Below are 104,981 nucleotides of genomic sequence, written 5' to 3'. Positions count from 1 at the left end.
GGAGAGGAGGTTCGTTTAATGGTGCTCTCTCAGGTTGTCTCTATTTAAGCATTTAGAAGAAAATTGAGCTTTTAGCCCAAGAAAATATTCTTTTTGTGCACACACCAAGGGTGCACTGCTGGTAGAGCAAGGTGAGGGCATGGGCTGCAGGTGAGGGTGTACAGAGAAGCTTTCTGGGGCTAAAAAGGGGGATTTTATTTTATTTTTTTTACACCCTGTCCCCCAGGGTTTCCCCGTCACAGGCCGGAGAAGCTCAGACGCCCGTGTTGGGTTCATACCTGGAGATGTCAGGGCTGGGGCCGTGTGTTCCCATCCCTCTCTTGCACGAGGAGAGGTTCGGCGACGTGGCCCCTGCGGGTGTTTAGAGCTGGTGCATGCAGGAACCAGGGACTGTCACCGGGGTCTGCGGTGACAGTGGCACGAGCGGGGCAGCTGGCACCATGCCTGCGTGCTGGCTGCCCTCACAGGGTGTAGAGACCCTCCCTGCAGGGTCGCAGGCTCATTTCGTTAAACACCGCGCTGAGAACCTGCCACGTTCCCTCCTTGACAAGCCTCCTGAGCCCGAGCTCAGGGATGATGAACCGTCTCCCACGTCGGTTTTCATTAAATTAAAGGCGGGAGGTGGCTGCGAGCAAGCAGGGGCTGCGGGTCGGGTACAGCGTGTGCCTGCTAGCGCAGCCCGCGGAGTTCGGGTTTGTACCAGGCGCGAGCCAGGGGAAGGTGGTGGGGAGGAAACACTTCTCGCCTTGCACGGCGCGAGGGATTCAGCCTGCGAAGTATTTGCGTGCTGGATACCTGTTGAGACTGCTGGCACAGGAGCTGGGCGAGTGGGAGCAGCCCGAAAAGGGTCCCTGGGGACAGCCTGGGCAGCATCGCGGCAGGCGTTAGCAGGAGGCTTTTGTCATCAGCCGCTCGGCCACCGGTGCCGTCAGCACTTTGTCCCTTGGCTGGCTCCATCGGCGTGTCCGAAAGTGCTCACGCAGGTGGGACGCGCCACAAATGCAGCTACCAGGGGCTTCGGTGGGGAACGGCCGTGCACCCGCGCACATCCCCGGGCAGGCAGGAGCCCAGCCCCGGCGCATCGCTGCAGCGCGTCCCTCCGGGCACCTCCGGGTCCCCCTCGCAGGCGCGAGCTGTCCTCTTCTTGCGCGTTCTGTCCTCTTCTCGCGCGTTCTGCTCCCCGCCTGCCGCTCATTAAAAGTTAATGGCTGGTTCTTGCTGAGGTAATGCCACTCATCTGCTGACGAGCCTTTATAACTTACTGATGCCCACCCAGATGTGCCTCCCTGACCTGTCGTCTTCCTCCCACTCCCACCCCCCTTGCACCCGTCCCAGGAGCCCTGCGCTGCCCAGCTTGAGTTCATCTCAAGTCATCTCACGTGGATTTCTCAGGCCTCTTGTGACCGAAGCCAGCACTTGAAGTGAACTCATTCCCCTTCTGACTGCCCAATGTCTTACTGCCTCTGCCATTTTTCAAAACTGCCAAGTTCTGCCCTCGTCCATCCCTCCCTGTGCTCTGGCTTTGCCTCTGCTGTGTCTTGGAGAAGGCAGGATTCCAGCTTTGCTTGGTTTGTGCTCTTCTGCTGCCGTTACTAACAGCCATTGCTCTGTGGAGCGGTAAAAGCATCTAAAGGGACTTTGGCTCTTTCCCATAAAGACCATCTTCAGGCTTCCACGCCTGCTACAAGCATGCAAGGTGCTCAGTTCCTTCATGCCCCTCTTTACTGCCATCAGTCTCTTAGCATGTCTCTTCAGTGAAAGTGGTCTGCTCAGGAATGCTGACGCCGCTGTGACCGCGCCGCTCGCTGCGCAGCAGGGTCACCTCCCTCAGACGGGCACTGACCCAAGGCAGGAAGGGTGAGGGGACGGCACCAGCCCGCGGGCTGTTCCCTAGAGCTGTGCAGCAGGGTCTCTGCGGCACAACAGAGCCAACCTAAATGAAACTGAAAGGAAACGCCTTCAGAAACAAGCTCCACAAAGCACAACTATTAAAATGCGCTCCTAAATAACCGGGTGTAAATTACGGGTTTAAACAGATGAGCTGAAACGGGCAGCCCTCGAACAGGCAGAATTAGACCAACGCAACGCTCGCTAAATTATTTCTCTTTGAAGCATTTGCTCCCCGCTACTGAGGGATTTTTTTAATTTAACTTAGAGATGTATCCAAGTCATTGTGTGCAACTGTTGATCTCAGGTTTGACTAGTGAAAATCTGTTTTCTGAAACCTGCGGAGGGGAGCTGTTCGATAGCCTGAGACGGGAACCCGCAGCTGAGATGTTCATCCAGATGGTCAGGCAGGATCACAAAGCACAGACCAGTCTCTGACACAGGATTCTGCAGCGATTATGGATTTCTTGGAAATGTGCTCTTCCACACCTTAAAATAGCGCAGGCTGTCCTATGCCTTCCCATGTGCTGAAGGGTATCAGTGCAGAGCTGCAAAACATTTTACATTTGGTTGGAGCTAATTTAGCCTCCATTTTACAAAAAACACACTTAATCCTCCCATCTTAAAACGAATATGCTTCCTGCTCACTTAACTCTGAGTGGCAGGAAGAAATTCCTGTTTTTAGCAGCAAATACCCGTTACCAGGCACCAAAGTTTCATGCTACGTTCTACATCGCTTTCCCAAAATGGATAGGTTTCTTCATCAGTATCGGGAGAGGTAAAAGAACTGTGGTTCTAAATTCGACAAAGCAAGCTTGAGGATTAAATAATTTGGGAACTAAGCACCGGGCAGTACGTGCAAGGCACACGGAGAGCAGAAGCTGTGCAAAGGAATCAGACTGGTTCTAGGCAGCAGGAGGACGCACTGGATGACTCTAACCAGACACCAGAGGTAAGCCCCTCAAATGAAAACTTCTTCAGGCACAACTTTGTTTAAAAAAAAAAAAAATTTACTTTCAGTAGCAATATAATTTATTTTTGAAAGTAAACCAATCCACCTTTCTTTAAATATGTGATGGTTCTGGCAAAGAGAAGCAGCAGGTACAGTTGGTGAAGAATCTTCTTTTGAGCTGAATTTCACACAGCTCCATGCAGATACAGTGCCAGAAACTTCTTGAATGTTTCTGGCTGAAAGCCATATATTCCAGCGGGCTTCTGCAGAGAGAAGACATGGATGCTCAGTTTGCAGCGAAGTAATTAATGTAGACAAACAATGGCTTTAAATGCACTTGAATAAAGGTGGTAGCTTCCAAATCGTGCTCTCCCTCCCCAAACGGTTTGTGTGTAGGTACTTCCACTGGTGTAAGTCTCAGACAGCACCAACGCTGCCCACCAAAGTGAGACGCCCCCCCCGTGTAACTGTGCTCTGTTTACTCGACAGCGAAGCTGACAGTTGCATGTAAGCACTTCCTTCGTCAGAGCACAAGTTGATTTTAAACAAGCCTGCTAGGAGATGGTAGGTTACAGATGGGGTGATCTTTGTGGAGGAGTTCGTATTAAGCTTGGCTTGCGGCTCGTACGCCGTGCGGTGCCTCGGCGGTACAAATACTCGCTGGCAGTTACACCTGCTTAAGGCTCTCCAGTCAGAACGGGGCCGGTGCCTGCGTCAGCTCCCTTCAGCTGGTTTAAAACCCGTGCCACAGCCTTCTGCCAGCTCCCAAACCTCTGGCAGAGATGAGAGGGCTGTACTTCCAGGGCCACTTCCCCATCCAGGGCTGTTTCACCCCGGTTTGCTTACCGTAACAACGCTCTTCTTGACTTCTGGAACACACTGGGCTTTTTCATACAGATTCTGATCAGAGTCAATCCAGACGAGATTCTTTATGCCATCACTAGACACGAGGTCTGTTGTATTTAACTGGAACACCATGAACTGGAAGAGCTGGCCATCTGTGCCAACACTCTGCACCACTATCGGCTGCTCCAAAACCTTGGGATCGTTCTAGGAAAGAAGGGAAGAAGGAGAAGTCAGTTACCACAAAAACTGTATGACTAGTTGCTGATTCTGCATCTTCTACTTGGTTTAAAGCCAAGTTTTTAATAAATGTATTGTTACCTTGCCCAGAAAATTACTCTAGTCAAACATGTTTTGAATGTAGATTTTGGATTTTAATTAAAATTCTTCCTTCAGCCAGCAACGAAGTATCAATTTGCATACTGAGCTGTCGGATGGGTTAAGTTCTACACCCTGCTTCCTACCTATTACTGCTCCGGTGCATGTTACATCATGAACGCGCTCATTGCCGAGGTGTTTTTTTAGATCAGCAGTAACCATTCCTGAAGGTTAGTCAGACCCCCCGAGTGGGAAGCTATGATATAGTAACATCAGTGCAGATTTGAAAACTACTGTACCCGCCATGGCAAGGGAATTTCACAGTTCCTTCCCCTAGCCGCAGTGCTAGAGAAAGAAGAAAGCAGGAGAGCAGCAGTCTCCGATACGTACCCCATACAGCACCCTAGCCTTTGCCAGTGCGTTGCCGAAAGCAAACATCAGCATTTTAGCACGAAGCTGTTCTGGTCTGAACCTGTCAGGGCGAACGTTGGCCGATTCCAGGAAATACAGAGTGTGAGGATGAGGGTATGGATAACCATCTTTGAAACCTAAACGGCAGATAACCACGTCAGAAATCGCTCGGTAAGAGACAACACGGCCAACGTTTTCTCCCATATCTTCAGGAACTGTTTGAGTAATTTGCCCGGGTTTTTCTCCACAGAACTGCCTAGGCCGGGGTAAACTTGCCACTGGTCTGGAGTGCTTGCACTGCACACCCTGCGCCCAGCTCCGCTGCTCCCCTTCCCGTCCACTCCCACAGACACCTGCCCCAAAGGCAAGGACTGCTAGAAAATTATTTTCAACTGCCAGATGTACCTGTGTCATTGAGCTCCCTGTACACATTCACTTCCTGAAGATCAATTGTAGGCGAGATGGGATAGAAGGTCTCCAGAACATGCTCTTCGGTGGCCAGTATCTCCTCCTTGGAGGCTACTGGTGGTATCGGGGCCACAGAGTTCATAAGTATTCCGTTCAGGCCACGGACCTGAAGGAGAAAGGATTCTGGGGAGGGAAATTAGACGGTATTCAGACATCACTAAAACAACATCAGGGCAAGGCGTACGTTTCCTTTTGGGTAACAGCATTCTAGTAAGTCTTTGTTCTGCAAGGCCCACTCTCTCCCCCTCGCCTCCAGACTAATCTTGAATAGCAGCTCCGCCGTGGGTTCTTTTTCCAAAATAGCAGCGTTAATTACTAGCATTAGTTTCTTAACTAAGCATATTTTACAAAGACAACAGAACAGATTTGGATGCCAAAAATAAATAACCAGTTCTAAGACACCGGCTCTCTTCTCCCCCTGTCATGTTGATGTTGTCTGACACCTCAATAATCTTGGGGCAAGTACCCTGTCACCATGCCTATCCTTACAGCACTGTTTAAAACTGGAAGAATTGCTCGGTTCCAGAAATTGTTTCATTTTTTCCAGGTCTTCGGCTTTCAAGCTAGTGACTTTGTTACCCCTCTCACCTTAACCAAAAGAACCAAAGGCTTCCACCCCAGCAGCAACCAACCTCTTTCCCACACAGCGGCAATCCTGTAGTTCCTAGCCAACATTCTTTTAGCCAGGGAAGGATACTTCATTGTCATTAACCGGCACAAATGTATCAAGTCTTCAAACAGCACAGGGCTTTAGAATAAGAAGAGAAAAAAAAAAAGGTTACATAAAGTAAAAATATTATCATGGTAGGCAGATGCTTCTGGGATGTGAATGCTATAGAACACTACTGCCTGTAAAATATATAACAGCATAACATTTCCAAACGGTTAACACAGATTTCAGACTAATACCCAACAAACCAGACTGGTTCCAAGTTGGCAGAGGTAATGCTTACCATTAGTTATTTAAAAACTGACATTCTGAATCAGCTAGAACTGTATCTCAAGTAGAAACAGAGACCTTGGCCTAAAAGGAGCTTTAATAGAGCGTACGTGTTTACATTGGTACTACTGTCAACATTCAGACCTGTGTTGTTTTGTTTTTTTTATAAGGTGAGAACCTTATACAAAGGCTCTGACAGTTTTGCACGGTAAGTGAATCTCTCAGGAGTAGATCCATGCATGAGTTTCTTTGTAGTGTTAAAAACTCTGGTTCTTAAACCATCTTCTTAATGGCTGGCTTACACTAAAGCCATGCGCAGGACTGAGAACTTACCAATACTTTTCTCTGCTGGGAGAAACTTCTGTCGTCTCCCAGAGCCGTGCGTGTGCGATCGCACGGTGAACTGCCTCATCCTGGTCCTGGAGCTGGTGAGCTGGGTCACTGACGATGCTGAGCACCGACGGAGGCAAACCTTGCACCAGCTTCGTCTTGGTGAGCCACTGCGCTTGCCGAACCCCTAGAATCGGAGAATTAAGGTCGGAAAAGACTTTCAAGATCATCTGGTCCAACCGTCCCCTGCCACCAATGTCACCCACCAAAACGTGTCCCCAAGCACCACGTCCAAATTTCCTTGAACACCCCCAGGGACGGCGACTCCACCACCTCCCTGGGCACCCCTTCCCAACGCCTGACCGCTCTTTATGAAAAGAAACACGTCCGAATTTCCAACCTGAACCTCCCCTGGCACAACTTGAGGCCGTTCCCATTAAAATAGCGGGCCTGTTACTGAGACCAGCGGGCGGGTTGGCAGGGGTGCGCAGCATGGATTTCTAAGAGGAAAAATAACCTGTATTTCATTTATTTTTGCACCGAGGGAGGCGGCCCGGGCGCCGCGGGTACCTTCCAGCATGCGGACCCGCTGGTGGCACACGAAGCAGCCGCGCTCCTTGCGCAGCGCCATGTCCTCGTAGCGCGGCCCGGGGGAGTGCCAGGGGTCGTGCCAGCCGCGCTGCCAGGTCGGGAAGCGGGGCCGGGCCAGGCCGGGCACCCGGTGCTGCCGGCCCGCGTACGTGACCGCGTCCAGCTCCACCTGCTCGCGGACCGGCCGCCGCTCCGCCCTGCGGGACAGCACCTCCGGGGGCGGCCCGCGGGTGGTCCAAGGCGTGCGGGGCAGCGGCCCGCGGGGACGGGGCGGCCCCGTGTGGGTGACGATGCCGCGGGTCTGGGTCCCGGCCCCCACCGCCCGCCTCAGCGCCGCCGCCGCCGCCATCGCCTCAAGGGCCGCCGCCGCCGCCATCTTGTCGCCCTCAGGAGGGCGGACGGGGGGCGGGGCCGCGCCGCTGGCCGTGGTGAGTGACACAGGAGGGAGCCAATGGGAGGCGAGAGATGGGGGAGGTCGGCCAATGGCGCGGAGGAGGGGCGGGAGGAAGGGCAGGTGCGGGGGTAAGTGAGGAGAGGGGGAAGGAGGGAGGGGAGAAGCCCGGGACGGGGGGGGAGTGTGGGGAGCTGCGGCCCCTCCGGGCGCTGTGGGCAGCCCGAGGCCGTGGGGACCGTGGGCGCATGTAAACCCCCAGTGAACGCACAAAGCACAACAAACGTGGCCGAGCCCCTGACTAACAGCGTCTTCCATCTTTGTCTCTGGCCGAATTTCCCCTCAAAAACGCCCCTCGGGCAGTTTGTCTGAGCAAAAAGCCCCCGCCGGGTCCCCAGCCTGAGCAATGGCTGCTCGCACCAAGCCCTCGCCTCCCAGCCCGGGCACACGAAACCGGCCGGGAGCGCGGCAGGCAATCCCCTGGCTTCCTCTTCTCCCCCTGCCAAATCCAAATTATCGTCCTTCTCGCACAGGGGTGAAGATTAATTAATGCTTGCACGGGAGCTTGGAAATGAAGGTGCTCCGAGTGCTAAGTGTGCTTTTCTTCAGCCTCGTCACCCGTGGTTTTATAATTTCCTCCAGACCTTTTGTTTAAATGGTACCAATATAAATGTATTGGGGATACTGTTAAACCGTTGTATAAAAATAACAGAATCCCTGAGAGGTCGGCATCTCGATTTTTGTTGGAGGAGCACTCGCCGGGTGTAGCTCTGTGTGGGCCAAGGGTAGGAGATGAAAATCATGCTGCGCGTGCTTCTTGCCTTTTCCTACATGTCTACATTTAAAGCCAGAGCCAAATCTGCTTATAACCAAATTGTTTGTTCATTTGCCTGTGGATTTACTGTTTTCTTGTAGCTTCTTGGCTCTACAACCCACCTTCAGCTCTGTGCCCTCCCTCCGTTTTAAAGCAGTGCTCTGGCAGAGTTTGGGGCTCGTTAGCCCTTCTCGTGGACTGAGCTGCAGATTTTTAGGATATTCCTGCTCCAGGTGACTGGGCCACTCTTTTGCTAGAAATCACCACCTCGGTGGCAGGGCAGGCAGGAGCCTGCTGCTGAAGGTAGCTCTTGCTGGGAAGGCCAGCTGGGTTCTGCTTTGCAGCTCAGGGCTGGCGGTGTCTGGTGATCTGCGCCGCGCAGAGCAGAGGCAGCGGGCGCTTGAGCAGAAATGGAGCATTGCAGGCAGCAGTTCAGCTCGCAGGTTTGCAGTTTTCTGATTCCCCTGAGATACGCACGCAAGATGCTTGAGAGAGATTTCTCTGTCCTTCTCCAAGTAACGCTCAGCTGATGAGCACGTGCTTCTCTTGATCCTGCTGTTTGTGATGCAAGGCTTGTGTTTTGCAGACAATGAGTGGAAATGAGGATGAGTGGCTGGCTCTCAAACCCCAGGAACCTTCTCCATCCCAGTGCTGTGGCAGCGGCTGCAAACCCTGCATTTATGATGTATATGAGATGGATCTTGCACGATGGGAAAGGGCCAAAGCAAAGCAAGACAAAAGCCTCCTCACGGAAAAGAAGGAGCAGGTCAATTTGTCTTCATCGTGTCCTAGAGCCAGCGCTTTGATCATGTACTTGCTAGCATGTGGGGTTGTGCTGGTGGGTGAGGGATGCCGCTATAGATTAAAGAGGTGTCTTAAGACTAAATGTAATTCCCCAAACTCAGCCTTCCCAGACCCGCTCCCCCTGCCTGCTCTCTCCCTGCTGTAATGTGATTTTCCAAGTGTCGAGTTCGCCCTGGTGTCGCATTACAGCCCTGGGTCTGCAGCTTCTGCCAGACCATGTGCTGCGGAAGCGTCCCCCAGGCAGACAGAGCAAACCTCTGTGAAAAGTGGGAACAGAGGGAAAGATGCAAAGAATTACAATTTTCTCTGCTGATGGTTTCCTCCAAGAAGTTCCACTTTCCTGACCTTTTTTGTCTTTTCCTGGTATTTAGATTCTTATTTTGAGAATGAGAAAGCTTGCATTGTGCATGGCCTGGTATTCAAATAGTCTTCAGAGTGTAATTTTAAGCTTGTCAGTGCCCTGTTACGTAAGATTTACTGTGCTGGGTCAAGCAAAAATGTTCGGTGTTGAAACAGCTAACAGTATTTCCTATTCCGAATGGTCATCAGTAGGTTTCAAAGTTGCCCCCAAAGCAGTGCTCAGCTCTTTTAGCAGTATTATTTCTGTTTGTTTCCAGACACGAGAAAATGAGTGCAATGAGTCATAATAAGATGACCTTGCTGTAAGGTGTAAAAATGTAATTTTAAAGGGGGGGGGATCCAAGATCCCAGAATGCATACTGCAGAACACCATAATGAATCAGCAGAGAGCTGAAATTTGCACTGGGCCCTAGCATTTAATATGCGTTCTTCTGGAGTCAGTATCTCAGGCACTAAATTAGCATACACGTTTGCTTCCAAAGAAAATTGAAATAATAAAAGACACCATCTAACCAAGTAATTATTTATTGTTGTTCTTGCAGAGCAATAATTCAGAACTAAATCCAGATACATTTACTGCATTCAACATAAGCTCAGTGGAGCAGCTAACAGAGGACACCTACCAGTACAAATTTGAATTACCGGGAAATAGCAGTCTGCGATTGAGTTTAGGACAACATATCGTGTTAAGGTATTGTTCTCTGTGCTAGTTAAACAGTCTGCATTATGTAACCTAATATATAGGTTTTTGTCAATAGACAAAGCCTTCATACCGGGCAAATCATAATTTCTATAGCTCCATGATGATACAGATGAAAGGCCTCGTGAGCTCATTAGTTCTACTAATTTTATGTTAAAAGCCATTCCAAAGCTGTATTTTTCTTCAGCATTATCCTTGCATCGGTGGGTCAGAAAGAACTAGGTGTGATTAAGAAAATCCATTTGCAGAAAGAGTCAAAGAATAGATGTTACAACAGATGATTTACTCCAGCATGTTGGAAAGAAGACAATGAGCTGCGCTAACCCCAGGGCTCAGTATTTTAGGGTCTGTATCTTGGGGTAACTCAGCACCCATGGTGTTATTTCTGATGTCCAGGCATCTCCCGATTTCTAGAAAAACAACCCTCCTGCGTAGTTTATTGCTTGCCAGAAAGGGGTCACTTGGGAAAAGTTTATGTCTCTCTCAGCCATCTGTGGTGATCATTGCCAGTTAGAAAAAGTCATGGTATGATGCCATTGATCTGTATCTGTTGACGTTATTTGTACGTTAACAGCTGATGTATACAGCTGGCTGGCTGCTGAAAGTACATGCTTCTCATTCCACCCTCTCTCCTAATGCAGCAGAGGAAAGGGTTTGGTCACGTCCGTCAATTAACATAGTCAGTAGTGAAGAGCAATGTGGATACATTCTATGGAAAGAGAAGACTTAAATGATAATACAGTGTATATTGACAAGAGCTCAATTTAAGGCTGTGCCCTAAATTTCATTAGTTAATTGCCAGATGCTGTCCAAACACAGAAAGAAAGGTATACCCCAGTCCAAAAGGAATAGCACACTTACCAAGAAAGCATTTTCTTTTTCCTTTCCCACTCTTGCGCACTGAACAGTTTCTCATAAAACATCTCAAGCCTCCTTCCATGGACGTGTCCAAGAGCTGAGTGTGGGGTACAGATGGGGCCAGCACCAGGAAAACAATAGATGCATTTAGAAGTTATGTCCCCCATCGATTTGTACATCTCACAGGGAAATGTTGTGCATCTGTGCACAGGCTGGGCCATTGGGAAGAGGATCTGCTGCCTCCCTCAGCCTTGCCTCATCTCCCCAGGGAAAAGCACAAGTGTTGGTAATACCTGGCAATGACACGAGTTACAGTGGCTTCCTGTATTTCTCTTCTCAGAGGAGAGGTGAACGGTTTGGAGGTCCAGCGAGCCTACACTCCGATTAGCCCAAGGAATGCAGAAGGTTACTTTGAAGTTTTAGTGAAAGTAAGTAAGTCTATACAATATAGATTAGAGTGGAAGGTGCTGGGGACGCTGTTTTCTTTTAGGAACCAAGCACGCTGTCAGTACTTCAAGTGAGACTCTGTCAAATCCCTCATGGGCTGTTTCTGTGTTGTTTTGAAGCAGTTGTGCTTTGCTGATAAAAATTGCTTTTTCTTTTTTTTTTTCTTTTTTTTTTTTTCTCCCACAAAACTGAAAGCAGAAGAAGGTGACACACAAACAACTGCTTTGCAGCATAAGCCCTGCTAAGCGTTTGAGAGAGCCTCTCGGGAGCCTTGCAGTTGCCGGTGTGGAAAGAGGTGCCCATTCCACCTCCCTGATTTCATTTTGCCTTTTCAATCTGTCTTTGAAATCACACCCAGCAGTCTGCCCAGTTGAACCACTGATTTTGGAAAGTCATTGCCCAGCCCTTACTCTCCCAGCCTTATTTTGCATTAAGGACATTTTTCATAAAAAGCTTTCATTTTGGTGAGAAATATGGAAAGAAAACAGGCAGCTGTTCCTGATGTGCGTGTAGGGCTCTGGAGCTGCCTGCAGTCTGAGAAGTGTCCCCGTGGCCCACGGGGCAGAGAGGTAACCCACAGGCACAGGCTGCACCTACCAGGGTGGACACGGTGGCAAAGCCCCATTTTGGATGAGCGTCCTAGCCCTTCTGGAGGCAACCAGAAAATGCTGGTTGAGTTCAAAAGGATTTTATAGGAGAACTTGGTTGGAAAATTGTCTGAATAAAGTCTGCAGGGCCCTTATAAATAATCATTTTGTGTGGCGAATATCGAATTGAAGATTTTTCTGATATTGTATTTGTATGTCACTAGTGATTCCTCAGGGCAGACACAGACTTCAGTATAGGTGTGAAAGTCTGATAGCTGAGTGTCCCGGGTGGCTTGCACAAAATGACCATTTGTCCTCTGCCTGTCCTCCAGGATTTCACATTTTGGAGGTCTATTATGCGTTGTATGTTCAAACGAAAGCCCTGTTCTTTAGAAATGTGTACAGCTTGTATAAGACACCTGTGGGAGGGTCCTTTCACCATTCTTGTGGCAATTGGTGTGTGGTAGGGGAGAGAAACATTGCATTTGAGTTGTATTAATAGGATACATTCACAAGATGACTGTGAAATTTCATGTATACTTGCTTATTACTCACAGGTTTTGCATTTCAATAATAATAGTAATGATTGTAATGATACCTTTCCTTTATATAGAACCTTTCATCCCAAAGGGAGCTATAGTTACTCTCTGGCAGTGACAAAAGAGGTTGGTAACACCTAGTGTAAAGCAGCCATTTTTATAACTCACTCTGTAGGTTGTGGTATATTTCACACTATTCAGGCAATTTTGGAAAGTACTATATTATTATTATTACTATGCAATCCAAGCACTGTTCAAACCCTTCTGTCTCCTGTTATTATAGCATTGCATTTGTGATACTACAGTTAAGAGTGAGGGAGTTGCCATTTACAGAGCATAACCCTCTTTTTGAGTGATTTTATAATGTTAGGGTTTCTCTCCATGTAAAACTGGGTGTAGAAGTTTTCCCCCAGGAAATAATTATTTTTTTTCTTTTTGTTTAGAAAAATTCATTTTAATCCCACTCAATCACTTCTCACTTCAATTTTTGGAAATAATTTTGGTGAAAGAAGGATTGTTTTAGTTGCCATTAGCATGTTCCATTGGGAACGGGCCATAAGGTGGGGCTGACTTTTTTCCACTTGTCTTGGGTTTCCATGTATGGTTGAAGAAGGTAAGTATCAAACACTGTTTCTTTGATGCAACCACACACTGTTTGCACGAAACTAAGTGCCAGCCCAGGGTCCTCTGAACATAAAATGTTTCTGACAGTAACTCAGAACCTGGATGTATGTATATGATGCATTTACATTTTGAATCTAACAACCAGTGCAAATAGATCTTAATGGCTAAGATATCTTATTTAAGTGAGGTTGTTACAAGGGGAAGAGTATCCGTGCTCTTTATTAGCCAACATTGCTTGCAAGTGCAGACACACGCTTGCTCGCTCGCTCACTTTTTTTTAGCTGCTTTGTGGTTCACCAGTTTTGTTTGCCTGCAGTGCTGCTTGGTGGCCAGCCAAGGCGCTGGGGTGTGGAGCTGGGCTTCTGTCCAACGTGTGTGCAGAAAACACCCCAAAGTACCTTTCTCTCAGGTTATGTGGGCTGGAGACTTTGAAGGCTTGTGTCACATCCCATCTTCTGACCTCCGGTTGTGTGGCTCTTCCTCAGGCTTATCAGTGGCATCACCTGTGTGCGAGACCAGTTGTCTGCCACCACTGTTAGCCTTATCTGCTCTTGTGGGGTGGGCCAGACGTTGTTCTCTGGCCAGACCCCATAAAGTGTGGCCATTCTTTTGCGCGTATTCATTCTGGTCAACCATAAAGTCATCGCACAAATAGGGCACACATAGAGAGCGAGCAAGAGAGCACATTACATCCAGCAACAAGACTGCTTGGATAAGCCCTTCATTTTTCAGCATCTCCTTGCTTCTCTTTTTCTTGCAAGCACTGACCCTTTCTCATCAGTCACAAGTGAAGCTAGCATTCCTGTGTGGAAAAAGCCTAGATAATGTTTCTTTTGTGCCTGGTAGAAAGTGAAGCGTTTTTTTTGCCAATGTTTTTCTTCTGTGAGGCCCAAATTAACATATATATTTTTGAAATGTGGAGGCATCCCTTAGCATCCAGATGATCTGTTCTGAAAACAGAGTTTTATAAATGAGAAACCTGACTTTGGGTCACTAATTGTATCAACACAGCATTTGAGAGACTGAAATAAAGAAAGAGCTATGCAGTGTTTATATAACTATCAGTACCCAGAGGGCATTTCCAGATTCCATACCCGGAGATCTGGAGAACACTTGAAGACTTGGACTGTGCTTTGCATTCAAGACGCTCTTCTCTGTGTGCTTTGTAAGCAAGAACTCTGATAAGCTTTTTCCAGTTTTGGAAATTCAGACTGCATGAGAGTGGGTTGTGTTTACATTATAGTCAAGCTGGAATGGATCCAATATGATTTAATTTAAATGTCTTTGTTTTGGGTATAACTTTGAATTATTTTTTCAAATAGAACTATCTTTCTTTCTTTTTAAATGCATGAAATGTTTTTTGCCCCCTTCTCGTTTAAATGTAGATAACTTTATAATCGACTTTAAGCTGGGAAACTTTCCAGCAGAGTATAATTATTCTTTTCTTTTGTGCAATGTTTTTTATTAGTGCTATGAAGCTGGGCTAATGTCACAATACATAAAAACTTGGAAAAAAGGAGACACAATCTTTTGGCGTGGGCCGTTCGGAGGGTTCCCATATCGACCTAATAAGGTTAGTTTCCTAAGAGACATAGGATGTTTCAGCTTGTGGCAGCTAGCTTTGTTTAATACTCCAAAGGGAAGACATCAATTTGATTACTGTTTTCATGATTATTTTAGGGACTTCCTGGGTTATTGTACGGCGCTACAGCATTAGCAGTCAGCTGGAGAAAGTAGACCTTATTGAACTGCAGCATATTTAAGGAAGAAGAGGAGAGGGAGGTGGGTGGGAGACTGGAAAATTAGCAAGGCTGTCTGTTCATCACTTGCATTAAACGTTCTTGATTTGTTTAACAAAGGGAACTTATTCTGCACCAGCAATGAGTGCAGATTGGTTTTGCCGTGTTTGAACCACGTTGCTGTTTTGTGACTGAGCACGAGTGAAGAAGAGATGTTGATCTTCTTCTCTCCTGGGTGTTCCCTGAACTATAGCAGCTCCAGTGAGGTGTCACGTCACCCAACCACTCTGCAAATGCTGATCCTATCTACTGATACCGGGCTCTCTGCAAAGAAAGGCAGATCCAGTTTCAGGGGAAGGCTTCTCACACAGACTAATTTCGTTACTTAATTCTGACCTTTCAAATGAGAAGCAGAATCGAAACATTGGTCACTAAGATCCCAAAGCCTCATTTCTTCTTGCTCTTTCTTTTCTTCTTTTTCTTCTTTTGTTTTTTTTTAACCAGCAAAAATAGGGCTGTAAAATCTCAGTGGCCAAGCTCCATGCAGAGCAATTGTGTTCTGCTTCCTGAAATAGTGTCCCTGCTGTGTTAGGCTACTGTTCACTTCTGTTCCTAAAAGCTTCCAGATCGTTTGGGACAGAACATAGCAGCCATGCCTAGAAGTGGGTGCATTCAGGGGCTGGCTGGGTGATCCTTGTACGTGCAGTTGACAAAGCACCTGAGCGATCCTTGAAACAGCTTGCTGTAGAAGAACTGTTAATATTTATGAATTATAACAAAGGTCCTGAATATAAATTTCAGAGTAAAAATTCTTTTTATTTTCTCTATTTGCTGCCCATAGGATAGGATTTAGATTCAGGCAGATCAAAGCCATTCGAAATAAACTGCCCTCAGAGCAGCCCCTGAGCAGCAGCCCCTTCCCACCACCAGCCTCCTCCAAGAGGCTGCTGACTGTCAGGATAGGTGAACATCTAAGCTTCAGAGCCTGTTTCATGGCAAGGTGGTCATACTTAAGGCCTGACCTTCCGAGATCTGACAGACCGTGTGTTCCCACTGGCTCTGACTAATTAATGTCTTGTGTAGCACAAAGGAAATCATTTCAAATTCAGATGGATGTGTGCATAAAAGATGTGTTCAAGCTCTCAGTGAAGTTGGTAGGAGTTGGACCAGTTCCTGTACGTAGCAAATCCATCTGGACGTTGTTCGTGCTGATAGCTTCTCTGCTATATGTAGTCGCACTCCACATCTTGAAGCCCTCTGGCTTCCAGCACCCCATCAGACTTTGGTTGTAGAGGGTTGGGGTTACCAAATCCCCGGCTATGAGGAACAGGGTAGGCATAAGATGGTTTAGGAGGGAAGACCCCAAAACACTGGCTTAAGACCCACTTCTGGGATTGGTGCACTGGTAGGTAAGGTGCTGGGAACCTGCTGTCCTCCTGTGCACAGCACCCTGCTGCCTGCATGTCAACCCACAGTGGGTCAGCAAAGTGTACAGCTGAACTGAAACCGAAATATAAATGAACTGTAATGAAGGCTGAAGCTATAAATGTTTATATTTGGATATAATCCAGTTTCATTAAGTTTGGTATATAAAAATCCTGCAGGTGCTTTATGTAATACTTGATGGATTTTGTAGAAAAATACATTTTGAGATTTGCATATACCAGTTCATGTCCTGATACCTGATGTGTTCTCTGTGTCGGAACCCTTTACCAGTGTGGCAGAAGGAGGAACTGGCAATGAGCACGTTCGTTTCCAGTCACAATGGTTAATTCAAAATTCTGTTTTGTTGTTAGCACGGAGAACTCCTCATGCTGGCTTCTGGCACTGGCCTTGCACCAATGCTTCCCATTCTCCAGTCCATAACAGATGATGAAGAGGATGAAACTTTTGTAACTCTTGTTGGCTGCTTCCGTACATTTGAAACAATTTATTTGAAACCTCTTCTCCAGGATCTGGCTCGATACTGGAACATCAGAATATTTTACGTTCTAAGCCAGGTAAATAAATGGATATGAAGTCGATTTATGTGAGGGTTCTGTGTGCTGGATGAACCTTTTCTGTCAGTGATCTTAATTCTTTCCCAAGTCATCAAGGCTACTTTGTGATCTAGCAGCTGCTGTTCTTAAATCTACTAAATACTCTCATGCTGCTAGCAGTCTGAAGAATTTCAGGGAAGCGACCATTGCTGCTTGTCCCTCTTTGACCCCCTCGGTAGCCCTTCTGTTGGCAAGGACCCCCTGATTCATATTCACCATTGACCATTTCCCCCCACTTCTGACAGCTGTTGCTGCACCTAAGCATTTATGTAAAGAAAACTTGGCTCTGGGAGACTCGCAGCAAATAAACTATTTCTTTTTTCCTAATATCAGCACCTTAGTCTGTCCTTATCTTCCATTCATTGCTCATGGCTACGTCTCTCTTCTTCTAGTATGTTAGCACCAACTTCCCAGCAATTATTTTTCCCAGCTGACCCATTTTCAAACTTTTAAAGTTGTGTCCCACTCTCTAAAATTATTTTCTATGCCAAATCCATGGGATGAGGGCATACCTCTCTCAGTGGTGTTATGATTTGAGCAGTCTTTTTCATTTTCATTTGGTCCCAAAGTTGCCTGTGTTCTGCACAGATTTGGTAGTTGAAAATTATTTCCCTCAGAAATGAGGATTCATTGCAGGGAGGATATAGAAAGAATTATTTATGCTAAGGGAATGAATCCCATTGCATTTTTAGCTCCTCAGATGAATCATTTTTTGTATCTCATGGTGGATCTGCCTCATACATTATGTTCCACATATGGCCTTGGCAAGCTGAAATTAGGTATAGAGAAAAGTACTTGTGATTTAGGCATCCCCTCAGCCGTTCTGTAGGAGTGTAATCAGCAATTGTCTCTGGTGACACAGGTTAGATACCCTTTTCAGGACGGTGCTTTCTCAAGAGCCTGAGGAGGTCTTGAAATTCAACTCAGTGAAGGGCAAGAAACCCTTCTGACCCCTGTCAACACAGCCTGCCCCACATGTACATCTCTCCCTTTTGTCTCTTCTCTTAACAGGTTTGTTGTACTCCAGCTCTGAGTGGTGCATCTTCCCTTTTAGGATTATATGTGCCTGTCCCAGTGTTTCACTCTGCTGCTAGAGTGAATACTGCTCCCATCACATTGGAACACTTAAGTTTCTAATTAATAGTAGGGGGGGTCCCACTGGATCTGACATTTCTCATGGGATCAGAGCCGTGTCTGGAGCAGGGCTGGCTTCCTTTCCGTTGCTTTGGTCAAGGGAGATGGGACTTAAAGAGACTTGGGAATGGAAGAGGCAACAGGGAGGAGTAGTCTTGGGACTTAGGACTGGGGAATAGAGAAGGCATGGTGGGAAGTGGTTCCCAAAGGAGAAGGTTCTGCAGTGCTTCTTGGCAGTAGTTACACTCTGGTTTTGTTCAGAGTGGGTCATTTCTACCCAAATGCAGTCACGAGGGTGAAGAATGTCCTGTGCAGTACCCTGAGGGGAGGAGGGAGACCTGGCAGTAAGCAATTGACTGTCGTTTTTACTGTGTCACACTGCAAACCTTTTTGCCTTTTCAGGAAACGTCACTGGAAAAACTTCCTTGGAGCTATCAGGAAAACACATACACTAGTCGCCTAAATGAAGACTTGATGAAGACGATAATAAATTCCTGTCGAAGAAAGCCATTCGTACTAATTTGTGGCTCTTCTTCATTCAGTGAGGATATGAGGCGATATCTGAAAGCCGCAGGGATTGAAGAAAATTCCTGTTTTGTCTTTTAATAGGATATTCCTGACCTAAGGAACCTCAGGCCAAGCCTTGGACATCCTTGTTTCAAGACATAGTTTATCGAGATGACTGATTCTGAGCAGAGTTCCTTGTGCATATACTTTCATAGGCCTTTGGATCAAGTATTTGCCTCCATTATGATTCTCAATCTTGAGAGTGTTTTAAGGATCAGGTGGCCTTCTAGAATGACTGCTACAACCACCCATATGTCAGGGAACAGCACACTAATTTCAATGGAAGTCTTCACATGCAATTTTGAGAGAGATCTCTTAACGGTACTAAGAAACATCCCAGTATACAGCTCTGCTGTAACGTGAAGACTAATGACTCGTTTTGAAATCCATGTTAGTCTGCAGTGGTATTGTGCCCTGTTAAAGGTACCCTGGGGAGATTTAATCCTCAGGGCGAAGATTGCATGGCCAAAGGAACAGCAGAGCACTGGCACAGCACTCTGCAGTCTGTGGGGTTCACATAGTTGTGTTGTTATCTTGCTGGGTGATACTAGGCAAGTCACTTCAGCCCCTCTGTGACTCAGTTGCCTTGTAGTACACTAATAGGGGGATGCTTTCTGTAAAGAGCCCTTTCTTAAAGATATATATGAGGATGGAATTACATGTGCTGTCCAGTGAGGACTTACACTGCCTGCTCTGAACCTTAACCTTCAAAGTGCTGCCTGGGGGGAGAAAGGGAGTGTCCTAAATGTCGTTGTGAGAAGCCATCAGGGCTATAGCTGCTATCTGTCCGGGAAGATGGCTCTCTGCTTTTCACATCCCCTAAGTGTTGTGTAACAGCCCTGGTTCATTAAATCAAAGTTCTTTCCAAGTAAATAGCTGTTTCTTTTTGTCACAGGACTTTAACAGAGTGAAAATGCTCTAGGCATATGACAGCAACACCCGAGGAACAAAAGCTTCATAGGAACTAAGCTTTGCTGGGGTGCTCCCTCATGGGGTACGGGCAGAGCCATGCTCTGTGCAGTCCTGGGGCTGCCCTGGAATCGCATTCTGTGCACTCCGGCCCCTTTCTTTTCTGTCCAAGATGCTGTTGCCCTTGGTTTGAGATATCCTCTCTCCACTCTTTCACCTTCTTAGACCACCATGTTCACTAACTTCACCTGCAAGTACAGCCTTTCTGCACACCTTTGTGTTTTTCCCTTCATTCCTTGTTCATCCTGTGTTGGGATTTCCCAGGGGGACAGATGATGATGCATCATCATTCCTGTCCCATTTTTACACGTCTCAAACAATACACCTTGCACAAAGAAGAAGAAATGTGAGAGTTACTCACAAGAAGCAGAGCACACTAAAATGATGGGTGGGTCTGCCTTGCCATGCTGAGCAGTGGCACAGTTCAGGGTCAGAGCTGTGAACAATTTGGGCCCTGAGGACACAGTCTGCAGTGCTTGCCATTAAACCACAAGAAGTCTGGTGCACTTGCACAAGTGTGCTCATTTACATGGCAAAATATGGTCTTGAATGACACAGGTTCCCCTCACATCAGTGGGATTTGTCTCCAGTTACCAAATACTCGGACTTAGTCCAGCATGGATGCAGCTTCTATGCTGACTTCATCAGAGCAAGGGCTTGCAGGAAAGCTGTTCCCTTAACCCAGAATGGGTTCTGGCTTTAACACAAGCAGATGCCATAAAGTTGCCCACATTAAATCCAAGACAAACTCTCAGCTCCCATCCAAACCACGTTTCAGCCACTATAAGCCACTCTGAAGCAGAGGTGCTTCTGTGCAGCAGCAGGCTGATAAAATAAGGAGTTGCTCTCCCTGCTTTGTCCCTAGCTAGGAACACAAAGTATTTTCCTCAGATATCACATACTCTGAAAACCTCGCTCTTGCTTTAAACACTCTGCCTTTCTGAGATTTTGCGACAAATCCACAAAGCCTTTTTTTGCAAAGGCCCGAGGTAAAACTTGGTGCTTGCTTTGGGAAAGCGACGAATTTCCGAGCAAAAGCTGGGACTGTTCCTTTAAGCGCAACCCCAATATGTCTGGGTATTTCAGCACATATGGGCCACGATGGCTAAACCCTACCCAGCTGGTCTGGCCATTCTGCCGCGAAGCCTCCTGTCTTTGTTCGTGGCTAAAAGGGAGGGTGGTGAGAGACGGAGCAAGCTGTGAATGCTGCGGGTTGCAATCCTGCAAAGGCAGACTGCAGGGGAGCGGGAGGAGGCGATGCATGCTGAGCCGGCAGCCCCGCTCGCCACACCAGAGGGGCAGGGGTCCCTGCGAGAAATTCTCTGTAGGGGAGGCGATGTCCTTGGCAGGGTGAACTTGAAGGGGCCTTTAAACAGCCCCCGGCACTTTGTTCTGCATTTTCTGCCCTTCTCTCTCCCTTCCCCCTCTCTCCTTTTGTCATTTTTCAGGCTGGATGTCAGCGTGCTGCGGGTCCCCTCTGCCACCACAAGGTACATGGGATGGGAAAGCTGTGCCCCATGGCAGGAAGAGGAGAGGTTTCCTTCCCTTCGGAGGTCAGGGTGGCCGCTGCGTGTCCTGCTGGGTGCTGGCAGGAGGCTCAGGTGCCCCGGCCACCCCAGCAAGGGGCACGGGGACCGGCCACCCCCGGAGGCCCCCACGGCTCCGCTGGGGAGAGCGGCCTCACTTTGCTTTCTTTCTTCTTCCTCGTGGGCAGCCTAAATACCTTCTTAATTTCATCTCATTATTTCCTGCCTAAATAATTCCTGTTCCTCCTGGGGACCGTGTTTAAACCTTTGATCTTCTCTGAAGTCTCGCAGCCCTGATCACACCCTTTCTATTTAAATGAATCAAATGCCTTTTTGACTCATGATTTATAGATTTGCCCGCCGAGGAATTCAGGGAGCCCCGGTACAGCACGCCTCAAAAAAAACCCCGCAGTGTCTCTGGCCCGAGCCAAGGCACCCTGGGCTGAGCCAGAGCACCTCTGGCAAGAGCTGCGTGCTGCAGGCCCTGCCTGGCTCCTCGTCAGGGTTATTGCTGCTCCTCGGCCTCCCCTCGGCCCCTCTGCCCTCCAGCCCGCTCTGCTGGCTGACGGATGGCGCTGCCTGGGCTCGGGCCCAGGCGGGGAATTGCCATCCCCAGGTCAGGAGAGGGTGAATGTGCCTGAGGCTGACGGATGCCGTCCCCCGGGATGGGGTCACAGCTGCTGTGCTGCACAGCCCCATCCTCCTGTTTTCTGGGGGGTACCACGGCATGGAGCAGGACGGCTGAGAGCAGCTGGAGGCTTGGAGGAGAGCGGCCGTGTAGGTGTGGGTGTGCTGGATGCTGTGCTGAGGACAGCAATGGGTGGGCTGGAGGAAGGTGGGTGATGCTGGCAATGGGGCCACGGCGAGGACGTCCACGTCGCAACGAAGGAGAAGCCAGGAGCACACTGTCCCTGCTTCCGGGGGACCATGGCTGGGAGGGCTGCTCTCAGACCCTCATGGCTGTGGCTCAGGCAGCACACCGGGCACACCGGGCAGCTGGAGCGCAATCAGCCGGCACCACTGGGCATCTCCATCCACATGCAGTCTGTGGGACGTGCTCCTGGTGCTCACCAGCATGGCTCCAGCGAGGCCAGGCATGGGGCAGAGAGCCCAGACAAATGTTATTGTTGTTGTTATTACCCATAAATATATGCAGGCACTTAATGACCCTGGCACAGAGCACTTCCTGGCGATTAATGGCCAGTTGGTGTTAATGGTCCTCAGCGGCACCTCAGGCCATCGGCTCCTCCCAGCCCATCATTAATCCACAGGAAATGTCTCAGGCATCGATCCTCATTGCTTAATTAATAAACACAACTTGCCTCCCCGGCTGAGATTTAGAGCTACTTGCTGCTTCTTTCCCCACTGCTCTGAAGGTGACTTCTAGAAGCACAGGTCTCTCCCGCACCTTCCTTTACTTGTTGAGGCCTTTGTGGCTTTTTCCTCCCCAGCACTCATCCGAGAGTGGGCTGTGAAGTCTTTTTGCTCCCGGGCAGGCTGTGAAAAGCCCGATGCCGGGAGGTTTGCGTCTTCTGCCCTCCGTCCACTGCAGGATGGCGAGGTCTGGTGCTGCAGCATCGCGCCTCCAAGATGTGGCCGGGCACCCGAAGCGGGGCCAGAGCACTCGTGGTGTTTCTCCAGCTTTTATCAACAGTTGGCTTTGTGCAGCGAGTGCCGCAGTATAAATCACGTTAATTCCTGAGGTACTTTTCCGTGGTGAGTCTGAAATTCCCATTTTGGTTCGCTGTCTTGCCTGGCGAACTAAATTATTTTCATGGCCCCTTAAGGGCATATTGTCAGCCCAGACTTACTGCCGTTATACACCATATCTGAAACATTAATATCTCTTCTAAATGTAGTGTATTGACAAGGTATCTGGTATGGTGTAAATCCTTGGGACATTTGATCCAGATCATTAAAACTGAGTGAAGGAAGGGAGGAATAGATCAAGTTACCTTGCCGCTCTTAATTCAAACAAGCGTTGAATTATTCATTCCGCTATTAATTCTGCAGTCCTCCTGCTTTTTATTTATTTCTCCCCGTATTTATTTTTTTCCCTCCCGGACAGACAGCTCTGGAGGGATGCTCGGGCACCGGTGACGGGAGCGCTGCCCGTGCAGGGAGGATGGGGTGCGGGGGCACGGGCTGCCTGGCAGCACTGGCCCTGCTCTGTGGGGCGCTCGGGGTGGCCCCCAGCACAGGTAAGAGCCTGAACACCATGGGGACACCGGGGCTGGCCGGGGGAAGGATCCAGCCCGGGAACCACCCAGGCGTGTGCAAATGCGTGAGACGGGTGTGCACTTGTGCACTTGGTTTGCTGCATCACGTTGGTTTTATTGAAGATTGCAGGTAGGGATCATCCTGCTGCAGTTACAGGCACGTTGCTGAAGGGTTTGTTAGCTCGTGGAGTTGCACACACCTATATATATATATGTATATATACCCACACACGCATATAGATGTGTATATATACACATATAAGTTGCGGTGTATGTGGTAAACCTGCCTGTTATCTGTACAACGTGCCCCTTGAATGCAGAACGGGTTCAGCACACAGCACAGTAATTGAGGGGCCAGCGGGACAGCTCAGCCCAGCAACTCGCTAACTGGCAGCATCCCTCCCCAAAACACAAAGCTCCCCAGGCACCGAGTCCCTAACTACCCAGCTGCCTGCGCCACATCTGCTCCCCCCACTCCTGCGGGCTTCCCTTCTGGAAGTTTAGTTCAATAACGTCAGTCCTTTAGTACAGCCCCATACTGCTCAGTCGCCTCTCCCCGGTAATTAGCAAGGCAGTGGCGGATCCACCAACATTGCCACTCCTGCTCACACACGTGTGCACACCAGAACTGCTCACAACACAGCACTGCGCACCTCCGAGGTACCCACCCTCGCCAGGAGGTCGCAGTGAATGGCAGCGCGCGATGGCTGAGCTTTGGGTTGAGCCCTTCACCCGTACATCTCTGAGCCCGAATTCACCAATATCACCTTTATAATCAGGGAAAACATCAGTGGACAGCTAAAAGCGGAAGGGCTGAGCAGCCGGCGGGCTGACCCCACATTTAGCCATCTCTCCCTAAATCCCCTAACTGGGAGCCTGGGGTGCGCCTCTTGTCCAGAGGATGCTGAGGTTTCCCCACAGGCACAGGACCAGGGATGGGGCTGCTGGAAACCAGCTGGGAGGTAATCACGACTCTGTTAAAACTAACTCTACCTTCTTTTCCCCATCAAGAAACAGAAACGGGCACCGAGCTGTAGGGCTGCGACCAGCAGGACAAGCTCATGGACACGGCTGGGTGTGGGAGGGCACCACTCAGCAGGGCTGGGGTGGAGGGAAGAAGGGGTTTACATGGAGGGACAAAAGGCAGCGGGGAGGACACGTGTCCTCCAGGTCTCCTTTGAGACGTCTTCTCAGGGCTGGGTGAGCCCTGTGTTTTGGCAGCACTGGTGGTGGGATGGAGCTGGTGGTGGGATGGAGCTGATGCTGCGCACCCTGTCCCACTGCCCAGACACCATCCTTTAAGGGTTTTCCTGAAAGTGGGGTGTCACATCTGCCTCCCACCCCTCTCTCCTGCCATCCAGGCATCAAATGTGGAGGGGTGCTCTCAGCACCCTCCGGCAACTTCTCCAGCCCCAACTTCCCAGGGCCATACCCCTATGAGACAGAGTGCACGTGGCTGATTGTGGTGGCCGAGGGCTCCTCAGTCCTGCTCTCCTTCAGCCACTTCGAGCTGGAGTACCACGCCGCCTGCGCCTACGACTACCTCCAGGTCTACAACGGGGCCACCCGCGACCGGGGCAACCTCCTGGGCACCTTCTGTGGCCACAGCGCCCCGCCGCCCTTCGCCTCCGCCTGGCACGTCATGGCCGTCGTCTTCCGCTCCGACCGGCACGTGGCCAAGCAAGGCTTTGCCGCCGCCTACCGCAAAGGTAGTGGGGGATAGCAGGTGTGTCCATCCATCCGTCCATCCGTCCTCCCTCTGACCTCAGTTTCTGTGTCTCAGATGCCTGTGGTGGGCAGCTGATAGGGCTGTCCGGGGAGATCACCAGCCCGCGGTACCCAGAGAGCTACCCCAACGACGCCGAGTGCCGCTGGAGCATTGGGGCGGCCGGCGGCCCCATCACCCTGGTCTTCGCCGACTTCCAGGTGGAGGGCGGCCAGGGCTGCGGCTTCGACTATGTGGCCCTCTTCGACGGCCCCACCGCCACCGCCCCCCGCCTGGGTCGCTACTGCGGCAGCGCCCGGCCGCCCCGCACCGTCTCCTCCACCCGGCACCTCCTCGTCCTCTTCAAGTCGGACTTCAACATCGTGGGAAGGGGCTTCAAGGCCCATTTCTACTCGGGTGCGGGGCTTGGGGGGGGCTGGGGGAAAGGGGGTGGGGAGGGGGAGGTTGGGATGTGGGAAAGGGGTGGTGGTTTGTGGTGCCTTCCCTCCCGCAGCAGCTCAAGGAGATGATACTGGGATGGAGATCTTTGGGGAAACCTCATGAGGTGATGGTGGCAGTTATAGACCATGATGCAAAACAAATAGCTTCGTTATATCTCTTCCAGGCCTTAGCTTCTCTTTCTCTCAAACAAGAGCTGCACTTTTATTGCTTGTGATGTGCCATGGGTTGTGTCCCCCTGTCTGCCCCGGTAGGACACTGCCCATGGCCTCAGCTACCTCAGATGCTGCCCTCCCCCAAAACTCATGGGTGGTCATTGGCCAGCCACAAGGCTGAAGAGCAGTAATGTGGAGAGTAGAACAGGCTTTAGCAATAAAATGAGTGCTCAGCAGCCAGGAGACTTCAGCTTTCCTTTCTTTTTCCCCAAGCAGGAGAGTGCCAGGAAGTCTACACTGCCATCAAGGGGAATTTCTCCAGCCCTCAGTACCCCAGCTTCTACCCCAACAACCTCCAGTGCCAGTGGAGCATCCAGCTGCCCCCAGGCTACCGCATCAAAATCTTCTTCTTGGACCTGGAGCTGGAGGCCCAGAGCAGCCTGACCGGCGGCTGCGACTACGACCGCCTGTCTGCCTTTGACGGTGGGGCCGAGAACGCCTCGCTGCTGGGGACGTGGTGCGGACGCGACAGCCCAGCGCCCATCACCTCCCGCAGCCATCGGCTGCTGCTGGTGCTCCACACGGACCGCAGCACGGCCAAGAGGGGCTTCTCCCTTGCCTACGTCGGAGGTAAGGCGTCTGCTCCTCCCGGCGGGGTGCAGGAGCCAGGGGGACTTTTAGGGGATGGAAGCACTAGGGGAGGTGGCCAAGCACTCAGGTGCCAGCATTAACACCAGTCACTTTGTGACTGTGCCATCGCATGTCCGCTTGCTGGAAGGCCACCAAGTGCCCTGCATGGCACAGCCACAGGTGGAAATTTTTGTTGTGTTCTCCTCCAACATGAGCAGCACAGGAGGGGCAGGACCCCACGGGCCCCACGGGCTCATTCCCACTGCATTCGAGCCCCGTCTCCCAGCCGGCGCACCCGAAGCGGTGGCGGGCAGGAGGAATGCTGTGCAGAGATTTGTCGGCCTCCGCAAAAGCCAGCGAATTTATAGCGTTCGCTGTATTTCAGGATAATTACATCTGAGCTGACCCACGTGTCGGGGATGATTCATGCCTGCCCTCAGTGCAGGATGAGCCTCGGGTCCATGGAGCAGAGGAGCAGCCTCGGCATCCATGGGCAGACCTGGGTGCAGCATCCTGCCCATGGCCCTGCGGAGCTGCTTGCACGGCGGCACAGGAGCCGTGGTGGCTGAGCCAGGTGCTCAAGCTGTTATCCTTCAGCAGCAGAACCGTACATCATCTGATCAGGAGGGATTCTGGAGTACACGGCTGTGGGAGTCAGAGAGGGGATGGAGTTTTCCCCTAGGCCTCTACAGCCTGAGAGGGAGAGAGCTTGTACCAGGCACCCAGCAGGGCTACATATCATCCCCAGGACCATGGAAATGTAAAAAAGGGGCATCTCAGCTTCCACTGCTCTTAGTCCATGCAAATATTTCCCTTTTGTCTGGGCCCACGAAGTGAGTTGGGCAGGGCGTGTGTGATTTACGGCCGTTGGAATGAAAGCCTTCACGCCGGGAGAGAGGATCCATTTTCTCCTCCTTCTCCTCTTGATCTAATGCACTTTAGTTATTTGGTAAATCTTCTAATGGTTTTATAATGCACTGAGTGTAGCAAAGTGACACTGTTTTTTCATATTGATTTTATTGCATCTTACCAGTTTCGTAAGGCCAAGATTCAGAGGGAGTTGGAATAATTCAATAATTCATACTGCCCAAGTGCTTGGTTCAAACTCAGCGAGGATTAACCTTAAAGGAGTGGGGCATTTTCCTCCCTACTGCCTTCCCTGCACTGCTTGCTTTCTGCACCCCAAGGGGCTACACAGGGTGCCGGGGGAGAGTGATGGAGAGGGGCTGTGTTTCGTATCAAATAACACTTTCTGCATTACAGGTGTAGCTCTTTTTTTCCCTGAAAATTCATTTAATTGCCTCGATCAAATTGGCAGGAGTGCTGGGTACCACACGAGGCACAACAAAGCCGTGAGGCTGATGTCCCCACTGGCCCCAGTGCCACCACCAGCTCCGTGTGTCGCGGGGACAGCAATGCTGGCTCTGGGCCAAGTTGCAGTGGTCGCTGTAGGTGGCACAGCTGGGGAAATGCCAGCAATGCCTCACCCATGTCTTGTTTTTCTGCCCCAATAGTTGTGCCCATGAACGTCAGCTGCACGCGGACCGACTTCCACATCCAGATCCCCATGCGGGCTCTGGCCCAGCTGGAGAGGAACAAGATTTATTTGGGGATGCCCTCCTGTGCAGCCCACGTGGTCGGCTCGAGCTTCAAGATACATACCCGCTTCGACACCTGCGGCACCGAGTCCCAGGTAAAGGTTTGGCAAACCTTCCCTTAAAGCCAGCTGGGCAGGGGTTAGCCCTGGTCCCTCTCAGCGGCTGCTTGGAGCTGCCCCCGTGGAGCTGAGCCCTGAGGAGCCGCAACCCTTGTCTTGCAGAGACGAAACAACACCAACATCATCGTCAGCACACTCTACATCGACTTCTCGGCGGGCGACCGGGAGGACGTCCACCAGTACGAGGTGCAGTGCGAGCCGAAGAGGAAGGAAGCCACGGTCACCCTCATCGCTGGCCCCGGCCCGCACAGGCTGAGCCAGGCTGAAAACCTGGTGGAGGCCCAGCAGCAGGAGGCAGGAGGGGCGGACGCCCGCAAGGCCAAGAGCCAGGACACCAGCGACATCGTCTTCATCAGCATCTGCATCCTGGCCGGGCTCCTCATGGTCATCGCTGTGGTTGGGCTCGTGCTGCTGTAGTGAACTCGTCCCTGCTCAGCTTGGAAATGCTCCCCAAAATCCTCCCTCGGCCTAGGCTTAGCGCTAACGCAGCTGCTGAGATGGAGGCCCCGAAACGGAGCCTGAGCCCAGCCTCCACCTCCTCCCCGTGCCTGAGGGATCTGGGCAATAGGCAGCCACTTCCCTTCCCCATCGGTTTTCCTCTGTCTCTCAATCTGTCCATTTGGCTCAGGAATGCACTTCTCGTGCTCCGTAACTCTTCCCGCACCTGCTTCCATTTATTTTCCCTCTGGTGCCGCTACTTTCGGGAAAGTAACGTTGTTTGCCGATGGCTGCAAATAATCCTGTCAATTATTTCTCGCTGAATTCTTGAACGTACAGACTACCCCCAAATATAGTAATATTTCCAACAAATATTTTCCGTGCTCCCATCCGTGCTTGTGTGGGTGCCATGGATCCGTGCTGGAGGCGGCTGCAGACGCCAACGTCTCCCCTTGGCACGTAGCGATGGGTGCAGCGCACGTAGGTGCTTCGGGGAGGTGTCTCCAGTGCCCATATGCAGTGTCTGAGCGGTGGGCATGTGATGAGACGTGCTCATCTCGTGTCCTTGAGCTCCCCACTGCTTCTCCACGTGTCGTCTTCTCACAGGGCTTACCTGAACACTTCAGCCACCCAAAGGCTGGAGAAAATGAGAGCAATCTGTCCTTTCCTCTGTGCTTTCCTCCTTCCCAGCGTGCCCAGAAGAGCAGCGTGCCCCTCACACCTAAACCCAGGGGCAGGTATTGCTGAGCACCTGGGGAAGCGGCATTTAAAGAAAGCACAGAAAGGTTGGCTCCCTCTGCTTTATACCAACCCCTCGGTGAGGGATGGATGCTGCTGGTGCCTGCTCAGCATCGCTCTCTCCTTGGGATTTTTGGTGTAAGAAAGGTTGGGAAAGGTCTTCTTCCTGTCCTGCAGCAAAACAGGGACAGGATGGAGACGACCCGAGGTGTCCTGGGTGGCAAAAGTGGTGGCAGAGGCCGGGAAGGGACTTTTGGCCACCAGTTTTTAGCCACAGCCAGCCACCGGTGATAAACCACCCATGTCCCCCTCCCAGAGGCACGGTGCAGGACCGGCCCCAGCACCGCCTGCCCCTGCACACAGGACCCGGCTGTGGGCAGCACCGCTGGCACGTCCCCTCCCTGTCCCGGGGACGGGGCAGGTCACCGTGCTGGCACTTCCCAGGCTGGACAAAAGCCCCTTGTAGCCAGTCAGGGCGCGGGGCCAGAGCACAGGCTGGGCTCCCTGCCACCCTCCTGGCCTCAGACAACCTCTCGCCGTCAATGGGGCTCTGTGCACATGGTGCTCACTGAGCTGCCGAGCGTGACGGGAGACGGCGAGTCCCAGGATGAGAGATGTTGGATAATCACAGGGATTTGTTCCACCTTTTATTGTGGCTCTGAATGCTGGGCATGCTGCACACAAGGTCAGCAGCCGGGGCGCAGTTGATAGCTGGTGCCCCGTCCATCTCCTTCCAGGGGTGGTTTATAAGGTCCAGGTTTGCACGCTAACCCGGCCACAAAAGCTAACGCCGTCCCAATGCTTTCTCAAGCAGATGTGTCGCACATTCTGCTTGCCGGGGATTTATGTGGCCTGAGGGGCGCAGTGAGATTCTGCTGATTCTCGCCTTTCTTTCAAGGTAAAAACACAATGTTTGTAGGCTTGGTGGCTGCAGAAAGAAAGAAAACTCTCTGAGCACTGGCTGGGTGCTCCCCCCTTAGCAGGCAACCCCTCTTTGGTGGTTTACTCTGTGAAATACCCAGCAAGAGCATTTTCCTTGGTGAGCCCAGCAGTGCCTGGGATGCTGGTGCTGGGCACAGACCCCGCTGCTGCAGAGGGTCCCTCGGCAGAGCTGTTTCTCCTTCCCACCAAGCATGCCCTGTGGCTGGGAGCGTGCCACGATATGCAGCAGCACTGTCTGCCTCGGGGAAGAGATGCTCCTTAGAGGCAACAGCTCCAAAATACTGAGCAGATGCTGGTGTTCCCTGTGCAGGACACGTTTGGGGTTATCCAGGACACCGGGGTTTGTAACACCGGCAGCCCCGGTGAGCTGATGTCCCGTGCAGGGGCCATGAAGTCTGGCTCTGAACCCGCTTTCACTCTTTATCTTATTTTTTCCTTTCTCCAAGAATGCCAGGAATGAGGCAGCTCTGCTCCTCTAATCCGCTCTCCCCGCCCAAACCTGCATCCCCTCCTCGAGCAAGCCTCTACATTTCATTTAATAGCGACTGCCCCGGGGCGGCGGCACGGGGAGCTGGTAGACTCACACCTCCTTGCTTGCTGCTCCCGGGGAGGTTTTTGGGGGGGTGTTTAATGCCAGCTTCCCCGAGCACACCGGGGTAGAGGTGGGCACAGCGCAGGGACACAGCCAGCCCCAGCACCGTGCTCCTGGTTACCTGACCTATTACCTTGTGGATGCAGGTACGCACCGGAGATCCTCGGCAGCACAGATGAGGAGGCAGCCGTCATCAGCCCCGCCAGCTGGGGAGACATAATGGATCAAGCATATGGACAATTAAAAATGCAACGACAGTGTTTACTGGGAGTTGTTGTTTCCCGGTTTATTTTAAGCAGCGATTGCTCCCATTTCCCGGCCGTCGCGCCCCTGGGGACAGCAAGGTCGTCCTCCCCCCATGCTCCCTGGGGGTTTTGGTGTGTAGAGCTGAAACGGGGCATTTGGGGAACGTGGGGAGCAGTTATGTTCAAAGGATGGCATCACCTTACAAGTTACCCCAAACCCTGAGCTGCCAACAGCCTTGCCCGAGTGTCCCTGGGGGCTGGCAGGGCTCCCTGCTGCAGCACAGCCCTTGGGGTGTTCACTCCCAGCCCTGGCAGCATGGCAGGTCTGCGGGGTCTGGCTTTGAGGCTGCCCCTGCCTCCCCTCTCAGGCTGGCCCTGCCCCTTACGGCCACCCTCTTCTTCCTCCTGCCATCCAGGACAAGAGCGTGGTGTTTGCAGTATGAGCATTTCAGCTGAGGCAAAATATTGGCTGCAGGAAAAAGGGTTTTGCCATCTGGGCTGGCTGTGTTAAAAGAAGAGCGTTTGTCCATCATAGGGGCATCCTTTATAGGGAGATAACTGCTCAGTATGTAATAATATGTAATTAGCAGGGATTATCCCATAATCTAGCCTAATTGACAGCGATTGTAGATGTCGTTCAGTGGACTGCGAGCAGAATTAGAGCATCATTAATTGCAGCGTAACCCTGGCATGGGCTTCACCTGTTTGCACCCCCTCAGCCTGCCGGAGCGCCTCCATGCCTCAGTTTCCCCTGCTGCCCTCGTAACCCAGCGCTGGGGTGTCGGGAGCCACCTGGCCAGGCTCTTGCAGCTCTTTGTCGGCTCCGTGAGCCAAATTGTGTCTGCCCCCACCACGAGAGCTGCAATACTGCAGAGGGAGGTGGGTGCAGCGGGGGGCTGCGGTTCCCCTTCATCAGGGAAGGGGCACAGGGGGGCTGTGCGAAGACATCTGGGGCTGCTCCTTGGCTGAACACCTCTCAGCCCAGGGCCAGCCACCAGCCAAGCAAACCCTTCGCATTGCCGGGCTGCCAGCGAAGGAGATCTGAAAGTTTGGGTTCTTTGTGGAGAAACCTTTGAAGAGCCTCTTGAAAGATGAAAAACGCTGAGGCGCTGTGTGCTCTCTTTCAGGAAGGACGGGGAGGTCTCCTCTACTCCGTTCTTCTCTCGCCCAAGCAATTTGCAGCGGGATGAAGCCCTCCTTCGACCCGCCTGCTGATGGGGATTGCTGCTCACCTCCGGGAAGGGCTTCCCTTCTTTCTGCTCGGTGCAGCAGGACTCTACAGATCCCTCAGCTTCGTGTACTCTTGTGCTGAAAGGAGTGTGTGGGCTGTGCTTAATCAGGTAGGAAAAGGGGAAAAAAAGAAGCGCCTTTTCTCCAGATTGCGTGTCTCCTTGGTTTAATGCTCCCCCTGTAAAAAGGCACCAGCTACTTCAAAGGCACCGCGCCGGGGAAACACAGCCCAAGAGAGCCACGGCTCAGATCTTCCATCCTTCCTTTTAACCTGAAAGGGTTTCCCCAGCGTGAAGACAGGAGCTTGTGGAGTCCCTGCCTTTGTCAAGTGTCTTCCTGGCACCCTGCGGCTGCCACCACACAACGGCCACAGAGTAAAACCAGAGGCGAAAGCAGACGTGCACACCCAGATCAGTGAGACCCAACCCCAGGATGCCAGAGGGGCCTTTTTGCCCCCCAGCTGGATGTGTGACCCTTGCGGTGGGAGAAACCAAGCTGGGGACAGTCCTGCAGGCCCCACGTGTCCCTGCACCGTGGCTCGTCAGTGCTGCTGGCACAGGGACGTGGCACAGGGCACTCAAACCCATCAGCTCACTTCCAACAGCCAACTTCCAACAAAGAGGGCAAATCTGGTCTTTATAGAGTAATTTAAAACTTAGCTGCTGAGTACCGAGGTACTGAGCATCCCCTCATCACACTCAGCATCACTCTTTGAGAAAATAAAGCCCTGTTTTGGCCTATTGCTTTTTCTTCTCAGGTTTTGTCTTTTTCCCCCACCTTCCTTCCTGGTTTTGTCCTTACACCATTTCCTTGTTCTCTGCGTTTCCCCCTGTGCTGCAAGTCTCAAGCCCAGCCCTTGGAGATCTCTTCCAGTTCCTCCAGTCAGTTGTATGCAATGCTCAGCCTGCGAATCTTCATCCCAAATGTTTCTGCTAGCTTCAACATCAGGTGGCGAGAGCTGGACCCAGAGCTATATGCCTAGGTCCCTTAGAAAACAAGTTGTAAAAGTATTAGCCCTTAAATAGAGGAAATTTAGATGTGTTTTCTGGTATGCAGCAACTGCATCCCTGCAGTTAATTCCCAAAAGAAAAATATTTGGTACATACTGAGAATGAGGCCAAAAACTCTTCTCTGCAATGTGTGCTTCAAAGAGCTGAAAGACATCCATCCAAAATAGATCGAGCAACAACAAAATCTCTCTTCCCTGAAGTCTGTTCGGAAAAGAGAGGTATCAGGGACCAGGAGAGGACGTGATAAAGTCACCTGAAAGAGATGGGCCTGGTAGGACTTTGCTTGTACCCAAAACAAAGTCTGATGGCGTAGAAGAGACGGAGCCTGTAGAGCTCTGTCTGTGGAGCAGAAGAGCTCAGGTGCATCTCCAAGTTGTTCCGCGCCGCCTGTGGGCTGGGGAAAGCGCTGTGACTGCACTGTTTGGGCAGCTTGTGAGGTTACAGCAAACGGATGCCAGGCAGGCCTGCTGACAGCTGGTATCTCTGGTGGCTTGCACCACTTCAAAAGCTAACGTGCACAGGCTGAGATGCAATCAGGTTTTGCAAAGAAAGTACTCTAGGCCATGGTGGGCCCTTGCTGATGTCCACATTGACCTTGTTTTTAAATTTTACAGTGCTGTTGCAAATGGTATCCCTTCCACAGGACTGTTTACTAGTAAGGGAGAAAAGCATCCCCATCCCTTCCCACTGTCACAGTGGGCTCCCAGAGCAAACTTGTAAAAACAAAAGTGGATTTTGTTGAGTTGTTCTCAGAAGAACTGTCACTGCTGTAGAGCAGTTCGCTTTCGGACAGCAAGTGCTGGCTGCTGCTACCTGCACGCAGGTTGAGCGGTATGCGTTTGGGTGATTCCTTACTCTCCACTAGATGTGTTTTGCAATCCAGTGCACAGCACAGCATAGATAGGCCAAAGTTCTACTGGTGTACCTGAGCTGTGTGGGAAACTTCTCTGCTCTGGCTTTCACGAGGACCAGCAGTTCCTCATTTCCCACATTTTTGCTTCTCACACGTTACCTAAATATAGAAAACACAGCCCAGCACCAGGAACAGAAAGCTGAAAATAAACACTGCAGGTCATGGCATTGCAGCTCTGGAAGCAAAACCTAAGACACTCATTGATCCTGAAGCCCTTTCATGACAGTCCAAGATACGTGAATTCAATTACAGCTGTGCAGTCTGAGGTTGCTTAAGTGGGAAATGGATCTGATCGCTTGTAAGAAATTGAGGGGTTTCACATCTCTTCCTACAGACTGGTCATCAAGTGTTAGCATCTTTATTGACACGTTATCCCTATAGTCGCCACTCAGGCTGCCAATTTGTGGTGTACTTTCTCCAACATACCTATCGTTGACTTCCTACCAGCGAAATTTCTGCACACCTAGGTTCAGCCAGGGCGCTGGTTTTGAGAAAAGCCAGCTATGAGGATACCTTAACGACACACACAGTAGCAATGGTCTTGCACTGGCCCAAGCAAACAAAACAGGGTTCAGATCTTCTTAAGAGAACCTGCAATTATGTAATAAATTTCAGAGTTCAACATTTAAGGTACGTTTCGGGTGTTTGTTTTTTTTTAACGTTCAGGGAAGAAAAAAGCATTTAGCAGATCCACTTACTGACACCCAGTCCTGTTTAGGATGAAGATGTGAATGCAGACTAATGCACAGCTTTCCCGCTGCATTATTTGTCCTTAAGTGACTCTCTCTTGAGATCAGAGTGCTGACCATGACTGATCAAAGCACACTCCCTTATGGTATACTAGACTTCTCGCCCCTGTTAACTCAGAAAATGGTTTGTGACCAGTCCCTTGTACCAGCACAGAGAACAGAGAGCGCTTTATTGCCTACCAGCAGAGAAAGACTGTGCCTGTCACAGCCTTAATAATAGCACACAGAGAACAAGATGACTTGTGGCACTAAAGAAATCAGAGTAAATACGAAAGGCAAGATTTTCAGTTTTTAATAACTAGAAGAAATTCATACAATAGTTTGCTGCTTAAATTTGTTTACACAATCATTCTGAAACACGTTCTTTTTGGAGGAAAAAAAGCCTTTACACGGAATATTTTCCTTACAACCTAACTGTAATTAGAAAATTCATTTCAAGTTGTTTTTTTTATGATACACTAAAAACAAGCACCAGATTTTAATCATGAGGGAGGTATGGAAGTCTGAGTGAGCTGCTCATTAAGCAGAGGTATTAGATAGCACCTATACCCCAGGGCATTTTGGTTTTCACCCCAGGGTTTCAGAAAATGCCCACCATCGCAGGGTGACTGAGCCTATGGAATGACGGATAGAGAATTACTGAAATTCAGTTTGTATCCAACTGTGGAATGCAGGGGAGATCCCCTGGCTTGGGTAAACAACTAGCTCTTGCCACATCCAGGGTCCAGCTACAGCAGACTTGGCTGATTTATGGTTAACTAGGATTTGCAGTTATCCTCTAGGAATCCCCTCCCATGGAACAATTACCCTGAATTCCCACTATTTCCTATTAGCCCAGCACAAAGCTGTTAAATGTTATTCAAATAATTACACCTGAAGACCCATCTCAGGGATGAAGCCAAACCGAGGCATGACAAACTGACAGAAGTAAGAAACAGGTGAGTCAGCACGGATGGCTTTTTAGCAGGAAAATACACAGCAGAGGAGAAGATACTTTTTGAGCAACAACCCTACGCAGACTTCCACCAACTCCAATTTACAGCACCACTTTCATCATTAGTAGTTCTTGCCTTCAGCAGCCCTGTTAATAGAGCAGTGCCAAGTGAGTCACACCGTCAGCACTTCTGCACGCCCCTTACGACAGAAAGGGTTCCCGGTTCCACGGAGATGCAGGCACATGAAGTTCTCGTTCAGCAGCAAGCACGACACCTCACTTTTTATGGCTCTGTACAAACGCAGGGACAGTGAGCGTGCCAGTCTTGACTTCTGCTCGGATTTCAGGTTTGTGCTTTAATGAGAAGACAAGAGCTCGCACCATTCTGCGATACGGCGTGCTAATGAGACGGGAAGAGAGATGAAAAGCTTCTCGCTCAATATTTTCAGCCAGTGGGTGATCAATCTGAAAACAGCAAAGTATAAAATTAGATCTCTACATTTAATAAGGAGACCGACTGACTGAAATTGGAGTTTGGTGTTTTTCAGTGCTTCTTCGTTAATCAGCACAGATTCGAGGAAATCTACTTCTCATCACAAGTGCAACAGGAAGAACAATTTAATTCCACCCTAGCAATTAAGGAACACAGCAACATGGTCAGTAGCAGGGAACATATTCACATCTCCAGCTGGGTGGCAGCGCTTTGCCATCACGACAGGAAACTAATCCGCAGCTAGCTTTGGGTATCCAGTTGAACTACAATTGTAAGCTACGTTGTACTGTCTCCATTAAGATCACTTTTTGATCTCGCTGATATAAGGCACCTTGGATACTATTTTAAACTCGATTCCAACAGCAACTCTAAGACACGCCAAACACTTGGCAACTCTGCCTGGTGCTATAAAGGGAAATGTGGGCTCTGTGAGTGTGGAAAGAGGTATAATTAAGAACGCAGAAAGGGATTTACTAAATGTTAATTATGTAGTTATTGCTTCAACATGTGCCAAAACCTGTAATTTAGCACAGCTTAGAAAAAAATCCCCTGCCCATCAAGAAATTGTTTTAATTTCACTTCTGCCTTTCGTTACAGGGAATCTCCCATGCTTCACATACAGGAGATTCCAGCATGCCAACCAGTATTCCTCCAAGTCCTTTCCCAACACTTTTATTCTCTTTTTGCTACCCATCATTAAATTGTCCCTCTGCCAGTCTGCACTAGAAGTCCAACCGAATCCATTCAGCCCCCATTCTCCCTCTTTATCCACCTCTCGTGTCCCTGCTTTCCACTTTCCGTACTTCTGTGGCTCCCCCTCCTATCTACGCTGTTCATCGTGCTGATATAAGCTCCCTCTGCAGATATGGTGGTAGCTGCAAGCCAGAAGGGCAGCTTTCCTCATCATAATTTCAGGTGAGTCCTGTTCTGAGGTGATTCTGCCTTGTCCTGCCTTACCCAACACCACTTGTTTGAGGGTGATATCACAGCCTTCATGTCCCATAGGCTCAAACTTTACCAGCAGCCTTATTGCTGTGCGCAGAGCTGCTTTCCAAGAAATAAGCTTGACCCAGCAGCCCAGCAAAAGTGAGCTCCCCACAAAATCATTCTGAGGCATTCCCACAGCAAGTCACCCTTTTGTTCTGCCTCAGTCCAGGTGGATGGGAAGTTGGAGAGGTTGTTCTCATAGACAGCAAACACACAGCTTTGAAACTTGAGTGCTTATCACTTTTCTTGCCATTTAAAGTATAAATGATGAATAAATTAAAAGGATAATTATTACAGAGTTTCATAGACAAGCAAACTAGTCATTAAGCCTCACAGTAAAATCCTGTTTGTTTACTTAAAGATACCAGAGGGATCTGGTATTTATCGCCACTTTATATATTGTCAACCTTGCCTCTATGTTTTCGCAACAGATGTCAATTTACAAATGTTTAATTACTTAAATATGAAACACCCAGAAGGTCCCAGTGTTGTTTTAACTGCTGATAAGTAACAGTAAAAACTTTGTTCTACTAACTTCTTATACAGCCCGGCTGCAGTAGATACACAGATATTCTGTTGGCTGGTTATGTAAATGTGCAATATACACCTCGCTTACAATTAGCACATTTACTTGGTTAATAATAATAATTAAAATAAAATCTACCTTTAAAACAAAGACACTGATAACTGGGGACATGGGGAGAATCACTGAATATAGGCACTCTTGTCCCCACTCTGCCAGCAGGACCAGTTTTATAGAAACTATGACTGAAAAAGGCTTGTCCAGCTTGTTCCTACAACGAATTACCCTTTGAGCCAAAGATTAACACTACCTCTAGATCCAGGGCTTCACAAAGCAGCTTCCGAGCGTTCTTTCTGAAAGCCTCAGTCTTGGGATCACTCCTGACTTCTATTGAGGGCCTGTTTGAATGATTTTTGATGAAAGTTCGCCATTGCGTGTAAACATCTTTGGCAAGGCTGGCCACGTCGTGATCTGAATGTTTGCGCATCTTATTCACGGTGTGACCTGGAAAACAGCAACAGCTCCTTCAGCTTCGGTACGGAGACCAAATACACCAGCCACCAGCCAAGCTGGTGCTCAAGCAGCCAAACACACTTTTAATTCAGGCAGTGTCAGCCAAACAAGCAAAGCATTGATGCAAAGGTAAATATAAAATAACTAGGAATGAAGACTGAAGTTCTCACTCATTGACTCCTGCAAGTGATTTTGCCTGAGCAATTAGCAAGGAACTGAGTTATACAGCTGAAAATTACTTTCCCACAACACCAAGGTGTGGAGACAATTACATATTACAGAAATTTTCTACGCAGATAGTGGATCTGGTGAAAGTATGTAAAATTGGCCAACAAAGAGTACTTTTTTTTTCTTTTAACTGAAATCACATTTAAGGAAGCAGATGTTGCTGCTATAGTGTTTTAACACACAAACATCACGGTGACACAAACAGAATCTTCCCAATCGACACAGGCTTGCCAGTGCAAAGACACTTTCCTTTGAGAGGAGACAAAAGGGATCTTTTTCCAGCGTGGTATTTCTCTCTGACCAGTAGCGCCGTTGGCCAGAAGATGTCACTGTTAGGCTTCTGTGGATCTTGCAGCAGATCCTCTATTCAGAAAGCCCCCCTTGCCTTGGAAAAGGAGATGCAATCCGTGCCTTTCCCCTTACTTCTGAGTTGTCATTTGTCTCATTTGGTTCATTCAGGCTTTTCCTGAGACTTTTTCAGTGCCCCCCTGAACGGGCTGGGCTGCAAGAGCCACAGAAGCCTAACAAGTGGCATCTTCTCACTGGCAAAAAAAAGGCCAGCATGACCGTCTGTCACTCCTGGATATTCTGTGCCATGTATGATCTGCAGACAGGAAAGGCAGGGACCATGCAGTCTCACATCACCCCTCCCCCAAGTCCCACAGAAAGCAGTCAGGTACAAACCTGTGCTATCCGCATGGCGCTGCCCTTCTGCTGGGGATTTCTCTGAGCGAGGGTGCAGTAAAGCATCCTCTTATCTTTAAAAAGCTTGGGGGATGGTCTCTTTTGCACCGACAAGCCAAGCAGACACAACAAAGCCTGACGTTCAGGTGAGATCAGAGAAGATGTACCTATTTTTGTTGAAAGCAACACTTCCTTGGAAGGTATTTTCTTCTTCAGCTCCTCCAAAGCTTCGATCAGATTCTCCTTCGGTTGCCCAGGAAGCTCGAGCATAGACTTCCACCGCTTTATGTCTTCCACGACCACAACCCTCTGCAAATGAGAAAAGCATTTAGGAAAGCCGAATGATCTTACAATAATTAAGGACGTTGGCTTCACCCCAGCTAATGGGGTTGCAATCAGTACGTGAATTATTGATTACGGCATGCAGCAGAGCACGGAATACACCGCGGCACAGTTACGGGTACTCAGGACAGACAGAAGGGACAAGACGCTTGATCTTGTTACGTCAAACTTAGGGGAAGCGGTAGGAAACAGCCGCTAGAAAGGAATATTTTAGAATTTAAGGATACTGCGCTACAAATATCTCAATTGCAAAAGGGGATCCCGGCGTTTCGAGGCGTGTGAGCCGCCGTGGGGGCTGCAGGCCCCCCCCGCCCCCCGTCCCCTCAGGGGCCGCGACCCGCCCGGGACCTGCCCTGAGGGCCTCGAGCGGGGCCTGCCGCAGGGCCGGGGGCTGCGGCCGGGCGCTGCGGGCGCCCTGCGGGGAGCGGGCCCGCCGCACCACGAAGCGCTCCATGCCGCCGCGCTGCCCTCCCGGAAGCCGCCGTGTAGTTCCGCCGCGCGTCAAGCCCCCTTAGGGTGGCCGGGGCCAAGCCGCCGAGAGGACTACATCTCCCAGCAGGCTGCGCGAGGAGGAGGAGGAGGAGGCGGGGATAATCTCGCGAGAGGCCGGCGGGCTGGTCCCGTCGGCGGGGCGGTGAGGGAGGAGGAAGATGGCGGCGCTGCCCCTCAGCCTGCCCCTCGGCCTGCTCCTGCTGCTGGCCGCCGGCCGCCAGGCCCGGGCCGTGCCTGCCGCCGCCGCCGCCGCCTCGTCCGAGGCTTTCGACTCCGTGCTGGGCAACACGGCGTCCTGCCACCGCGCCTGCCAGCTTACCTACTCCCTGCACACCTACCCCAAGGTACGGGCGGGCCCCGCCGTGTGGTGGCAGCGATAAATGTGGGGAAGCCTCGGGGCTCCTCCTGCTCGGCCTCCTGGGGGCTCCGGGGGCTGTGCTGCCGGTGAAATTGGTATGGCGGTGTGAGCAGTGGGGCTCAGCCTTATTTCAGTGTGTTCCCGCTGAAGGCGCGTCCGGCGGGCTCTTGTAAAACAAGAAATATGTGGCACAGTAAGCGCAGAAGGAAATGTGATGAGGAGTTTATGAGCATCAATATATTCGGTTGTTTTATGTCTAAAATAAACAGAATTTTTATGTAGACAGCATGTGCTTAAATGTCCATAATGTGACTTTTTTTTCCTCACAAGCCAGGACAAGAAAAAATGCTTTTTTCAGGTTCTGCGTTCTGTGGGTGTGGGGAGAGGTCCCTCTCTTCTCCTCCTGTTCCTAAAGAGGCAGCTGTCATTCGGCTTAGGCTGCTGCATCTTTTAACTAGAACAGTGCCAAGGACCCCGAGCCAGGATGCCTGGGTGACACTTACATTCTGAAGGATGAAGCAGAACCGATGGCCAGGGAGTAGCCTGGCGGAACCTTCAGCCTGTTCGGATTTCCTTGCACAGAATTTCTTCCGTCTCATGATGAGACAGTGGAATGATATCTAGCGAGAATACAGCTGCCTACTGCAGAGTTCACTGTTGGTTCAAAGGTTCGTGCAGCTCAGAACCGCTGGTGTGAACATGGAAAAGCTGTTACCGTGACCTCATCTCCCCCGTTTTGTTTTTCACTGGCAATATATTGCGTTATCAGCTGCAGCTGTATAGCAATTTTGAGCTCTGAATGAGGGGCGTTCTTACATTGGCTTTGAGACTTCACTTGAGGGCAGCAGGCAAATGAAAGTAGTGATAATATTAGGTAACAGGGCTCTGTTCACTTTCATGTGAAACTAAAATTGGCTTTTTTCACACAGCAGCTGATGCTGGTATCTCCACAGAGGGAAGTAGCAGGGAGTTGTGTGGCGTACAGGTAACACTAGATCTGTGCGTGTCATATGCTTTGGTGCCTCCGTGCAATGATAGGGAGGAGAAGGAGCTAAATCTGGGAAATTAGGACTAAGCATTATCCTAAAATATTTCCAATTAGTCTTTGTTCTGCTTGTCACAAAGCTATCAGTTGAGTAGAAGGAAATTGGTTGCGTTAACGTTGGAGAATAAGTCAATTTTCACTAAGACTTTTTGTGGAAGACTGCCACAGAAATGTTTTTAAAGCTAGCTTTGGTTGGATATCGAATTATAGAATGTGGTTTTGGCACCAGTGTAACTGTTTGAGCCACCCTCCTGTGCTGTTAGAACTGAGTTTTGTTCTGTGTTCCGTTTTCGACTTTTCTGCCGTTGAAGCACATGAACTTGTGCTCTCAAACAATGGCCGGTTTGTTCACAATGGGTTATGCAGTAAGGTGTGGTCTGTTTATTTTCGTTAGGTTAATTCAGAGCCTGTGTACCACCTGCAAAGCAACTGGGAGCAATCATGTGAGTGGCTGTGTAGCTGAGAGCTGGGATGGGTCTGATTCGTGATCTGAAGTAGGAGCGCTCAGGTGGAGGAGGCTGGCTGTAACCCTGCAACGGGAGAGCATCGGTTGTGGGAAGTGCGCATACGTAGTTAACCGTGGTATTGCTACAGAAGACAGTCAGAAGTTAATGTTTTATTTCAACAAATCTGTTGTCCTTCTAACTAGTCTGGTGGATATATTGTAATACGCTGACAAAAAAATCATTTTTTTTGTCCTCACCTGTTGGGTTCCGTACTGAAGTTGCACGATGGAGGACTGTACTCGTTCCATGGTTGAATGTCAGTAAATCTTTTACAGCGGTATGTCTTATTTTTAAAGCCAACACTTTTTCAAAAATGCGTCGTAACTTTGTTGTGAGTTGTAGGACTGGCATTGCAAAATCGGATTTGCTGTTCCAGGTCTGGCTTACCGCAGGATAGAGAGCTCTGTCTGAAATAAATCAATAGCTATGTTACAGCCATAAAGAGCTGTAGCTTGGTTTTATTTCAGGTTATCCAGACTGCCAGCTTAGCTGACTTCTAGGTCCAGTGAAGGGAGGAAGGACGGTGTTCTAGTGTGGGGCTTTTCATAGCGCTTCTAAAAAAAAAAGAAAAAAATTGTTTTTTTGCATTTTTTTCTTGAATGGAGGAATGCAATCTTCTCTTGTGCCTTCCCAGGAAGAGGAACTGTATGCGTGCCAGCGAGGCTGCAGACTGTTTTCCATTTGCCAGTTTGTGGATGATGGCATCGATCTGAATCGAACCAAACTGGAATGCGATTCCGGTAAGAATTTGGTACTCCTTTAACATCTCCTTTAACATCCCGTAGCGTGGAGATGCACGGAGGGAAGAGCAGGAACATCATTAAATTGGTGGGATTTTTTCAGTTGCTTCTTGGTTTTGTTTAACAACTTCTTGAAGGTTATGTATAGAAGATGAGAAGATCTTCTTGGAGGGTTGTATGTTCTCATCAACTTTCTTCTTCCATGATCCATAGTGTTACCGTTTTCCTGAATTTCTTAAATTTAATCAGTTGTAAATAAGTTACAAATATTTAAATTCAGTTTAAAATTTTTGTCATGGAAAGCAAAAAGTGGCTGGAAAAAGAATCCACTCAACACTTTTCCTTTCCTAACTCTGCGCAACATCAGGCCCATGTACAATTCCTAACAAATTTGTTTGTGAAAGTGAATTGTTCAGTTGGAGTAAGAACACAGATCGTAACGTACTGTCTGCTTTGTAACGGGTGGTCTGGGCTAAACCCTCAGGAACAGGTATGTTTTGTTTGAAATAGACCGTTAAATACTTCTGACTAATTGTCTCAGATCCGCGTCAGAGCAAAAATCTCATGGTGAAGGTGAAATATGTATACTACAGGCCAAAAAGTACTATTTTTGTGTAGAACTTATCCAGTAAGGCAGCTGATGAACAGTTTTACTCAGATTAAGTGGGACATAACCACCCAGAGCAGGAAAGCTGGTAGGTCCCCTCTATATTTCAAATATAATTAGGCACCGAGTCAGTGCTCAAAGGAGGCTTTTGTCTTCCCAGTAGCTCATAAAAACCAGAGGGCTGGTGGCTGTCTCAGGGAGCTGATGTAAGGTCTGCAAGTAGAAAGCCTGACGTGCAAAGATGTTAATGTGATACAAAACTGTATTAAATACTCCAGAAATGGGCTAATGCTCGAGTCTGTCATAGACTGTGTATAGCTGTGATACAGCATGTCAGCCTAGTTGTCAAACCATGCAAGAAAGAGTGCCATAAAAAGGGTGATGTAGCAATAAAGCACATGTAGAGGTAATTGAACAGTTGCTTACTTTCTGATTTAACTCTCCTTCCTGAGGCTGTTGTCTTTTGCTGGCTTATGTTCTGTAATCTGTTACTCTGGTTGGTACCCTGACTAATTATTCTGTGCTTGGCAAGATGCATCTTGGCTGAGCTGCTCAGTTCTGTCTTTTGATGTCTCTTTCTGTCTACTAGTTTGGTGGCACTTTCGCCATGGAATTGCTGTTCAGGTGCTGTGAGCTGCGTACTCCAAGGTTTAGCTGCTGAGGCCGTGCTTGTTGCCAGTGTTTTGGCCTTTGGTGGTGCGTGTGTTCCTGTGGGGAAATTCAGAAAGCTACTGTCTGTGTCGCTGCTCGGTTTGAGTCCTTAGTTCAAGCAGTGCTGCGACATTGTCCATCTGAGCTCTAGTATTTTGTGAAAGAGCTGTGCCCGTAGGTTGTCTGCCTGGTTTCTCCGTGTATAAATGGGAATAATTTCAATTTCTTGGTCTTTATGATCTCTGGTGAACAATAACTAGAAGATGCCTATAAAATGAAGAATTGGCTTCATTTTTTGTTTAAAAATAAATAGTAATATTTTCAACACGGTTTTCGAAGGAGAATGCTCCTTTCGTTTTCCTGTGATTCTGCTGTTGGACTTTCCTGGACTTCTGCTGTTACCTCTAAGGGATTTAGTCAACCTAGGCTTCCTCTATTCTTTTAGTTGTCTTTTAGCTCTGTTCGCTGAGGTTACAATATATATATGTATTTCATGTGATCTGTACATGAAAAAATACAGTAGTAGGAAGAGGATCAATGAAAAGTTGCAACCCTGAGTTTGTCCAGAATAACATTTCTGATCAGCTGCTCTGACTGCGTTCGGTTTTCAGATATGTCGTGTGTGTCAGCTCTGGTTCCATAACCTTCGTTAGACCTCACAGCAAACGCTAACCGTGGAATGATTGCCACGTCTTTCCCTACAGAAAGGATTGTCAGTCTTTTAACTGCTGCTTTGTTTCTGATCCAACTTATGCTGAAAATGTTTTCTTAACTAAAATGCAGAATTTATCTTCTCATTTGGGGAACTTCTTCCTTGCAGCTTGTACCGAGGCATACTCCCAATCTGATGAACAATATGCTTGCCATCTTGGATGCCAGAACCAATTGCCATTTGCTGAGTTAAGGCAAGAGCAAGTAAGTAGATGACATGTTTTTCAAATACCACCTACTTGTTTTCTGTTCGGCATGTCTTCTCTTTTTTAAACTTCTTCAAACGGAAGACAGATCTTCCTAAGGACTGAAATACTGACATGGGGCTGGGGGTGAGCATGAACATGACTTCTGGCCTTTTCATACAAAAACAAACGGAAAACCGGCTGATGTATTTGCAGTTAATGTCCCTGATGCCAAGAATTCATCTCCTCTTTCCTCTGACACTGGTGAGATCATTCTGGAGTGACATGATGGACTCAGCTCAGAGCTTCATAACATCCTCGTGGACTTTCTACCTTCAAGCAGATGATGGAAAAATTGTCATATTCCAGGTGCTTGTCTTTTTTTCATTAGGATTAAGGTGTCCTAGCTACTAAAAATATAATTCCGCTCCTTCCAGTCTTAGGAAAAAAAAACGGAGTACTGTCAGAAGTGTTTAGTTCGCAATAGTATTTTGCCACCTTTAGTGCTGGTAAAAGGAAAAAAAAAAAAGTGAATGGTGTATGTCTTAAGGTTAACTTCCCTAATAATTTTGAAAATGTGTATGATTAAGATTAATGGGAGCTTGCTAGCAGGATCTCCTAACCCCTGATTTTGTTTTAGTCAAAGCCAGAAGTACAGTATGTTCCACAACTCGAACAGGAAACTGGAGACGCAAGAGGATCCTTATCGCTGAGTAAAACAGCCGGTAAGTTGTTCCTTGTGATTTGGAAGAGCAAATGCAAATGTTCCATGTCATGCAAAGAGAGGAGAAAAAAAAAAAAAAAAAGAAATTGCAGGTGGCACATGAAAGCAAATTTTTAGAAAGCTAAAATATAATTGGGACGTATACTGCACTATGCACCCTTAGCAAAGTCTGTGGTAGAAACCAGACTGCTGGAAATAGAAACATGCAAGCTAGGGCCATTTTAAAAGCTTCCTTTTATGTTCTCTGCATCAACAAACTGTATAAAGTTTGGGGCTTCTCCTACTTCTATTGCTTTTCTGACAGCTGTTTCTGCTGATCTGTTTCAGCAGACCTACGCCCAGGAAGTTCGCAGATGTACCGAGGGCTCTTTGAAGAGCACGGAAGCGACAGCCTTTTCAAGTGTCTTTCCATGTATGTATGTCATGTACCATACCTCGTACGGAGCGTAGTGGTGGCTCCTACCTGTGCGTGGTGGCACTGCTGCAGTGTCTCAGCGCTGCGAGTCCGTTAGCTTCAGGATGCCCAGCAGTTAAATTTGTGTATCTGACCTTCTGTTATCGCTACCTTCTGTGCTAGCCCAATGTTATTTGTGAGCTAGTCTGCCAACTTTGATCCTCTTTCACATTTCGGTTGATCAGAACGTTGATGATTTCCTATGCTTTGAGTGTGGAACATAATGCTGACTGTTTCCTAAACTTTTTTTTTTGAGTATGTTCTGCAAACTGCTTAATCAGTTCTGTGTTTTGCCTGTTCTTTACCTCTGATAATGTTTTAGGGCAAAGCATTTTTATTTTGTTTTGGGATTTTCTGATATGAAAGACACTGTTGTGTCTCACGTCTAGGCTGAAAATGCCCACTGTATCTTTAAGCTTTGCTGAAGATCAGTGTGTTGGTTCTTTCTTCCCTTACTCACTGATGACTTTTTCCTTTAAAGTGTAGATACGAAGGATCAGTGAACTGCACCTGTTGAAATTGTGAGCGGGAGGATGCTTAGGGCCCAGTAAACAGAATCCAACAAGTCTCAGTGTCTTTCAAGTCAGATACTAAATAGGTGTTGGAGGCTAAACTGTATACCCAGAAGTCTGAAGGAGACTAGTGAATCCACAGGACATACGGTCAAAATTGAGCAGAACTTTTTAGGTCCATACTTTGATATTCAATATATCAAATCTAGTAACTTTGTTTTCATTACAGAAATTCCAGTTGGATTTTAACCACTACGCTTGTCCTGTCAGTGTTGGTGCTGCTCTGGATTTGTTGTGCAACAGTAGCTACAGCTGTGGAGCAGTACGTTCCATCTGAGGTAACCCTACCTTATAATGTAAAATACTTTGAATTTATTCATGATATTGCTTTTATGTTACAGCTTTCTACAGGCCGATAAACACATATGGGGGAGGGGTCAGTTGGAAGAAGTTCATTTTGCAAATGTGGTTAGCAAACAGATTTTATTGTTTATATGATGATTTTATATCTGAACAATTTTTGCTCACTCCTGTGGCCAATAGATGCTTTGAGCCTTACTCAGTAGGACCGGGTGCGATGTCTTTTGGCTTGTAGCCCTGCCCTCTTAACTTTTAGGTTGCTTTTAACTGGAAAGCAGCCTCTGTTTGTTTCTCTGCTGAGGGTTGGATGGTGTGGGTGGAACCCAGTATGGCTGTTGTTCAGGAGGATCACCAGCGAGAACAGAAGTCACCACAGAGTCTGATCAGAGGGGAACCAACTGAGCTAGTGTGCCTAGTGCCCAGAGAGATAACTGTGCTTCTGAAATAAGCAAGACTTGCAGTATTTGCAAACTGAAGAGGCTGGTACGCAAGCACTACATCCGCTATTATTCTGGCAGATTTAATACATTTATTTGCCCTCAAATATAGTTTGTCATGAATTTCAGCTGATGCAGAGAGTCTGGGCTAACTTGTGTTGAAGGGCTGCAGATATCAAAACCAAGAATGTAGTTGCATAACGAAATGCATTTTATTCACAGTATCAAGAGCCTTTGTCTAAAAGTAATCTGTTTAAATATTTCAGAAGCTGAGCATCTACGGAGATCTGGAATACATGAATGAACAAAAACTGAGCAGATATCCATCCTCTGCACTTGTTGTGGTTAGATGCAAGACCGAGGAACATGAAGAAGCAGGACCTCTTCCTACAAAAGTTAATCTGGCTCAATCAGCAATTTAAATAAGCCTCCATTGGAATGAACAGACTAATTCTGACAGTGCTAGAAACTCCTGATTGTTTGTGGTGGTTCTTCAGATAAGAAGTTTAGCAGCCAGTCTTTAAATGCAAATAAAGTTACAGAATCAACAAATGTCATGGGATTTTGTTTTCAGGTAGTAGTGAAGAAGATTCAGACACCTTGAATTTGTTTCCAGACATGATCACTTTCCACTGGTGTTTGCTATGTGTCTTGCTTACAAAAGCTGTAAGCATGCTTTCCATACTTCTGCCATGACACTTTCAAACTTATTTGTGTGTTCTAGGATGTAACGTGTACATTCAGAGTTAGCTTTGTAAAGGTATAAGAAATTTTAAGTAGGCAGAAGATGCCTTTTTAGTGTTGCACTTTCTGTTGTAGTTAAGAGAAAATATTATAAAATTATCTGCTGATTTTTTTTGTACTTGTTAATGTCCATGCACAAACAACCCTTTCTGCAAAAATAAATATATTTTTTCTACAGTGTGGCAATATCCACGATGGAAAGCATTTGTGAGGTACTATAGGCTAGAACTCAGTTTGTGAAAGATGGAAACTGCTAAAACTTGTGGACATACCCTTTCACACACAACACGTGGTCAATTATTTTGTCAAACTTTATCCTTTATGTCTTAAATTGCTTGTAAAGTTAGAGCCTGTGTTTTCTGAAGAAAATCTGCTTTCCACTCTTGATTAACTACTCTAGTCTTGTAACTTCATTTACAGAAACAAGTTGATTCCTGAGAAATGAGAACAGACAAATAAAAATGACTGTATAGAAAATGTTGCCTACATAGCTTTTTGCTACGGTTGATTATTGACTACAGTATGTTCAGCACGAAAGCCTGTCTGTAGCATTCCTCTCATGGGCAGGGTGACCTGATCTTGCGATGTGATTCACTAACACGACAACTAACAGTGTCCCTCATGTTTCTAATACATTTTAGCTGTTTTTTTCTTTGAGATTACTATCGCTAGCTCCCTTAGTATTCACAATTCGTGGATGTGTGATTTGTTTAAAGGTCTGTTTGTAAGTATCTGAGAACTGGCTAGAACGCATGGTCTCCCACTCAGTGTTTTGTTGATTATACAGAACTCCTGTAAAGGTTTAAAAGCAGAAACAAAATTTCTCCAGGTTCTGAATTTGGTGGAAATGGTTGATATTCTGGAGAATACAATATATTGTTCCCTTTCTGTTACAACCGGTTCAATAGCCATGCCTGATCTGGCTGTGATGCTGATGGTTGTGTAACTGCAGATGATGCAGCCTTGCAGGGGCCATTAAGCAGGAATGTGCATTGTTGCCTATACAGCGCTGCTGGAAACCACTGCCTAGATGCATTTAAGCAGATTTTCCCTCAATGAGGCTTAAGAGCACTGAGAGGTTTGTTTTAAGCAGGCTTGTATCAACGTACAGAAATTGTAAGCTGAAGTTTTAAATTACTGGTACCTCTCGATGTTAAATTTTCTTCCGTGAGCAGTGTTGTGGCCCAGAAATCTGAGTGTCAGCAGCCATCGGCGTGTACCTGTGTGTGGGTGGCATTAATGCAAAGGCCTCAGACTTGACTGTCGTGAAAATCAGTTGCGATGTTTTCAGAACACTGTTACTTGCCTAACAGCGGTGGGAAATCCCTTTCTGCTGTAGTACTTCAGTTGAGACCTGCATTTCTGCTCACGTAGTGCAAACCTCAGTACGCAGCCCTGCTCCAGTACAGAATGGCATTGTTCTGCGTCTGGCGCTATCAGATGTGATGTATGCGAACGGGTGTTCAGAAATCTGTACGTATGGGCTCAGTGATTGCCCGTATTCTTAGCACTACATTGTTCTGGATTGCCTTTCCAGAAGAGACTTTAGCAATCCCATTTTTTGTAACTGAATAAGTAATGTGTAGATGTTTGAGTCTGTTACAGTATTTTACTTTCCTGTTACATGTAGTTGCAGAGCGAGTGTTACAGCTTCACGAAAACACGGCTATTGGCCTGTTTTAAATGTGTACAGTACGGCCTCTGTTATGTTGACTTGATTTCATGAATGTGAAACTTTCCTTTCTGTTTCAAAATGTCTGACTTTATTGCTTACATTCCTAGGTTTGAGTTAAACAACTTCTGCTTTTATTTGGCATTGTATCTGCCTATGCATCTACAACAAAGGGAGAAAACTACAAATGGATCAAATAAAGTTTTATGTGTTTTGTCTCTTGTTCACTGTTTAATAACGACACCTCAGCTAAGTAATGTGTGCAGCGAAGCCGGTGATTCAGTTAGGTCACAGGAAACTGTGTGCCTGTAGCAATCTGTCACTTGGCACTACTGTTTCCAAAGTAAGCCAGAGCCTAAAGAACTTGTTAAGCGCTGTGCTTGTAAGCTCATGTCAAAGCAGCTTTCTTTAGTAAAATTGGATACTGCCTAGGCTGCGAGAATTGAACTTGTTTCTCAAGATTTCTAGTTTAAGTGGAGTATTTAACCTATCTTGGCATTTGACTTTGCAAAATGGCTTCTCCTACTTATTTTTTTTGAAACATTTAACTTCCTGACATCTTCATTTTCAGAGGCTGCAATTTGCATTTGATCTCTGCCCAAGACCACCATTTAAATGAAGGGCCTTAAATTATTGAAATTGCAGAAGGAAAGCATTTTATATTCTCTTTAGGCATGCGTTCGATTGAACTTGCACCAGATTTTAAATAGAGTCATCCTGACATCAGTAAGGCATCTCTCAAGCGTGTGCGATTCACCACTGGCAGAAGCAGCCATGGCACTTCTGTGTGAGTTTTAGGGTTTTTGTTTTGGGTGATAGAATTAGCGAAGGTCTCATATGTCTCACATCATTTTCAATATACCCATCTTTATTTCCTTTTCAATACTCTGATCTTTGGCAAGTATTTTGCGCTTCAGAAGGCTTGCTTGTGTGTGTTACCTCTTTCTCATCAAGTCTTTCTTTTCGGGGGGGGGGGGAGGGGGCTAGTGGTCTGATGTGGTGTAACTGATCTGAAACCAACTACCTGCTTGGTTACAGCTGAGCTTGATAATCTTGCTGTAGCAAACAGCGGTAGACGACAGTTCTTATGGACATTTGTCTCTAAGAATTGTTTTACTCCACATATTAAATGTTTTTGTTAAGGATTGGTTTGTGGGATGTGCATATAGTCTGCTTGACCTGGTACGTGGGACTCTTACCAAGCTCACTATCACCTAAAACTTTTTGAAGGTTCAAAATGCTCATTCTTTAGCAAGTCTGATTAGAAACTTAAACATCCCCTTTAAAAAGCAGAAGATCTGGAATTTGATACACAGGTTTTAACCCTTAGTCTCATTCTTCCATGGTGTGGTGAGTGCCTAGAGTCACGGACTGTGCTAGTCGGGGTTTGGTGTTCTCACCCCAAATTCCTCTCCAACCAGGAGAGCTTTCTGGCACAAAGTTTAACCATGATACGTTTCTGGGAGAAGCTTCTGCTTTGGACAAACAGGTGTTGCTGTGCTGAAGGAGGAAGGCTGTATTTAACTCGGGCTGGTCTGCGAGCAGGTGAGTGCAGGGCTGGCACGTGCTGTTGCCAAGAAGCCAATAACTCAAGGCAATCACGAGTGAGTTGTGTGCTTGGGGAGGGAGAGGGAAGTAGCAATAGTCATTACTCTGTTATCGGGCATTATTTGTTGTTTTGCATCAATTCACTTGGTGAAACTCTCTTGGGGACAGCTTTTAGGCAATGCAGCTGCCAACTTCTCCAAGCCCTGGTTAACTAGTTCTTAGGAGGGAGAATCCTGCGGGGTGGAAACAATTTGGAGGTGCTTGAGTTCTGCGGACCCTCCTGCAAGCAAGAGGAATGTGGACTCACAGCATTTTGTCCTCGAAATCGCAAATCCACTCTGCGTGCGGTGTTGAAGCCTGCAGCCAGTTCAGAAGCTGCAATCTATTTCATGCAAAGGTTTGCTGTAGGCCTGAAAATTTCTGTACATGAATAAAAGAGGACCCAGGAGGATTTGCTCTGCCTGTGCTCATGGCCCAAGCGAGGAAGCTGTTCCAGGTGGCTGTATCCTGCACAGCTCTGCCGAGACCTGATAGTCTTTCAGGAGTCTGGGCTAATGCCAGGGGCCAGTGTGTCAGCTTTGTTTTAGGAAAGAGGTGGGGAAAAGAATTTTGGGTGAAGGTGATCCGACTCCCTTTCCTCAGGCCTTTTCAACTCCTGTCCTCTGGTTCCTGGCTGGCACCAAGGTAAATGGAAGCTGCGTCAGCTGGGGGGTGAGCGTTCGTCTTGTACGCGTGTCAGAAGCAGCAGTGGGGTTGTTGGCATCAGAAGTCTCTGTGTCCTTTATCAGCTGGGAGGAATGAGAAGCAAGCTGCAAACCCTGCTTCTGACCAGAGCAAGTGCTCAGCCTGTCTTCCCTGGCCTCTGCTGCACGCGTGCCCAGGCAGCACTGCGCTCCTTGCTTTCCTTCCTCTGTTGCATTTTGTATCCTGGTAACATCGCTCACGTTAGAGCCAGTGTACGCTGGTAACATGGCTGAGTTTTGGGGTGCAGAGAGGTCCCTGTGGTCCGCTGAGCTGTTGTGAAGACACTAGCTCCAGGAGGAATGAACAAAACTCACCCCCAGGTATGGCCCTGCACTCTGGAAAAATCTGATGTGCGACTGCTTCCTAAAATACACTTGTTCTCGATAACGTTGTTTGTCTAACTTCTCTATCAGTGGCTTCCGAGTTTCCTAGTCATGTCTACTTTACCTGCTTTGATACAAAAGGGTATCAAGTCCAGCACTTGATATCAATACTTCTCTATTGTGTTAGCGCTTGATGTACAAATGGGAAACGGAGATTTGAAAGGTAATCTGACCGCTTTGTGAGCCAAATCTGGGTCAGGTTTCCACTGAGGCAATTTTTGTTTGTATGTAAAATATTTATTGCCATGTCTATCCATATTTACATATTAATTCCTGGGTAAGATGGTAGAAGAACTAGAAAAGCATATGTTGCATGGTTATCATGTGCCACTTCTGTAAGCAGTGTTTTGTTCCTTTACTTCTAGAGGAATGGTGATGTAGCTCCTTTTGATCCAGCAAAGTCCTTCTCTGAAGAAAGAGGTAATGAATGTAATGCCAAGCTTAACATTTTTGTTATTGAACTGTAAATCAACTGAAACTATCTAGGCAATGTAAAATACAGGCAGTATTTATGATCTGTTGAGACTGATATTTTTCCCCCCTCTGTAGTGAAACATCCAGACTATAAAATTAATAGACTTCAGCTGCTTTTTGTTGGCCTGGTGTTGGCAATCTTATGGTACAGTAACATGATATGTAATATTCCTCTGTTGCAGATGAGGCTTATAACTATTTCTGTAGGCTTTCTTTTCTTAAGCTTCAGCAAATTTTGTCCACATTAAGAAAGAGAAGGTGAGATCACATACAATCAACCGTAAACCTGCAGATTGGCTTGAAACAGCATTTCCTCACTGCCTTTATTTTATACTCGTGTCTGTTCGGTCAAAGGCATTGTCTTGTAGACACAGGCACCCTGTAATTCACCACTTATCCTTTAAACTGAGATGTCCTGCCTTTGATTCCTGCTCATGCCTGATGGAGGCGTTGGTTACTGCAGCCTGGATCCCTTTGTGGCTGAGCAAGGGGTGTGTCTTTGCCTTCGTACAACACACAGCAATTGAGTGAGTGTGAGGCACAGCTAAGAAATCCTAACTTTTTCATCAAGGCTCTTTATGTTCAGAAACACCAAAATCCAGTTAGTCACGCAGGGTTGTCTTAAGTGAACACTTACGCAAGCATGTGTGTTTCTCAGATGACCACGTTCATTTTTTCCTGTCTGTCTGGGAATACAGAGGAATCTGAGAAAAGTTACCGCTGGGTTTAGACGCACAGCACCGGCGTTGCCAAGGTTGAGGCAGCTGGTCAGCTTGTACGTGTGCTGCTCTGTGTTGCAATGGCTGTGGTTTTGGCCTTTAACTTCCTGATTTTGCTTGATTTATGTCGGTAACCTTCTGAAGGCTGGGCTCCCTGGAAGGCTGCAGCCTGTTGTATCCTGCAATGTCTTTGGGGAGGGAAAGGGGCTGCTTGTCGGCCAGTTCTCACCATTTCGAGCTGATAATTCACCCTTGGGTGATGGAAATGCCTGAGCCCAGGTATTAAAACTCAACTGCTGATGTGGCAGAGGAGAGTCTCACCCATACCTCAGCAGCTCCCCACCAGCCCAGGAGCCCCCCTGGCTCCCCCAGCCCCTCACCTCTCTCCTTTGCCTCCCGACAGGCTGCTGCCGGCCGCATGGGGCCTGCCTGTGCTGCCCGCCGAGGTGTGTCTGTGTCACCGTGCTGGTGCTGCTCCTCTTGGCTGCCACGGCGGCCATCGTGGGCCTGGCAGTGGCGCTGGGGCTCCCACCACACTCCCCAGGTCAGTCCCATGAGTGTCGTCATTGGCCCCATGGCGGAGGTGGAAAGCGGTGCTGAGGGGAACGGTGGTGGGGAGAAGGAAAGGGGCTGAGAGGGGTGGCCGTGAGCTGTTCCTTGGCTGTGGAAACTCCGGGTGGCACAATTTCAAGCTGCTGGCACCCACCATGAGGACACTGGAGATTGGTTCTGGGCCCTGGTTATTTCCAGATGACAAATAAATTTCTGAATTCCCCCATTTGATTCTGAAATCTTCTCCTTGATTTGCTCCCCATACCATCTGTGAGCATGAGACTGTCAGAAAATATCGTCTCTTGCTTGCCCTTCAGCGAACCGCCTCTGTGCAGCCTCCAATAACCGGACAGGCTTCTTGTGTGACGACAGAGTGACTTGCATCCCAGCCAGCCAGGTCTGTGATGGAACCACCAACTGCAGAGACGGAGAGGATGAGCAGGAGGAACTCTGTGGTGAGCAGTTTTGTTGAGATCTTCCTACCCTGCTCTTCCTGCTGTGCTCTGAAGACCTGTCTCACCAACTGGGCAATAAATTAACCACTTCGTTAGCTGCCTGTCCCTGTTTCAGCAGGCACAGCTGTGCCCCAAGAGCTCAGCACGGGCTCTGTCTCTGCCCTTGCAGGCGACCTGCCCCGCAGCCTCCCGGCCTACCTGGTTTTCCGCTGCGGTAACCCTGCACACTGGGTCTATGCTGACAAGAGATGCAATGGGATGAACGACTGCGGGGACTGTTCCGACGAGATGGGGAGCTGTAAGTCTGCCTTCTGGCTACTGTTAGCAAAGGGCCTGGTCTGATGATAGATCGAAGAGGTTTTACAGGAGTGGTGCTTACTGCTGCTGCTGGGAACGCTTGGAGGCTTTTGTCCTCCTCTGAGACACAAAATGGCTGGGCTAGGTCATGAGAACCACGTGGGTTCCCTCACGTCAGCTGCCAAAGACCAGAGGCAGCCAAGAGGGGAGAGACTCCATGCTTTGAAGGCCTTTTCCAGCCTGAATGGTTCTATGGCTCTATGGACATGGCACTAAAGGACACAGTGTAGTGATGGGACTTGGTAGGTCAGGTTGATGGTTGGAGTTGACAGTCTTTAAGGTCTTTCCCAACCTAAATGATTTGATGATTCTTTGCTCCAGCCCCAAAAGTTGTTCCTTCACTGTGACTTGCTGAGCATGGAGCAGTTCCATCTTGATGCATAGCTGTAGGCAGTAGCAATCATTCAAAACTGGCCTTTGGTCATTGGTCAGGAGTCAGGTATGTCCCGAAGACCAAGGGGGACTGAGTGTGCCTCTGTGACCTAAATCCACCTCTGCTCAAAAATGAGCAGCAGCTTTCTTCCTAAATCACCCCTGAGGTTTTGAACCTCCAGTGAGACCTGTCTGCAACACCAGCTTTGTCTAGGGTAGCCTGCTAAACAAGTGAATTACAGCTGGCCGTTCCTCTCAGGATGGCATCTCTGCCATGAAGGTCATAAAAATGTCTCTTTGGTGGGTTCACAGACTCGGGGTCATCACTGGTGGCTTTTCAGTAGCTGCCAGCATTAGGAAGGAGGCTCCTGGTGAGAGCAGCAGCAGCATTTCTGTTCCTGGTTTCTCACCCCCACAGTGGCCACCTGCCCTCCGTGCGGGTCAGCGTGGTGGAGCTGCAGCCCCGTGTTCTACGAGTACTGCGCCTGCGTGCCCAGGTCGCTGTGCCGCGACGGCATCCAGCATTGCACTAGCTGGTCCGACGAGTACCTCTGCACACCGTGAAGCCTCAGCACCAGGAAATGCTGGACGTGGCGGGGTGCTTCCTGCACTGTCACCTCCCATGCTGCTGTCCTCCTGCTCTGGAAGCTCTGGCCTGAGCAGCCCCGGTCAGCAGCGTGAGGGGACAGGAGCGCCGTGCTTCTAGCTTGTGGCCACCGTCTGTGGGACACTTTCATGGGTCCTCCTGAGCACTTCCCTCTGACACATCTTCACGTTCCTGATGTCCGTGGGCAGGAGAAGGTGGTGTCGGTGTGTAAAGCACGTCTGCGGGTTGTTTCGGCAGCTGCTTTGAAGGCTCTGTGCTGACGCAGCTGGGATGCTTCCTGTGGGGCCTGGTGTTGGGGTGACACGTCTGGGGAGCCACCATCCGGGCCACCTCCTGCGCTGCGTTCAAACCATGAAGGTCAGGGTGGAGAGAGTAATGGTGAGGGAACTGCAGTGGATATGTTGGGGTTTGTGGGGAAAAATCAGTGTTCCTGTGGCGGTGTAGCTGTCCTTCCAACCAGCCTGGGCACTCGTGGGGGACCAGGGCACATGCAAAGTGTGTTTGCCTTGGGGCTGTGTGGTTTTGGAGTGGCAGCTCCACAAGCAGCCACGGGGCTGGGATGCATTGCACTGCGTTCGGTTAGCAAGGAATAAAGGTGTGTGGAGGGATCCATGGCAGCCTTGGAGTTGGGCAGAAGAAAACCAAGAGCTGCAGCCACTGCTGGGAGGCTGCGGGATGACTCGGGATCTGCTCGCTGCTCGGTTCGCTCCTTTGCCAGCCAGGCCTTCAAAGCAGGCCGCAGGATAGCGATGTGGATGTGCCATTGAAATTTAAGAAAGCTGTGTTCTTTCTCTGCTCCTTTGGAAAAAAAAATCTCATCTGTGTCTAAAACATTGAATCTGAGGAAAACACGTATTTACTGTGAGTGTTCCTACTGTTCTAGGCCCAAAATAAACATCAGGCACTGTTCTCCCCACCACCATCCCAGGTCACATATCTTTAAAAATAAAACCCAGTCCACTCTTTTCCTCTCTCCTATGATCTGTAACTCAGCATCTCTCCATGGCTGGTATAAATGGTGAATGTTTGTTCTAATTTGTAGCTGGGATACAGCCATAGATCTGACAGATCTTTTAAAAATAGCTTCGCTGTGTTCTGACTCATGCTTTACCTAGAATGAGATGGCAAAATTCTGCATAATGGAACAGGTACCATGGAAATTTTTAGAGCTGTATTTAACAACCCCTCCTTTTCCATGCCAGGCTAGGACGGATGCCTTGCTTTTGCCATGTCTGTAAAGCATCACCTCAGTGCTACAGCTCAGAGGAGTGACTGAGAGTTTTTTTAGATAAACATTTCTCACTTTCAAGCTTCCAGCCTCAGTCAGAACATGAAATAGAGATGCACTTTTTTACTAGAAAATCACAGGCATCTAACATTTCAACGGGACTGATTTGGGGTTGGTAAATCCTGGTTTGTTGTAGTTGCTGTGCTCCTCTTATTACCCCAAAGCATTTCCAGGGGCAACCTATATGGAAGTTCTGCAGCACTTCCTCAGAAAAGCTCAAGGAGGGGTGGTTCGGGGGCAGCTCTCTCTCTTCTGGGGAAGAGCTGCTTTGTGATCCAGCTTGGGTTCAGCCACCGGCTGTTTGCCTTCTTCGTGGGCTTTGAAACCTTCTTGCTCAGCATTGAGACCAGCAAATATGGTTAGTAAGAAACTTGTTCTGCATTAAAAATATTGGGACAGCCATGACTTTCTGGAGCCTCTCACATTTGCTGTGGGTGGGAAGAGGACGCTGGTTAGGCTGGGCCATGTGGCAATTGCAGGATTCCCCTGGTCCTGTATTTGTCAGTCATTGCAGCAGCTCCCCTGTCAGTGGAGGATTTGTGCCTCAGAGCTCTAAAGAGAGATTAGGGGTTGAGTACAGAGTGGTAATGTGCCTAAGTCATCTCAGGATAAAATTTACACAATGGTGTGTTTAAAAGAGGAAGTCTGCTGGTCAGCATGAAGAGCTAAGAAAAGGACTAATTTTACCAGGGGTGGAGAACAAAAAAGGCACAGTGCTCTAAAACGTCTCTTTAGAAAAGTGGAGCTATACTGTGTTATTTTACTGACACTCCTGTGACCTGGGCAGGCCGTTCATGCCAAATCACAATGCACCTATTTTCTGTCTCTTGGTGTCAGCTCCCAGCTGCTTTACTCATGTGAAAGAGAGTACACAATGCTCTGACGCTGGCCTCTGCATGCTCAGGTTAGCAGATCTCACAGTCGCAGAAGAGCTAGCAGAAGAAATCCATGTTGGCTGCTGAACCGAAAGCCAGCTGCAGGAGGAGGCTTGTGCTCGTGTGTCACAGCCTTCTTCCTCCCTGGTAGCGGTTCTGCTAAGTCACTGTTTGTGCCATTATTTGTCTCAGAAGAGGGCTGATGTAGTCTTCAGTGGAAGCTATAAATAGCCTAGAGTTTCTGGGAGAAAATGTAGGGCTTGAACGCAAGTATGCTTGTTTTGTTTGTTTGTAGTCCTTGTTGAAGAAACTTCAGCAATAAAGAAACAAAGAGAGGCAGGGTCTTCCCTCTCATCTCTACACATTTTTGAGGTGAAGTTCCCTTTCTTGGCATCTTTGTGATTTCCAAGGATGGGCTGCTTTCCTCATTACTGAATTGTGACAAACACTGAAAGGAAGATACCCAAAAAAGCACTAGTAGAAGAAACCTAAGTTCTTGGCCTTAAAGGGCACAACGATGGTCTCGGGGCCCAGCTCATGGGCACTGTGCACCTCAGACAGTTTTGATTGAATTCCAGTCCCGTTTTAATGATAAACAAACCTGTAGTGTTACAGCTGTACTCCTGGCTTCAGAAAGACCAAAACAGAATGATTCTGAGTATCTATGCCTCTTGTAGCAAGCGTGTACTGTTCAGTGAACACTTCCCTGAATGTTTTAGATGAAATGCAGTTAGCGTACAGCAAGCTTGCACACACACTGAGAAGCGGCTTTAAAGCACAAAGCGCAGGCAGGATTTGCTTGTAAGGCAAGGCATATTACAGCTGTAGAGTTTAATCTCTGCAGTAACCCAGTTTCAGCTTTCATTTCCTGGGTTAAAAGGAAGGAGACAGGGGACTTCTGTTCTTTGAATTTGTGCAATGTTACCGAGGGGTTTCTGTCTCTCTGCTTCCCTCCCTCCCCCAGGCCCGTACTTATCCTGTTTGCTTCCTCCCTTTGTCAGAGCTCTATCAGCACAGCCTCTGCTTTTACAGGCTGAGGCTTCTGTACTAGCAGCACTGTTAAAGGCCCACTGCACTTGATAAGCACAGTGCAGCTTTACTTCCAATAAGTTGCAATGATTGTTAGTCTTTGGCTCCTGAGGAGACAAGAGATGAGAAGGGACAGGACCAGTATTTTTGTGAACGATATCTACGTCAGAAGATTTAGTTAAGGATGACAACAAAAACTTTATTTGAAAAAAATTATGTATTGAAAATATACAGTAGTAACATCACCCTCCTCCTGGACTCTAGCCCTCCCCTCCCCAAGCCTATGATAACACAACCATATCACAGCAACCAGCTTTAACAATACTGGTCTGCTTTGTTACTCCCTCTGAACGTGTCTAAAATCCGTTGTCAGCAAAAAAACAACAAACAAAAGACTCGTTTCTTTCTGACTCAGTAGGTATTTAACAAATCCCAGTCCTCCACTGTGAGGCACAGATGCTTCTGTTTGGAAGTCCTTTCTCTCTCTTGTTCAGCCAAAGCTCTTTTTTTATTGTTCTTTGATTCATGGCTGCCTGCAACATCCTTTTTCAAAGGTGAATGGCAATTTTGAACTTTTTCCTTATAAAACTGCAAGTTTCCAGATGCTTTGGTTTCGGTCTCCACCAACTTGCATTTGGCTGCTTCCTCTATTCTGCGTGTCTTGCCATCTACAGGGGGGAAAACAAAAAGTTCAGAGTTGGGGAAAAACAGAATAATGACTTAAAATGCACACGTGTGTTGCGAATTGTTTTGGCCAGGCAAACCTGGAAATACTGTCTGTTTTGCTGAAACATACATAGGGGAAATGAACAATTCTGGACTCAGGATTTTAAGGAGAAAACTCAGTTATTAGATGTTGCCCTAAGCCTGCCGTCATGCTGAATGTTAAGAAAGTTACCCAGCAGTCTAACAAATATGTAAAAAAAAAAAAACAAAAAAACCTCCCACCACACTGTAAAGCAGTTGCACAAATGGCTGAAATTGCACATCTGAGATGCTATTTGTACTATAAAAATGCATGAAAATATTCCTCCTAGATAACAACTAAATAATGTGGTCTCTATTCAATTACGTACAGAAGTGTTGAGCTGCTGTTCTGGATCTCAAGTCTTCTTGTGGCTTGACAGCCTCCATAACTGCCTGCTCCCACTGCAAAACTGTCTGAAAGAAGATTTGAGGGAGTTAAAAATATTTCTTGTAAAGTTTACAGAAACGTCAACAGAAACAACTCTATCCCTTATTATTTCCTATCCAGTGATCTAATACCTCATAGGTATTATATAAGAACCATTTCTAGAAAGTAAAATAGACTTAAAAACCCATACCTGCTCTGCCCATCCCTCTGTTTTGCAGTTACTATGATCAAATTCTTTCAGAGGCACTTCTGAGTGAACCAAGCCTATCTGCATTTGGATTCGTTTAATGACGGCATTAACGTCCTAGTGAAAAGGGAAATAAAGAAATCAGAGGGAAAAAACATTTGGTTATACTTGTCCATTAAACTTAGAAGCTCTTTTACCTTGAGACCTGTCCCAGAAATGTCCAAACAGTTCAACTTCTTGAAACAAAGAAGGTATCCAATTCCCACATCTGTGATTTTTGGGTTACCTGTAAGGTCAGGTAAAGTTAGTTAAGTTGCAAGACGTGGAAGAAGATAGTCAGAATACCAAGAAATTATTTGTTCCAAAAGCTAATACTTGAACAAGGGATTTTTTGGCCTGTTTTTTTGTAGGATGATTAATGTTTGGAAATTGAGTCAAATGTGGTATTTTTCCTCTAATGGTCAAAATATGAGTTTTACAATATTACTTCCCATACTATTAAAGATATTTATGTAAGTAGCAAGTAGCTGAGACTTACAGGTAGGACCTGTGCCTTGTGGAAAGTTGGTGGTCAAACCTGGGGCTGGGTACTAGGCTCACAGGAATTGTTAAATTATTTGTATCCCTTCAATATTAAATAGGAAAAATATCAAAAAAAAAAAAAAAAGACAGTTTGCTTCTAATATTATACCATGAAGCACTTACAAGACAAGTCTAATACCAAAAGATTCTCAAGTCCCTTTTTCAATACTCGTACTGGTGCTGTCATTCTGCGAAGGCCCGCATCTGATAAAGCGTTGTCTTTCAAGAGAAGCCTTTTTACACTGGAAGGAGAAATATAAAACAATCATTTACAGTCACTTTATTTAGACAGTTTTGCAAAATATCTTAAAACTCTATGTAGAAAGTCTGGGCTCATCTTGTGCCAACCCTTCAGCCTACGAAGGGTTAATAAAAACTTTTTATTAACATTAATAAAAAGTAGCAAGAAAGAATCCTGGGTTGGTAGGACTAACAAATGTTTTTGTATTCCTTCTGCTAGCTCAACAGAAGCACTTATTTGACCAGTTATTCACGGAACTCCAGTGACAAACTTGTCCTGGAGCACAAGCATTTGCTAACAGAGACAAGGAGGTTCTTTATAAACTGAAGTTATTTAAATCAAGGCTGCCAATCTCAACTTCACTCAAAACTGAAGAGAAAAATGCTTGGCAAAATGGGAGAGGACAGATTTGGTACAAGATACAGCAATGACTTTTAAGTAAACAATGAGGTCTTATTAACACAGATGAACTCAGGGAAAACATAACATTACAACATTTTTCAAAGTGCTTCGAAAACAAAATCTCATCTCAAATGCATCAAAGTATCAAAGTTTTATATAAATGTAATATCCCCTAGTTAACAGCTACTCTGCCTACTGTTTTCCCTATTTTTCTACTTTTCAATCTTCAGTATCAAACATAAAATTTATTTTCCAAAGTATTAATTAACTAAACATCAACCTAGTGCTTGCACAAATCTCCATCTGGTATATCGGTTTAGTTAAAAATTTGTCTGATAAAAGTTATCCTTTAAAGAAGGAAATAAAAGTGTAAAGCAGTTACAAATGATAAGATGCATTTTTTTTTTTTTACCTGCCCAATGCAAATTATAAAAATACATGAGAAGTAAATTCTCTCGCACATTTATAGTACCTTTGAGATTCAGTGTGTCCTTTAGAGCATGTTCTTTTTGTACAATAAATTCTGTATTTTGTTTACTTCAAGAACAGGTTTTATCAACAACCAAAATCTTCAAACTTATACGCTACTGCCTGTGAAATTTTTCTTTAAAGTCACAACTTGACTCTTTGAGCTCCTTAGTAATAGGAAAAGAAAGTGTCATCTTTAGATACATGTCAAGCAATTAGTACCTAGACAGAGCCTCCTTAGTGAGGTGTTCTAAAAGTTCATGTTCATCTCCGAGTTTACAACAGGAAAGATCCAAACACGTCAGATCCCGGAAAGACTTAATTTCTTCTAGTTTTTCAGAGACAAGCAGGTATCTGTAAAGAACAAAAAAAGCTATCAGTGTTCAGGGCACATAAGAAGGGTCCTCAAGTATTCTCAAGAGTCACAAGCATAAGGCAGCTATTTCTCATATGTATCTGTGTAGAAACTGACAGAAATTGGCCAGCTGTTGTAATTATCGTTTTAACACTGCATTCTGCACACAACACATCTGAATCCCCAGCCTTCTCCTTGAATAAATATCATGGTTTTGTTATGACACAAAATAATGGACTAATGATTACAACCTCAATTTGCAAGCATCATTATCAGGGGCCTGTTTACAGATTATTACTGTATTATTTCAGAATAATGTAGAATATATTACTTTAAATCAGAGTCACAAATTGCTCTTCCTTAGTATCTAGGTAGCGTGGAGACAAACCAACATTCACCCAGGTTTCAAATCTATTCTGAATGCATCAGCATAGCTTGCCAAACGGTAAAATTTTACTTTCCACATGTGTAAATACGATACTTCACTAGAGACGTTGCCCAGCTCACTAGACTGAGTCCAACAGGATGCCTGCAGGACCCTGGACTCCAACTGGAGTTGTGACTACACCCCGGGCAGTGGTTACTCAGTGGGTTATTTTTTTTGAGCTGTGTTGGTTCCCTGATCCGATTCACTCTGCAGCCGTGCAAACATCTGTGCTGGAACTATTCAGTAGGAGGTTTAGAGGTAGGAATGCACTGAAGAATGGCATGCATGAATATGCAGTAACACCCTGCTTGCACGTAGCAGTTACTACCTTACCCCCATCTCCCTTGCATTTGCCGCTTATTCCACAGCGACACAACCCCTGAATTCACTAATCTCTCCTGAATTTACCTCATAGTCCCCACGGCAAGACAATCTCTGAGGATAACATCTTCAGTGCTGAAATTAGGTGTGTTTACTAATTTCATTCCTCAATGAATGCCGTTTTACCCATGGAAGTATGAGCACCTTCTTACTGCAAGTATACCTACCAAACTACCCCACCAAATCCCTTTGCCACGCAATTCAGTTTTGTGGAAGGCAATATATGCAGTCAGAGTGTGAAACAACTCTCGATAGAGCATTGTAGCTCTGAGGGTTTGTGAAGAGTGGGCTCTTTTATAAACACAATTAATCAAAAAATGCCTTAATATCTTACTTCCTGGATTTCAAAGACTTGATACTTAACGAAGCTTTCTGTAATAGCAAACTATGCCAGAGGTAACTTCATTTCTGAATTAAGCTCATAAAAAGTAACTGTACTAAAAATAAAGAGGGAGTAGGTTTAAGGGATAAAACAAAGGATAATTGACCTCTGATCAAACATTCCTACTGTGCTCAAAACACCCTTGGCACTTCAGATGAATATGCCTGTACTTTGATTTTAAACTGGATAAACCATCTCTTTTAAAGCGTAGACGGAAGATAGTCTCATTACAGTACTTGGAAAGACTTCAGTAGGAGCAAAGCTTTAAAAGCACATTCAGTTTTAAGGTTGGTGAGGCTCTCTTGTAGAGAAAGAAAACATGAACATTGAGAAGGTGGAAAAAAAAAAAGCTGTATTTTAATCAGAACCTCATTAAGGTATGTTCAGTATGGGGATAGGAACCACAATTACCACTAAGGTAAAACCTGCCTGACTTCAAAGGCTCTCTCACCTACAAGACTGTATCTTCTGCTCAGCACCCAAAATGAAACGGGATAAAAAATGAAATGAGTTAAAAACTTATAGTAAATAATCCCAGATGGTCTGCAAGGGTGTATTTTATCTGCACAGTCAGCTAGGCATGTTGAAATGCTTGTAAGTACAATTACAAAAATGACCCAAGAAATACCTGAGATGGCATTACACATACAGACTGTTATGCAAATACTGATTAGTATTGTTAAAAAATAGTTGCAAGTTTAGTCCTTCAAATAAAATCCCCTGTTAACATGGATGTATTCTATTACCTGTATTGCCTTGTATCTTAGTGTGAAACCAGCAGCTGTGGGCTGTACTTGTTAGGAAAGGAATGGTACGAAAGGAAACAAGCAGGAGAGTAAGACAAGGCTCAAGTCAGTTGACTAAAAATAGGTGGTGCTATAAGGCCTAAATTTTTTGAAAAGTTACTTTTGAGAGAAAGTAAGGGAAAAATATGCATGCTAGCAAAAAGCACTAGGAGATGTTTGTTACTGAATGCACTTACCTATTCCGCAGACATAACGAACATAGCACCAAATTGCCATATGCTTCAGTAAACTTCTGTAGAGCTCTCAGTCCTGTAACCGGTTCTGTGAACTTTTGTCTTGCTTCTGCAGCTGAAAAGAGCTTTTCAGCAATCTGCTCTGGGAAACCAATCAACGAGTCAATGTGATCAACATTGTCAGAAATGTACCCCAGCACTAGGCTGAAGAGGGACTTGGCCGAGTATCGGAGGTTCCCCTCCTTGGTATACGTGAAGATGAAATGATCGGTCCTCTGCCTCCTTGCCCTATCGTCCTCCCTGTTCATACAAAGCTCCACAGAAAATCCTCTGGAGAACAACCTGAAAGGTCTTGCTTTGGGAGTGACATTCTGTATGCCGCCCGCACCCTGGTTTACCACGTGCAGCTTCCCATTTTCACGCACGTATATTGGCCCGGTATCCAGACAGCTTTCTGAGTGGAGCCAGCACGACATTCCCCTCGTCCAGTTCTGCAAAAACAAACCGAAGACAGGTAAAGCACGACTTGGAAAAGACCCCAAGCCCCGTCAGCAATCCTGGGTGCCCTGAGTGCACGTTGTCACGTAACCCTGCAGCGCCAGGAGGGCCGAGCTGCCTCCAACCAGGGCTATGTGCCGTCTGCCATCAAACCACAGACACTGGACATGGCGGGGCTGAACCCAGGGATGGCGAAGGGGAGCCGGGGTGTGAGGAGGGGGCCCGCAGCTGGGCCCTGGCTGTGCTGCAGGAAGGGGGAAAGAAGAGGAGGAGGAGGAGGGTAAATGGCTGACCGCAGCAGGGCAGCCAAGCCCGCCGGAGGGGCTCCCTCCCGGCTCTTAGAGAAGGGGAGAAGGGTGGGCAGGGCAGGGGAGCCCCAGCCGGCACCGAGGTCTCCGCGGGGGGCTCTGCTTTGCGCCATGCCCCCAGCCCCGGAGCCCGCCGCGGAGGCGGCTGAGGAGGGCTGGGGCTCGACCCCTTCCCTGCCCGGCAGGAGCGGGGCTGAGGGGCCCGGGCCCGGGGGGCGCTGCCCGCACCTACCTGCCCCGCCGGGGCCGCCCCGCCGCGCCGTCAGCCGGGGCCGCGCTCGCCGCTCCCATCCCGCGGCGCCGGCGGCAGCAGGCGGGGCCGCGCCGGGGGCGGGCAACGGGAGGGGACCGGGGCTGGGAGCGGGGCGCTGAGAAGAAGCGGCCCCCGGGTGGGCTCCGCGGGGAGGCACCGCCGCCATTTCCCCAGTCCCCCCCCCCCCGCGGGGGTCCCGCTGCCGCCGCCCGCTGCGGCACCGGCTCGCCCGGCCACAGCCGCGGTGCTCCGGGGCGTCGCCGCTGCCCGGTACCGGCGGCATCGGGCTCGGCCTTCCCCTCAGCTCCCGGCCCGCGATGGGGGCCGCCGACTGGTGCAGGAGCTCGGCGGGCGCTGCCCTCGTCCTGGCCACCTCCAGCGACCCGGAGCACCCCGCCGAGAACATGGCGGACGGGTGAGGGCGGCGAGGGGCCGTGAGGGGGGTCCCCTGGCACCACGGTGCCTCTCGTAGCTGAAATATTTTCTGCTCCCCCAACACAAACTAAAATGCCCCCCCCCCCCCCCAATAATAATGGCCTCGCATTCTTTCTTTATTTTTAAATCTTCTTTCAAGGCAGCTATAAATAGCCGTGGGTGGTTTTCTTTTTTTTTTTTTTTGTTCTGCTTTCTCCACAGAAGTTCTGAAACATTCTGGACGACGACAGGAATGTTCCCGCAGGAATTCATTATTGGTTTTCCTAAATGTGTAAAAATCAGCAAAGTCACAATCCAGTGTTATTTGGGTAAGGCTTCGTGTATTGCAGTATACAGTACGGATTATTCAAAATGTATTCACTTACATGCAGATTCTCTCAGTAGCCCCGTATTTTTAAGTAGTTGCTTTTAGCATGTTAATAAAGGTATAGCTTAACAAAACACTTGTCTTGCATGTCCAAAGTTTTTCATAAACGCATCAGAAAAAGATGGCCAATCTGCCCCAGCTGCAGTTGTTCCTGTGTTCTCATAGCAACCTTGTATTGATCTTATAGTTAAGTTCTGTAGTACATTGGTGGCTGATCTTATGATCTGACTTATGGACAGAACTGCAATGCTTACTGTTTTAATGATTTATTTTTAATACTGATTTTTATAATCGTGTATGACAACACTGAATTTTATTTTCTAAAATAAAGTGAGAGAAAATGTGAGCAGTAAGACCGAAAGGACTGTTCTGAGGTGAGAGCATGGGTACAGGAGCTTGACTGTCAGCAGAGGCTGTACAACACAACTGAAAACTTGTCCTTGTTTGTCCAATCTGAAGCAGGAGTGTGGTGGTTTTATTGCAATCCAAGTCCCTAAGCTAGAGGAGCAGTGAATTAGTTAATACTGATAAGATGCTTTGTAGATGGAAAGCGATGCAATAAACATCATTTTCAATAAAATGCAGAATTTATGTTGATATTTTAAATGCTATGTATTTTAGTGCGGACCTTGAGAATTGAAAGAAGCATATCTAAAGACCCAGTAGATTTTGAACAGTGCATTGAAAAAGGTGAGATTCTGAATCTGAAGTGGATGGGATTTTGTGGGAGTGATGTTGATCTGTGCATTTGCTAATTCACTTATTTCAAAGTTTTTGAATAACAAAGCTTTTTTTAGGCAAACTAGGGAGGATTCCAATTGACTTTTATTGTTACTATGTATAGAGATAACTAAACAAAAATAAAAACCTTGATTAGGCAGTTTTATTTCTTTCTTTTTTTCTCCCCTGGAAAACTAACTTAGTAACACAAGGATGTGTACCCTGGCATGTTTTATCCTTGCACTTATCTGAGAACAAGACTAGTCACATTGTCAGGCTTTGGTAGAGCCGTGTGACCTAGATTTCTTCATATAATTTCAGTTAGTATTGGTTAGTTTTTTTTTTTTTTAATTTCTCAGGAATCCCTGTTTTCCTGCAAAAATTCCATGTGATGTTCTACTATGAAGTAATTTTTACAGTAATGCATTTAGATTTTGACCATAGTTGCCTGAAAAATTTCAGTGGTGCACCTTCTGGAGAGAGCTATCACCTCTAGCATAAATATCAAATTTTTGGAGTTGCCCATTGGTTTCTTTGAACATTGAGTGAGAACGTGGACATGTTGGAAAATAACCAGGTTTCCTGTCATGTAGCCTGGTGCTATATAGCACCGTTTTCTCAACTTGAAAACCGCATTTTCAGATGGATAATGATAAACAAATACACCAAGAAACAATACATTTTCTTCTAATGTTAAATCTTAATTTTATGCCTTTCACTAAGTTTGCAGTGTGTAAAAATTATGCTTATAAAATTGAGCTTAGATTTTATATAGGTTCTATTGAGACGTACAGATAAAACCATCCTTTTTATCATTGATGCACTCTGTATTTTTTCAGAGAGTCATTTTAACTCCATGTCTGTTGAGTATTCAGGTCTGGCTTGATGATTATGTTATTAGACATTTGTTTAATAGACACGTTTAAATAAAGTTTATGAACACTGATGTTCTGATTAGCTGTTTGGAGATGTAAAATGATGTAGAAGGGCTCAAGCACTACTTGTACACTCTCTTTTGTTCCAAAAATTAAAATAAGACTTACATAGTATAATAGAGTGCCATTTCCTGCATTATTATGTTTTTTAATGCCCCTTGGGTGATGTTTTATAAAGCAGTGTAACGAGTTATATTTTTACACTGGGATATTGCAAAGAGTATTTGTTCTCTTAAATAACCTTGTAAAGAACAATTTCTGTATGTTGTGCGAGTTCATGCTCCTTAAACTCTCATGAACTCTGACATCCAGTGAAATTTTTTCACAGCATTGCAGACTGTTGCTCATTATTTGCTGAAAATATGTATTTTCTAGATTTGCAACACACAGAAGGACAGCTTCAAATGGAAGAATTTCCAGTGAGTATTCAGAGGATACACCAGCAGTGCTTCATGGAACAGGATGTCTAGACTAACTGGGTAGAAACCATGAAAAATCAAAACATTTTTATTTATAATTATTGCTAACTCAGCATTAGATACAGGAATTTGTAGATCATGATACAAGACTGCACTTTCCTGCTGCTCCTCTGTAGATTGTGGTATGAAGTTGCATCTGACTACTGCTCCTAACTGTGTCAAAGAGCTCCTTCCAGAAGAATGGTGGTCTTTCCTCCCTGAATTGTTGTGAAGGCTGCAATCAAGATTCAGGGGTGGGGAGGGACAACTGTTTTTAATTGCTCTCTTCTAAAGAATCTCTGAAGCTGGCTAAATTTTTTAGAACACCATGATTTATGTGTAATTTGAAAACAGACATAGGAACACAGGTTCTTCTAACAAACTTCTGCAAATAGTTTGATAGTTATGTTACTACAGAGACTAAAATAAGCTTTTTTTTTCTTCTACAGCTTCCTGATTTCCCAGCCACTTACTTGCGGTTCATCATCAAGTCTGCCTTTGATCATTTTGTATCAGTGCACAGGGTGATGGCAGAGGGCACAGCAGAAAATACTTAAGTCCAGCTTAAATTTGTACCTTTTTTTTTCCTTTTTGTATTATATTTTGATATCTGTATTGCAGGGAATATTATTAAAACTTTGTATTAAAGTGTTTTTTGAAGATACAGATGTAGTGTGTATTCACCACTAGTTTAATGTACGTAATGCAGTTAATTGGTAAGCAACTGCATAGATACTTTTGCCAGGGGCTTGTGTAACATTAGTTTTATAAATACATAACCAGAGTTCTGTTTGGACAGGAAAATGCAGAAATCCATTGAAAGCATGAACACCTGTGGTGCATGACTGAGAAGTCTGCAGCTTCCTCTCGGCTCAGCTAGAGCGGACACCTCTGAAAAAAGTCAGGACATGTCCAGTTGGTTCGTTAACAGAATTAAGAATCTGTGCTTAGATGTCCTTAATTATAGTAACAGCTTTCTAGCTTTATAATCTGGAGTGTTATCGAGAATACTTGAACATAGCTAAGTCCGTTTAAATCATTGTGTTTAGGTCAGGCTTTCTTAATATATGAATTAAAACCCAGTTTCCTGTGAGATGTTTCCCTTGCACCCTGAGTTGAATAGAAAAAAATGTCAAATACTTAAATGGGAGGCATTACTTCTTACTCTCAAAGAAGTTCTTCAAAAGTTATAAAATTGGAAACCTCATTAACTCAAAAGAAACTGTGCAAGAATAATAGGATGTATATAAACTTCTACTAATACTTATAAATAACCGGTGGGGAAAAAGAAGCTGGAGTCGTACGATGCTCTGATGGTGTTTTAATAATTGCAGATCGATCCTTTGTTTCTATAAATATTTTCTAAAATCAGGTCACAGCTGTCTGTGCTTTAAGCTATGACTGTCATAACAAATATTAATAGAAACAAATGTTAATAGAGATTGTCTTATTCAGAAGCCTTCTGAAGTCTGTGGAAGTGAACATTTAAGAAAATCAGATGTGTACAAGAGAAACTTATTAATGTGAAATTGGTTGTTTTGCATGCCAGTTGACTTTCACAAATGTCACCACCCCTGAGGTTTATCCTGCATGATATTTCTTAGGAATGTAAATGTCGATATCCAGTCCTAATAGCTCAGCTACTGTTCGTTACTGCTTGTGGTATAAGTGCAGTAAGACACTAGAACGCGATAGACGAGGTCGTACCAATGAGACTTGAAAACCTCCAGACAACTAGATGATGAACCACACTGTAAATGCTCTTTAGATGCACACTCTCTCTCTAGGTGTTCTGTTATTTTTAAATTGTCTTTTTTTTTAATTTTAACAGTTATGTCCATGAAAACTTATTCACTGAGCTTTGTTACCCAGCTAGTCTTTACTCTGAAGTCCTCTTCTTTCTTTTTCTATTTCAGTTTTTCCAGGATGGTGCGTATTTCCTGGGGGTGATAGTTCCAAGGCCCCACTCCTCCCTGCAAAGGCAATAAAATTATACAGTAATGCTCAAATACACAGAGCAGAAGTCCTTCAGAGCACAGCAGTTAAATCAGAGCTGTGGGTAGGTGTGCTTGGGTTTCTTTTGCTTGGCAGCTGTCGCATGGGAGATGGTGTGTGCACAGGTCACACCCCGCTGTGTAGCTGGGGCAGGGCCAATGCTGGGATCCTGGAGCTGGGGAGTGTTCCTGGATCTCACAGCTTAGATGTAGCTAGGTTTTCTAATGAGCCATGGGATAAATATTTGAGCAGGACTGAGGTGTACGTCAAATATGTACGCTGTAAAGGCCCAGACTGGTTTTACTGCAAGTCCTTTTCTTTTTTTCCACGGTTACAGTGAATTGTGAAATTAGCAACTATGAAATAGAATGAAATACTCGCATAAAATGTAAAACATTCTTATTTTAAAAGTTGAGAATCTCCATGTATTGTGCCCATTATTGTTGATGGGTTTTACCTTGTAGATAACCTTCCCCTCTTGAAGTAGATACAGTCTTTCTGGCAGTGCAGCATATTTCGAACTGCTGAGGTTTTCCATAGTGTCTAAAACCACTGGACATAAAGGATTATTTTTCTGAAGAAATTGTGCTGCAATTTTTCGATCTTCAAGGCTTCTGTGATTTTTAATAACGATATTGTTTTTAAAAGCCCATCCATCTGAAACAAATGAGAAAGGTATTTAGCAAGGGACATTTTGAGTAGACAGTTGGGGTGGAGATGTACTGTGTGGCATGTACCAAAACTGTGTTAAAAGAATATTGCAATTTACTCCTAAAATTAATGAAATTAAGGTCCCCTTTAGAGTAGGAGAACACTACAGCTTTGCAAATAAGTAATCACATGGGTTTTTTTGTTTGTTTGTTTGTTTGTTTTCCCACTTTAATTTGAACAAACTGCATTTCTTCCTTGCCCTGGATTCAGAAATACTTGATGTATTTTAGCTGAAATTTTCCCACATAAATCAAGCCTGGAAGGATACCAGGTGTGGGAGATGCATCCCATTCAGATAAAGTTTGCCAAAATTATTGGTGCAGAGAAGGAGATTTTTAAATTACAAGCTGATTATCAGCTGTTAGCTGATACCTGTTCATTTAGCAGTCTCAGCAGTAGTGCTGTTCATTCAGCTTGATTCTACTCGTTAAGCTTATAAAATTAATTTTAGATCTGATAACTGAAATATACGAGAGAGGAGGCCCCTCCTTGTTTTTTAGAAATATGCAAATAAACATTTGCATATAACTTCCTTGGAAAGGGGAAACAAGTAAAAGATTTTGGTGGCTTGGCTGTCTGTTTCTCAAGAACTGTACATGATGTAATGTTAGAAAACTTGAAAACTGTAAACGTTGCATTTTAGAAAACCACCTTAACCCGGGGATAAAAATCTCTGCCAACATGTTACTTAGTCCAGTGTAGATAAAAGAGTGTGTGCAGTTTGTTTGCTATTTTTTAATTAAAATCTGTATCCTGTTCTTGACACATGTTAAAAATGGTTTACAAAAACTATACTGTTTTGATTTTAAAACACTTAAGACATGCTGTCAACCTTTGTTCTGTGAAACACTCTTTTCATTTTTGTTCATATTTTTCAAAAGGAGCTGTACTACGACTGGGAGGAAGTTTTGCAAAGATTTAACTATGTGCTTCGCTTCACAGAGATAAGCATCTTCAACAGGAGTATTTCAGTGTGAAGTCAGATGTGTGAGTCAAATCGTTGGAGAATCGGGGATGCAAACTGGTGTCTAGATTTGGTGTTGCCACTTTTGATTTTAGGAAGATTTCTTTCTCATTTGTAGTTACTTCCTTTGCCAAAATGTTTTTCTTTCTAAAAGGAATGATACATATCTGAAGTTCTGGCGGGCATTAATATGATGTTTGTACAGTACCTGCTGCGTGAGCTTCTTCGATGTAGATGATAAGGAAATCTGCTATGGAGCTGAAATCTTTGACGAGCTTGTTGAACTCATCAAATTTTAACATAAATGAAGGTCAGGTGCAACTTCCAAAATTCAGGATTAATGGTCGGTTACCTAGAAGAAAAGCAGGGGACACTGTGGTTAAGTTGGTGGTGGGAGGGAGGCCAGAAGTGAATTAATACGCTGAAGTGAGCCTCTGCCACGTGGTTTCCTGGGTGACAGTGGCTACGCCACTTTGTGGACAGCTTTCTTCCTAGGATGTAAAAATTGGCAGCAGAACGTCTGTACCACCAAGTTCCTATACAAAACAAGCAGAAAGATGCTTTCTGTTCCTTAGCCTGGCACTGACCAGCGCAGGATCCAACAGTGAGCTTAACCAAGGAGGGTCCTTTCTGTGCAAAGCCCGGTGAAGGCAGAAGGTACCCTACAGATGCACATCTTGTGTCCTCCCCATGAGAGCCATTTCTCAAGTCACCAGCGTTTTGGGATAGTGTGCTGCTCTAAAATGGATATACAGCATGTAGTGCCTGGCAGCCTCCCTGAGATCTTTCATACTAAGGGCTTTGAAAAGTATTAAGCATGATCGTTTGCAAGGTTTCTCAACAGACAGACGTTCAGAAATGGACATCTAAGCACAGATTCTTAATTCTGTTGAACCAACTGGACATGTCCTGACTTTTTTCAGGTGTCAGCTCTAGCTGAGCCGAGTGGAAGCTGCGGACTTCTCAGTCATGCACCACAGGCGTTCATGCTTTTAATGGATTTCTGCAATTTCCTGTCCAAACAGAACTTTGGTTATGCATTTATTAAACCAATGTTACACAAGCCCCTGGCGAAAGTATCTATGCAGTTGCTTGCAGATTAACACAGCGGGTACCCACGTGTTCGCGTCTGGATAATCGATTGCAAGGCCTCAGTTTAAGAGAACTTGCAGGATTTTTAGTCCATGGCCATGCTAAATTATTTCAGGTGTGTTCAAGATCTTCCTTCTGGCTGGGCTTAGCTTCAAAAAACTGCTGCTAGCATATTTTGCATCTTAAAGAATCTAATAGCGGGGGTACCTTTCTGTAGTTATTGTGTATCTCTATTTGAATTGTGCAACCCTATTTTATATATAAATATGTAGAGAAAGAGAAGGGTTTATGCCTCCCATGGGGACAGACACTGCTGCTTAATGATTAATTCCACGTTCTACAGAGACCTCAGTGGGAGGTAGCGGACAAAGTACAAAGCAACTTCTTTTTCTTCTGCCTCATTTCTAGCTGCTTTAAATCTGCAAAAACACTGTGTGCTTTCTAGTTTCTAGGATCTATTCTGGCTTTCGGAGCTGGCATGGGACTCTCTGTATGTACAGGGAATGACAGCCAATGGTCGTGACTCACTGCACCCGGTTCTGACTCTGGATCTTTTCTCTCTAAAACAACTTATCACTTTTGCTGTCAAAAGGAGGTTATTTCCAGACAGAGCCAGCTTTTGCAAGAGGTTCATAAGCTTACTGGTGTGCAGGGATGTTGTATCCAGGGCAATAAGCAGGTTATTTTAGAAAATCAAGAGGCAGACGGGTGGCATGAGAGCTCACAAGACAGCAGAGCAGGCTGGCGGCGTTCGTTTGATGGGAAAGATGCAGCACGTTCCCTGATTGTCCCTATCCTCTTGCAGCTTCTTGTCCTCACCTACCATTTTAGCACACCCAAACCGTTTACTAGGATGATTACTGACCTCGCATGAAGTCAAAGAGGAGCCGGACGTCCCCCTGGGAAGTCACCACTGGCGGGTTGGGAGCAGGATGTCCCTCGTAGGCTTCGTCCTCCAGCCTCTTCCACTTCACCTTCAGCACGAAGAGTAAATACTGGAAGCTGAAAAAGGTCGGGCCCCAGTTTTCGTAGCTGAACTTCGGGTTCTGGTTCATTCTGCTCTTCTCGCCTTGTTTTAGGATGTGACTTTTCATGGCGTTGGGGAACAGCATCATGAGTGTTTTGCCGACAACAACGCTCGCAGTAACGTGCAGAAGAATTAAGGTTTTCTGTAGCAGCAGCCTGATGCTGAACATCGTGCTGGAGGTGAGGGCTTCCGATGGGAACGCAGCGAGACAGCAGGGGCAAAGGTAGCGAGGTGGGGAGGAAAGGCGTTCACGTGGCCCAATTCATTTTGGCCCAACTTCTGCCTGGCCTTGCCCCCCTTCACCTCCCCGTGGACTCCACGCGTCTGGGGGCGAGGAGCCCGCCCGCTGCGCTCCTCCGCCCGCGCCAGGGCAGAGTTCTAACGTCGACTGCACAGCTGCAAGGCTTTTTTCGGGTAAATCGCGTGTGTTAGTAACGAGCGGGGCCGCATCGGGACGTTTTCCCAGATTAAAAGCGAGAATTAGGTTAATGGTGCCCCAGGGCTGGGCCTGTCGGCACTGAGGCGCTTAAGCCTACGCGTTCAGGCTCGGGAGCCGCCAACATCTACAACGGGGGCTTTGGAAGCGATGTGGCTGATGGCGTTGGGGTAGCGTGGTGCGTGCTGCGTCCTCTGTGCTCCTCTGCCATGCACCGGGGCTCGTCACGCAGGCTGGGAGGACGCCCAGAAAAGTATTTTATATATAAAATAATGTAAATATGTATGTTTCGTACATATACACGCGTATACATATACACATATATGTGTGTACATATATTTTATATGTATAGATATGAAAAGTATTTTATATATATTTGCGTGTGTGTGTTTGATATACATGTGTGTATTTTATATAAATAAAATGTGTATGTATATATGTATATATATTTATTTAAAATAGAGACATAAAATACGTGTATTTTATATATAACATGGATTTTTATATATAATACTTCTAAATACGTATATCTTACTACATATATTTATATATAAAATGCACATTGCATTTTTTACATAAATTTTATACATAAATTTATATTGTAGACATTTAAATACGTACGTATTACTGCCTATGTTTAGGCACATAGATGTCCATTATACCTACACGAGCACATTACTGTGCGTATATATTTATATACGTCAAAATGCCCGTGAGCAGGCGGCCGTTGTACACCGCACCCGACACCCCGCACCTTTACAGGCACTGACCCCCCCCCCCCTTGGGGCAGGGCCGCGGGCCCTTTAACGGCGCGGGCGGAGCCGGAAGAGGAAGCGCGGCGACGCCTCCGATTGGCCGCCGCGCCGCCCTACGCCGCGAGGCTCCTCCGGAGCGCGAGGGGCGGGGGAGGAGAGGCGAGCAGCGCAGCCTCCCGTTGGCTGGCGGGGCGCGGCGCGCGCGGCCCCTTTAAGCGCGCGGGGCGGCCGGTGCGGGCCGGGCGGCGGCGGGGAGCCGGGAGCCGGGAGCCGGCGGCGGCGGCTCCCCGGGGGCTGCATGGCGGCCGCGGACGGGCTCCAGTTCCCAGGTGAGGCGGCGCCGGGAACCGAACCCGCGGCCTGGGGAGCGGGGCCGGGCGGGGCCGGTGTCTCGGCGCCCGCTCACCGCCCCCCCCCCCCCCCCCCGGCGCTGCGCTTGCTTGCAGAGTTCGCCGACGCGGCCAGCCTGCTGGCAGCGAACCCCGACGCTACCACCGTCAGCATCGAGGAGCCGGCCGAGGTCCCCAGGAGCCAGCGTGGCCGTCCGCAGGAGCCGGGCAGGGAGGAGGACGACGAGCTGCTGGGCACCGATGACTCCGATAAAGCGGAGGTGATGCCCCTACCGCACCTGGCGGCTGCGATAAAGCAGGGGTGATGCTCCCACACCCGCGCTGCCCCCACCAGCACGTACCCAAGTGATGCTGGCAACGCCGAGAGGTGCCCGGAGGACGCCAGGGCTTCGTGCCGGGCGATTTAAAACTCTGCTTCTTCCCCGTCTCAGAATTGGTAAAGGGAACGTGCGTTGGCTCTTCAGCTGTCGCAGCCTAGGCCGTTGTCCCGTAATCGTGGTGATTTGAGCTAAGCGAATATGCCAGGGGATGAGCGCAGCAGCAGCTGAAAGCCCAGCGCTGTGTCTCTGTCAGCGCAGGAGAGCAGGAAGCTTTGAAACACCCAGAGTTTGTCTGAAGGCTCTGCTAGTGCAGCTGTCAGTGAGGGAACTTGTGATACGGAAGAAGGCATGTGTTATAAATGATGTCATTTATGATCATTTAACTACTGTGTAAACAAACCAGGAACGCGTAAATTGCAGGCTTGTAATGTTTTCCACGTTTCTTTTCGCACCATACAGCTGCTTGCGGGACAGAAGAAAAGTGCCCCGTTCTGGACGTTTGAGTACTACCAGACATTCTTCGATGTGGACACTTACCAGGTTAATACTCCTCGTCAGGGGAGGAGAACTGTTGTCTGAGCCATACCTTGTACAGACACTGAGGGTTTCCTTTTTTTACACTTTGAGTCAGACAAATCTGTGTGTTTTCGTAGGTCCTGGACCGAATCAAGGGTTCTGTTTTCCCCGTACCAGGGAGGAACTTTGTAAGGCTGTATATCCGTAGCAATCCTGACCTCTACGGTAGGTATGGGGTGTGAGACGTTTTCTTCTGAGCTAAGCATTTGGAATTGTATTGTTTTACAATTCTTCTTCCTTCATGTTTCCTTATTGAACTTGTGATTCCTTCTAAGGTCCCTTTTGGATATGCACCACGCTCGTCTTTGCCATTGCTGTTAGTGGCAATCTCTCAAACTTCTTCATCCACCTGGGCAAGCCGACGTACCACTACGTGCCCGAGTTCAGAAAAGGTTTGTAAGTGTATGATACAGTCCTGAGGGTTTTTTGTGTGTTTGCTTGCTTGTTTTAACGTGCTAGTGCAGTAATGTGATAAACAGGCCATAGCTTTGACTTAGTAATCTTTTTGATCAATTGATTCTTTTAAATTTTTAGCCATGCAGAAGAAGTCCTTAAAGTGGGCTGTAACTGGCAGAACCCCGCTCCTGGGAAGCATAAAGTAGTTACAAAATAAAGTTTTAGCTGAGCAGACAGGACTAGTTGGAAGTTACTTTTCTAGCTTTAGTGATTGTGCCCAGCAGCGGCCACTGTGGTGCTTTTGTAGATGCCTTCGTGGGCCCATGGACTCCTGGGAGCCTGCAGGCCTCAGAAAGGAAATGACTGAGTTAGGTTTTTGCTCGTATCACCTACGGAGGGCTGCAAATGGTTACCTTCTGGTAAACTCAGCAATAAGCAAAAGATGCTCTACTGGTACGTGCTCCAGTGACGTCAGACTCAGAAGCCAATTACTTTTGCCTGTCCTTGTAGTTTGAAGGAGACTGCTGTCCCTGCAGAAGAACACAGATGCCCTCAGGGAAACTACTTGAGTAGTTTGGGATTTGACACTCATATCTGCGTTCTCTCATTTTATTTTTTTTTTTAGCAAAATTTAGCGTTTAGGGCATGAACCTACGGCATGTCTGCATTCTACTCTCACTTTTCAGTATCTGTCAGTAGCTGAATTTCTACTTTCAAGTAAGATTTTTCTTTCCTATGTGGCTCTTCTTTTCACACTGAAAACAATAGCATTTTACACCCAAATATAATAAAGAAATTGAAAATGACAAAGGAACAGTTTCTGAACTCTTTACTTTTAAAATAATTTGAAATGCTGGCAAAGTAGTTGGTGTAAAGTGGATATAAACGCAGAATTCTCAATTTATTAATAACTTATGCTTTACATTTTGGAAGTAATTTCAAAAGCAGCTTTCTAGTTTTCGTGCTGAATGCTTCATACACTTGATTCTGGCTCGTATTCTAATACAGTGTTAAATCTTTTGACATATTTCCAGTGTCCATAGCCGCAACAACAATTTTTGCGTACGCTTGGCTTGTTCCCCTTGCTCTCTGGGGATTTCTGATGTGGAGGAACAGTAAAGTTATGAACATCGTCTCGTACTCGTTCCTGGAGATAGTGTGTGTATATGGCTACTCCCTCTTCGTTTATATTCCCACAGCGGTACGTATGGCCTAAAGAGTGTGTCCCTATATTACATGCCCTGATAAAAGGTCCTGGTTTAAGAACATTGCTATTTCTTACAAGATTGTCCATTCCCCAAGACTTTGATTAATATGAACAAATCTCTTGCTCATTTTGCTTGGCTAAAAAAAGCTTTTTGTTCAAGCTTGTCTAGCATCAAGTGGTCCCAGAAAAGCCCAGGACAGGTCATTTCCCCAGAGGCAGCAAATCCAAGTAAGGGATAACTCAGGGGACACGAACTTGTCATGCCTGGGAATAAAGCTCCTTGCTGCTGTGGCTGCTATTAGCATTGTTCATTCCTCAAATAAGCGTGAGTTAATTTGTGCACAAATTGGCTGGAAGTGGTGAAATGTCAGAGAACAATGCATTCAATAAATTAATCCCTGCTTCACACAGTCTCTTTGACGATCGTTTTCCTCCCTTACAGATTTTATGGATTATTCCACAAAAAGTGGTGCGCTGGGTCCTGGTGATGTTCTCCCTGTGCCTTTCGGGGTCTGTCTTGGTGATGACCTTCTGGCCTGCCGTCAGAGATGACAACCGGAGGATTGCGCTGGCGACTGTGGGGACCATTGTTCTGCTCCACGCCCTGCTGTCCGTCGGCTGTTTGGTATAGCACCGCCTTTCCTCTTTAACCTGCTATTACCTGGGGCTTGCAGCATGGTATGGTGCAGGGAAGGAGGGGCTGGCTCGTTGCTGGAAAATCTTTTTTAATCAAGAAATAAGTACTTTTGAAAAGCCTCCAAAGGAAAATCTCTCAATATTTCAAAAATTGATGCCAATCTGACTGACAGTGCCAATAACAAACTCAATAATGAAGATAGCTTTAAAACAAAATTCCTTACAGAACAGAATTTTTATCTGGAATTCATCGTAGTGTCAGCAAAGCATTAATCTTTGTTGTATCCAGTGACAGCTTATTCCAACAAGTGCTATGCTTAGTTAATCCTTTAAAATGATTAAATGCTCAGTTTATAGTGCGTGCTTATGAGTCTTATATATAAAAATGCAAACTTGCCAGAACTTAGTAAATCAGCGTTTTGAAAGCAGAAGACCATAATGCTACTGAAATACATAATGTCAAGGACTTAAATTATTTTTTGTCTCCTTGTTGCACTAAGCAGAATGATACCATACTGGCTTTAGTTCTGACCCCACTACAGTTTCCAGAATAGAAAGGTTTGCTCAGCATGCAGGAAGAGGGCAAAACACAAGAGTCAGCAGGAGTTCCTGTTAGTGTAGGCTGCCTGGATCTTCATCTGTTAATCAGCAAACAGTCAAGTAAATTTCTGCAGTCCTGTCCCTTCCAGTACAGATCATTTCAAAGGCCTTGGGAAGCTAACTGCTGGCTGCTGTTATATTTAAAAATGCAGTTCAGAGTGCCATTTGAATTGAATATTTCTAATCTGATAAAAACACTTAGAAATGATTGAAATCTGTTGTTTCAGTGCTGTGTTAGCACCCCATGAACAGTGGATATGGAAAGTGTGAACAGGGGCTGGTGAGGCAGCACTATGTTTCTTTCTAAATGGTCTTTTTTTCTCCTCTGCAATAACTTAGGCTTACTTCTTTGATGCCCCTGAAGTGGATTTTCCTGCACCTATTGTCCCTGCTCACAATGGAACAACACTAATAAAATCTCAGTAAATAAGGTAAAACTCAAATCTCAGATTTCTTATGTAACCACCTGAAAACATTATCCTGTGGTTAGGGACACAGATGTTTTGAAACTTTTCCCTGAAAAGGGTTTAACAGCTGGATTCTGCCAAATGGCATCCATATATAAATACCATTTATTAGCTTTTCTTCCAGTTGTAATGTTAAAATATAGCCATAAAAATGTGAAAGACTGAGGAACAAAGACAAATTACCTTTCTTTTATTTAAGGTTTACTCTTGACAAATAAATATTTAAATAACGTGTATTTAGATAATGTACTCTGTCCCTCAGGTCATTTCAAAGATGGCCTTTAGTCCTTTCTAATAAGTATTTATTACAATTTAACTCTGGAAGTCAAACTTAAGCAAAAATCAATTTATTTACATTCCCCTTTGCTTTTAATATTAGAAGTAAGTAGTGTTTCCCCCTTGATGTCTGTGACACGGTATTTCGGAGCAGCAGCTGTGCGTATGGGGACATCCGTGTGCTCTCCGCGCAGGGCTGACGCAGTGCCTGAGCCATCCATCCGGACTGCATTCCTCCTGTGGGATCGTTTCAGCCTCAGCTCCCTGCTAGCCGGGAGCGCTGCCAGAGGCAGGCGGCGGGAGGATCCTGGGGGAAGGAGGCGACGGGGAGCGAGTCCGGGAGACGAGCAAAGGCCAGGCCTCCGCGAGCACACCATCCAGAAGCATATATGTGAAAAACCAGAATATTTCCTAAGTAGAAGTTATGTTAGATTTAAATATATATATCTATGCCAGGCGAAAATGATCATTAAAAGCTGTGACACGATCTTAATCGCGTGGATCAATGTGAGAATCTTTCCTCCCGCATGGCCGCTTTCTCTTCCTGGGTACCTTTTAGGACTCAAAAATACATTTGTTGATACGTGGTACTGTCAAAATGTTTAAAAAAACTTAAAATTCAGAGAACGTGACTGGTTTGGGTTGGCGGGGACCTCGAACTCCCCACAGGGGCTGACCCTGAGGTGCCCTCCCCCCCCTCGGGGCTTTCCTCCCCTCAGGCGGAGCTCGCCCCGCCCCCATACCGCAGCCCCCCCTCCCCCCCCGCGGCGCAGCGCACGCCGGGACTTGTAGTCCCTGCCGCCCCCATTCCCTCTGGGGCTGGGCGCGCTCCCCCCCTACCGGCCGCCGCTCCGCTCCTTTCCCGGCGCGCCTTGCACCGGAAGCCGCCTCAGAGGAAGGGGGCGGTGGGCGGCGGCCCCTTCGAACGGCGGCGCGGGCCCGGCAATGGAGGCGGCGGCGGCGGCCTCGTGCCGGCAGCGGGCGCTGCTCCGCCAGGTGAGCGCGGCCCCGACCCCCTCCTTCCCGCCCCCCCCTCCCCCGGTCCCGCTGCCCACCCCGTGACGCTGTTTTGCCTCCCGCAGGTGCTGGGCTGGAGGCTGGCGGCCGCCGTCGCCTGGTCCGTGCTGCTGCTGCCCGCCTGCACCGCCGCCTTCGTGCTGCTCGGCCGCGCCCAGCCGCTCCGCCCGCTGCGCTGGATCGCCGGTGGGTGGCCCGCGGCCCGGTGCCTTAGCGCCCGGTGTAGAGCCAAGCGTTTAGTGAGGTGTTCCTCGGTGCCTTTGTAGCCCTACAAAAAGCCTCTCTGTGTTTTTTTTTCCCCATCTTTGCGTTGGGCTCGGTCTCGGGATGGGTAGGGGCTGCCTGGCTTTGCGTTTCCCTTCTTTGTGCGTTTCTAAGTGGTGTGCAGGCTTTGAAATGTAAAATTCTGCGTTACTTAAAACCACCATAGCCACGGCTTTCTCTAGGCAGCAATAACAAATAAGTATATCCTTCAGAGGAAAAAAATGAGGTGATAGAGGCAGCCCTCTGCTTTGAGTACTTGGACACACTTCCCCTTTCCACCATGGGCAACTGCGCCTTCCGTGAAGCACTTAAGTTTCCTCACATCACGATGCTTTGAATCTCAAGTGGAATTCCCAAAAGAACGCGCTCGATGTGGTGAACTCTCTCTCCCTCCAGTGTACGTGCAGAAAATTAAGGGAAGCGTTTAGCTGGAAGCTTGATAGCCGTGAGCATTTAACTGCTCGAGGCAGAGAGACTTGATTTCTTTTTGCCTTTGGAAATATAAAGGCCTGAAAGACAACTGAAAAAAAATCAATTATTCTGTGAGGAGTTTCTTATCTGCCTAGCGTGACCGTATGGTCACAGCTTTTGTTAAACAAAGGGAAGCTGTGTAACATCACCTACGGTTAAATTCACATTGATTTTATTTTTAATAAAGCTCTGAGTGGTGGCTTATCAGAAAACTAGTTTTAAGGGTATAAAGTACTTTTTAGATGAAACTTAAGTGTATTTGTATCCAGAAGTGTCATACAGCTGGGCAGATCTAGTATGAGATTACAGTCCTTTGAACATTGCTCTTCTTTATGCCCTCGATGGGTTATTGTTAAAGGCTTAACCGTTACTCTGTTAATTAATGTCACTGCTTTGTTACTGCAGTTTTCTGAGCAATAATTGTTTTTTCTTATCTTAGATTCCTTCAATGACTTGTATACTTCGTATGTCATCTTTTGTATCCTCCTTATGTCTGTGGTGATACTGGTAATAAGCATCTTCAACGTCGAATTCTATGCAGGTGGGTTATACGCATTGCTGAACTCGCTATAAAACCTGGCTTAAAACGGATGGCCGTTTAAGGGATTTGCGTTTACATTCAATGTACTTAGCGCTGACAGATTGCTTTATAAATTAATGTAGAGAGAAGTTAGTTTTAAGTAGAGGTAATGGTTTGTATTTACTCATTACTGCAGTGGTGCAGGGAGGCCTTGAAAACAGTGGACTTGTGTGAGTCCGAGGGGGGCTCAAACAGCCAAAGGAAAAGCATTTCAGATTCCTGCTTACTTCACGGCTGACACCCCCTTCAGCTGAGCTGCTTATTTGGTTTCTTTACTAGAGGCTGACTGCAGCTGAAAAGTTCTTTGATGCCAGTGGCATTCTTTTCAAATGGGGGTTTTTATTAGTAACAACTGAAAATTCACTTTTGGCTTTTATTTACAGTTGTGCCATCGATACCATGCTCTCGATTAGCGCTGATAGGAAAAATTATTCATCCTCAGCAAGTTATCCATTCAGCTGTTCACGCTGTAATGGGAATGCTGGTTGCTTGGTGCGCTGCAGTTATGACAAAAGGGAAGTTCCAGTTTCTTGCTGTGCCCTGCACACCTTCAGAAAGGTAATCGTGAGCGTTAAGGATAAATTACGCAAATAATTTATATTGTAAAATGTATCTACTGATGGCCTTTTTTTAAGCTGATGGCTAAAATTTGAGTACTATCAAAAATGAGCATATTTCTTGCTGATAGCCTTTAATAAAGGCTAGGCAGTATCCTATTTTATAAATATTGTGATGCGTAGAGAGATAACTGGGCCAGAAAATCGGAATTGCTGGAACTGTTAATGGAAAGTCGAATGGTGACAGAACAGTTATTTGAACTGATTCTCAGTCTTTTGGTTGATGTGACATACTAAATATCAGAAGCATCCTCGTACATAAATTACAAAAATAGATAGTGGGAGTTGTACTTCAGGAAAAAACTTACTGAGATATCATCATGGGTACTGATCAGGAGAGTAAAATTGAACATCCGATTCAAACTTCTAAAGACTAGAATGACTACTTTTTTTTTAAACTTTGAATTAATACTAAGTTCTCTATTTTAGCCTAGAAGATGCTGTTCCTCAGATGTGCCTAAATGAGTATCACCTCTTCTTTCTACTTTCTGGAGCTTTCATTGGATACAGTTATAGTCTCTTGTATCTTATTAACAATATGAATTATTTGCCATTTCCAATTATACAGGTAAGAGATTTAAATACCTTTGTGGAAAGATGTCTAAGTGAAACTGATCAAAAAAGCCTTGATTTTTTTTTTTTTTTTGAATATGGCTGTACCAGCTGTCTGATAACTTTCACTAATAGATGAAGTGTGTACTCACATAGCTTCCGATGCCAGTGGTGTTCACCTTCCTTCTTCCTGCTCAGCCCCTTTCAAATGAACATAGAAATCCAGACTGACGAAGCCCCTCTGTTGCATTTAGAAGTTGATTAAGATCACTTTCACTGCAGAAAGTGAGCTTCTGGAAAGAGACAGTATCCACAAACCGATCGTTAACTTCAGGGACTGACAAAAAAAAAGTCACCTAAAAGCTGGAAATCATGAGTATTTTAAAAAATAAAAATAAAGGCATGTCAGTTGTAATGGCATACCACATTATTTAAAGTCTAAATAGCATATAGATATTTGCTTAAAACTCAGCCTCCGAAGTTACTTCATGTGCGTGCTGCTATGAAACAGGAATTGCATTAATCCCTTTGGAGGGGCCTCTAGCAGTTCTGCAGAAATCTCACCAGTGAGAAGTGGTAAGGGGTGGCTTGTGAAACATCATCTCAGAAGTATTTCTTCTGTTCACGTAGTCTCACAGCAGCCGCTAACTTTATGTGATTCCTAGATTTACGAAGTCCAACCGATTTGGCAAAATGCGCCTTTACACGAGGTTGGTTGTATTAGTGGAACACATTTAAGTCAATCTGTGACCATTCAGTTTATCAGCACACCGAGCATCATTTTGGTGATGCTCTAGTTAGTATTTTTTTAGAATTATATTATTCAAATATTATTTTTTTTATTTAAATGCAGCTTAGCTGAATAAAAAATAAAATTGCTTTTGCTTCATTTACATACAGTGTCAGACAGGTTGCTTTGTTCTTTTGGAAAGATTTAATTTGTTAGCACGGAGAAAGGCATCAGTATTACACCGCTGTTGCTGCTTGGAGGATTGCTGACAATATAACTCTCATATATCTGAATTTTCCCTGTGTTTTAATGGAACACTTGTTAATCTAACCTGAAATCTAGCAGATGAAATGTCTGTTGTTTGTTTTGCATTAGGCAGCTTTTTTTTTGTTGTTTCCCATTGTATGCAGTCAGTTTTTTTCCCTATATGTTTTCATACCGCTACAAGGAAAGGGATGAAAACTAGAGATGATTATAAAATGACAGAAATTGCCTGGGAGAATAAATAGTAGGTGCAACACTTGGCATTGCCTTAACCTATCTTTTTAAATTTGTCTAGACCACAAGTTTTTAAGAACATTGTTATTATTTTTTTACCATTTCTTTGCTTTGTTCTGAATGCAGAATATTAAACTAATGTTTTTGTTTTTAGCAATACAAGTACTTACGTTTCAGAAGATCTTTGCCTCTCCTTGTTAAACACAGTTGTGTGGAATCGCTGTATTTGGTTAGAAACTTCTGTGTTGCATATTACTTTTTTGGTAAGGATTCCTGAAGTTCTCTAATTTTTTAATTCCTGTATTTTTGAAAACTGATTGTTTCAGGCAGGCAGGTGTTTTATGCTATTTTTCAGCCCCTCAGGTAGCTTGCTGCAGGCATACAAACTTACTTAAGCAAAGAGATGTAACAGCTCTCTAAAACGGTGAGAAAAGGCACAGTGCTCATGCACTAGTGTTAATTCTTAAAGCGTCTTAGAATTTTGTTTAGTATGTGAGAAACGTTTCTTCTCCAAGGAGATAAGCACCTTCTGTAAGGATTTCTTATCTGGTTGGTAATACTGTAAGAACGTGACAGTATTCTATGAAGACAGCGGGGAGCAGTAATTTTCTAGCCTGAAATCTGTGTTTTTGGACACTGTGCTGAAACATTGGTCCTCCTCCAGAGGATTGTCTCTGGTTGGTCTCTTCTGTGAGGGAAGTCTCATTACAGGCAGCTGTGAAGTAACTCGCACACAGGAGGAGCTACCAAACAAACCAGCGAGCGTTTTACAGGTCTGCGTTTGAAAACCTGGTGCTTTGGGCTGCTGTTTGTATGTCTATCCTGATCTGTGTCAAAAAGACCTGAAAATGCGCAAAAATGTCCCGAAGTGCGAATGAAAAATTTTGTTTTCAACTGTAATTTATATTCCCTTTTTTCTTTAAACATTCTCAAATCTTTTATAACATGGGTAAACATCTCCCTGCCTTGGCCTGTTCCTTCTGTTGCCTGGTGTTGGGAACACAGCCTTAGAGCTGAACCTGACATACTGGCAGTGGGTATGACTTCAATGTGTATAGTGTTAGTATGTTTTTACTATTTTAAAGCAAAAATTAGCACTTTGCTTTTTTTCTCCCGATAATAAAAAATGCATTTGGAAGTAAAGCCAATATGCCTCCTTTCTGAGTGAGTCCAAAGTTTATTCCTTAAAAGTATAGTGAATAATCTATGCTAATGGGGATGATTGGGCTGGACTTCCAAAAAATCAGTGATTTTTTTTTTTGTTGTTGTTGTTATGGTTGTAGTTATACTCCTAAATAACGTAAAAGTATGCTAGAATTGCTTCCATTTTATTTACGTTAAGGGGGTAAATTACAATTATAGTGCATCTCTATCAACTTCCATTCTCTTAAAAGCACTCTGCTGCTGCCTGAGCTGTGGTGAGAATTAATATTAATTAATGTTATCCCTCTTTTGTTAGGGAAGAAACAGAAATAATTCCAATGCTGAGAAGCTAGCAAGAAAACTCGTAATAAGATCTACATCTCACTGTAAATTTGCTGTCCTGAAGCCTTTTCTCATTCTCTTGTTCCTATTTTTAAAAAAGACAAAACAAAGAAAACCCAAAGGCAGATTGTTTCCTAGTGCATGCGTGTTACAAAGCCATTCTGTCTCTGTACGTGCATTCTACTTTGATCTTCTTTTTGGCCTGTTTGTGTACATGTTTGTCAGTGTTTTACTTGTTTCAGCGTTTTGTTTTTGTTGTTTTGTGTTTTTTCTCCCCTAGGTTATATCCCAAAAGTATGGATAAGTACCACAATGGATCTTCACATAGACAGGTGGGTAATACATTGTGCTTACAGTACTTACAGGAGAATATTGCCAACAGCTCCCTTTGCTAAAGTAGTCCAGCTTAGTGACTTGGTTTTTCTTAGCAACTTGTTTCTTTGCATGTAGTGAGACTTTGTCCCTCGCTTCCCAGTGCAGAACTTGGGGAGCACTGGACGTTTCTGAAATAAATCCGAAGAGAGCCAACAACCCCCCGGTAGAAATCATCTTATAGATGGTCATTAAGAAATCCTCTTTGATATCCTTTATTTTCATAAACCTAAAAGAGGCTGATCTCTCCCAATCTCACGTTTTATCTGCTTCTGTGGTTTTTAGCATATTTGCATTTAAAATATGTCTATCATTTCTCTTAAAATGGGGAAGCTGGAGCTCTTAATGCCTTAAATGGCTGTGGTCATTAATACTTATTTTGTATTAATTTTTTCCTTAATTTCAGTAATTTTAATTTCGTTTAATCAGTTACTGAAAAATTAAAGAAATGGGATCCCTTAGCATCTTCAAGAAACTTTTTGGAGGAAAAGAAAAAGGCAACTTTACAATAGCATCAATTGCAAGAATACACTTTACTATAGATGTCTTCCATAATAAAAATACTTGTATCTTCTTGATGTTTTATCTGCAGGAAATTGCATCCCCTTGACACTCTGAGTGGCTTATTGGACCTCTCTTTGTTCTACCATACCTGGTTATGTGGTGCATTTCTTCTGATTACCTGGTACATTGCCTGGTTACTCTTCAAGATCTATGCTACAGAGGTTAGTATTCAGTCACAATGCTGAAGGTATAATACAGTGTTTCACAGATACTTTTTTTCCAAAAATGTATCTTCATACTTCATAGAAACTGCACCATGTTCTTTGTCCTCTTTGGGTGTCAGGATGTTGTGCCAGCACAGGACCCTTTAGCGCCTGGCAGGACTTGTCAGCTTGGTCTCTGCCTGTGTTCCCATGAAATGATTTTGTATTTGAGCGTGCGACTATCCAAAGACTTGTGACAAACAGCTGCAGGTTACATGGGAAGATAATACACCCAGGAAATGTATAGCTCTCAATCCAATTTCTCAGTAGAAAAGAGAAGAAAATGATGTCAGTGTTCTGTGAGCTAAGCTCTGGAAATCTCAAATTTCAACAAGTCATCAAAATCCACAGTTCTCCTATGTAGAGACGTGTTAATAGAATTCAGGCTGCAGTATTAAAATAGACTTCAAGCAATCTTGGGAATTAATACATTTTTTTCCTTTTCATTCAATCATTGTTACAGATTAATATGGCTAAAAAAAGACCATTTAAATATATAATGAATCTTATTAAAAATAAATCTGAGGCGGTGATGGGGGCTGGAGGGGTGAGGAGGAAATCTTGCCACCAGAGAATTGGTGGTTTTGATATTTGGCTAATCCAGATATTTCTTTGTAAGAATTGAGGAAAAAGTGTTCATCTAACTTGGATTATTTTTTTTTGAAAACTGTCTTAGACTGCATATCAGTAGGAAAACAAGTGAGGTTTAGATCCCTGGCCAATGTACTAGTATGAAGCACTCTTAAGGGATGAAAGGTTACACAGTGCTTCTTGGAGTATTAGCTTTAATTTTAAAAGGTCTCTGTTTGTGATTGTATGTGGAAAAAGGATTAACAACAAGTCAAGCATAACTGCTGTAATGATGTCAGAATCTGTAGACAGCTGAACAACAGCTCTGGTGTGTGAACAACCTGTTTCAGAGGATAATAGTCGAAGTGCCAGTGGACGTTGTAAGTCACTAATTATTGTATCACTTACAAAAGTATGGAAAAGAAAAGAAGCATCGAGTTGTGAAGGTATAAAATGGATGCTGCCCTTTTGACTGCTGAACAAAAGATAAGCTCACCCGCCTGAAATCTTTGATTAGCTCAGAACACTTCCAGAGCTGTTTGCAAATGGTTGCAGTGTATTAATGGAAAAGGCAGTAAAGATGTAAGCTTCAATCAGTTCTACACAGTCACTTTATAAACCCTTTGAAAGCAATTGCTATTATAAATTTCAATTTCGTAGTTGGAAAGGGAGGAGGAAAAAAAGCAATGGTCTGTAATACAAGTTCAGTGAATTGGGCACGGATTACCTGTCTGTCCCATGTCATGTTAAGTAGTGTTAAAAAGATGAAATATTTGATAAAACTTTAAGCGCTGTAGTTTGCATTTTAAACAATGTAGCTGCAAGATCAGAAACAAATTCTGTTAAAGCACAGAATACAGATATCATGCCTAAGAACTTCTTCGTTTATCAGTGAAACAGTGTAAGAGAGGAGTTCTAAAGTCTTCCTTTATTTGATAAAGGAACCCCTCTGGTTTTCACCATATTAGTTATGCTATTAAAGACAGACATATAGTGTAGATTTGTCTTGTTTCTCTGTGTGGCATTGCTAGATTTTTTTTTTTTCCCCCAGGCGTGTAGTTTAGGTTACTGTTGTAGCGATATGATGTGCCTAACTATATGGATACATGGAAGGTATCTGAAGATAAAGGTAGCTGGATTTTCTAAGACTGCGGTTTTAAATGTAGAGAGTAGACTTCTTTGCTTGCTGTTTCTGTTAAGTTTCAAGCTAGCTTACAGTAAGTTGAAGCAATTGGGTACGTGCTTTTGTAGTTCAACATTCTTCTAACAAGTAACAGCTCAGGTGTGGTGTTTCATAAGCTTTTTTCCTTGTGTTTTGCTCTGAATAACACGATTTCTGGTGTTTATATTTAGACACATCATTTTCCTGTTCAGCCGACTTTTGCTGAGGAGACAGACCAGTGCCTGCCTAAAATCTTAAACAGCAACCCTCCCCTGATTATAAAGGTAAGTAGTTTTCCATCATCTTCCTGGCTAGATGTGTGCTAGGAAGGTGATTCTGAAACCGTGCTCTTCTGTGTAGCAGTTACTTTAACTGCGGTGCTAGTTCTTAGTTCTTTAAACAGCTTCCTCAGCACAGTCAACAAGGCAGTTTCACTCAGTGGTGAAAACTTGGTTAGTAGTGACATCTGCTGGTGCTCACTATGCTGTACTACTTTTAGCCTGAAGACAGACTACTTTAATTAGGGGTGAGATGTATTTGTCCGCAACAAATGCGCTAGTTTGTACTGGTGCTAACACAAAAGGTTAATGACGCTTGTGTTTTTTTAAACTTTTTCAGCTTTGGGTCTCTGTTAAGTAAACAGGAATTTTGTCATAGCTTTGTACACTTCTAACGTTTTGCTCCTACTGCTTATGCTTGAGTTCTAACATGTGATCTCTCTTGAAATTAAAAATTATTTCCATATTTATATTGGGAATTGGGATGTTTTTTCCCCAAAAGACAATAATACAAAAACAACTAAAGTCTGTGACTAAAGGAGAGTAATTTTGGTCCATCTATGGTAGACATTAATCAAACTTACTGGTTATAATTAAATAAAATTGACCTCATATAAGAAGCATTATGTAAATGAAGATAATATTCTGCACGTGGAAGATCCATACTTAATGATTATACGGATCTCTGATAAAACTAAAGGTATAATAGGCTGCAATTTGTTTGAATTCTGTTTTCAGCTTTGTGTTATCAAAGGATCCGCGGGGAAGAATTGAGCACAGCACAATCTGCTTTATAATCTCAGCAGTTACTAAAGTGTCTAGCTTATAATTGGATCTTGCATAGTGAGAGAAATCCGGCTATCATTGGACTGCCACGTTAACTGGTTAATTACATGAAAAAAGCACTATTAGGTTTTGTACCGTATGGCGCACTGCAGCTGAGCTCTGGCTTGCTAAAACAGTTCTGTCTTTAGACTTCTGAGCTCTTTCTGTCCGCATTGTTAGCTGTTAAGATTAAAAAAATAAAATGAAAAAATAGTGCGGTAGGTCATTTTTAAAGAACGGTAAAGTTCTCTGAAGCTCTACTCGGCAGCCCCATCCGAAGTGGTTCCAGGGACCCGTGCAGTCCTTTGCCGCCCCTTTTTCTCCTGTCACTGTGCTGGTTTTAGTCTTTGTAAACTCAGTCTCCGTTAGCGATTGTATTTGTTTGTGTAAGTACAGTTTTTAAGGAACTCACTTGGACTTTGTGTGAACTAAAACATTTTCCTTTGCAGTTCTTAGCCTTGCAAGACTTGATGTTGCTTTCCCAGTATTCCCCTGTTCGACGGCAGGAAGTCTTTAGCCTTAGTCAGCCAGGTAATTATAAAAGCGCTCTCATGTTGATTCTTTTCTTTTTTTTTTTAATGCTAGTCGATGCTTTGACTAGTCTTTTTTTTTTAATGCTGTGATGTATGCTATGTAATCTGGAAGACCTCATAAGTAAAAGTATTTCTCTGATGCTTGTTCCAAAAGAATGCCTAATTACCTGTATTCATATCATTTCATCTACTAAACTCAATAAATATTGGTCCCTGTTGTTTGATTTAAATGGCAGCCATGAGGAAACACAGGTCTTAAAGTATTGAAAGCAGGGTCCTCTTGACATCACCCATCAAATAGTCTAAACTGAGTTGTCTAACAGATGTGTATGTGAGCCTAATGGTCAGATGTGAGATTAAATTGAGCATAAATAATGAGTCACCACTGGAGTTTTGAAAGCAAACAATGGCTATGATTCTAATTAGTACACAAGCCTCTCCCTATATACAAAGATAGGGCAGAGGAGGGCAATTGAAACTGCCTAGAAGACTTCAAAAACTTTGTGGCACCTCATCAGGAATTCTGATGTTTGCACTACTTCAGAATTGTTTACCACCACCATTGGTATCACTTGGTTCATTTTAGTTGTTTAGCAGATATCAAATCTGATGGGCCAAACTGCCTGCGTTTCCCACTTGCTTAATGGGTTTTGCTGAAGTCTATTTTAGAGTTATTCGTTGACAGAGGGTAGAATCTGTCCATGTTTTCATTTTCCTTTCATTATAAATAAACGGTCGCAGTGAAAACACTGTGGCTTTTCAGAAGTTGAATGGCACTATGGTCTTTGAAGCTTAAGCTGAGAGCAAATGTGCACTGTCAGAATAGATGCAGTGATGAACATCAGGATCAAACATGCCTACTGCATTTCATTTTGTCTGCATACTGCTAGGTGGGCACCCACACAACTGGACTGCGATATCGAGGGAGTGTTTGAATCTTCTGAGTGATCTGACCCAGCGGCTGATCACACAGCAGGAAGCTGCAGCAGCAAACGGGAGAGCAAAACAGCAAGCGGGAGAGATGAAAGTACCTCCACAGACTCCAGGTAGTGTGAGGAAATGCTCGTAGGAGTTTATAAAGCATGGAAATACCTATAGATTACATACATACATTAGTATGAATTTAATTATATGGAAAAATGAGTAGTGGGGTTTTCTGCAAATAAATGGAAACAGTAAAAAAAACAAAACACTTCCCACCCCCAATTTAATTTCAACCATTCTTGTTGCAATAATCCCAGAATAAATGGAGAACTTTGAAAGAGCATGCTTACTTGTTTTGCTTTGTATGACATGTTCAATACAGTGCATTTTTCCACACTTGCATTAATTAGGAAAGTAACTATCACAATTTTAGTAAGTGGTTGAGCCTATTACAGGGAGAACTTAAGTCTCGCCAAGAGAGGCATTATAATTTGTGTGGCTGCTCTTGTGATTAGTTTAAGATGGTAAAATGACTCTTTGTTTTGTTGTTATAGGGACTTTGAATATGTTCATGCAGTTTACCGAGTATCACGGTAGTAAAAGAAAAGCCAGTTTGACTCGAGTGAGCTGTGTGCGGTTGGCAAGCATTTGGGGTGTTTCACATGACGGACTTGGGCATCGTTCCTGGCAGCAGAGCTGTGTTAGCACGAGGGCTGCCAGGTAACTGAATCCCTTAGCAGTCAGTGCCTGGGACACAAGTATGCTCCTGTCCTGGGAACAGCAGGGAACTGTTGGCATGTCAGAGGTGGATTTCTTCTGGTGCCGCTGTTGCCTTGGAATTTGACACTGACGTGTCTTTCTAACTTACCAAGCAGAATGAGGAAGAATTGGCATTCTTACATAGGGATTCTCCTTAAGCAGCTTTGTTTTCTGGTACTTAATACTAAAAGCACACCTTACGTTGATACATACCAGCACATAGTAATGCTAGTTAGCAAAGGGGGGGGGGGATCCAGACAGATCTTCTCACTTGTTCTTGAACTGATGAACTTTCAAAACACTTCATACTCATGTTGATTTTTTACTTCTTTGCAAGACCACAGTGGAAACAATGTCCATTAATGAGAATTCTGACCATACAGAAGCTGTTGAAATAGCAATCAAATAGCAGACCCATTACCTATTTCATACGTGCCAGCCTGTTTGTTTACACGCAGTGTTTTTCTGTTGTCAGGAGCTGCGGTGACAGAAGACATGCCATTCCAGTCACAGAGGTCTAACGTCATTCACAGAGCCTCCATGTCTTCCCTGGTTAAATCGCCCCTAATGCCTTCAAAGACATCACCTGGGTCTGATATTGGCTCACCTTTCAGTTCACCTGCTTTAACCTCCAAGGTGGGAATTCTGGATTTAAACTCTCCTTGGCATGGATCAGTCCAAAGTCCTCATGTTATGAGAAGGGGACCAAAGCTGTGGACATCAGGTTCAGGTAGACACTCTTCCACTACACTTGTTCTTAGCCTTCTAGTCATAGGTGTAACAGATGGCAGTAGAGATCTGTATCTTTAGGACTAAAGTGACAGCAACTAGTTTTTTGAAGAGACTGCATTTCTCTTGTAGGTCTGCAAATGAATGGTTCCCACCACGAATCCTTCCCAGTGCTCTCTGTTGCAAGAGTTGGCAGTGAGGCAGTACAGCCCAGCTTTATTTACACATGGCTTCAGAACAAGCAAGAACAGGTAGAGTAAAAGTTGCAGCACAGATAAGTTACAGCCAGCACAGCTTAGGTGTTCTCGCTGCTGAAAGAACTTCATTTTTTTGAATGAACACTTCCTTCTCCAATTATCTTACATAACTTAATAAAAAAAAACCTTTCTCCCCACACCCAATTCCTTTTTGCTATGGAAAAAATAGTAGAGTTGAGGAGGTCCAACTGTGCATACCTTCAGATAAATGCAATGTTTTAAATTTTCTATTTCTTTTCAGATAAAAAACTTCTTGTCAAGACGAGCGCTGATAATGTATTTCTTCAGCAAGGTAGTCATGATCTTGTTTTGTGACTAAGCAGCATGGTCTACAAATGCATGCGCAGATGGGATCTGCTTTGTCATTGTACTTCTTACATGTGGCAATGATTACAAAATTATTTTTTTAATTTAAGGTTTTCCATATGTACACTGTTGCTTTTACTGTGAGATTCATGCACCAAGTGCTAAGACGAGGGGAAATAGCCTCAAGTTGCACCACAGGAGGTTTAGGTTGGATATTAGAAGAAATTTCCTTACTGAAAGGGTTGTGTGGCATTGGAATAGCTGTCCAGGGAAGTGGTTGAGTCACTGTGCCTGGAGCTCTGCAAGAAACGTGTAGATGTAGAGCGGAGTGGCACAGTTTAGTGGTGGACTTGTCAGTAGTAGGTTAAAGGTTGGACTAGATGATCGTAGAGGCCTTTTCCAACCTGAATGATTCTGTGACTGATTCCTACTGCAACAGGAATTCTATACATGAATAAAAGAATAAAAATGCTTGTTTAAACTAGGCTGTTTATAAACTGCACTTTGCTTAAAGTATCGTGTAGTAAAACACAAGTGAGAACATAAAAATGCAATTGTCTCTGTATGCTAAATGTTAGATAATATGGCCTCTAGTTAAAGTTAGAATTCAGTTAATTTCTATTTGTCAGGTCTGTGTACCAAGTGAATGCTTCATAGATTTCCTTTGTGGGGGAAATGGTAGCTGGAATGCTGGGAATTTCTCCTTTTGAAATACTCATACTAACATAACTACTGCCTTCCAGGTGAACTTGAGAGCTTAAACTAAACTCGTGTAGTATTTATGCAGAAAAACAATTGAGCGTTGCTCTTCATATAACTGAATTTTGTTCAATTAAGTTTTACAGAAGCACTCTCCGCTACAGTAGATCTTTGTTTTTCATAGTTTTAAATGTTTCTTGCAAGTAAAGTTCATATTTTTATATGCAGATCTTTTCCGTGCATGTGAAAATGACTCATGCTTACGTGTACAGCAGTGTTTTCGGATCAGTTAGACTGGAATGGAGACTGAATCAAATAAGACGATGAAACAGGAATGGAGGGATTGTATTGCTTATTTAGCCCTCGGAAGCTTGTTAGCTAATATACTTTTTTTTTTTTTTTGAAATTCCAGTTGGAGCTATAGCTTTGTGGGCAGCTGCTGCCCCAAAAGAACTTTGGTTTATTGAAAGATCAGATTTTTCTATGCATTCCCTAAAGTTTGCTGGCCTTGCAGATCTTTTCTGAGGGGAGGGATGTGACCCTGTCAGATGTCTAATACCTTAATTGAAACCTGCAATGTTGGTGACACTGTTTAGAACCTGCACTCAGAATGCTTTGATTTCTTCTCAGCATCCAGAGGCCTCCATCCAAGCTGTTTTCTCTGATGCCCAAATGCACATCTGGGCATTGGAAGGTAAGCGGTTTCTGTTCCCAGTTTTTCTGCACCTTTAATTTGTTCTGTAGAGGTTTGGTAGCAATTCCTGAACTTGATTTCTGTTGCTTTTCTCCAACATGAATCTCTTTTACATTAGTTTCAGTAATAAACTTACAATGTTTTTAGGAAGTAAACCTGCTGTAAAAAGGGTCTGAATTTTTCTCTTGTTAATCACAGAGAGCAGAGGGAGGGAGTGATGGGGAGGCACTTAAGTAATAAATTAAAAAATAATTGGGAAGAGATAGTCCAGAGAGATTTAAAATAACAGTGAGTGTGTGGTTGCACAACAGGATTTTCTTGTTTGTTTCAAAGTCAAGAGCAAATACCAGTGTTTATGGAATCTTTTATAGTATTAGACTGTGCAAACATTGATCAGCTTCCTAGGTTAGATGTTTTATGGGCAGATAAGACAGGCTGTGCCAGACTGAAAGTGATGAGCCAAGAAATACAGTTCGGAGATGGGAATAATACCTACAGCTTTACACATGAGCGGAAAGTGCCATTTGTGTTTTAACAGGGGCCAAGGGGCTAGGCTGTACAATTTTAAAAATATGATAAACTAATAAACCAAGAAGGGGAAGCTAAATCCAAATTTCCCTTTGGAGTAGTAAAGTTCTTGTACAAGCTGAACAAAAAGTTAAATGATCCAGAAATGTTTCTGTATGGCAGGGATTGTGAAATAGGTCTTGTCTTTTGGTTGATGTCAGGTACAGTTCCGATCAGAGGAGTGCAAAGGGAGACAATTCTCTTTTAAAATTTATCTATTGTATCACGTCCTTTATTAATCTCAAGCAACTGTACAGCTGTCAAACCAGTGTCTGATTTAGTCCTGAAGCAAGTCAAAGCTGAGGTATCCGTTACTTGGCTGTAGTCTTAAGAATTGCACCACACTAGGAGAATCTTCATGCAAAAATGGGATTGTTGTAAATGGTTCACAAGTTGAGAATCTTGTAATTATAGCGAACTTTTTTCCCTCCCCAAAGGTCTGTCTCATTTGGTAGCAGCTTCTTTTACTGAAGACCAATTTGGAGTTGTTCAAACTACCCTGCCAGCTATCCTGAATACTCTACTGACGCTTCAGGAGGTGAAAACCATTAACTTTTCCTTACCACTGAACAAGTTTATTAGAGGAGAAGGAGTTATGTTAATTTTATATTTTGATACTGCTGACCAATCATAACGTTAAAGTTGTCACTGCTATAAACGGCTTCTCATCTGCAGATAACCTAAACAAAACAGCTAATAGCCGCTAAGTTAATGATGAAACAGCTGAATAAAAACCTCGTTAGATTTATGAAATGTAGAAGCCACATTTTTACTGGCATGTTTCACTTAAAAAATAAATGGTGCTAAGTGCTCAGTTAAACCTTGTTTCAGGGATGCAGCAAACTTACTATGTTTTAAGCATAGTTAGGGCTTCATCTTTAGTTGCTGTACACAATTCCTTGTGCAACCCAAAGCACTTGGAGACATTGCAAATCACAGGAGATAAGATCAGCATGGTGTTTCTCTACTAACACTAGGGCATTACTCAAGTTGTTCAAATTATCAAGGTTTGGAAATGAGTACTTTTTTTTTTTTTAAAAAAAAAGCAGATTTGTTTTCAAGGCTATGCATGTCTTATTGAAATAATCATTTTATACTTCCTCAATGGGGGAGATTCTTGGAAAGAATTCTGAGGTTATTTAAGCTCTTCAGTATAAGTTATCTATTCCAAGAACCAGCACTGGGGGGAAGGAAAGGGGAAAGCCACTTTTTTTTTTTAAGGAAACAAGGCATAATAGAGAACAGAATTGGTTTCATACTTCAGTGTGTGTGCTGTGCTTAGTTTTAAGACTCATTATAAGAGAATCTTATTTCACAGAACATCTTTCTGTGCTCATATTGATGGCCTAGAAATGAAAGGTCTCAAATACAAAGCTTGGTCTTAGATGCATATCTTAGTGAATTTCTGAACTTGTGCTTCTTTTTTGTGCTTTATTTAACATAGACATGTTGCTAGTTCTATTATAAAGTAATTAAACAGATGAAGTAAGCTAATCTGTGTTTTTTTTCTCAATTAGGTTGTAGACAGACACTTCAAACTGCCTCATGTTTCCAGCAAACCTCCCAGGATCTCAGGAAGTCTGGTGGACACATCTTACAAAACGCTAAGATTTGCACTTAGAGCGTCTCTGAAAACCGCGCTATACCGGATAACTACTGTCTTTGGAGAACACTTAAAGTAAGAACTTCATGATTCCTTGCTTGCTAAATATAGTTCAGTTAAATGTTACTGTAGAAAAATGGATGTTTTTGCAAGAATCCCTTTAAGATGTTTTTCTAACTTGGTATTTTAGTGTGTTTTGGCTTGTTGAATCTTACAAAATTCTTGCATAGATGTATGGTCCCTGTTAGAAACTTCTTGTATTTCTGGGCAGATGTTTAGTGATTTTTCATGAATTATTTAGAAGCGGTCCATGAATACCACTCATTTATTAAATTGTAGCTGTTGAAAAGAAAGTAAATCAGCTACAGACAAATATCTGTTTAGTGGGGAGAGAATTCTGAGAAACCTGTGCAGCCCCCACATAATCAAGCTCCCACCCTTCTTGGTTGTCTGACCCTCAGCTGCTATCACAGCAGGCAGACTCTTATACTTGGCCTCTAAATATGTGGGACTGAAACATCCTTCAGAATCTGCCCATCTCTGTGGGGATGAAATGTCACTCAGTTCGAAGTACTAGAAGTACAGGAGAGATCACTTTTGAGAGATTCTTTCTTACTTATATGACTCTTGCGAGGTGAACAATTGCTCATGAAGCTGAACCAGTTCATATTGGATATTAGGAAAAGGTTTTTCATCAAGGGGATGTTTGGGTACTGGAAAAGGCTCCAAGCCTGCTGGAGTTCAAGAAGCATTTGGACAACACTCTCAGATGCATGGTTTAATTTTAAGTAGTCCTTTGTGGAGCCAGGAGATGAATGAGCCTTGTGGGTCCCTTCCAATTTAGGATGTTCTGTCAGTATATGATTCCATGATTTACGTGGCTAAAGAAGTAGATGAGGTTTCTGGGGACAAGTGTCTTTCAGTAGTGAAAGCTGTTGAGGTTAAGAACTGACACTTTTAATTATTAATATCTACCTTTGTGCGTTTTTCTTGGAACGCAGGTTTTTCATACAGCTGGGTTTTCTAAATTTCAGCTCAAGTGTAGTTGTTTATTTCAATGTACACTTAGTTTTGGCTTGAGGCTTTATTTTGTGGTGTATTACATTTAACGTAAAATCTTATGTTCTGTGTTTTGTTTTTTAGTGCAGTGCAAGTGTCTCCAGAACATAAGAAAAGACTTCAGCAGTTCTTGGAATACAAAGAATAAACAACAGATTTTGATACAGCTACAGTTTGTTCAATACTCTTGGTAAGAAGGAAGTGGAACTACTGAGCTGTTTTATCGTGGCTTTTTGGAAAAGCATGTGGAAGCACAAGTTGCAGGATAAAACTCTTAAAATTGTAGAAAAGGTTTCAGTTTTGGTTCGGTTCATCTTTTGTACAATAAAATGTTTTAAAATTCATCTTGCCTTCTTTTAATATCACTTACACGTGAGAGTGTCAGTGTACCAGTTCTTATTTCATGTAAGACTGTGGTGTTTGAGATGATCAGTTACTTTGCCAGTTGGATCCCTCACTGTTCCTCCCCCCTTGCCTTCTTTTCCTATTCTTTCCTGATAAAGGGCTGAGTAGAGATTTACATAGATGCTTAATGTGCCTAAGTGTTTCATCAATTCAGTTGATAATAGTTTTAGTGCAGATGAAGCATGTACTTTAAGGGTAGGGAACAGATGTGTCAAGGAATAAAACATCCTTCTCTTCTGTCAGATGGAAATATTCCTTCTGGGTGAAATGGGTGTGCAGAAAGGCATTGTTAACACACAAGTACTACTTGAAGCTATCAGCTTGGATTTTATCTCTAAGGTGACCTAGAAAACTAAGTTCTGATCTACACTGAAACATACAGGAAACATTATGTGGTAAAACTCCAGGTAGTGATACTGTGACAACATATCCAGATATTTCAAAAAAAAAAACCAACACATTATTGGTAGCTTCTGATGAGAAATATGATTTTAAAAGCATTTTTTTGAACTGTATTCATAAGCAAACCTGACAAAGTTGTTTGAAAAGGAACGATCCCATTTTTAAACTGACTCCAGTTACTGTGATGTCTACACAAAACTTGTATGGAATATGAAGTGCTGAGAGGTAGCTGCAGTAGTTTTATCTCAAGGCAATTACAGTAAGGTAAGCTGAATGGTCTTGAAAATGCTTTTAGTGTGATGATGGGAAAGAAAATTTGCATTCTTCTCCTTCCATTCCATTCAGTGCTTACAGCCCTGTGTTTTTACCAGAGCACCTAAGATCCAAAGATGACCAGGATGTCAGTTATGTTGGTGTGGTGGATCAGCTGGCTGACAGAGTGGTTGTGTAAAAATAATTCCTTAGCAGGGACCTGTAAGAAGAGAGGAGAAACCCAAACCCACAGTGGGATCTCCATATTGCTTTCCTCAGTACAGAGGCATTTAATTTTCTTGACATATAGACGCTGTATGGGTTAGCTTGGTAGTGGACATCAGAACTATATTCCTTTTGGGTTGGGGCGGCTTACAGCAAACACCATAAGGGGATGGCCAGCCTTTCATTATATTTAAGGTTAGACACAAAGTCTTTTAAAGTTTTCCCCAAGGTTAACTTCTACCACAGATTTGACTTACGTCAAAACCTCTTGCCTGTCTGGTGTATTAAATAATTTGCTCTTTTGCTGGTATTGCAATGTGCACCTGGAGTTAAATGATGCTTTAGCTAGTACCTCAGGTGTTAACTGTTGACCCAAATACTTTGGTTGAGAGTTTCAAATAAATTTTCTGTGCATTTAAACAGGTGCAGAATGTTTTTTTTTTATTGCTCTGGTATTTTGTGCAACACTCCCACAACTATAAGCTCTAAGTTGTAATTAACAGTGTTATGGCTGTCAGCAGGAGGCTTAAAATGCAGACGTCTTTTTGATGCCAAAGTGCTTGAGGTCTGTTGTCCTTGTGTTGCAGCAGAGATTTGCACACGACATCTGCTAATGTGCGTGTGATTCATGGCATTCTCCGGGTATGACAGAAGAGCTTTCTGAAGCTGGTTGCTTTGTGGTTTAAAGGCTACAATTCTAGTAGTGTAGTGCTTTTATTTTTATTTTATTTTTTTTAAAAAAAGGCTTTACTTAAAAGTGAATCTTTAACAGTGTCTTGTGCGCATGGATATAAGTGTACAAGAATAGAAAGTGTATGACGGGTGCCCTCTGAAGTTGCAGTATCTGGATTATAGAACTCCAATGGGTAACGTCTCATTCTAGTTTTGGGGGTTTGGGAATAATTTTATTCCTGTGGCAAACTGTGCTGGTGTTTCAAGTCCCCTTATACTTCTGTCTTAACATAAAAATAATCACACTGTGAAACTTCTGTGAGGTGTGTGAGGTCTCTTGAGTTCATTTCTGCATTCTGGGTAATGAGGAAAAACCATAAAGCCTTTTTACAGTTGGTTTCTATGTAACTGCAGCTAAACTTGTTCCCTTAAGCCCAATAATATTTCTCATCTGTTTAATCATCTCTAAGCTGAGCTGCGCTTTCTTGCTGGCTTGCCTACTGCATGCACAAGTGAAACTGATAGTGTTTGCTTGATTGTTTTTCTGACAGCTTTGTGAACTACCTGCCTCTCCCCACAGGTTAACTGTAGTCAAGAATCCCTGAAATTATTTTCACTGCAGCTGCAGACGTAGGCAGCCGATTGTTCAGATCTGTTTTCCTGTTACATCTGAGTAATGAGTTTGAGAGTTCAGTTCTGAAGCAGCCCCATATAAATCTGAATAAGCCCCTGTCCTGCTTCATTTTCTGAGATACAACTTTGAAAAGTCTGAGTGAGCAAACACAGTGGCCCAGGCCTTTGTACACTCCTGTATCTGAGGGAACTACTGGACTTGCTCCCTCATTTCACCCCTTTGGAGAGTTGTCTGGATGCCAATTGCTGCTCAGGGCCTGAATGCACCCTTGAAATGAAGTGGTTGCAATTCTGTCGCTGCTTACTTTGAACAGAGGCTGTATTGTGTGTGCTGCTCCTGCTGTCTTAAGGCCCGAAGCGGCCCTCTTCCCACCTCCAGAGGAGCACGCCCAGCCACACCTTCCTCCAGCCATGGAACAAAGCTGAGGGGCTGCGTGGGATCATCACAGACACTGCAAGTTGAGGACCCCCCCCCAACACCCATGCACATTCTTTCCCCTGTGCTCTGATAGATTTCGGCTGTGGCACTGTTGATGCATTTGCTGTGTGGATCAAATGCACTTGGGTGCTGTGGCTGTACCTGGAGGAGTGGGGTTTGCCAAGCTCTGGTGCTGCAGGGGGATGTTCCCACATCACAATATTGATTCCCCTCACTGCAGCTGTGGACTTGTGGTAGCAAATCTCATCTGGTGGTGCATCAGCTTCAGACAAAGCTGTAGTATAAACAAGCTGTGCAGCTCCCTTGTGTCTGGAAAAAAAAAAAAAAAACAGGCTGTGAGAAAGGAAGTAAAACCTACACTGCTCTCTGAAATCGGAAGACAAAAAATGAATTGGGAAACACCTCCCCTTTCAGCTCAGGACTACAGTAGAGCTAGTCAGACAGATGAACAGCTCTGAAGAAGTCTACCCTGCAATCAAAAACACAGACTCAAGGAGGACTAGTTCCCTGGGTGGTCTGCTGGATACACTAGCTGATTCTTCTAATAGGTGGTGATGGGACAGGACGTTTTTTCCTCTCTCTCTCTCATATCCTCTAAAGTGTAAATCAGTAGGATGAATTTCAGAGAAAACTGGCCTAAACAGTGTGTGTATGTGCTCGTGCAGTCATCAAAGGAACTAAGTGCTGAGTGAACAGTGAGCCCTTCTCCTTCCCCTGCCCAAAAAACACACCAAAAATACAAGTTCTGCCTTTTGCTTCTTGAATAACCCAACTTTTGTATGTGACTACCAAAACAACAGTGCTGGGGCTTGCTGTTGTGTTTAACTGCATCTTGTCTGTAAAGGTATGGGGAGAGCTCTGCAGTGAATTTTGGAGGAATGGGGAGGGGGATTAATTAGCTTTCTGCAAGCAGAAGGTTGTTATGGGTTCTGTGTAAGTGCCGTTGGGTGGATACCTTCAGGGCAAGCTGTGAGGACCACGTAGGGAGGGCACCAGCCTCGTAAACCTCTGGGTTCCCTGCGGGCTTACTGGCAGAGGTGTCAGCTCAAAGGTTGTTTCTGGCAGTGCCAGGCTGTGGACCGTGACAGCAGTGGTTGAGTTTTGTTCTGAGCACAGAGCTGCTCAGGACGGGAGCTGGGGGCTGCTGACCTTGCAGATGGTAGCAGCTGGGCCCAGGGAAAGCCTTACGTGCAACTGCAAAGAGCATTATAGGAAGAGGAAAGCCCCATCCTATGGTTAGTGCAAGCTGAATGCTGCCAGGGAGAAATGGTTTGTCCTTGCCTTTATCACAGAGATCCCATCTGGCACTTCTGCTCTTCGTGGTGGTCACTGTTTGCAAGACTTCTATGCTCCATTTGGGACACCAAGGGTTGAGTTGAACTGATGGAGCTGGAAACGTGTTCTGCCATATACAGTGATGGGAAATACTAAATAACCTGGAGCGAGGTGGTGGTGGAGGGAAGCAGTCAGTCAGTGTCACAAGTTTAGCGCCCAAACTGAAGGGATGCTTTTGGCTTCTGGGCCTCTGTTGTAAGACGGGGCTCAGTCTAACCCCACCCTCTCTCACCTCGGATGATGATAACAGTCTTTGCAAATCAGTAGGCTGCTGCGGTGATGGACACCATAGAAATGCCCTGGAGAAAGCGAGTAATTCTGTATTCTGTGCAGGGTTTGGCTGATGTGCAGTAAACATATTCAATGTGTGGTCCAGATGCTATGCCAATGAAGAGAAGACAGAAGAGTGACTAGCTGCTCATTCAGCAATCGCTATCTTCAGTGCATTGAATATATGGATCCCCGGGCAAAATGACTGTGGGGCCATGTTATAAGCCAGTGTTATAATTCATTTATAGTAGGCGTGAACTGAGGTTGTACAAAATTCTAGTTCTGGCATGTCCCGACTGCTAAGGATTGGATTTTACAAGCTAAATGTTCTCAAGTTATGCTGGCCTGTTTATTTTGTCTGTTTGGCTTTTCTTTTTTTCTTGTATTTATTTTACTGCCTGTGTTCCCTACACACGGTGTGAGAGATGAATCTATTTATGGACTTGATGCAGAGGGATAATAGAGATGAATGCTTGAGGAACCTAATTGCAGGTGTAAACAGCAATGTTCTCAATGGAGGCTGACCGAACCCTTGTTTAGAGGTGTTTTGTTTCTTTTCTTTTTCCTCTGGATGTCTTCTAGAATGATCTGCCAGCTAACAGGGAGGGCAGGAGGCAGGGAAAGATCTGCAGCTTATGGTGCCTTTTGGAGATACTGATCATTTCTTGCAGTCTCTGCAAGACGAAGGTGGGCTCGAGATTACCATATGACTTTCCCAAGATATGCTAGTTATTGAAAAGAGACTTGTTTTTAAAAGATAAGTCGCACTGATCTGAGGAACGTCTTCCTTGTAACTACAAGAGCTATAAACAAATCTGTAAGTTATGAGGCAACAGCTGAGTACATCACTAGATAATGTGTGGTCAGTTTGACCCTGCTGTCTTAATTTAAGAGGTCATTTTAAAACCGCTATAAAGAAGGGCTTTGTGCTGCCTTAAAGGGATATGGGCAATCTCTAAGAAATGGGCATACTTATAGAGACAATCCCTTTGGCTCAGTTTTTGTTTGGTTGTTTCTTTTTTATTATCTGTGGTGCAGTAAATTAAAACAAAAACAAGTCTGGACTTGGCATGCCTTTGTAAATAAACTGCTGTGTGTGAATTGACAGCTCGTTTGCAACCAGGTTATTTATAACAAAGTTTTTTATTTCTCCCACCAGAGAGGTTGTTTTGCTCTATATTAACAGAATGCTTATGGTAACAACTCCCACCCCTGTCTATGCTGAAGCAGTTACACAAAGGCCTCACAATTTCAATTATGTCTCTTTGAAAGAAAATAAAACAAGCAAAATTTTAATTTTGTTCTCTGCTGGAGTAGAAGCAGATGAAGCACGTGAACTAGAGATGAATTCTTCAACTATGTTTGCTCTGCACAGCTCACCTTACATGCAACTGTTCTGCTTCATTCCTCTCCTCCCACAGAAGAACTATGCGGGGAACTGGAGTTTTTGGCCTCTGTGAGTTTCTGGAAGATCTGGTTTGTGACTAGCTGTATTGCTGAGCCTGGTCACAACCATCTGCTCCTGAAGAAGGTAAAGAACACACTTTGAAGAATGGATTTGGTGAACTGGGATCCCCTTCACATAATGCCCTTTCCACGCTCCTGTTTCCCTTGCCTTTTACAGATGATCTCTCTCATTGACCTCATCATGGTCAGTTCCCAGATGGCAGCACCTCAAGCCAAGACAGTAAGGCCTCTGCTTTTGCAGCTAAGATCACAGGGGCTTGTGCTGTCCAGAGCAAAGAGGCTGGGTGCCTAAAAAGTACCTGCAGGCTTTAGAAAACCAGCATTGTAGCCATGACCTGACCTTGGCTTATATCAGCT

At 45.4% G+C, this 104,981-nt stretch overlaps 11 protein-coding genes and 1 long non-coding RNA gene across 22 annotated transcripts; 7 read left to right on the top strand and 5 right to left on the bottom strand.

The window, feature by feature from the left end:
- Positions 1-2,906: 2,906 nt before the first annotated feature.
- Positions 2,907-7,137, bottom strand: MRPL37 (mitochondrial ribosomal protein L37). The gene is made up of 7 exons (XM_040565755.1): positions 6,720-7,137; positions 6,153-6,336; positions 5,512-5,627; positions 4,817-5,002; positions 4,391-4,548; positions 3,686-3,889; positions 2,907-3,102 (listed from the first exon to the last, which is right to left on the bottom strand). Exons 1-7 carry the CDS (start codon positions 7,114-7,116, stop codon positions 3,025-3,027), a joined length of 1,323 nt encoding a protein of 440 aa, XP_040421689.1. The 5' UTR covers positions 7,117-7,137; the 3' UTR covers positions 2,907-3,024.
- Positions 7,138-7,198: 61 nt separating this feature from the next.
- On the top strand, positions 7,199-19,211 carry LOC121074065 (NADH-cytochrome b5 reductase-like). Its single transcript, XM_040565756.1, has 7 exons — positions 7,199-7,262; positions 8,532-8,711; positions 9,652-9,800; positions 11,008-11,095; positions 14,333-14,437; positions 16,400-16,603; positions 18,179-19,211. The coding sequence occupies exons 1-7, from the start codon at positions 7,206-7,208 to the stop codon at positions 18,380-18,382; spliced, it is 987 nt and encodes a 328-aa protein (XP_040421690.1). The 5' UTR covers positions 7,199-7,205; the 3' UTR covers positions 18,383-19,211.
- LOC121074066 lies at positions 9,807-11,095 on the bottom strand. Its single transcript, XR_005822082.1, has 3 exons — positions 10,961-11,095; positions 10,671-10,764; positions 9,807-10,518 (listed from the first exon to the last, which is right to left on the bottom strand). It is a non-coding gene; the product is annotated as an uncharacterized LOC121074066 (long non-coding RNA).
- Positions 19,212-23,760: 4,549 nt separating the features above from the next.
- On the top strand, positions 23,761-28,196 carry CDCP2 (CUB domain containing protein 2). The gene is made up of 6 exons (XM_040565751.1): positions 23,761-23,791; positions 24,419-24,766; positions 24,841-25,179; positions 25,653-26,006; positions 27,521-27,699; positions 27,826-28,196. The coding sequence occupies exons 1-6, from the start codon at positions 23,761-23,763 to the stop codon at positions 28,138-28,140; spliced, it is 1,566 nt and encodes a 521-aa protein (XP_040421685.1). The 3' UTR covers positions 28,141-28,196.
- A 6,660-nt stretch (positions 28,197-34,856) lies between these two features.
- On the bottom strand, positions 34,857-39,790 carry TCEANC2 (transcription elongation factor A N-terminal and central domain containing 2). The gene is made up of 4 exons (XM_040565004.1): positions 39,637-39,790; positions 39,110-39,251; positions 37,828-38,021; positions 34,857-35,979 (listed from the first exon to the last, which is right to left on the bottom strand). Exons 1-4 carry the CDS (start codon positions 39,736-39,738, stop codon positions 35,791-35,793), a joined length of 627 nt encoding a protein of 208 aa, XP_040420938.1. The 5' UTR covers positions 39,739-39,790; the 3' UTR covers positions 34,857-35,790.
- A 56-nt stretch (positions 39,791-39,846) lies between these two features.
- Positions 39,847-48,280, top strand: TMEM59 (transmembrane protein 59). Of its 3 annotated transcripts, XM_040565002.1 has the most exons (9): positions 41,069-41,119; positions 41,574-41,622; positions 42,320-42,425; positions 44,504-44,598; positions 44,796-44,948; positions 45,220-45,304; positions 45,631-45,715; positions 46,499-46,607; positions 47,333-48,280. In XM_040565002.1, the coding sequence occupies exons 1-9, from the start codon at positions 41,070-41,072 to the stop codon at positions 47,486-47,488; spliced, it is 888 nt and encodes a 295-aa protein (XP_040420936.1). In that variant the 5' UTR covers position 41,069; the 3' UTR covers positions 47,489-48,280. The 3 variants fall into 3 exon arrangements, with proteins under 3 accessions (XP_040420934.1, XP_040420935.1, XP_040420936.1); XM_040565000.1 differs by lacking the exons at positions 41,069-41,119; positions 41,574-41,622 and adding an exon at positions 39,847-40,120; XM_040565001.1 differs by lacking the exons at positions 41,069-41,119; positions 41,574-41,622 and adding an exon at positions 39,883-40,120 and having other exon boundaries at positions 45,634-45,715.
- A 3,546-nt stretch (positions 48,281-51,826) lies between these two features.
- On the top strand, positions 51,827-56,648 carry LDLRAD1 (low density lipoprotein receptor class A domain containing 1). Its single transcript, XM_040565039.1, has 6 exons — positions 51,827-52,094; positions 52,523-52,577; positions 53,754-53,894; positions 54,220-54,357; positions 54,527-54,655; positions 55,505-56,648. Exons 1-6 carry the CDS (start codon positions 52,074-52,076, stop codon positions 55,648-55,650), a joined length of 630 nt encoding a protein of 209 aa, XP_040420973.1. The 5' UTR covers positions 51,827-52,073; the 3' UTR covers positions 55,651-56,648.
- Positions 56,649-59,067: 2,419 nt separating this feature from the next.
- On the bottom strand, positions 59,068-64,900 carry LRRC42 (leucine rich repeat containing 42). Its single transcript, XM_040565026.1, has 7 exons — positions 64,428-64,900; positions 62,123-62,254; positions 60,913-61,031; positions 60,405-60,493; positions 60,211-60,324; positions 59,962-60,046; positions 59,068-59,553 (listed from the first exon to the last, which is right to left on the bottom strand). The coding sequence occupies exons 1-7, from the start codon at positions 64,898-64,900 to the stop codon at positions 59,297-59,299; spliced, it is 1,269 nt and encodes a 422-aa protein (XP_040420960.1). The 3' UTR covers positions 59,068-59,296.
- Positions 64,814-74,888, top strand: HSPB11 (heat shock protein family B (small) member 11). 5 transcript variants are annotated; one of them, XM_040565036.1, is made up of 6 exons: positions 65,582-65,898; positions 66,120-66,226; positions 66,907-66,975; positions 68,316-68,359; positions 68,848-68,966; positions 73,966-74,888. In XM_040565036.1, exons 1-5 carry the CDS (start codon positions 65,801-65,803, stop codon positions 68,953-68,955), a joined length of 426 nt encoding a protein of 141 aa, XP_040420970.1. In that variant the 5' UTR covers positions 65,582-65,800; the 3' UTR covers positions 68,956-68,966; positions 73,966-74,888. The 5 variants fall into 5 exon arrangements, with proteins under 5 accessions (XP_040420972.1, XP_040420970.1, XP_040420969.1 ...); XM_040565035.1 differs by lacking the exon at positions 73,966-74,888 and adding an exon at positions 69,198-71,865; XM_040565038.1 differs by lacking the exons at positions 65,582-65,898; positions 73,966-74,888 and adding an exon at positions 64,814-64,938 and having other exon boundaries at positions 68,848-69,062.
- Positions 68,974-74,391, bottom strand: DIO1 (iodothyronine deiodinase 1). Of its 2 annotated transcripts, XM_040565032.1 has the most exons (4): positions 74,026-74,391; positions 72,277-72,420; positions 70,851-71,050; positions 68,974-70,371 (listed from the first exon to the last, which is right to left on the bottom strand). In XM_040565032.1, exons 1-4 carry the CDS (start codon positions 74,354-74,356, stop codon positions 70,306-70,308), a joined length of 741 nt encoding a protein of 246 aa, XP_040420966.1. In that variant the 5' UTR covers positions 74,357-74,391; the 3' UTR covers positions 68,974-70,305. The 2 variants fall into 2 exon arrangements, with proteins under 2 accessions (XP_040420966.1, XP_040420965.1); XM_040565031.1 differs by having other exon boundaries at positions 68,974-71,050; positions 74,026-74,356.
- Positions 74,889-75,551: 663 nt separating the features above from the next.
- Positions 75,552-80,693, top strand: YIPF1 (Yip1 domain family member 1). 4 transcript variants are annotated; one of them, XM_040565027.1, is made up of 9 exons: positions 75,552-75,707; positions 75,825-75,988; positions 76,508-76,588; positions 76,702-76,789; positions 76,900-77,016; positions 78,055-78,221; positions 78,670-78,852; positions 79,803-79,894; positions 80,401-80,693. In XM_040565027.1, the coding sequence occupies exons 1-8, from the start codon at positions 75,677-75,679 to the stop codon at positions 79,887-79,889; spliced, it is 918 nt and encodes a 305-aa protein (XP_040420961.1). In that variant the 5' UTR covers positions 75,552-75,676; the 3' UTR covers positions 79,890-79,894; positions 80,401-80,693. The 4 variants fall into 4 exon arrangements, with proteins under 4 accessions (XP_040420961.1, XP_040420964.1, XP_040420963.1 ...); XM_040565030.1 differs by having other exon boundaries at positions 80,361-80,693; XM_040565029.1 differs by having other exon boundaries at positions 80,358-80,693.
- Positions 80,694-80,711: 18 nt separating this feature from the next.
- NDC1 (NDC1 transmembrane nucleoporin) lies at positions 80,712-98,868 on the top strand. Its single transcript, XM_040565025.1, has 18 exons — positions 80,712-81,202; positions 81,289-81,409; positions 82,398-82,499; positions 82,922-83,096; positions 83,585-83,723; positions 85,090-85,198; positions 86,701-86,752; positions 87,385-87,517; positions 89,483-89,575; positions 90,844-90,925; positions 91,818-91,973; positions 93,086-93,340; positions 93,472-93,590; positions 93,838-93,888; positions 95,232-95,295; positions 96,300-96,400; positions 97,380-97,540; positions 98,609-98,868. The coding sequence occupies exons 1-18, from the start codon at positions 81,152-81,154 to the stop codon at positions 98,670-98,672; spliced, it is 2,028 nt and encodes a 675-aa protein (XP_040420959.1). The 5' UTR covers positions 80,712-81,151; the 3' UTR covers positions 98,673-98,868.
- The last annotated feature ends 6,113 nt before the right edge of the window (positions 98,869-104,981 follow it).

Source organism: Cygnus olor, chromosome 8 (assembly GCF_009769625.2).
Source record: "Cygnus olor isolate bCygOlo1 chromosome 8, bCygOlo1.pri.v2, whole genome shotgun sequence".
NCBI lineage: Eukaryota > Metazoa > Chordata > Aves > Anseriformes > Anatidae > Cygnus > Cygnus olor.
This window is presented reverse-complemented; position numbering and strand designations above follow the sequence as displayed.

Bases quoted from the DNA above. Each gene is read 5' to 3' on its own strand.
- MRPL37 (XM_040565755.1), bottom strand. From the start codon at position 7,116: ATGGCGGCGGCGGCGGCCCTTGAGGCGATGGCGGCGGCGGCGGCGCTG. The intron at 5,628-6,152 runs GTAAGTTCTCAG...CTTATTCTAAAG, and splicing joins CCCAGCAGAGAAAAGTATTG to CCCTGTGCTGTTTGAAGACT. The intron at 3,890-4,390 runs GTACGTATCGGA...CTTCTTTCCTAG, and splicing joins AGGCTAGGGTGCTGTATGGG to AACGATCCCAAGGTTTTGGA.
- LOC121074065 (XM_040565756.1), top strand. From the start codon at position 7,206: ATGGGGGAGGTCGGCCAATGGCGCGGAGGAGGGGCGGGAGGAAGGGCA. The intron at 7,263-8,531 runs GTAAGTGAGGAG...TGTGTTTTGCAG, and splicing joins GAGGAAGGGCAGGTGCGGGG to ACAATGAGTGGAAATGAGGA. The intron at 16,604-18,178 runs GTAAATAAATGG...TTGCCTTTTCAG, and splicing joins TATTTTACGTTCTAAGCCAG to GAAACGTCACTGGAAAAACT.
- CDCP2 (XM_040565751.1), top strand. From the start codon at position 23,761: ATGGCTGAGCTTTGGGTTGAGCCCTTCACCC. The intron at 24,767-24,840 runs GTAGTGGGGGAT...TCTGTGTCTCAG, and splicing joins TGCCGCCGCCTACCGCAAAG to ATGCCTGTGGTGGGCAGCTG. The intron at 27,700-27,825 runs GTAAAGGTTTGG...CTTGTCTTGCAG, and splicing joins CCTGCGGCACCGAGTCCCAG to AGACGAAACAACACCAACAT.
- TCEANC2 (XM_040565004.1), bottom strand. From the start codon at position 39,738: ATGGAGCGCTTCGTGGTGCGGCGGGCCCGCTCCCCGCAGGGCGCCCGC. The intron at 38,022-39,109 runs GTACATCTTCTC...GCTGTTTTCCAG, and splicing joins GTTGCTTTCAACAAAAATAG to GTCACACCGTGAATAAGATG. The intron at 35,980-37,827 runs GTAGTGTTAATC...TGCTGTTTTCAG, and splicing joins GTGAAGCCCTGGATCTAGAG to ATTGATCACCCACTGGCTGA.
- TMEM59 (XM_040565000.1), top strand. From the start codon at position 39,935: ATGGCGGCGCTGCCCCTCAGCCTGCCCCTCGGCCTGCTCCTGCTGCTG. The intron at 45,305-45,630 runs GTAAGTTGTTCC...GATCTGTTTCAG, and splicing joins ATCGCTGAGTAAAACAGCCG to CAGACCTACGCCCAGGAAGT. The intron at 46,608-47,332 runs GTAACCCTACCT...TAAATATTTCAG, and splicing joins AGCAGTACGTTCCATCTGAG to AAGCTGAGCATCTACGGAGA.
- LDLRAD1 (XM_040565039.1), top strand. From the start codon at position 52,074: ATGAACAAAACTCACCCCCAG. The intron at 53,895-54,219 runs GTCAGTCCCATG...CTTGCCCTTCAG, and splicing joins GCTCCCACCACACTCCCCAG to CGAACCGCCTCTGTGCAGCC. The intron at 54,656-55,504 runs GTAAGTCTGCCT...TCACCCCCACAG, and splicing joins TTCCGACGAGATGGGGAGCT to TGGCCACCTGCCCTCCGTGC.
- LRRC42 (XM_040565026.1), bottom strand. From the start codon at position 64,900: ATGTCGTGCTGGCTCCACTCAGAAAGCTGTCTGGATACCGGGCCAATA. The intron at 60,325-60,404 runs GTAAAAGAGCTT...CCTTTTCACTAG, and splicing joins TTTCTGGGACAGGTCTCAAG to GACGTTAATGCCGTCATTAA. The intron at 59,554-59,961 runs GTACGTAATTGA...TCCCCCCTGTAG, and splicing joins AACAGCAGCTCAACACTTCT to ATGGCAAGACACGCAGAATA.
- HSPB11 (XM_040565036.1), top strand. From the start codon at position 65,801: ATGGGGGCCGCCGACTGGTGCAGGAGCTCGGCGGGCGCTGCCCTCGTC. The intron at 66,227-66,906 runs GTAAGGCTTCGT...TATGTATTTTAG, and splicing joins CACAATCCAGTGTTATTTGG to TGCGGACCTTGAGAATTGAA. The intron at 68,360-68,847 runs GTGAGTATTCAG...TTTCTTCTACAG, and splicing joins TTCAAATGGAAGAATTTCCA to CTTCCTGATTTCCCAGCCAC.
- YIPF1 (XM_040565027.1), top strand. From the start codon at position 75,677: ATGGCGGCCGCGGACGGGCTCCAGTTCCCAG. The intron at 75,708-75,824 runs GTGAGGCGGCGC...GCTTGCTTGCAG, and splicing joins GGACGGGCTCCAGTTCCCAG to AGTTCGCCGACGCGGCCAGC. The intron at 78,222-78,669 runs GTACGTATGGCC...CCTCCCTTACAG, and splicing joins TCGTTTATATTCCCACAGCG to ATTTTATGGATTATTCCACA.
- NDC1 (XM_040565025.1), top strand. From the start codon at position 81,152: ATGGAGGCGGCGGCGGCGGCCTCGTGCCGGCAGCGGGCGCTGCTCCGC. The intron at 85,199-86,700 runs GTAAGGATTCCT...TTTCTCCCCTAG, and splicing joins TGTTGCATATTACTTTTTTG to GTTATATCCCAAAAGTATGG. The intron at 87,518-89,482 runs GTTAGTATTCAG...GTTTATATTTAG, and splicing joins TCAAGATCTATGCTACAGAG to ACACATCATTTTCCTGTTCA.